Source organism: Dasypus novemcinctus, chromosome X (genome assembly GCF_030445035.2).
Source record: "Dasypus novemcinctus isolate mDasNov1 chromosome X, mDasNov1.1.hap2, whole genome shotgun sequence".
Lineage (NCBI taxonomy): Eukaryota > Metazoa > Chordata > Mammalia > Cingulata > Dasypodidae > Dasypus > Dasypus novemcinctus.
Window position 1 is genome coordinate 130,658,543 of NC_080704.1, and position 144,179 is coordinate 130,802,721.

The window sequence follows — 144,179 nt, forward strand, 5'->3', positions numbered from 1 at the left end:
TTAGTTAAACAAGCAAACAAAGCATTTTGTGTTTTACTTGTAAAGTTAGATACGATCATGGTTGTAGTGCTATCTTTATGAAAGCTTTCCAAAGTTGATTGTTTCCCCCAAACTGTGTTTCCTGTGGTCCTGTAAGTATTAAAGCAAGGGGAGCAAGGTAAGCAAAATGTGTGCAGCTCTTCTAGTTGTACAGACTAGTTGTCACTGGTTTGGTCTAAATGGACCTGGCGGTAAATTTCAAAAAGGATTTGGCATTTTCTCTCTTCCTGACCCTTCTCTTTAAAGGGTAAAAATATTAATATTTAGAATGGAAAGAAGAATTATTGCAATCAAATACATGCAACTTTAAAGAGAGAAAAAAAACTCTGATGAAAACATTGGGGAAAAATTTGTACCTGGTTTTGTTCACTTCAATCTTCCTGTCTATGTTATGTTAATGGAGATGATTATTTCGTTCTTTTGTTGTTTTGTTTTCTCCTTTCTATTCGAAGTACTTTTAATTTATTTACTATCCATTGTTTCAAGCTCTGCCATTTCTGGAGTACCTGGTAGTTATTAGTATTTCTGTGTATCAGAAGTGTGCACTCACTGTTTAGTATGGCTTATTTGCAGTAAACTCATCTCTAAAGATTTCCTTTAGAAAATGTCCCCCTTCCTGTTTTTTACATTCCTTACTGTTTTACTAAATGTTGTGTTCTTTGGCAATTTTGGTGCTCACATGTTTGGGGGGACAAAAGTAAAATGAATCTGTCATTACATCAGAAAGTTTGTTTAAAGTTCACAGATCAAACGTGCCTTAATGAATTTTTTTTCATTTAGATTTCAAACAATGACAGGCTTGCCATTTTAATACATATCACTGGAGATCTGCTTATTTGTAAATAGCCTATTGCTCATTTGGAAAAAGAAGCCAGTGAACAATAAGAAAAATTAAATTATATTCGAAAAGTTTCTTTTATCCCAGCAATAACAGAAATAAAAATGGAAAAACTATCTCACAACAATGGCTATGAAATACTCAATAATAAATTTAACAAGAAATATATGACAAACATGAAAACAGCTATAATATAACTTGAATAGATATAGGAATTCACTATTGTCTGAAAGTAGAAATTGGCAGGAAAACCATCTGGACCTGATGTCTTTCTTTGTAATAATTTTAAAAAAACATTTTAAAGTTTATTTGCGGTCTATTGGTCTGCTCTTGTTTTCTGCTGTAGAGTCCATTTTGAGAATTTATATTTTGCAAGAAAATCAACAATCCCATATATATATTCAAGTTTAATTGATATAAAGTCACACTCAATATTCTTTTTTTTTTCCTTTTTTAAAAATTTCTTTCTCTCCCCTCCCCCTGTTGTCTGCTTTCCGTGTCCATTCGCTGAGTGTTCTTCTGTGACTGCTTCCATCCTCATCAGCGGCACCAGGAATCTGTGTTTCTTTTGGTTGTGTCATCTTGTTGTGGCAGCTCTCCATGTGTGCGGCCCCATTCCTGGGCAGGCTGCACTTTCTTTCGCGCTGGGCGGCTTCCTTATGGGGTGTGCTCCTTGCACCTGGGGCTCTTCTATGCGGGGGACACCCCCGCATGGCACGGCACTCCTTGCGCTCATCAGCACTGCACATGGGCCAGCTCCACACCGGTCAAGGAGGCCCAGGGTTTGAACCGCGGACCTCTCATGTGGTAGATAGACACCCTATCCACTGGGCCAAGTCTGCTTCCCACACTCAATATTCTTGTTTGCATTATTTATCTTTTCCGTATCTGAATTCCTCTACCCTCTGGATTTTTCCCTTACTTAGCCTTGCCAAAGACTTGTTTATTTGATTTATCTTTTTGAAGAAACAGATTTTTGTTTTATTGGTCAAATATGCATTTTTTAAAATGTTTTCTTGGGGAAGCGGACTTGGCCCAATGGATAGGGCGTCCGTCTACCACATGGGAGGTCTGCAGTTCAAACCCTGGGCCTCTTTGACCCGTGTGCAGCTGGCCCATGCGCAGTGCTGATGCGCACAAGGAGTGCCGTGCCATGCAGCAGTGTCCCCCGCATACAGAAGCCCCACGCGCAAGGAGTGCGCCCAGTAAGGAGAGCCACCCAGTGTGAAAGAAAGTGCAGCCTGCCCAGGAATGGTGCCGCCTACACGGAGAGCTGACACAGCACAAGATGACGCAAGAAAAAGAAACACAGATTCCCGTATTGCTGACAACAACAGAAACGGACAAGAACACACAGCAAATGGACATAGAGAGCAGACAACTGGGGCTGGTGGGGGGAAGGGGAGAGAAATAAATAAATAAATCTTAAAAAAATAAACATAAAAATAAGAATGTTTCCTTAAACTCAGCCTTCTTTTTTTCTGTATTTTGTAGTTCTTTTTACAGTTTGTAAATCAAATGCTTAACTGCTGATGGTAGGGAGAGGGAAGAAGAGATATGATGTGGGGGCATTTTCAGGATTTGGAGTCGTCCTGGGTGATGCTGGACATTGTGTGTCCTACCATGACCCACTAGGTGGGCTGGGGGAGAGTGTAGACTACAATGTAGACAATTGTGATGTGGTGCAGCAGTCCTCCAAAATGTATTCACCAGGTGCAGTGAATGTCCCACGATGATGGAAGAGGTTGTTAATGTGGGAGGAGTTGGGGGAGGGGGGTGGGGGGGTGTATGGGGACCTCATATTTTTTTAATGTAACATTTAAAAGAAAATAAAAAAGAAGAAAAAAAGAATAGACTATTAATTGCAAAAATCTCCGTGGTGCTTATATCAATGTTCACTGTAAAATTCTTTAAATTTTTCTGTACGTTTGAAATTTTTATAAGTGTTGGGAGTTACTTTATATGTCGAAAAGAAAAATTAAAACAAGAGAGCTATGGAATTATGTATGTGTATTTATTATGCATCTAGCTTTTATTACTTAGCGTTCTTGTTTGCAAGTGACAGAAATTCAACTTGAACAAGCTTATGAAGAAAGCAAAGTTTGTTGTTTTATGTAACTGAGGACAGGGTAGGTCTGAGACACAACTGGATTAAAGGTAGCAAATAGAATCCAGGCTCTCTCTCATTTCATCTCTTCATCTCTCATCTCAGCTTTTCTCTGAATTGTCTCACTTTCTAAGACTCTTCCATATGGTAGAAATACAGCTGCCACTACTCTGGGGTCACATCCTCATACTTCAAGATCCAAAGGAAAGAGAAATCTACTTCTTTACCTCTGATTTGGAAAATTCTACGGAAGGTCTTATATCTCTGCCCTAGGTCATATGATTTACCATTTGGCACGGCAACTGTGTCCAACAAGATTTGACCCAGTGGTGCATATTGCCCAGTGTATACGCAGGAGAGGGACAGGATACTATGATTGCCTGTAGTACCATCAGGATTATATAAAGAGAACAGTGAAGGAGGAGAAGACCTCCAAAGGAAGAGGAATGCTATTTCCAGAGGAGGGAAGATGGAATTCTGGGCAATCCAAAACAACAGATGTATACTACATAGCCTTCTTAGTTTTAATAGTTTTAAAATTGCATTTCTGTATTCTCAAAGCATCTAATCTTATCATCTGCAAGTAATTATATTTTTCTTATCTTTCTTCCCCTTAGATTGGTACATTTTATTTCATTGTATTTTCTTATTATGTTTTAGAACCGTCAAAACCCCTCAAAAAAGTGGACATCGCTGCCTTATTCCTGAATCATAGGAAATGATTCAATTAAGATACTTGCTGATGGCTTTTTAAAATTTATTTATTATTAATTATTTTTTTTTGAGGTATGAGGTTTGGGATTGAATCTGGGACCTTGTATGCAGGAAGCTGGTGCTCAACCACTGAGTCACATGGGTTCCGCTGAGTTTTGTTTTTTTCCATTTGTTTGCTTGTTTGTTTTTGTTTTTAGGAGGCACAATGGACCGAACCTGGGACCTCCCATGTGGGAAGCACAACCACTTGAGCCACATCCACTCCCCGCTGATGGCTTTTTTTTTTTAAGATTTACTTTGTGACCATAGATTGCGTAAGCCATTGGGTGCCTCGCTTCCTCATAGGAGGTCCTAGGTTTAGTTTCCAGTGCTTCCTAAAAAGAAAACAAGCACACAATGAACAGACACAGAGAGCAGACAGCAAGCGCAAACAAGGGGGGAGGGGAGTAAGTAAAAAATAAATAAATCTTTTAAAAAAAGATTATTTAATTATTTATTGTTTGCACTCGCTGTCTGCTCTCTGTATCTGTTTGTTGTGTGCTTTTTTAGGAGACACTCAGGACAGAACCCTGGACCTCCCATGTGGGAGGAAGGTGCCTAATAGCTTGAACCACCTCCGCTCCCTGCTTGTTGTGTCTTTCATTGTGTTTCCTTGTTGTGTCTCTTCGTTGTGTCATCTTCTTACATCATCTTGTTGCATCAGCTAGCTGCACTAGGCCATAGCATCAGTTCACGGTCTTGCTAGTCTTCTTTTGGAGGCACCGGGAACTGAACCCAGATCTCCCATGTGGTAGGCAGGTGCTCACTGCTTGAATCACTTCCACTTCTCTGCTGATGGCTTTTTTTTTTGGCCTTTTAAAAAAATTTCTCTCCCCTTCCCGGCCCCACCTCACATCTTCCCCAGTTGTCTGCTCTCTGTGTCCATTCACTGTGTGCTCTTCTGTGTTTGCTTGTATTCTTGTCAGTAGCACCCGGAATCTGTGTCCTGTTTTGTTGCATCATCTTGCTGTGTCAGCTCTCTGTGTGTGTGGTGCCATACCTGGGCAGGCTGCACTTTTTTCGCACTGGGAGGCTCTCCTTACGGAGCGCACTCCTTGCCCTTGGGGCTCCCCTATGCGGGGGACACCCCTGTATAGCAGGGCATTCCTTGCATGCATCAGCACTGTGCATGGGCCAACTCATCACATGGGTCAGGAGGCCCTGGGTTTGAACCTTGGACCTCCCATGTAGTAGGCGGACACCCTATCCTTTGGCCAAATCCGCTTCCCTGCTGATGGCTTTTTGATATTCTACTGTGATGTTTAGAAAGTTCTATTTCACTTGTACTTAGAGTAATTATAAGGAAAGACTGCTAATTTTCATCAAATGCCTTTCATTGACAGATAAGGTTACATGGAACTTAAAATTTTGTGAAGAAGCTAGTGAAGTACAGAAATCACCTGAAAACAATAAGAAAAAAGACAAACTAAAACGTAGACTCCACATTCCATGAAACTAGGAGACAAATGTCAGATGAAAGCACAACATATGAAGCTGGAAAGCAGATAAATGGGTGAATGAATGAAGATAGCAACACTAGTAGAACACTCACAATACATATTAGCATAGAAATGTCAAGAAGACAATGCAGCAGAAAACTGATAGAGATTATGTGTTATATGTATTGCTATTATATATAAATACACACACACACACACACACACACCCCTGCAGTGTTGCAAAGAGAATGACTTCTAGCAGAACTAGAGAATTACTTCTGGTGGAGGTGCTGATGGCCCAGAAGAGTAGGTGGGATGGTGGCTCTATGGCTCTATCATGGTCAAGAGAGACTTTATCTCTAATTCTTAAACACAACTCCTGGAGAGGCTTAGTGGTATTTGGTGGTCTCTGAGGGCTATTGGTGGCATTTGCATTAAAGACCTTCACCCTTGGTGCTGAAGGTGGCTTTATTAGAAACTCCAGTAAGCAGCATCTGGTCTTTAAAACCACAGTTCTCTCTTTGTTTGAAACATGGTTTCACCCATGCTGGCTCTTCCAGGGCTCAGGGAAGTCAGTGGCTTGTCCCTTAGGGGAATGGAAGGTGGGGAGGAAAGGCTACCATCATAGGAGACCTGCTTTAGGTCTCTGAGTTTAAACTTGCCCTCTCAGCCCTGTGCATGGAATTGGAAGAAGGCTGCACAGGTCCAAGGCCTTGTCTCTGGACATTGCAATTGGCATTTACAGAGGCAATATTGTTCACTATGTATGATTCTACAGCATGTACCTGGCACAAGGGTGTGTGATTGAAGAGATAGGAGTGGGGAGATGAAATCTAACAGGCTAACCAATCTTTGTTCCCTAAAACGAGAGAAAGGCAAGCCTTTTAGAAATTGGTCTATCCAAAAGGGTGACTTTTTTCTAACTAATCTAACCAAAGAGGGCACTTTTGTTTGGTGTAACATTTATGCTCTGAGGGTCATGAAATATTTTTCTAATTTACCCTGGAGAGGCCCTATGTGTAAGTTGCAGCCCTGTCTCTTTCAGAATCACCGACATGTAGACATTAGATTTCTAAGCTTTTACTAGAAGTCCTGAGTGGTCATAAGCTGGCACTGGCAGAGGTCCTTTCCCTTTGCTTCTCAAAGAGATCCTTTGCCACTGTCCTACACTCATAAGAAAATGACTTTGGACACATTAGATCAAGATGGCAGTCTAAGCACTTGTAACTTTCTCATACATACAAACATACACACACACCCTCCTCCAGACCTCTTAAAATACCAGAATAGCATGCTAAAAAGACACAAGAGAGCAATATAATTAAAGGAAAGTGTACTACCAGCAGTTTGGAAATTGTGAGGGATCCCTCAAAGGATAAGAATCAGATAGAATTATGTTGATAAGAGAGAAGGAGTCTAATCCAAAACCTGCAAGAGAAAATTACTGAAGCAAATCCAGAGGAAATCAAGTCCCAGAAAAAATAAATGCAAAAAGCTGGGTGGGGAGCTCCCTTTAATTAAAGAATTGCATTCAGAAAAGAAAGAATTTTCTTTCTTTTTTGGTGACTGGCCCTGTCCCTTTTCCCCCGATTCATTCAGAGGTTAAAGCCTAGAATTTCCCGCTATACCAAGTGATCTATTTTCTTCCAAAAGTTTGCTAATTTTCATGTAGGATCCTAGAAAGAAGCAGAGCAAATGTTGGTGTAATCTGGACTTCCATAAGATATAGGAAAAAACAAAAGAGGGAAGGTGGGTTGACCAGGAGAGAAATACAATAAAATCCTCAACTACCAGAATAGAATTATTTTGGCAAATAGCCAGGATATGAGAAGGATGGCCTTTCTGTCTCTCCTTTGCCCACCCACCTTGAAGTGAAGCCTGACGGGCCAACTCACTCAACACTTACTTTAAGTCCTCCCAGCTCAGGAAGTAGGGGACACAGACCTACATAACTGCAGAGGAAACCCAGGCAATCATTTGTCTCTTATTCACAAACATGCACAGACAACAAAGGATCACCAGAAATATTTGGAGAAAATCTATAGCAATAGAAAGAAAGATCAAAATGAATAAATAAAATATTTGACCCTGAGTGGGGAAGGGAAAAGGGGTGATATAATACAAGTAACAGAATTCCAATCTTCAAATCCTGATTTTCAGATATAACTAGAACATTTATTAGTTACTCAAGTTGTACTACTGATGTGGGCTATGGGTGGGAGGCTCTTTGTCTCTTCAGAGATAACCTAAGCTGTCTGACTTGTGGGTGTGAGACGGTAAGAGGCTGCAGTCCTGCTCTTGGTGACCATGGCAATGACTCCAGTCCCAGGAAATAGTTTAACAATGCAAGGTCTATAAACTTTAAGTATTCAGGGGAAATGCAAACCAAATATGCTAAAAGCTTATCTAGAATGTCTGAAGTCCATGCTAAAAGCTTACTTAAGATGTGGAAGATATATATGCTAATTCAAGTCAATTGAGAACTGAAACAAAAGGACCGGTTAACCTTTCCTCTCTGTATAAAAGACACTTGAAAGGCATCTTCAGGGCTGGGTTTGCAACAGGAAGCTCCCGAGTCCAGCCGGGTCAATAAACCATTTTTCTTTCTCAAAATCATTCCTATCCTGGCACCTCTATACGCAAATAATTGAACCTTTCTCAAATTCTACAACACTACCACAAAACGAAAAATGAATCTAAGAGGAATACAAGAATACAAGAAATAGTGGTGAGCAAAGAAATCATAAAACTTATTTGTTTAAATGCTAGCAAAAAGGAGTGAGATTCAATTAAAAAAAATAAAATTCAAAGCCAAAAATTTAAGAGATAAAGGAATATTAATAATTGATATAAGATACACTCCACCAAGAACATGTGACAATCATGAACCTTTATATAACATGCATTAAAAATATATAAAGCAAAACTGTTAAAAATTCAAGGAGAAAATTGCCAAGTAACCAAACATAATAGTTATTTGGTTTTCTCTTTTCTTCTCCCTTCCCTCTTTTTTTCCATTTTCTCCTTATATTTTTCCAGCCTTCTCCCTACTTCTAACAAATATGTATGTAGCAGCTAGTATGTGTCAGGAATTGTGTTAGATGCTGTGGGCACGACAGTGAGAAAAACAACGTTGGTGCCTGTCATAGGAAGCATACAGTCTAGTCAAGGAGGCAGGCATTATTCAATATTCGCTCAAATACATGTAAAATTATGACTGTTGTAAGTACTTTGAAGGAGAAGTATACAGGGCTATAAGAAGTCAGTGAAGGTTCCCTGATGAAGTGAAAATTCCTCAGATATCTGAAGAGTACATTGGAGTTAACTGGGTAAAGAGGGAGATAAAAGCATTCCAGGCAAGCATGTGTAAAGACCCTGTGGCAGAGAAATCCTAGTGTATGTGAGAGGCAAAAGAGAGCCACCGTAGTTGGAGCTCAAAAAGCTCTTTTGTAAAATGAGGTTTAAGATGTAGATATTGGCCAGGCAGAGACTATATTAATGCCTTAGCATAAAAACAACAAAAACAATTGAAAAATTTAAACAAGCAGATCTGGGATTTGAAAAAGGCCACTCTTAAAAAGAATTGGATGAGGGACAAGTCAAAGAAGGGAGATCAATTAAAAGGCTATTACTATATTCCTAGTGAAAAGGCAGGTCTCTTGGACAGAGGTGATGGGACTGGCAGAGAACGAGAGAAGAGAGCTTGAGGAAATATTAATAGGTAAAATTGATAGAGTTTCAGTATGGGTTGGACATGGACATGAGGGAGAAAATGTAGCAAGGATGATTCCCTGGTTTCTGGCTTGTGCAAGTAGATGGTTGAAAGTGCCATTCACTGAGACAGAGAATTCTGCAAAAGGACCAAGTTTTTATTTTTGTTTTAAGATGTGGGGAGGAGGAGACAAGTTTGGTTTTGAAGATGTTGAATTTGACGTACTTTTGAAATATCCAAGAGGCATAGTAGACATTTGGATAAGAATGTTTGTGTGGAGAAGTAGGAGCCCCATCCAAGAGGAAAATTCCACAGCCCCCTAACCGCATATATCTTGCTTCTGTAACAAGCTTGCTCGACAGCAAAACCTTGCCTCAAGGCCTCCTCCTGTAGAAAGTCTTGTCAGCCCTGCCAAAAGACCAACCTGACTCAGACCCTTGTAAATAACAAAAACTCCCCAACCACTTGTTTTCCCAGCGCTTGATTAACCGCAAACCCCTGCTTCTGTACATGCTTGCTTGCTGAGCTATTGCCCCATGCCCTGAACCTAAAGTCCTATATAAGCAAACTTCCCCTGCAACTCGAGGCTGCTCTCCCCTCTGCATAGGACCAGGCAGTCACTGCGCGGCTAATAAACCTCTCAATTGGAACTTTATTCAGGGTCTGAGTCTGGTCAATATCGCTAGTATATAACATTTGGAGGCCCCAGCAAGATAGATCGACAAGATCCTCCACTCCAGCGGGGTTGATCTCCTCAGACTCAGGGAGACGGGTAGGTTCTGGGGATGGACCAGCAGTCTAGGGGAAGGCCTCGGAGAGATGTTCCTCCCACCCGGACGCCTGGAACTTGTCTCCACCTAAATTCTATCTGGAGAGCGTCAGGAGTTGCTGGGCCCAGGATCAGCAAATGGGACATTCCTAGGTGAGTCTGTTTTCTGGAAAACCTCTGCAGAGTCTGTGGATTGTGGGGAAGTGGATCTGCTGGATGCAGCGAATAGATCCCACCACCGGTCAGAGCGAGATGTCACTCTTGACTCCGGTTCAGGTTGTCTGGTTTGTCTCTTCATCTGTCTTAATTGTTTGTCTTTTTGTATTTCTGTTCTGTGTAATTTGTGAAGAATTATGAGTCAGTTGTAAACTGTATGTTTCTGCTAATGTGTTGTAATTGTTTTGTATTTATCTGTTTGTTCAATGTCAGTGTGGATTTTGATACCTCCGGAGGGTGATATAAATTAATAAAGATTTTTTAAAAGAGCTCTATTCAAATGGCCAAATATTAAATAAGTGCTTATATTAATACATAAGTTTAAATGTTAATGGGATTTCTACAATGACAAAAATTGTAAGTCTTAACAAAATTACTGTGTCTTTTCATTTAAAAAATAGTTCTTGCCTAAATTAAAATAAATAGTTTATTTTTTCCTCACAGAATAAAATGAAAGATGTGAAAAAATGAATATTAAAGAAAGTTAAAAATTTGTGGGAATGCTAACTGAAATTTAATAAGTTTTTCAAAAAAGTGTGTTTTGTCCTAAAATAGGATGGCTAATTTTCATAAACTCTTGAAACTTAAATGCATGTGGTGAATTGTAGAAGATATTGTGGTAATTTTAAGTAAGAAAATGTGTCTGTAAAAATAAAATTTGTTTTAAAGTGATGTGGGCTATGGGTAGGAGGCTCTTTGTCTCTTCAGAGATAACCTTAACCTACACTGTCTGTCCTGACTTGTGGGTGTGGAAAGGTAAGAGGCTGCAGTCCTGCCCTTGGTGACCATGGCAACGACTCCAGTCCCAGGAGGCAATTTAGCAATGCAAACTCTATACATACCAGTCAGTCCAGGGAAACTCTGATGGTAGTAATGCCAAAACTTAAGGGAACTTGGACTTGGCCTCGAATAAAAAATGTAATATTGATGTGGGCTATGGGTGGGAGGCTCTTTGTCTCTTCAGAGATAACCTAAACTATCTGTGACTTGTGGGTGTGGGGTGATAAGGCTGCAGTCCTGCCCTTGGTGACCAGGGCAAGGACTCCAGTCCCAGGAAACAGTTTAACAATGCGAGGTCTATAAACTTAAAGTATTCAGGGGAAATGAAAACAAAATATGCTAAAAGCTTACATAGAATGCCTGTGGTCCATGCTAAAAGCTTACCTAAGATGTGGAAGATAGATATGCCAATTCAAGCCTATTGAGAACTAAAACAAAGGGACCATTTGGCCTTTTCTCTCTGTATAAAAAGAACTCAAAAATCTTGTCCCGGGCTGGGGATTCAAACAAAGTTCCCAAGTCCAGCCAGCCGTCAATAAACCATTTTTCCTTCTCAAAATCATTCCTGAGTCCTGGCCTCTCTATACGCACATAATTAAACCTCTCTCAAATTCTACAACAATATAGCCTGTGCATAAATTCAAAATCATCTAATTCTATATCCAAGTGTGCCTAATCTCTAGAAATCCAGTTAAGTGATATGGGCTTTGAATGTTCAGAAAGGATGTAAGACTGAATGTGTATTCAAAGTTGCATCCAGACAGAATGTGGGCAAGATGGTAATTCACCTGAGGTGTGAGCAATATGTTAATTCAAAACCTACCTGGTACTCAGGCAAAGACTTAACTAACAAAGAAAATAGTTTTCTTTGATTAAAAGCACCATTTGACTCCCCACCCTGTATAAAAAGAACTTAAAAATCTTGTTCGATGCTTGGGTTTGAAACAGAAAGCACCTGAGTCTGGCCAGCCGTCAATAAAGCATTTTTCCTTCTCAAAATCATTCCTAAGTCCTGGCCTTTCTATACACAAATAATTGAACCTCTCTCAAATTCCAAAAGAAAAGTAGTATAATTATAGTCTATATAGTTATAAATAATTATAAGAAATTTAACGAAGAATTATTTAAATTAAAGTGTTTAAATGGCTAAATCCAGAAAGTCACTGTTAAACAAAAACTGCATTGATAATAATAATAAAAGGTAATTTTATAACAGGAGGGCTTTCGGTGGCCAGCCTCCCCTGCCAACTTGCTTGTGGGAGACTGTTTTTGGTATTGCATGCTACTAAGTTTAAAGTGAAGAAAAGTTTAATGTTAATAGTAATTATATGTTATAAGAGGTTTGCCTGGTAACTTGTGTATGTGGGACGTGTGGAATGTGTTTTTTTTGTTGGGGAAACGGGAAGAGATTTTGTCCTGAAATGAAATGATTGATTATTGGGAACAGTAGAGTGTGGGACGAAGCCTGGGTGAATGCTGAAAGTGTAGAAGGTTTATGAAGGGGAAATTTTTGTGATTAAGGTTGAGTGAGATTTAGTGGGTCTGTCCGTAAAGTTTTGAAAGGTTTGGTATCGGGTAGTATACTGATGCAAGGTTGGGAATTTTGTTCTTTCTCAAAATCTCTCAAGTCATCAGTCTGTTTTGGTAAAATTTCCTGAATAATCCAGTATACAGAGAAAGTTTGTTTTATCAAAATAGCTTCTTGTGCTTTAACCTCATCATTTCCTCAGTGTTTGAAGAAGAAAAAGTCTTATCTCTTTTAAAGGAACATAATGTTCAAGGCTGCTTTCTCAGAATCAAATCCTAAAAAGTAGCTTTTTATTTCAGGCTAATTGCAAAAGATTTGTTCTTTTACCTTAAAAGAAAAATTAAAGTAATAGTTGAGTTCATTTAATATGTTATAAGCCGAATGGAAAGTGTTTAAAAGTGTTATAAAATTAACAGGTTTTTTCTTTAACCCTCTGTTAGTTAAAGTTGTATGAAAAAAAATTCAAATGAATACTTAAGAGTGTATAAATTTACCAATATTTCAGCATAATATTAAACAGAAGTACAGTGTGGTTAATTATGGTTTTAATTATTATAAAAATGTATCACAGAAACAACCTCTTATCATAAATTAAAATAACAACACTGTAATATGCAGCAGTCCAAATATTGCTAGTTTATTGCAAAAAGTTAATGTCCGGCTGTGTCGCTATCACTTTGTTTTAAAACTTACTAAGACTTTCTTTAGTGTCTTCTTGGACAGGTCAAGCCAGCCTGCATTCCTCTATCTGTGAAAAACCCAACAATGGACTTTTGGCGTGCTTTTCGGGGCTATATGCATAGCCCAACCATCTCTCCTGGCATAGTAATGGTGGTCTGGCTGTGTGGAAGAAATCTGTGGCTAAAACCCTACTGATAATGTTACTAACCAGTAATCCTTTTTTCAAAATTAAAGGAAACATCAGAAACAGTAGTATCTTATCTTAAGAGCCTGAACTACGCAAACAATTAGAACAAGCTGCAAAGTCCCTGCTGCTCTATCAAATTCTTAAGTGTTGTTTGGATGAGTAAAATAAAACTATACTTTCTGCTGTAATTGTTAAAAAAAAAGGTTTTCTCATGTTAATAGAATTTGTAATATTATTAAAATACTAAAGATCTTTCATCCCCCATTTAGCTCAAATATTGAAGCTGTTGTGTGTATTAATTGAAAAAAAATCCTTCATAAAAGTGGGAAAACCTCCAGCAAGCTGGTTTAAATGATAGAAAGTAAATTGTGGACATTAACTTAGCCTATGAATTAAATGTAGCAAGTACCAATATTTGGTTTAAGTGGAGTTTGTGGCAAAGGCAAAATTCTAAACAAGTACCCCTTGGGTTTTAATCACAATTCTAGAAAGAAGCCAAAAGTACAATATAAAAAAAGCAATTATGTGCAGCATAAGAGGTCCTGCTAAAAGTGAAAGATTTAACCCAATAGTGTCTGGTCACTCTGAAAACTGCCATCCCTATCCAGGGGTGGATTGCAGGTACTGAAAACAAGACAGAAATAATAAACTGTTGTAAATCACCCTGAAATCCATGAAGGAACATCCGGGATGTCTGCTAGTAGTAAGAGGTGACTGTCTGTCATGTCCCTGCCCACCCCACTAACATTCCTTTTAAAACTGTTAACGCAGATGCCTTTGTAAAGATCCAGGGCCCTACCACTGAAACCTGGAGAAAGGCAGGGTGGCTCCATTGAAAAAAAAAAACAGGCATCGTGAGTACCGAACCTTGTGGTGCCTAGCCCGGCAGTTCTAGCTGCCTATTACTTGCCAACACCAATAACTAACGTGGAGTCCCTCCTGCTCTTAAGAAGAATGAACCCTCAAATAACCTGTGGCAATTGGTGCCATGCATCACATTGGCTTTGCAGATTCTGGAACTGTGAGATTGCAGCTTGTGTCTGCCTGTGGGCTTTGGGCCTGTGTGCTCTCTCCTTATGCTATTGTAGCAGGAACTATTATCATTGCAAAGAAAAGTAAATACTGGCCCCTTGACCTAATAGCACTCATAGTCATGACCTGCAGAAAAGTTTGTGGAAAATATTTCTTAAAATTGCCCCTCCGTATGAATGGCTGAAAAATATAAATAAATAAAGCAGGACAGTATTTAACCCTTAAACATATCATTTTAAAGCCTATGTTAAAAATCCACGTGTTTTCATGACTCGTAAAGTAACTATTAAAAATAACTCGTTGTTTTATGAAAATAGTGCCTTGTATACATGTCTACCAAAAAGTGTGTTGCAGGATGGAGAAACAATAGCAATAGCCAGAGGAAGAAAAGGCATCTGGATACCTGTGAGAATGATGCGGATTTGGCAGTTGTCTCCTGAAAGTCAGTTATTGCTACATATAGTACAAGAATTCTTAAAATGGACTAAACACTTTATTAGACTGCTTAATTATAAGCATTTTGAGACTGATTGGAATCATTACAGCTGCTGCTACTGCTATGCTAACTTCACGTAAAAGTACAGACTCAACAATACATGGCATGATTAGGATAAAATGCTAGTGATTTATGGCATAGCCAAGATCACATTGATAAACAGTTAAATAATTGAGTTAATGAATTAGAATCAGCTGTTTTGCATATTGAGAATCAACTGTGTAGTTTAAACTTGTTAAAAGGATTGAAGTATGATTGGAATGAAATTTTCTGTATAACTCTGCATGTAATTCATCAGATATAGTATAGAAAAGGTTGGGAATCATTTGTTAGGCCATGAAAGTAGTAGCTCTCTGAAAATAGTAGAATTACAAAGAAAAATATAAAAAAAGTCTCAAAATCAAATTCATGTAGCCAATGATAAAAATATTTTCTCAGATATGATTTCACATATTGCAGGGTTTAACCCAGTCAATTAGTGGAGGTCATGGCGTTTCCTGTCAGCTTTAAGAATAGGGCTATCATGTTTGTTCTGTTGCTCATAATTTTCACCTGTGCCAGAAAGTGTTTTCAGAGAAAATTGCAAAGGGTAACAGCCATGGAACATGTAAGTGGTCTGGTGCTGGCAAAAGCACTTCAGTAATTTCCCCAAGTCGAAGAGCTTGGCCGGTAGCCAATGATGGGTAAGACTCTCAGAAGAGGGCAACCTAAGAGAGGCACGGTCACCTTGACTAAAACAAAAAAGGAGAAATGTCGAAAACTGAGGCATAGTGGCCCGTACATTACTTCTCTAAAAAAACTGAAAAAGAATATCTTGAAACATCGAGTCTTGAGCACCCCTGGTACAAGAGGGCCCCAATCCTAGTTCCCCTTCTAATTGGGCTGAGCATTGCTGGGTCAACCGCAGTAAAATCAGCAGCTCTCATAAAAAGTCTCTCTGATGTCAGCCATTTGTCAGCCCTAGTTACCCAGGACTTCAAGAACCTTGAATATCAAATTTCACATTTAAAAGAGACACTTGACTCCTTAGCCGAGGTAGTCCTCCAGAACTGGTGAGGACTGGACTTATTATTCCTCAAACAAGGAGGCCTCTATTTAAGTTTAGGAGAAACTTGTTGCTTTTATGCTAACCACTCTGGCATCATTAAAGAAAGCTTAAACTTAGTCCAGAAACAATTAGGAAAATGAGAAAAGGCTCAGTCAGCTACCAAAAGTTTATTTAATTAGTCCCCATGGCTTACAACCATTATCACTGTCCTTTCAGGCCCCTTACTCCTCCTATTATTGCTGTTAACCTGTGGCCCACTCATAATCAATCGTTTAGTTTGATTTATCTGAGAGAGAGTGCAAACCGTTAAGCTCTTAATCCTGAACACCCCATACCAAAGCTTACCTATGCAGGACACTGGAGAGCACTCACATTCAAGGGTTTGAATCTCCCCAAAAGAAAAGTAGGGAATGTGGAGAAGTAGGAGCCTGTAACCACCCCCACCCAAGAGGAAAATTCCACAGCCCCCTAACCGCATATATCTCGCTTCTGTAACAAGTTTGCTCGACTGCAAAACCTTATCTCAAGTCCTCCTCCTGTAGAAAGTCTCATCAGCCCCTGCCAAAAGACCAACCTGACTCAGACCCTTGTAAATAACAAAAACTCCCCAACCACTTGTCTTCCCTGATAGAATTCCCAGTGCTTGGTTAACTGCAAACCCCTGCTTCTGTACATGCTTGTTTGCTGAGCTATTGCCACCTGCCCTGAACCTAAAGGCCTATATAAGCAAACTCCCCCTGCAACTCAAGGCTGCTCTCCCCTCTGTGTAGGATGAGGCAACCACCACGTGGCTAATAAAGCTCTCAATTGGAACTTTATTCAGAGTCTGAGTCTGGTCGATATCGCTAGTCTATAACATTTGGAGCTAAGAGAAAAGCTGGAGATATAAATTTGAGAGATATGTGAACAGAGGTGGTAACTGACTCTCCAGTTACCACCTTACATCTTTGCTTAAATTTATTCCTAGATACGTGATTTTTTAAGTCCTTTACATCCTTGGTTAAATTTATTCCTAGATATTTGATTTTTTAGGTTGCAATTGTAAATGAATTTTTTTCTTGATTTCCTCCTCAGATTGCTCATTACTAGTGCAGAGAAACCCTACTGATTTTTGCATGTTGATCTTGTACCCTGTCACATTGCTAAATTCATTTATTAGCTCTAGTTACTTTGGTGTAGTTTTTTAGGGACTTTCTGTAAATAGGATTATGTCACCTGCAAATAGTGAAAGTTTTACTTCTTCCTTTCCAGTTTGGATGTGTTTTATTTCTTTTTCTTGCCTAACTGCTTTGGCTAGAACTTTTAGTACACTGTTGAATTACAGTGGTGACAGTAGACATCCTTGTCTTATTCCAGATCTCAGAGGGAAAGCTTTCAGTCTTTCACCATTGAGTATGATGGTAGTTGTGGGTTTTTCATGTATACCATTTATCATGTTGAGGCTGTTTTCTTCTATTCCTATTTTTCTGAGTGTTTTTTATCAATAAAGGATGCTGGATATTGTCAAATGCCTTTTCTTCACCAATGGAGAAGATTGCATAGTTCCCCACTTCTTTTTGTTAAGTGGTGTATTATATTAATTTATTTTCTTATGTTGAAACACCCTTTCATACTTGGGGTAAAACTCACTTGATCATGGTGTATAATTCTTTTAATGTGCTGTTGGATTCAATTTGGAGTATTTGTTGAGGATTTTTGCATCTGTATTCGTAAGAGAAATTGGTCTGTAATTTTCTTGTAGTATCTTTGTTATTAAAGCAATGGTGGCCTCATAGAATGAGTAAGGTATTGTTCCCTCTTTTTCAAATTTTTGGAAGAGTTTGAGCAAGATTGGTATTAATCAGGAGATGAAGCCTGATTTTTTTTAGGACCTCATACATAGGAATCAACCACGATCTACTTCTGCTCCCTAATGAGAGTTGGTTTTTTCATTTGTTCGTTTATTTGTTTTTAGTAGTTACTGGGAATCAAATCCAGGACCTCATACATAGGAAGCAGGAGCTCAACCAGTTGAGCTACATTCACTCCCCAGAATCCTGACTTTTAGTGTTTGTCAGTTTCTGTGGTGTAGAATCTCCTACCATGACCAATTTCATGCTACCAAATTGAGGCCACTGAATGTGGATTTAGGAAGATATACACAAAATGGCTCTCAAAAGCTTGTATAAGCCAATTACAGCATACCCCTGCATGTATTTTAACAAAAGCATTGATAGAAAATATAGAAATATATTTATTACCTTCATAGTAGGGGAAGCATAAAACAAAAACCAAGAAATTGATAAATGTAACTGCTTCAAGTATCAAACTTCCCAATAAGAACTATCTAGAATATATAATGACATCTTACAACTCAATAACAAAAAGATGACCAATTTAAAAGGGGAAAAATCTTGAATAGACATTTCTCAAAAGAAGACATACAAATGGCCAATATGCACATGAAAAGATGATCAACACCACTAACCATTAAGGAAATGCAAATAAGAACCACAATGAAACACCATGTCATAGCCTTTAAAATGGGTACTATTAAAAAAAAAAAAAAGAATGTAAGTGTTGGAGAGGGTGTGGAGTTATGGGAACACTTGTTCATTGTTGGTGGTGCTATAAAATGGTGCCCCTCTGTGGAGGACATTTTGGTGCTTCCTCAGAAAGTTAAGTTTAGAATTCCCATATGGCCCAGCAATACCACTACTAGGTACATACTCAAAAAATTGAAAACTGGAACCTGAACAGATATTATGCACCAACGTTTACAACTGCCAAAAGATGGATGCAACCAAATGTCCATCAATGAATGGATTAACAAATTGTGATATACACATAAAATGGAATATTATTCAACCATAAAAAGGAATGAAGTTCTGATACGTGTGACCTCATGGATGAATCTTTAAGACATTAGGTTGAGTGACTCAAGCCAGATGCAGAAGATCACATATTGTATGATCTCACTGATATGAAATAATTTGAATAAGCAAGTTCATAGGATTAGAAGCTGGAATTCAGGCTATTGGGAATGGGAAGTTAATGCTTAGTTGGTATAGAGTTTCTGTTTGGGGTGATGGAAAAGTTTTGGCAATGGGTGGTGGTGATGATGGCACAACCTTGTTAATGTAATTAATACCATTGAGTTCTATATTTGGAAGAAGGGGAAATTTCAGGTTTTATAAATGTTATTAGAATAAAAATTTAAGAAATAAATCAGGGGAGCAGATGTAGCTCAAACAGTTGAGTGCCTGCTTCCTAGATACGAGGTCCTGGGTTTGATCCCTGGTACCTCCTAAAAACAAAACAAAACAAACAGCCAAACAAACAAAAAACCTAACTCTCATTGGGGAGTGGATGTAGCTCAGTAGTTGAGTGCCTGCTTCCCATGTATAAGGTCCTGGGTTCAATCCCTGGTATCTCATAAAAACTTTAATTAATTAATTAATTTTTAAAAATCATAGGCCTGTACAATACAAACAGTGAACCCTAATGAGAAACTGTGGACTATAGTTACTAGTATAGTTATAATAGTATTAGTTCATCAATGTTAACAAAGTTACCATGCTAATGCAAAGTGTTAATAGGGAAAACTGTGTGTGAGGGGGGAATATATGGAAACACTGTATTTTCTGCAAACTATGACTTTTCTAATAAAAATGTTAAGAACCACAAAAAGCTTTTGTTTATTATTATTTATTGCATAACAAAAACAAAAAAGATTTTATTGCATTATAATTAAAACTTAGGAATTTTAAATATTAATTAATTAAAATTAAAATAATAAAACCATTACATGCTAACATAAATAACACATTTTCATGAAAAGTAATCTTTTCCAAAACAAATCAAAAGAAAAAAAACATAGGGAGAAGTGTGGCATACTTTTATATTTTTGCAAATCTTTTCAATGCCTGGTTTAATAGAAGACAGCTGAATTTTACATCTCTTCTTCAGCATTTAATCTTTTGTTATATCTTTTTTTGGTAGATCTAGATGAGGAAAATCCAACCTCATGCAGATATATAGTTGGAAACAAGATCTAATGAACTCTGAGGGGTCCTCCAACCTCACTTTGAGTATGACTAATCTGTAGTAACGGGAGGGAAGGCAGAGTATATGGGTACAGATACAGGAATAAGTAGATGAGGTGGGGGGTGTCTGTGGAAGGTCTTGGATATTGGAGGAAAGAACTAGTCATCTACATGAATGGGAGAGTCGATGGATCTTTGCTGCACTATCCAGTATGTAGCCACTAGCTACATGCACTTATGGACCACTTTAAATGTGATTAATATGACTAAAGAACTGATTTCCAAATTTTATTTAATTTTAATTAATTAATTAAAATTAATTAAGATTAAATAAAGTAAATAAAATGTGTTAGTGGCTACCATTTTGTATGGCACAAATTATAGAATCCTTCACTGTGAAAAGTTCTATTGAACATCCCTAGTCTAGGAATACGTAATGGGATTACCAGAAAGCACTAAAGACCTATTTAAGCTGAGCTGATATAGCTTGGTGGTTGAGCATATACAAGGTCCTGGATTCAATCCCTAATACCTCTTAGGGAAACAAAAGAAGGAAAAAGGATCCATTTAAGAGTCATGATCAGGACTAAAATGAAGCCACAATGATGGATACAGGCCATTGTATATTTTGTCAAAACCTATAAAATTGTGTGGTGCAAAGTGCAAACTATAATGTAAATGATAGACCATAGTAGAAATACTTCAATGTGTGTCCATCAGTTGTGACAAATGTACCACACTATTGAAAGGTGTTGTTGATGGGGCAAAGTGGGGGAGGGGAAGGAGTGGGGTTTAATGGAATCCCTTATATTTTTGACGTAACATTTATGTAATCTAAAGCTTCTTTAAAAATAAAAAAATGAAGCCAGTTAGCATGGTTATGTGTTTTCCTCCAGTCACATTCATCTGTCTGGACCTAGGCAAAGAGTGGGCTGGGTTGGCTCTAACCTGGTTCATGTCTGCCAAGCAAGTAAATCAAAGTGAGAGGAGAAAAGGGAATTGAAGGTATATGAACCAGAATGATTATAAGGATTGGCCAGAGAATATAAGCTCAGTAAAGAGGGAACACCGGGTGAGAAGGGTGAGGGACAAGGAGAAGCTGGCAAAATCAATGGATTGGAGATTTAAGTGGTAGTCAAAGATTGTTGGAGTCAGAGTACTAGAGGGAGTGAGCTATAAAGAGAGGAAGTGGTGGTCAGAATTGGATACATGAAACTGAGATAAGACTGGGTTCCATTTACTGGTAAAGACAAGATCTAGGTTATTACCATGGGAAGGAGTGACTAAGATAAGGTGGAGGGCAAACAAGATCACTGAAGAGAGGAAGTCAAGGGATTGAGAAGAAAGGATGATGTTGGAAGGATCAATTAAGTGCACACTGAAAGATTCAGTAATTACAATAGGACTAGTGTTGGAGCGACAGTATTCCAGTAGTTAAAATCATTGTGAAATGGAGGCAGGGAATAAAAAAGATGTTGGCAGAGGACAGCAATAATGAGTGGTAATATCCTATAACAATTGGATTGCACGAAGTTCTAAACTGGAAGTTTCAGTGAAGAAGGAGTGGGAATTGTCTGAAAGTGTCAATAAGGAAAAAGGAGGACTCTTACCTCACCCACGGGAGTGAAAAGAATCATCAACTGGGAGGGATGCAGGGGAAGCAGTGATCACAGGGAATATCCAGGTTTTCTTTAGAATAAGAAGGTAAAGTGGGCACTCAGGGAAGAGGCTGCAAATATAGGGGGTTTTGCTGATGATGGATGTGAAATCTGCAAGGTACAATGAAAAGATTTCAGTAGCTGAAGAAACATGGGAGATGGGGACAGAATGGGGGATGTACAGAGCCAAATGGTGTTGAGAGTTGGAGAGAGGAGAGGGGTGACCTAGACAAAATGAGGGGTGACAGATGTGTCTAGGTCTTCTTATGGTGACTGACATAAATGGAGATAGATGTTTTAATGAGAACAGTCCCTGGTGGAATTAAAGGAAATAGTGATGGTGATGTGGGCTATGGGTGGCAGGCTCTTTGTCTCCAGAGGTAATCTAAACTATCTGTGACTTGTGGGTGTGGGATGATGAAAGGTTGCAGTCCTGCCCTAGGCGAGCAGGAGACAGTTTAACAATGCAAGGTCTATAAACTTTAAGTATTTAGGGGAAATGCAAAGCAAATATGCTAAAAGCTTATTGAATGCCTGAGGTCCATGCTAAAAGCTTACTAAGATGTGGAAATATATGCTAATTCAAGCCTATTGAGAACTGAAACAAAAGGACCATTGGCCTTTCCTCTCTGTATAAAAGGGACTAAAAAATCTTGTTGGGGGCTTGGGATTCAAACAGAAAGTTCGGGAGTCCGGCCATCCGGCCGGCCGTCCATCAATAAACCATTTTTCCTTCTCAAAATCATTCCTGAGTCCTGGCCTCTCATTACTCAAGTAATTGAACTTCTCTCAAATTCTACAACATTTTTGGCAACTCTGGCGGGACTACAAACAAAGGCCAGAGACGGTAGCATTTTGCTGCCCCTTCCAAATCCCCGAGGAAGCCGGGAGGACTCGGGTGAACCCCAAATCTGGGCGCCCCTGGATTAAATTTAATCCAGAAAAGATGTGGGCTCCACCAGAATCTTACCAACAAAAATCAAGGGCAATGGAAGGTCTGAAGAGAAAGATTCTGGGAACGAAAAATAACTCCGAACATGGAAGAAGGTAAGACTCCCCGGGTGAGCACAGTCTGGAAGGCCCTAGCTTTAATTGCTAGGAAGGGGAGGCTGATCACCTCCCAAAAGAACCCTAGTAGCCCCAGAAAATTGGGGGGAAGCCGTTCTCTCTAGGCTTGGGAAAAGGAGAAAAACCGGGAAAAAGCCCTGGTGTTTTGGGTTTGTCTAGTCTTATATCCACTAAAGGAGTGGAGTCTTGTTTTAGTAAAAAGGGCTATTTATAGGTTCAAGTCCTAATGTCCTGGAAATTGGTCTAGATTAAGAAAAACAAAACTTGGTTACAGGAAAATGTATCGGCTTTTCTGGTGGAGCTTGGTCTGTGTGTAAAGTTTAAACAGTGGAAAAAGTCTAGCTGAAATCTTTTGTTATGGTGCTAAATTGTGAATGAATTCACTTTATACCAAATGTTAAGTGTTCTGAGGTTTGTGATGGCTGTGGGGGCAGCCATGGTGAAAATATATATAAATTTGTGGGTCAGATTAGTGACCTTTGTGCTTCTGTCTGTGTCAGCTCAGTGCTAGTGTTGGAGTTGTGTCCTTATGTAAAGTAGAATTACAGCTGAGCTGGAGCCCTCCCTTGCCATTGGAAAGGGGGTGAAGTGATTATGGGGCAAAACTGAGGAGTCTGGATGTTTGCGGAGTCTAGATGTTAGTGCATGCTCTGCTGTCTTGTCTCTGGTCTGGCCCTTTGCCGGGGCTTGGAGGCCATCTGTGTCCGCACCATGCACCCAAGTTTGTTGGGGCTGCCCCAGTCAGGGTGGCTGGGTCCCTGGGAGAGTTTTTGTCTGCTCCTTTTGGCTGAAAGCTGGAAAGGGGGGAGGGGCTCGCCCCTTTACAGCGAGTCCACACCTTCTATTCATAAGCCGCATTCCTGTTTGATTGTTGTGCACCCGATTGCCTGGAAGGGGGGAAGAGAAGGGGGTGAAAAGCAGAATCAGAATAAATGCAGTAAAGTTCCCTCCCTAGGGTGTCAAAGCCAAACTATATTTGCATTCTGCCCAGGTTGTTAGAAGGTATTGTTGTAACTTTAAGTAAGAGAATGTGTTCTGTGAAGGTAAACTTTGTCTTAAAGGTATAAATAATTATAAAGGTTTTACAAAGCATTGTTTAAATTAAGGTATTTAAATGGCTAATTGCAGAAAGTCATTATTAAACAAACACTGAATTGATAATAATAATAAAAGGCAATTTTATAACAAACTTATTGGGCAGCCAGCCTCCCCTGCCAACTTGCTTGCAAAAAAAAAAACCTGTTTCTGGTATTACATGCTACTAAGTATTTAAAGTGAAGAAAAGTTCATTATTTTAACAAGCTTGTTTAGTATTAATGGCAATTATATGTTGTAAGAAGTTTGCCTGGTAACTTAGTATGTGGGATATATGGAGTGTGTTTTTATTGTTAAGGAAACAGAAGATGATTTTGTCCTAAGATAAAATGATTGATTATTGGAAAGAGTAGAGTGTGGGACAGAACCTGAATGAATACTGAAAGTGTAGAAGGTTTGTGGAAGGAAAATTTTTATGATTAAAATTGAGTAAGATCAATATACAAAGAAAATCTTTTACAAAATAGCTTCTTGTGCTTTAACCTCATCATTTCCTCAGTGTTTGAAGAAGAGTCTTACCTCTTTTAAAAGAACATTTATGTTCTAGAAATCAAATCCTGAAAAATAGCTTTTTATTTAAAACTAACTGCAAGAGATTTATTCTTTTACTTTAAAGGAAAAATTTAAGTAATGGTTAAGTTCATTTAATATGTTATAAGTCGAATGAAAGGTATTTAAAGGTGTTATAAAATTAATAGGTTTTTAAAAAATTAATAAAAACTAAGAGTTAAAATCATTTATAAATGCATTTATGTTATAAAACAGTAGAAAGGTAATAACTGAAATTATAGCTGGGTGAATTTAGCTTGAAATTATTAAGTGTAAACTCTAAACTTTACCTTTCCTTAGTTTATGGTTACTTCAAGTCTAACCTCACCCCTTGCCTTTGCCTATGGTTATTTCATAATAGCTTCTGCCCCTATAGGCCAGAGAAGAGCTGGGACATCACTGTCTCCTCTCCTGGTATTAGTAACCCTTTCTCTCATGAATTCAAGTGTAAACTAAATAAATTGCTGCCTGATGGAATAAGGTTAAATGACCACTGGAGTTTTATTATCTCCAAAATCAAAAAGGGGGGTGGAGGGGGAGAAGTCTCCTGCCTTAACGGTCAGTGTTCCTAAGAGTGGCAATTCATGAGAGAAACCAGTCTTGTCTCCCTGAGGCTTCAAATAGCCTCAGTAAATATATATAAGATTAATCTTGTTGTTTATCCAAAATTCTGCTAATTTCAAAGTAAAATATAAAGTTCTAAAACAAAACGGTGCTAAAGCATTGAGAACATTTTGGTTATTACAATCCATTAAGTAAGAAGGAAAATTCTTGTGTAAAACTGCATAGTCATAGTATAAAACTGCACAGTCATAGTGCAAATTAAGAAGAGTTTCAGGAGTCTTTGAAATGTTTTGCAGTCACACTTGTTTTGTAAGAATTAGAAGTTTAAAGTAACTAAAGTTATGTTGTTGTGTCAAACTATTCATGTCTGCCTATTTGCTCAAATTGTTGAGGTTAAATATGCAGTTATAAGTAATATATATTTTGGGACCCCAAATTAAGCTAAACAATATATAAAATAATGCAAATTATAAATAATATCAATGAGTTTTGTTTCTGTGTCTAACTCTTTGTGTCTGCCCATTTGCTCAGTGTATGTCTTCATACATCAGGATAATATCAAATTAACAAATGAAAATTCTTAAAAGAGCTCTATTCAAATTGTTAAAAAATTAAATATGCAGTTATATTTGTAAATATTCTTAAAGCCCAAATTAAACTAAGCAGGATGAAAAAGTCATATAGAAATCTAATTATAAAAACAACTGGGAAAAGGCCTCCTCTTTGCAAGAGCTTTAAAGGCAAGATTAGGTGTGGCAGATTAAACTATCTACTAGGCTAGGGAATTAAGAATCAGTTTGCCCGGTAATTTCCCAGTTTAAACCTTTTGTCAATCATAAAATGTAAAATAAAAAAAACAAAGATTAGGTTGGTTTTCACATAAAGAAAAAAAATGTTGATTGGTGTAACCTGGTGGCCTGCTGCCTCAGTCTCCCACTCCCGGGTTGGACAGCAGTGGAGGAGACCAGCTCAGGCCAGTCCTATGGGCAGTGAAAGTTTGCCCAAGGAGCTAGGTCTGTGCCATTTCAGCACTAAATTCTATTCCTTATTTAACAAAGGGGAACAGGTAAAATCTAAAATGGTTGGAATGTGAGATAGAAGAAGCAGTTAAATCACAAACTTTTGCGTGGGAAAGTTAGATCTCAGATAAGCTTTAACTTCTGAAGTATCCAATCTATGGAAAAACAGAGGAAGAGCTTGTGTGCTAGGCTTAGGGGTATAAATTGTGTCATTTTTCTTTGTTCCGGGTGCCAGCCATATCTGGCTCTGTGCCCCTTCTTGCAAGATTGAGAATAAATTATTTTCTCCTCCACAATCTGGTGAGCCTTATTTACTTCCTGAAGATTTCTTTCCAACAAAATAAAGGTAGCTCTATTAACAAATTTCAGTAAGTAAAGAAAAGTCCATAAAAACTATGGAAAGATCTTTCCTGGGTTATGATTAAACAAATTAAGTAATTGTGTAATGTGTTTTAAAACCTGGTAGTCAGTACGCTTTTAAATTGTTCATTTTCATAACTTAAACAAAGAAAAGAAGTTCTTAGCTTCCTGTAAGGGAAAAAGAGAACATTCCTTGCATAAACTATAATGGTTTCAATTTTATTTAACTTGAGTGTAATCTCCCATAGTTAATTTATAAACTAAATTAACATTATGTACGAAATCTTCAGAGTAATGAAAATTGTAAGTTCACATTGGTGAAATTAGACTAAAGGAAAAAGATTGTAGATATGCTCTCTTAAATAAATAGAGTAAATTTCTTTGGTAATTGTAATTTGGTAAGTTTATTTAAACATGAGGTGGCTAGTCAATGTGGTTATAGTCAATTATAAAGAGTTTGTAAAACATCTTCCAAACTAAAAATGTTTAAATAGTTCTAGTTCTAAAAGTCATTGTTAACTAATACTTAGATTGGTATTGGTTGCAAAAAAATAACTTCGTGATAATAAAACCTGTCTGAAGGCCACCGCAAAGTAACATATTTAAGTAAATGGTAATAAAAAGTTACCTTGATTCTATTGGAAATCTTCTGTTTTCATTTTAACAATGAAAAATAATATTTTTCTTCTATTACTAAAGTACCTACTGTTATCTTCATAGTAAAATTGTGTAAGTGAACAGTCATTTAATATATGTGTTACATTAAGTTGTTTAAAATATATATGAAAACAAGGAATAAACTTTAACATTGTCAAACTCTTGTGCATTCAAACCAGGCCTTGAATACATTACAGGTGGCCTCTCCATGTGAGTTATTGGCTAGGCTGGTCACTGACCCCTCAATTAAAAATATTTGCTATCAGCCTCTGGTTCTGCTACTGAAGTAGATGGAAACTACATTGCAGTTTCAAGCTCCTGCAGCAGCCAATAATGACTCGGTACAGCCAAGTGTACAATGGATATCGCCTCCAGACTGGCACTGTTCCATAGTGCCAGAGAGCACTATGCACCAGGCTAGTAGAATACTGGAAAATCTAAGATCAAGGATGCTGCGACTTGCTGACTGCGTTGAAGAACATGCTAAGTGGAGCCATGATACCAGGCTACAGTAAGTGAAACTTAAACACAATTGGCATTATGGCCTGCTCTCATGGAGAGATAACACGTAAAGTATTACAAACCTGAAACTCAAAACTAATAATTGCAACTCTGAATCCTTATGCATTAAGTAATACATTAGTTAATATTAAGTGCTGTACTTTTATCCTGTACTAAATATATGCCTAATAATTATAACGTCATCTTTTCTATTTTGGATCAAGTGCAGAAGTATATTAGACATGTTAAATTCCTGGTAAAATCATTTTCTAAACAGTTAAAAACATGTCTATAGAATAAGGTGGCAGTCTCAGTCAGTCTCAGTCAACTTCTATATTCTACTGTACTCTGCTGTGTAGCAAAGGTGAGGCTTGCTTGCTGATGGTGAGTCACCTATTGAACAAGTAAAAATTGCTAGAAATTGTACAATTTAAACCAAGGTGTAAAAAAAAAAACAAAAAACCTTTATTCTGTAGTTCTGATCACTCCCACAGGTGAAAACGAAGAGAATTTCCAACTTAGTGTTCTAATCCTGAGTGAAGCCAGTTGCCCAAGGAGTCCCAGTTCAGCAGGAGCATCTGACAGAGTGAATGAGTGCCAGTCATTGAACAGCTTGGAATGTCTTCAGACAAAGCTAAGTGTCTGTTGCAATTTCTCTCTAAAGATGAATAACTTAAAAAAGAATATATATGCTGTTCCCACCAGCTTTGAAGGAGTGCCATCTTTATAGGCACCTAACCTTGTCTACCTCTGTAATCCAATGTCCTCTTTTAAAAACGGGTATTACAAATTTTTAATGAAGTTTGTTTCTTTCAGAGTGAACATCTTATTAACCATATGAAAACTTCATCCAACTTCGTACAGAATGCCAGATCCATCTTCCTCCAGTTAGAATAAATTAAGAGTTTTACACCTTATTAGGCAATGACTACAGCCCATGGCCAGCAGGAAGCAGTTACAGAAAAGAGATCCATCTCCCTTCAGCACCCCTTTTAAATTAAAGGTGTAAATTCTTCAAGGGTAAAATAAAATTAATAGATGGATCTGGAATCTGACTGGAAATCCATGTGAGCACTGGTGGCCGCAGGATGACTGCAGGAGGCCCCCCGCCCCAGGATTCTGCTCTCCAGAATGAAAACTTCTAAACTCTTAAAAAAACAGTCCTGGATGCTACACTAAAGATTGATAAATAATCAATCAAAACAACAAACAGCCATCCACCTCATAGCTCCAACAATAATTATGCCAAAGCTTAGCAAGTTAAACTTTGGCAAAGGGGGGAAATGATGTGGGCTATGGGTGGCAGGCTCTTTGTCTCCAGAGGTAACCTAAACTATCTGTGACTTGTGGGTGTGGGATGATGAAAGGTTGCAGTCCTGCCCTTGGCGAGCAGGAGACAGTTTAACAATGCAAGGTCTATAAACTTTAAGTATTTAGGGGAAATGCAAAGCAAATATGCTAAAAGCTTATCGAATGCCTGAGGTCCATGCTAAAAGCTTACTAAGATGTGGAAATACATGCTAATTCAAGCCTATTGAGAATTGAAACAAAAGGACCATTGGCCTTTCCTCTCTGTATAAAAGGGACTAAAAAATCTTGTTGGGGGCTCGGGATTCAAACGGAAAGTTCGCGAGTCTGGCCGGCCATCAATAAACCATTTTTCCTTCTCAAAATCATTCCTGAGTCCTGGCCTCTCTATACTCAAGTAATTGAACTTCTCTCAAATTCTACAACAATGGGAAGGCCATAGGGAGCAGTGGGTGTCTGCATTCTCCCTTGATTCCTACTGATAGAGGCAAGGAAGTTTGAGGAAGCTGTATATTTGTCCACTATTTGTCCACCTCTTGACTGCTATTGAGAGATAGTGAAAACTTGGGGGAAGGTATGGTTTTAGTACCAGTGTGTGAGTTTGCTTTTTTTTTTTTAGGTAGTAGGGCCACTGAGCTACGCCAGCTCCCTCATGAGTTTTCTCTTAACTTCTGCCAGAAGTGGGGCTGTTTATGGTATGGTATATAGTGTTTCCATTGGCCCCAGTTTAATGTGGTTGAGGACTTCTGAAGGAAGATAGGTGTTAGAGCACAGGGCTTTGATTCCTGATGATGGGAGGCCAGTAGAAGGCCTGAAGAGCACTGGAGTTCTATGATTCCACCCCACCCTTCAATCCTTTTGTAGGACTATCAGAAGGGGACTGGTTCAATCAATTATGGTACATACATCTTATGGAATACCCTGTAGCCATCAAAAGCCATGGGGCAGTTTGCACTCTCTCTCTCTTGCTCTCTCTCGCCTCTCTCCTTAATCTAGCATCTGACATGGAAAACTCTCCCAAGAATGTATCTCATCCAAAAGCAAAATGTAAAATAGCATACACAGTATGATCCCATTATGTTTTTTTAAAAGCACATATTATATATGTAATTGTGTAGTAAAAGTTCTGAAAGGATACACATCAAATTGTTGCCAGTTATTAATTATGGTAAGGGAAGGAGCCAGTAGAGAGGGAGAGGTTGAAAATACAGGAAACAGATAATAAAGATTAAATAATGCTATTGGGAACCCATACTTGAAAGAGATCTCGAAGGTAGATGGAAGAATTAGACCTAGACCAGAAGAGGGTTATCTTTCATTTTAATAGTGAGAAAGGATGACTGTAAATATATATCTAGTTTGGTGGTAGGAAATGGAAGGTTTCCCATCTGTAGACTTGGCTTTAGGAAGTGAGTTATTTGGTGAGATTGAAGGGCTTGTTGAGTCAGTTTTGGGGAGAAGGGAGAAGCTTTGAAAGAATTATTGGAGTGAATGAGAATGAGCTGAAAACATGAGGGGTTCCCCCAGTAATACATGAATTCATAACGGTACCAATCTGCCCAACTGCATGATTTTCTCTCACAATGCTTTATAATTCTAAAATGACAAGGAAAGGCTGTGAACCCAATGTTAGGATCTTCAAAATGAGTAGACAACAGCAAAGATGTAAGGCTGAGATATAACCAAATGGCATAAAACTCAGAGAAAGAAGAATCTAGGTTTTTTTTCCTTCCTGATTGTGGAGGAAGAATGTTCTAGGAGCTGCAGTAAAGCTGGAAGAGGATGCTCACCTCAGCTTCTAACTCTGTAGTCACCACATGCAGTGTGTTGGTATAAATAACCTTCACTAGAAAGGGTTGCAAGGGAAATTCCACCCTCATCAGAAATCCAAGAACACTGGTGGGTATTCAGGGATAAGTCTGAGTATGGTAGATGAGTTTGTTAATCATGAAATGGTATTCCAGGAGGCTCATTAGAAGCACTTGGGAAGGAAAGTAGAAGTGGCAGTACAGGTGAGGGAGGAAAAGGACAGAGAAATATGGGGATGAGGTTAGAGAAGAGGAGCAAGTCAACAGTGTTAAGTGCTTTGCATGAATTGTCTCATTTAATTCTCATAACAACCTTAGGACTCAGATGTGATCTCTTTTCACAAGCCTTTCATACTACTATACTGGAATTGTAGTTGGTGCTGGTGTTTAAGATATATCTAGGGGATTTGAATCTCTGGACTGACAATATGATAGCCAGGCCCTGAGCCTCAACAGACTTCAGCTCCTACACTCTGATTTATTGGACTTACCCCACTCAGCTAACATGGAGTTGAAGAATGTCAACCACCACACCATGGAGCCTAGAGTGCCTACAACTGAAAGCAGGAGGATTGCATCCAGTATCCATGTGGAATCTAAGCCCCCTCTTGACATAGATGTGGAATGGACACAACCAAACCAAGGTTCACAGGAAGGAATACAATAAGGATTAGAGTGGACTTAATGATATTCTATTCATGAACTATTGTGGTTAATAATCGAGAAAATGTGGCATTGGTGTGGAAAAAGTGGCCATGGTGGCTGCTGGGTGCGGGGAATGGGAGGAAGAGATGAGATGTGGAGGCATTTTGGGGACTTGGAGTTGTCCTGAGTGGTGCTGCAGGGACAATTGCTGGACATTGTATGTCCTCCCATGGCCCACTGGATGGAATGTGGGAGAGTGTGGGCTATGGTGTGGACCACAGGCCATGGGGTGCAGTGATGCCCAGAGATGTACTCACCAGATGCAATGGATGTGTCACGATGATGGGGGAGAGTGTTACTGTGGGGGGAATGGTGGGGTTGGGGCAGGGGGGGTGAATGGGGACGTCATATTTTTTTAATGTAATATTTTTTAAAAATAGAATAAATTAAAAAAAAAAAAACCTTAGGAAGTAGAGCCTTCATTTTACAGATGAGAAGATGGGCACAGAGGTTTAGGTGACTTGCCCAAGGTCACACAGCAAATAAATTAGATAATCTGGGTATTTACATTTTGGGTAATGACAGAAGAAAACAGGGATGTGAGTAAAGTACAGTGGGTTTGGTTCATCACAAATTTGGCAGGATGGTTAGTCCTAACAGACTTCGTACACTTAGGTGTTCTCAGGTCTTTCCAAATTTAGCTTTGTTTAGGACTGGAGACAGGAGCTGAGGCTTTGTTGGTTTTCCTTATACAGCTTGGTATGGTAGAACCCAGGTAGAGGCAAGACCAATGTGTTCTCTTACCTTTGCTCTGCAGAGTAATTGGAGATGGATGTGTGGTTCTTTGGTATGTCTTGCCCTTGTGGGGAATATAAAGCCAGGCTACAGACTCTAAGGTCTAAGACTGAGAGACGGTTTGTGGGAAATGTGACCCTAATGGAAGGCTGCACAGGCTGTAGATTCTGAGATGAGAATCTGCTCAGCAGGGGTCTGGCAATGGCCTAATTCTTTCTTGCAGTGAAAGCAGCTCCTTCAATGTTCCAAGCTATGGCCTAGCTCCTAAAGAAACCTTTCCTTTTCTGAAGGGTTTTGATGCCATGTTTATTGCTCAAGGAAGTTTGTGAAGAAGAAATGGAGGGCGTACTGCATGGAAATCTTCCTTGGGCAGCATTTTAGAGCTTTTCATCAAAATGACCCTATAAAATCCTCTCAAATTTCTAGGACGTCAAGCCCAATTGTTAATTTAAGCATTTAATGCTTAATTACTAGGATAATTATTGTCTCAGTTTCCAGGCTGCTATGATGAATACCACACAAAGGATTGGCTTAAACAATGGGAATTTATTGGCTTATGGTTTTGAAGCTAGGAGAAGTCCAAAATTGAAGCCATCTGCAAGGCGATGCATTCTCCCCAAAGACTGATGTTCTAGGTGCTGGCTGCCAGTGATGCTTGGATTCCTGGCTTTCCCTGTCACATGGCAATGTCCTCTCCTTTTCCTTCCAGGTTCCTGCTGACTTTGGCTTCTGGCTCCTCCCAGTGGCTTACTCTCATTATGTCTGAATTTCTCCTGCTTGTAAAGGACTCCAGTAATCAGAATTAAGACTCAACCTTAATTCAGTTGGTCCACATTTTAACTTAAAATAATATCTTTAAGAGATCTATTTACAATAAGTTAACATCCACAGGAATGCAGATTAAGACCAACAACATGTCTAAATTGGGGTACATAATTATATCCACCACAATTATTTTAGTAAAATGTATAAAACACTTTGGTTTTCTGTGTTATGTGTGTCATGTAGAATAAGTTGCACAGAACATTTATGCACAAATTATAGGACAGAGCATTTGTGTCTAAAATGTAAAGATCCTTAATATTTATTTATTGCATGAATAAATGAGGTTTATTATTTTAAGTTTTGAAGAGGTTTATTTTGAGGTATTTCTGTTTTATGCTGTTTGCTGTAACAATGATTTATTTGAAAATGAGTTATTTGTCAGGAAAACACCCTAAATTATGAACTTGGAAAAACATAATTCACTTTATGATGATTCCATTTACAAAACAACATCCAGAAATGCTTTACAATGAAAAGTGGGCCCTGCTTATGTATCTTTGTAGGTGGGTTATGAATGAAGATACTCATTCATGCACACATAGATATCAGAATATCTCATTAATAATAATGACTTAATTTGGCATATATATATAGTTCAGGTTTGGTTTTTGTGATTATTAAGAGTGTGTGAAAGTGGATTAAAATATGTATTCACTTGTAGCTATGTATCTATTCTCACACGTGGAATTTATCATAATTAAATAGGTATGTAAAATTTTTATAGAATTAAAAATTAGCTAAGTCTTCAACTGGAGCTGGGAAAACTGGATATCCACATGCAAAAGAATGAAACTATACCCCTACCTTGCATCATATAAACAAATTAACTCAAAGTGGATCAAAAACCTAAATATAAGAAATAAAACTACAAAACTCCTTGAAAAAAACATGGGGAAACATCTTTAGGACCTTATATTAGGCAATGATTTCTTAGACTTTATCCCAAAAGCACAAGCAACAAAAGAAAAAATAAATGGAACATTATCAAATTAAAATCTTCTATGCATCAAAGAACATTATCAAGAAAGTGAAAAAACAGCCTACAGAATGGGAGAAAATATTTGGAAACCGTATATCTAATAAGGGCTTTATATATATATATCTCCTACAACTCAACCTCAAAAAGACAAACAATGAAAAGCTTGAATAGACATTTCTCCAAAGAAGATATTCAAATGGTCAATAAATGCATGAAAAAATGTTCAACATCATTGGCATTTGGGAAATGCAAATCAAAGTCACAATGGGAAACCATTTCACATCCACTAGAATGGCTTCTACTAAAAAAACACAAAGTAACAAGTGCTTACAAAGATGCAGAGAAATATAAACTCTTGTACTTTGTTGGTGGAAACGGAAAGTGGTGCAGTCACTCTGGAAGACAGTTTGGCAGTTCCTCAGAATGTTAAGTATAGAAATACCATATGACTCAGCAATCCACTTCTAGGTATATACGCAAGAGAAATGAAAGCATGGACTCAAACATATATTTTCATATCAAAGTTTACATTTGTCAAAAGATGGAAGCAACACGTGTCCACAAACAGATGAATGGATAAATTGTGCCATATATATATATGAAGGAATATTAATCAGCTGTGAAAAGAAATGAAGTTCTGATACATGCGACAACATATATGAACCTTAAAGACACTGTGTTGAGTGAAATAAGTCAAACAAAAGGACAAATAATATGTGATCTCTGACAAATAATTAGGATAAGCAAATTCATAGTCAGAAATTAGTGTACAGTTTACCAGGGGCAGGGGTGGGATTGGAATGCAGATCTAATGCTTAAATTGTATTGGGTTGATGGAAAAGTTTTGGTAATGGATGTTGGTAATGGCAATACAACATTATGAACGTATTTAACACCACTGCATAGGAGCAAGTGTAGCTTAGTGATTGAATGCCTGCTTCCCATGTACGAGGTCCTGGGTTTAATCCCCGATGCCTCCTAAGAAAAAAAAAGTGGCTAAAATGATTAATTTTAGGTTGTACATATATTGCCTGAATAGAACTGAAAAACACAAAGATTGAACCCTAATATAAACAATGGGCTTTGGTTATTAATATAATAATAATAGTGTTTCATCAGTTGTAACAAAGATAACACACTAGTGCCAAATGTAAATAATAGGGAAAACCATGTGGATGTTGGTGGGCTGTATGTGAGAACTCCATTTTGTGCATGATTTTTCTGTAAACCTACAATTACTCTAACAAAAAAGTTAGCTAGCTATTATTTCTAGCACTGTAAATTTTCAGTATCATATTTTTGAGGAAGTCTAAAATTAGGTCTCAAAAGGCTAAAATATTACCAAGTCCATCTAGGTGTTATTAATTTCTGGGTCCATCAAGTCAAATTTTATTTGCTAGTAGAATATATGGTTATTACATATGGTGTTATCATGTTACTATAGATAGAATACAAATTATCTCTTTTCTCACTCATCTCTAGTTGCTTAATACTAGCAGTTTGTTGCTGTTTATAATGTATTGAAGAGGCTCCCAGTGTGTTGTGGTGGTTGCCAGGAGAGAAGGCTGTTGGCATGAAGCCTGACAGTGTAGCACTAATCACAGCTTGGAGTCTGAGTTTGTTTTGTATGTCTTAAGCTCAATATTTTAAATGTTGCAGAGTTGGTTGATCCTGGGAATGCAGATTCACGCTAAGGACGTTCACAAGAGACTGATGTATAAACCAGAATGCCAAATTATTAATTTACACAAACAAATATAATTGTTCGTGCGGATTTGAAAATAGCAAAATTCTTTCCCCATGGGACGATCTTCCAAGGGAAGCCAAATTATAATCATAAAATTGTTGGTAACCATAGAATCAAAACAAGGTTAGTTAGATGGACAATTCAAATGCACAGTAGTGTTTGTTTTGATTGCGTGAAGCGTCCATATCCTCCATATCCTCCATATCTTCCAGTATTTGCTTCCTGGAGAGACTAGTGTATTTGCTTTAGGGGTCGGTACACACCTACTCCACCTCCAGGGTAGGGCGTGTTCAGGTTTTACAAACATTTTTTTCTTTACTTTTGTGTCATAACCCTCGATTGACACAATTTTTTCCCTATCAGCTATCAGTTTTCCTTTTAAAAATTACGCAAGTAAAACGTATTTCTTAAGCTGTTCTTTTTTCAATCTGATTACCTTGTAGCATTGCTTACCTGGGGACCATTATGTCCTTGAAGGATAGAATGGGCACGAGGTGAGGCCGGGGATGACAACCTAGTGACTTCTAAATAATTCCCTGTGGGTACCTTACCGTGACCAGTGAACAGGTTTGCCAGATAAAACACAGGCCCCCAGTTAAATTCAGATAAACAAGGAATATTTTTTAAAAAGTATAATTATGTCCCAAATATGGCATGGAGCAAAATGTTTTAGTTTTCCTACTAAAAACACATTCATTGTTTACCTGAAATTTAAATTTAACTGGGCGTCCGGTATTTTCATTTGTAAACCTGGAAATCTTTATAGTAAAATTAAGTACCAATACAGTAACATGAAGCCACCAGGCTTGCCAGGGTTCTTGCTGTTCGGTAAGCATCAATCCATTTAGTTACCTCAGATAAGACGAAAAAGCACTTCCACTAAAGAAATTCTTTAGATTAACAGTAGGTAGTAACGAAAGAGGGAATAATCTTGACCCTCTGAGGAGCCCGTAACTGACGCAACTGCCATAACTACTGCCTTGATTGATTCCCGCCCTCTCCATTCTTTTCTTTTCTGCCACTGGAAATTATTGCTCTAGCTCTTCTTCCCTCTCAAGTCCCGCCCTTTCAACTACAGTCTCTGGAGAGGGACTCAGTCGCCCAAAAAAAAGAGCTCGCAGACGCGCCGACGTGGAGTTAAAAGGAGCGGAAGTAGTCAGATTTCACTAAGCCGTAAAGCACGACTGGCTGCCTCATTTTCCGGCTAACGACATCATCTCCGACTGTCAGTGCCGGCCTTCCTCGTGTAAGGGGATCTGCCGGACCCTTCCTAATTCAATTTCTTTCCCATTCCGGGCCCTTCCCTATCGTCGCCCCCTTCACCTTGGATCATGTTCAAGAAGTAAGGACATGCTGTGGTCTCCATCGGCTGCTCACAAAGGCGGTGGGGGTGGGGGTGGGGAAGAGGGCGAGAGCTACGATCCTCTTTCTCTCTCCCCCGCCCCTGCCATCCTAACTCCCTAAGATTTTCTATAGTACTATGCTCTCACTCGCAACTTGCAACACTTCTTTAAGCTTTCCTTCCGTAATTCTCAATCGGGTTTCGGTCTCCCTCCACCCCCCATTTCCTTTCTCCCTTTTCCCTCTTTCTCCTTTCTTTGCCCCCTCCCCCAATCCTAACTCCATTCTTAGGGTTCTACCAATCACATCCTTGCACTCTGATTTAGGGGGCATATCCTCTTTAGCTGAGAGGGGAGCTCTGTACTCACTGCCGTGTGTTTATTAGTTATGAACTGAGTAAGGGAAGGCTTGACTTCCTGGGTCATAGGAGTGAAGGAGTCTGGGTGACAGGAAGCAAGCGGCCTGTCATGCCTCTTGCCTAGCTGCCAGATTAACCTTGACTTGCAAACATCGTGAGTGCCCCACATGCTATTCAGTGTAAGGGAGACAAAAATTCCTTGGGAACCCACCTAGGTCTACCTTACTGATTTGGTAGACGCAGAAAGCAGAGGGGAACATGGGCAAAGGAAGGTGGGTTTTGTGCATGAAGTGTTGAGCAAAAATAAGTAGGGATCTTAGAAATCATGATCATCACCTTTCCAAAAAAAAATCTCAGCAGATTACATAGTTTAGCAGGGGCCAGTTTTGTTATGTTTGGGTTGGTCTTTTGTATCTCAACGCTTCAGGTGGTTTTATTTATTTTTTTAAACACAAGTTTTAATATTGGAGACAGTCTATGGTTCTTCCTGGATAGAATTAAGATTTTCTAGCAATGGCATCTGTGTAGCTGATTACAGATTCTATTGAAAAAGATACCTCATACCCACCTCCCATCCCCCAGCTAATTGCTGTGCACTGACAGTTTTAATATTATATTAAGACACTTGTATTGTGCTGGACAGAATAAAAGGGAGATGGTATGTTTAAAACAATCTTTCATGACTATTCTTAGGCATCTAAAATAATTGCCTGGGAAAAGATGACTATAACAATACCTGTAACTATTCTGATATATCTGCTTAGAAATGCCTTTTTTCCTTCCAAAAATTTCTTGGCAGATTTGATGAAAAGGAAAATGTATCCAACTGCATCCAATTGAAAACCTCAGTTATTAAGGGTATTAAGAACCAACTGATAGAGCAATTTCCAGGTATTGAACCATGGCTTAATCAAATCATGCCTAAGAAAGATCCTGTCAAAATAGTACGATGGTAAGTCTTTTTATTTCTTTATGTAAAGTTCAGAGTAGCTGAATATTTGATAATTAGATTGCATTCATAATAATGGAACTATTTTCACATAAACTATTGCTAGATAAATGATGGTAACAAAAACAGAATAGCTCTAAAACTTATCAATATTTGTATATTAAAATATTTTTCTGTGCCCACAAAAATGTGGCTTTGTGTACTGAAATTTTTAGTGAGTTAAATGTTTTTATTTAGTGTTGGATTTATTTCCATTTTATTGAATTATCTAACAATGGAATTAGAATAATAAACTGTGAAATATAATTGATTATATAGGTAATACTTTTCTCTTTTTCCGCCCACTGAACTGGTATGATAGGAAAAACATTTTAAACAATGTTTTTTGGCCAGGATCTTTACTGAAATTAAAAAACAAAAGCAGTTTACTGTATCTATGTATATGCATATTTAATGCATATGAATTTTAAAGGATGTTTGCCATTCATTTCTGAAAGAAAATATCTAATGTGATATTTTGTGACATTTGTTTTATAGCCACGAACATATAGAAATCCTTACAGTAAATGGAGAATTACTATTTTTTAGGCAGAGAGAAGGCGCTTTTTATCCAACCCTAAGGTTACTTCACAAATGTAAGTCTTGTTCGAAAATATGCATTTGGGGATATGGAAAGACTGTGTGTGTGTGTGTGTGTGTGTGTGTAAATAGAAAGAGATAAAGCAAATATAGGAAAGTGTTAATGAATAGTTGTTGAATCTAAATGGATGGTGTCCAGGTGTTCATTGTACTGTTCTTCCAGTTTTTCTGCATATTGACTATTTTCATAAGAAGTTGGGTGGAAAAAAAGATGTTCCGTGTAATAACATTTTGCTGGGGACCAAAATTTTAGAACTTCTTAAAGTTATTCTTGTACAAGAAGCAGGGTAATATGGTGGTTAAAAGCATGAACTTGGAGTTAGGCAGATCTGGGATCATTTCCCAATGCTTGTTACTTTTGGCAAAGCACTTAACCTCTTTAAGCTTTCTTTTCTTATTTCTAAACAGAGATAATAATTACGTATTTCTCTCAGGGTTATGAGGACTAAATGAGATAGTGTATGTAATACTGTAACACAATGCCTAGGACAAAGTAAGTGTTGAAAATATAGTCATTATAATGATATAGTAATTGTTCAATAAATGTTCACTGCTAGTACCATCATCATCATCATCACCATAGATAACATTATTAAGGGGCAGATATTAATGAGGGTAAAGTCTACAAAACAAATTATGACAGTAGTAAAAACATTCATTTATTCAGGGTCCTTTTTCTAAGATATTAAATTAATTTGGGGTCATGTTTAAATTAATTTTGGGTCTGATAGGAAAAAGATCTACCTGTTCTCTGACTAGTGGGAGAGTTAGTGGTAAGGCATTAAAGTGAACAAATTTTACCTGTTATTGTCATTATTATTTTTAGAGAGCCCTAAGAGTTGTGAAAAGATTCCACCCCCCGTCATTATTTGAAATTCTACAAAAGTCCTTTTTTGGGTTATTAATTATGTGTAGACACATGCACAAATAATTTTTTAAATTTCAAAAGTAATGTGTGCTCATTATAAACTTTGGAAAATACAGAAATGTATAACAAATTTTAATAATCACCTGTGTTCCCATGACCTAGAGATAACCATTGTTAGTATATTGGTATACTTCCATCTAGTTATTTCTTATGTGCATGTGTGTATAAATGCATATTTTTTCTTTTTTAATTGGGCTCTCTGTTACAGTTTTTTATTCTTTTTCATTTATTATTATATGAACATTTCACATGGCATTAAATATTCTCCAAAAACATAGCTATTTTAGACATACCTGAAGTCACTTATGCTTACCTTATTGTTGGCAGGTTAGGTTGATTCCAGTTTATTTCTATTATGAATAGTGCTGAAATAACATCTTCCTACCTAAAAATATATGCATAGCCCTCATTTTTCCTTAGGATAAAGTCCTAGAAGTAGAATTACTGAGTCAAAGAGTTTGAACCTTTTTAAGGCGATTGATATATGTTACCAAATAATCCTACAGAAAGGTTTACCCATTTACGCCTTCTGGTAGTATATAGGAATGCCAATATTCCTACATTCTTGCTAGCAGTGGGAATTACTTTTCTTAAAAATATTAAACAAGTTGATAGGTGAGGTATGGTGGTACATTTTTTTCATCTGTCAGAGTACTGTAATGGGGGAAATACCTGGTCTTGTCTTTTGCTTTTTCAATAAAGTCATTAGTCTTATTAATTTATATAATGCATTTCTTTTCTTCTAGATCCTTTTATCTTGCCACACCAGCAGGTTGATAAAGGAGCCATCAAATTTGTACTCAGTGGAGCAAATATCATGTGTCCAGGCTTAACTTCTCCTGGAGCTAAACTTTACCCTGCTGCAGTAGATACTATTGTTGTATCCTTCCCAGTCTGTAACAGCTGATAAATGTATTCATTGTGTTTTTGCCTTTACTGAAAGAGCATCATGTGAGAACATTAGATTTACTTTTTTAGAGGTTACTGTTACTATTGCCTCATGCCTTTCTGGTTACATTTGAAGATGTGGGGAATAACTTTTTTATTTCTTGAAACTAAATTGTTTCAGCTTAGGTGGTTACTTAAAAGTTAAATGAGAATAAGAGTCCCAGCTGCATTTCAGCTCAAATTGGGCTTACCATTATCAGAATAAGGACACAGTATAAAACTCTTGATTCTTAATGGAGAGGATTTATATGATATGGTTGGATCATTTCTTTGGACATCAGCTTGCCATTTTTATGTCTGATTTACCCAGATACACTGGAGTAAAAGCACTCAAAAGGGAAAAGAGCTTAGTTACTAGGTACAGTATCTCTTTTCCCAAACAAAAATCTCACGTTAGAAGCAAGTTGATAGGGAGATATTGGCAACCCCAACATTTATTTTAAAACTTCATTTTTAAGTTGGTTGGTTGGGGGCTCAAAACATATTTTCTCAAAGAGAAATGTTAAAGTTGCAGATAATTCCTAATGATTTTTTTTTAAGATTAATTTTATTTACTTCTCTCCCCTTACTCTCCTGCCCTGCCCTGCCCTGCCCCGCCCCAGTTGTCTGTTCTTTGTGTCCATTCACTGCGTGTTCTTCTGTGTCCGATTGTATTCTTGTTAGCTGCACCGGGAATCTGTGTTTCATTTTGTTGCGTCATCTTGTGTCAGCTCTCCGTGTGTGGCACCATTCCTGGGCAGGATGCACTTTCTTTCGCGCTGGGCGGCTCTCCTTATGGGTGCACTCCTTGCGCGTGGGGCTCCCCTACGCGGGGGACACCCCTGTGTGGCATGGCACTCCTTGCGCGCATCAGCACTGCGCATGGGCCAGCTCCACACAGGTCAAGGAGGCCCAGGGTTTGAACCGCGGACCTCCCATGTGGTAGACGGACGCCCTATCCACTGGGCCAAGTTCGCTTCCCACTAATGATTTTTTCAATTCATGACATAGCTGAATAATTCTTCAGCATTATTTCCATAAGGGCTGTTTCAGCTATATTCAGCTATATTCTGGATCCCCCAACGAGTCTGGACAGGAGGACATTTTCTTTTTTGTCATAGCCAAACTGGTCATTTGCCTCAGGTTGAGAGAAGGAATCATACTTGGTAGGAATGTGGAAATCACTGTGGAGTGGGAGGGCCACTGGAGTGGGTTTGAGGGTGTGTCCTCTGCTTAAAAGGAAGGTATCCTCTATTGTGCTAGTTTTATCTAATGGATAGTGTAAGTTGTATTTCATATCTTAGGAACAGCTTGTACTGACCATAGATACTGGTCACATAATAGATACTCAAATATTTGTGGAACATTGAATGAATGAATTGAAAACCAATGGAGGAAAGTATTCTGTGAGGACAGATTACCTTTTTATATTTATGGTTTCTGTAAGTGTGCTAAGTTTATACTTCTAGAGTTTCTCTTAAGTGGGAAATTTTCCTGGTACCCCATAGCCTTTACTTAAACATTTTTTTAAAATTTGAAATAATTATAAACTTATAGGACATTGCAAAAACAGAGCAAGGTCCTGTGTACCCTTAATTCTTTTTTTTTTTTGGGGGGGGGGGCGTATACTAGGGCCAGGGATTGAACCTGGACCTCCTAGATCACTCACTGAGCCACATAGGCTCCCCTGAGTTTTTTTTCTGTCTGTTTGCTTGTTCTTTCTTTTTGTTTTTAGGATGCACTGGGAACCAAACCTGGGACCTCCCATGTGGGAAGCAGCCACTCAACTGCTTGAGTCACATTCACTCCTCAATTCTTTACTTTTTAAAATATGTACTGCAGTGCTTAATATTCCAGAACCTTTAAATTATAAGAACATTTTGGTCATTCTAGAATGGTTGAAACTGTTACAACAGGCTCTTAATAAACATAAGGTGGAAATACAGTTATTGTTTTAATGTGTTCTTTACATAAAATCACCATTCAGTGATTAAAACACTAGAACAATTGATATTTATTTCAGTGTTTACTATTTATGAGCAAGAAGTTTTATCTCCATTTTTAAATGACTTATTCTGGTTTTGTTGGTATTGGATTTTAGTAGTAACATCTGACTGGAAATTGGAAATGACTATTAGATTTATTCATCTAACATTTATTGAGCATTTACAATATGCCGAGAGACTGTCAGGTCCTGCCCCTCAAGGGGTTAATGGTCTAGTAGAGGACACAGGATGGGTTCAAAGTGGCTTAACTAGTAACATGATCACTATTTGATGTCCCCTTATAAAGGCATTTTGGTAGATAGTTTTCTTAGCTATGTGTTTTCAGGCAATAATGGCAGAAGGAAAACAGCATGCTCTGTGTGTTGGAGTCATGAAGATGTCTGCAGAAGATATGTAAGTCTTTCTTCAGGCCCCCTTAGCTTTTCAGATATGGGTAACCTACCCAGGAAGCATCAGAATTACAGGTGAAATTTGCTCTCATTCATACCACATTTTACAAATATCTAAGCATAGAAGCCTCATTTCTGATTTTTCCTAACACTTAGGAATCTGCTGAAACCTATTTTGTCTTCAAGATTGCATTCTTTCTTAAGCACTGTGAAAATTACCCATGTGCCAACACAGCTGTTGTATATGAATGTATGTTGTACCTTAGGAAATTTTTATTTAATAAGATTTATATTGGGGGGTGAGGGGGGTGGGGAGATGTTTTCCTGCTAGTTTTTTTTAAACAGTGACATAGTTTAGCACCACACAGTGTTTATCTTTTATACACTGACCTGGTGATATAGGAAAGGTAGAATATTAGGGAAATATTAAAGATATTTATAGTCATTATATTTAAAAACTTTGGGACCCATTTGATGACTAAATTACTCCTATTTAGTTTGAGGGTTAATATAACACTTTTATATATTTTCCTGGTATGGAGGCATCCATATAGACTCACTAGTTAAATCACTAGACTCACTTTAAGACATGAACTGCAGTGGAGTAATATAGTTTAATATAGATAATAATTTAAGTATAATATAGATAACTTCCCTACATGTGGCTCAATGACTGCAAAATAGCAGTACACTTTGAATTATATTTACCATGAGTAAGTGTATCCAAATGTATAAAAATATGTTTATGTGCTTTTTTTCCTTCCACAGTGAGAAAGTCAACAAAGGAATTGGCATTGAAAATATCCATTATTTAAATGATGGACTGTGGCATATGAAGACATATAAATGAGCCTCAGAAGGAATACATTTGGGCTAAATATGGATATTGTGCTATATCTCTATTTGTGTCTGTGTATGACAGCATGAAGACAATGTCTCTGTGGTTATGCTGAATAAATTCAACAGATGCTAAAATGCTGTTAGCTTCAAAAATGATTTTAATTTTTCTTTAATTCAAGTTAAAATAGGGTAACAGATGTGGACGTTAAAAGGTACCTGGTAAGTAACCAAACTCAGACAAATAAATGTCCTTTTTTCTTAGGTTAATGATGCAAGATGAAGGGCAGGGCTTGCCAGCTTATGGCCAACCCTATAGAATCTGATTAATGGGCTTGAGGCTAGATTGAGAATTTTATCCCATTTCCCCAGGACACTCAGCAGTGCTCCTTCTCTTGTGTGTGTGTGTGTGTGTGTGTGTGTGTGTGTGTATGTGTGTTTCTGTTTTTAAACTTTTCATAATGGGAAATTCTAAACATACAAAAGCTTAAGGAATAGTATAATGGACCCCTGTATTCATCATCTAGCTATAATTTATGGATAACCTTATTTTGTCTATATCTCACCTTCTCTTCCCCAACACACCCCCAATTATTTTGAAGCAAGTCTCAGACATTACATCATTTCATTTATAACTACTTTAATATGTATCTTTAAAAGATACAAATATTTGCTCAGTATTCAAATTCCCTTGATTCTCTCAAAAAATGTTTAAACTCTTGGTTTGTTTGTATTAGGCACAAGATGAGTTATTTATTTAAGTCTCCTTTTTTAATCTATAAATTCCTCCTCCCTCTTTTTTCCCCCTTGAAATTAATTTTTCAGAAATCTAATTGTCTTGAAGGGTTTTTCCATTGATTCTGGATTTTGTTGATTGCCTCACTGTGAAGTTATTTAACCTGTTTCTATGCCCCCTGTGTATATTATAAATAGGTAGACTTGATCAGATTCAAGTTCAGTTTTTTTAGTACCCTCTCTTGAAGCTGGGTAAAATCAGATCACACAGATACCCAGATTTGGGTCCTTATCATATTCCCTGAAGAATGTGTATCTCCTAACATAAGTGGAGTATGAGGGCCATATACCGACTTTCAGTAAGTACAGTAAGCTGTTTTAGGAGATAAAAGCAGATATGAAATTATTTAGTGACAAAGGCTTTCCTTAATAACTTTGCTATCACTAGTGCCTCAGCCATCTTTATTTCATTGGTTTAAAAACATATGGCATGTGATTTTATTTTTCAGATGGATACATTTACAAGGTTGTGACCTGTGTTACAGTCAGAAGTTGGTGAGAAAGGTGAGGGTGGATAGTAAAAAGAAAGACTATTTGACTGGCTGGTCCAGTTGGGCCTCAGGATATAATAAAGATGCAGTTTATATATCCAGAGTCTGACCCTCAGATTGAGAAACTACTTCCCACTAAGAAAACTTGTAAGATTTGGCAATTTCCAAGTTAGAATGTAAATGTATTAATTTATAGTGATAGCTGTACCTATGTGAAACAATTAGAAGAAAATTTTAAGGTGAACATGGATCAGAGTAAAGGAATGTTAATAATATAGGGGAGTATTTCATCTGAACTGGGGTGAGACTTGGAGAATTTCTCCTGCTTCATTATTAGAATGCTTATGTCTGCCAGAATCTTCTTTCCTGGGCAGTAGAGATGCTATGCTGTTTTACTTCCTATATTGTTTTCTAGTTTCATGTAGAATACTTTGCTTTTATTATGACAGTTATATTCTACAACTTACTATATTATATTTTATTATTTATTCCTGGTGGATAAAAGTGTACATAATGTTACTATTAACATACTTATAAATCATCTCTCAGGATAGGTTACTTCAGCAGTCTCATTGTATGTTACTTGCTTCAAATTCAGATGTCCCCCCATTTGTGGCAGGAGGTACCCTATTTGAGGCCTATAGCTCCTTATATTTTTAAAGAGAATATGCAAGTCATTTATGTCAAAACTGAACTCTGAACCTTTGCTTTTGATGCTAAGGTAATGTTAATTGACCAAGATTGCCTATGGAGTGTTAGCAATGAAAAACAATGTGCACACACATTAGAGAAGTTAAACCCTCTAACTGCCTGGTTTCTGAAATAACTTATCCTTGTATCTCACCATGGTTATGGTATAGGGAACACTTTTTAAATATTCAACTTCAAAGTCTGCTTATTTTTCTACTTTGCTGAGGTATGTTGAATGTGTTGCCTTGATAACTACTGAATCTGTATTTTCCCCACTTCCCCTGGGTCTGAGGCCACAGCTCATTGATATTAATCAAGGGTGTCACTCTATGGATCCCCTCCTTGTCAGTTTCTAAACATGAGGTTAGACCTGGCAGCCAATTTAAAGAGGTTAAACCAGCAATTATATCACTCTCTTAGGCACCCTATTTTAAGGAAACTTTTGTTTAGTCACATTCCTGAGTAGGAATATAGGGAGAGCCAGTTTCCTCAGGTAATGTGGCTCCAATTCATTTTTAGTTTCAAAATTAATTTTGTGTCAAAAGCCAACCTACAGTCTAGCCATTCCTGTGCAACTGACTCAATTTTACCCAACCAAGGTAAGTTTGGCTAAATGGATATTTATCAGATGTCTACTAAGTTCTAGGTGATATAGTACCAAGATAAATAAATACACAAGTAGCCCTTGCCCTTAAGGAGCTCCCAGTTTAGCCAGTGAAGAAAACTTACATTTTAAAAAATTTGGGTAATGATTACAGTACAATGGTAATTTATTAGGGATTTGCTAATAGATTTCTAATTTCAGTCATTGAAATTTGCAAATTATACATGAATCAAAAATATTCCTTGGACTATATCCAATTTGACAAGGTTAAAGCAAATAAATAAATAAATAACCCAGATGCCACAGAGTTGCAACAATTCAGGGTTTCAACTTAAGTGGTTGTTCTATTGTCCTGTATCATAAAGGCCTGGTCAAACCTCTTCTAGCAGGCTATCTAATATAGTGGTTTGGTGGTATTCTATTGGTAGTTGAATTTTCTTTTTTCATTTTTTCTTAATGTCTGGACCCCAGACAAAAGCAGCTAAATTTATCCCAAGGGTAGTCAAGAACGTTTCCAATTTGAAGGATTTGATATTTGCCAAGCAGGTCATAAGGCATTTGTCAAATAATGATTATATCTAGTCAAGTTCTCTTTCTGCACAAAATCAGCAACTAAGGATACATTATTTCTAAATATAGTACTTGGGAAGAACATATAATGGCAATTCACTAAATTTGCAGAAGTGTATTTCATTACAATAAATATTTTGCTTTTTCATGAGAATATTAATATGTAGTAGTTATATATTAGTGGAAATGTGAAATGAATACATGCCCAAACAAAATGCAAATATTTTAGTTTTATTTATCTTAGTTCCTTAATGTTTGGGAATATATCTTTCAATACTTTTCAGGAAACCCCAAATGCTCCAGTTTCTAAAGGAGTATTCACTAAAAATGATTCAAGGAAAGAAGAAAATGAAAATGTTTGCATCCTATGCCAATATAACCGTCACTTCTTAGGTTTCAAGCAATCAGACTTATTCAGGTTATTCAGTAAACTAAGAATTAGGTCATTAAAATATTTTTGAAAGTCCTTCAGAACACTTTAAATATTTTATTAATCATAGTAAGGCAGTAAAAATGATACCAAATATCATATGATATTGAATATCAAATAGTACTCATAATATTTTTTAGCAGTAGGTTCTTAAATAAATCAAACCTGTCAACATGGAGACTGATGCATGTCAGTGTACGCTTTATGTGTCATCTTTTATAGATGGCAGGTAAAAAGAGTAAGTAGAAATTACTGACTATAAATAACATCAATTTAATTAACTTATTAAAACCAATTAAGTACTAGTAAAAGACCATACACCATTAGATAAGGAGTGGATGAACAAAATTGGGTACTAATTTTTAAATTAATGTTGAGACTTGCAGGTTTAAGAGGCTGCAGAATATAATTTATGCGTGGAAAGGATATAAGAGATGAGTTTTCCTAATACCATATTAATTGAGAATAGGTCATGAGGAAAATATAAATAAAAACATCCAAACTCAAATAGTATAATTAAATATTTTCTTAGAGTGAAAATTAAAGAACACCAAATTTCATCCTTGACCACTTTGAGAAATAAAAGATCATTTAGTGAAACAGTTTCTATTTAAAACATATTAGTAGTTATGGAGAATGACATGCCTTGCTATTAATGTCCAGTTCTAATGAAATGAATTGCCTTGGAAATTAATATTTTCATGAATATAGCAAGTATGCACGAGCGAAAATTGATGTTCTAAATGACAAAGACATGGATTAGAGAAAGGAAGGGAAGAGTGTCTAACCAGAAATATTACAAAAATTGAGCTATAGGTATCAACAGTTTTATGTGGAATACTGTAATTCAGTGATTTATGATACTTAAAATAGAGCAGACATCTTAATATCGGCATATACTTAACAGGTTTTATCTTTTAGGCAAAAACAAAAAGCAAAAAATATCCATCAAACCATCGGTACATTTTAAAAGTCTCATAAAAAAACATAATTTCCACATCATAACTTTTATTGCTGTTGTTTCATCTCCTAATTTTAAAATACTTTTATTTCAGCCAACATATGAATATAGGAGACTTCTAAGGCATAATTGACTACTTTACTCCCTTCAAGTTAATTGTAAGTGTTCCCAGAACTCTACCATAGGAAAAAAGAATTGCTAGATTTAAGATACAAAGATTTACTTTTTTCTTCTAATTTAATTTTAATTTTTATCACGACTTGATAATGATAACTACTTTCCCTTAATTTTCCTTAATGTTTGAGAATGTATTTTTATATTATAAGATTCCCTTAATCTTCTGTGTTGAAATAAGTAATTTCTTCTGATTCTCACAAGCATTGAGCAAAACTGGGCTTTAAGCAATGAAACCAAAACCAGCATTTGCTTGAAGAAAGTGCCATTTCTCCAAACATATGCCCTGGAAACAAAATTCAGTTCCCTTTTTGCCAAATTGGGGAGACTTCTGAGGTTGGGCAATACATTTTTATTATTAACTTATATTTCTAAAGGGATACTTTCTGTCTTTGTCCCCCAATTCTGGGATTGTCCTATGCTGATGAATGATGAAGCCCTGAAGCTTGGAAACTTGCAAACCAGTATCATGATGAAACTGCATGTTAGATACTATCTATTAATAGTCCTTGAGTGAATTTAAATTTGAGAAAACTTAAAAGCAGCACACATTTTCTTCTAGTTTTGCTTCCTTAACAGTGGGGCTTGAAATAACTGTTTTCTGCATACTGATGGTTTAACAAATTTTCAGTTTCTCATGATCTGAAAGATACATGGACTTCTGAGTCTGTATACTGTATTCATCTGTTCTAATGTAGTTCCATTCAAAATTCATTTTTTAAGAGTCAAAATTCACTCCTAAACATCTGGGCTGGGTTATGTAGGATGAGGAGCAGGGGAGGATTGTCCCTTTTGTCTTGCAGGCTCTTGACAACTTTCTTACAAAGTTAACTTATCCAGGATTAGGAAAAGTATTCTTTTGCCTAACTAAATTCCTTCTAAAGCTTGGTTGTATAAACATTTTAGATTTAAGTTCAACTTGAAACATATTTGGTAAGTTCAATTTGAAAAATATATTTGAATATAGATTAGAAACAGTTTCATTTAGTGGGATAATAGCAATCTCTAATCCCTGAAGTTAATATCTAATCTCCTAAATAGTTTTCAAAAAGCATATGATTGGAAAATAATTATTACCAGCATTGCTTTATCCGAGAATTTATTGTAGCACCGTTTGGGGACTCAAAGTCCTCAATTAAGATGTAGGCAAGGCCATGCTTTCTTCTGGAGTCTAACTTTCTGGTGATGGCAATCCTCCATCACTGGTGATTCCTCTCTCTCCTTGTGTTGGCCCTTTTGGTTTCCTCTCATGTCTTTCTCTGACTTCTGAATTCTACATCTTCTGACTTGTGGTTCTACTGCCTGACTGCATGTGAATTTTGCTTTATCCTATTTTTAAAAAATGGTAGGGGCTAAAATATTTTAAAAACCTGGACACTTATACTGTACTTATTTTATGTTGTGTTTCACAAGGTAAAAGTTGTATATTTTATAAAATGTCTGAAAAAGGAGTCCATAAAGTAATTCTGCTTTCTTGTCCTGAAGGCGGAGTCAAAGAAAAGGCACAGGGCCTCATTAGCTTCTGGGTGTTGTCACACCCAATTCTCTCTCAGGTACCAAATGCCCACATGAAATTATTGGGGATGCAGGATTTTCACTTAACAAGCAGTGTTCTTTGCTGCTATAAAGAGCAACATCTTGATTAAAGTGTGGGGAGATACAAACTATTCCAATTTGAGTAGTTTTGGCTCTAATAATGTCCAATTTGCTGTGAAATAGGAACATGTTCTAGGTTAAATGTTTTTAAAACCAACTTCTGAATTTCTCCTTAAAAAATATTTACCTTATAAAAAAGCTGATCAAGGAAAGGCAGTTTTATCACATGACACAGATTAAATGTACAGATGTTATCTTAAAACCCTAGTGTTTTATTAAGGGGTCCCTCTGAATTTGAATATTCAATACCAGCTCTTACATCAAAAGTTTAATGTTTTGCCATAAAGATATTTAATAAAAAGGATTAATACATATTTAACTGTTTAGAATGCTAGTTAAATTTTAGTTTAAGTGGGTGAAAAAGAAAAAGGGAAATATTCTTGAATGCTTATTATGTGCTACAAGCTCTACCCACTTTGCTTAAATCTTTATATGATGCCATGAGATGGATTATAATTATCATTTTACAAATGAGGAAACTAATGCTTAGAAAGGTTATAGTACTTTCCTGAAGATTCCAGCTGATAAATGGCAGTGTTGGGATTTGAACCCCTGTCTAACTTTAGAGCCTGTTTTATAGAAAATTCTCTTTGTATGTTATAAAATGTTAAACTCTCAGCCTACAGTCATATTACTCAGCCATCTTTGCTTATGGATTTTTGGAGGGAGGTATAAGTTGGCCCAGCCTCTCTCACAATGGGAAAATATGGGTAGAATTTGAATAATAGGATGCTTGCATAGTGTCTTTATGCTTCTGAAGGAATGTTTTTCTGTTTCCTTCTTCAACAGCAGGGGATACTGGGAGAATCTTTTGAAGCTGACTTGGTCCTGAGGTCTGAACTTTTCCTATTAAGAGTCACTTTCAAGCCAGGTGATTTGTGACCATTTAAAGGTTATGCCATTTAGAAGCCCTGGCTGCATCTTTATAGAAAAGGATACTTAGGGAGTATTAGTTATGGGGGGCAATGAGTTTCCTGTAGAACTTAATGTGCAAAGGTAGAGCTAGCAGCTACTATGAAACTATCAATATATCCAAAAGATAGATGGGGAAAAGGATTAGTGAATGATAAAACTAATGACAAGAGCAGTTTGGGTTCAGCTATGACTTAAGGAAAAAAGCTGAAGGGTCTAATCTATACTTTGCTCCAGATCCAATGTTTTAATTTTGAGAAGGAAGATCCAGTGACTGAACTCATGCAAGGAGATGGCCTGGGATCTCCTACAAGTCAGGCTGCAGTTTCTGCTGTATTCAAGAAAACCAGAAAAATAAATACAACTGTGAGAAGAAACTTCAAGTTTACTCCCACCCACATCTGAGCCAGCAAGTCTCATGCTTCTAGAATCAGAGTTGCACTGTCCAATACGGTAGCCATGAGTGCAAGTGGCTACTAAATGTCTGAAACGTGGCTAGTTTGATTTAAGATGTGCTCTAAGTGTAAAATATAAACTGAATGTCAAAGACTTAATAAAAAAAGAATGTAAAATATCTCATAATTGTTTTATTGACATGTTGAAATATTATTTTTGGATATACTGGGTTAAATAAAAAATATATTACTAAAAGTAATTTTACCTGTGTCATTTTACTTTTTTAAAAGTGGCTACTAGAAAATTACACATATTTCTATTGGACACAGCTGGGTCAGCTGGGTCAGAGAAGAGATGGTATTTCCCAAAGCTACCTTACAGAGGCAAGTGCTTTATTACTAAATATGAAAAAGAAGATTCTCAGTGCCTGGATTCAAAGTCTTTCATCAAGCTAGGAACAGTTTTTTCCCTTTTCCCCTCAATTAGAGTCTGATGGTACTCGCTGGTGTTCTGATTAGGCTATTCCCATTTAATTAAACACTTTGAGTACCTAGTGGATGCCTCTTACCAGTCTCTGGATCAAGTTTTTTTTTTTTTTTTTCCAAATGCAAGCCTGTCACACATTTCATGCGTTACTTATGGATCTAGTTACTTATCAATCTAGTGAAAATTGGAATCATTTTTAGGTCCTGCTCTTTTTTCCAGGGCACTATGCCAAATTGCCAAAGCAATGACATAACCAATGTGGCTATTTTTACATGGAATCAGTGAAAAACTACAAAATAAATGGGAATTATGTGGATTAAAGGAAATAAAACATCAAATGCAGGACTTAAGACAAAGGACCACCATATATAATAAATAATAAAGTATGGTTTGTCTTATTTATGTAAAACTTACATGAAATGATTATTTGCTTTCATCTATAAATCACGAGATTGGGCTCCTTTTCACAAAGCACAAGGCCTAGCACAGGCATACAATATATACAAGGGAAAGTAAAATGTCTAGACCCCACCCTAATAAAGGTAGATTATTTTTTTTAAACAAAGTTATGGTAGAGACCCCAATACACACCTTGATTTCATTCCATCATTTCATTCTTTTCAAACAGGTCATTTTTCCCCCCGTTACTCTATAAATATCTTATCTTTGATGGTCTTGGAATTATTGAGTGTGATTTGTTTTTTAATTAAAGGATGGGGGCATCCTTGGTGGGGGAAGAGTTGGCAAACATTTCTGAAATTCTTTGTGTGCTAAAAGAAAGACTTCTACAAACATGCTCCTCATATAACTACTCAGGCATGCATTGAATTTATCAACTGAATTCAGCCTGTACTAAAAAGAACCTGATGCTCTTAGCAAATGAAGGGGAAATTAGGGCGCATAATCACTAGACTCTGCTTTCAGCAATGTCCCTAACACAGGTGCTTTAAGAAAATTCAATAGATGGGTCTGTTTAAATGCAGTAAAAAAAAATCTGGGCATTTTAAATCAGACTTAATTCATGAAAACATTTTAGCTACAACCCCTGGATACTGCATGTAAAGTATATTCACAATATGATAAATTTCCATTAGACATCCATTCTTCCCAACTCTCTCCCCATTAAGAGAGTTGGGTTAGGGTTAGTTTTTGGCTACTGAGTGCACCATTTTTCTATGCAAAGCTAACTGACATGTATGTGATCAAATTTGTAATCATGACCTCAGAAGTAGCATTTTTTAAATTACTGATTCAGATTTTATCTACAAGACTGGGTACAAATAAGTTTAAAGAAACAGCACATTATTTAAGACAACATTTTAGGGAATACTCATACAATCAAGAGCATCAATTTGGTTCAAAAATCAATGTTACCTCAGCAGCCACTGGCAAATAAAGCAACAGTGCATTCCCTGAAATATTTACTACAATTTATTATATCTGGATACACTAACATAACTGAAGGTGACAAAAGGAGAATTTCTTAATATATTGGTGAAGGTGACACATATAAGCTGTGCGTCACACTCAGATTGTGTTTCACTGTTCTCATGCTGTACACGATCTGATCTGTAGTATTTATATCTGAGACCACATATTAGCATGCTTAAGAGGCTTTATTTTTCTTCAAAATTAATAACCTTCATATTAACCAAAGGCCCCAATAAGGAAAATCAGAGAAATTAAACAAAGAGTTTCACACACTACCGAGGATCAATAATTTGAAGCCTGAGGCTCTCTTGAGGAAATTATCTTTCTGGTTTGCTAAAGCTGTGGGAGACCATGAATATCATGAGGCTAATTACAGTTAATATTGATCTCTAAAATGTCAGTCTCATACCTTATGGATGCTTATAGACCTAATTTATACAGCACATGCAGGCCAGATTATAGGACAAGTAAGCCCCAAGTATTAAACACATTTATATCCACCACTGGGTAAAGCTTCTGCGTAGCCACTGAATTTAGGCAATTGGTATGGTAATCCAAGGTGAACTGTGGGGTTAGGGCCTAAACAGCAAAATCTGCTGGATATGGTGCAACCATGAACTTTGGGGGGAAATCTCAGAATTTGAACAGGTAAATGAAAACCAGGACAGAATCAACTCAGGCAAGCGAAACTGCCAGACTGCCAAAACAAGTTCTTCAAAGGAGACTTCCATCAACTCATTTGCCCTACAGGAGTAAATAAGTCTCAAATGATAAATTTTTATGCTGGGAGTTTGATTAACTGGGAAACCACCAGTTAAATGACATTCTTTTTTTTTTCCTTCTTTTAAAAATTTTTCTTCCTTGACATTACTTTCTTCATAGTCACCACTCCAATTTCAGTATCTGCATAGAAAAGTAGAGAGTCACACTGAAATTGTGTATGCTAAGGAATACCACTAAATTAGCTCCCAGGAAAATCACTTCACCTTTATAAGTAATTTTCACTTTACTCTAGGGATAGATTTCAACTTCTACTTCAACATTGGTTAGGAACATTTCTTTAGTTGCTTGGTTGTACATTTTGAGAAGGCAAATTCACTGGCACTTGGAGAGGCTTAGAACATGAACCCTTATTAGAATTAAAGGAAACATACTGCTAAAAGTTTTAATTGCAAATTCAAAAAATTCAAAACTAGAGATCCATTTGCATATTGTAAAAAGCTAGAAAGACATGTTACATTTTAAATCAATCAATAAGTGCCACACTAGATTTAAGTGTTCATAATTTAGAATTTATCATGTAAATACAATCCTTACAAATATATCCTTTACTTGCAAAATTATTCTTAAAACATATCTTTTCATCACATTTGAAATTTTCATGTTTTAAGGGGAGAAAACCCTCCACATTAAAAGATGTACCACTAAACCTTAATGTGTGATTATATCAGTGCCACCAAATTAGAGAAAGAAAATGAATATCCACTGTACTGGATGTAGTTGTTACCACAAAAAATGATAACACATGTCATATACAGTGATTATACACATGTTCTTCTTCCAGTTCTCAGTCATTGTCAGAACCATTTGGAGGTAAGAAAACCAATGCATCATTGAAAATATGCCCAAATGCTCTAAGACGGTATACTCCATACATCATCACATGCATCTGATTAGGAGTCAGTCCATTAAAAGTAACAGCCATATCTGAACAACATCCTTCTACTACCTGGTGGGGGTGATTAGTCATTGACTCTTTAATAAAAAGCCCAACAGATTTGGTATTAAATACATCTTTTCCTTCAGAATCTTCTGCATTTTCTGCAAATACTCCAGCATATTTCAGGCAGACTGCTAGTTGCTTATCTTCAGATATCTTCCAAATCATCCCTGCCTGTTCAGGACACTTTTCAGGGATACTGAGAAGGCTGTCAAGTCTTTTCATTGATTCTATACTTAAGACAATTCCTCCTTCCACATTCACATATTCGAGGTCTCCAGATTTTATAGTGTGGCCGAGATAGAAAGGTTGTGAAGGATCCTTTTTTAACAAAAAGTACTTCAAGTTTTCCATAATTGCAAATGTAGTGGGATGTGCAAGGAAGAACCAGTTGTACTGGTCTCTATATTTATCGAAGGCATATTTGTAAGCTTTTCTCATCATTAACCACATGTCATTTGTTTCCATATTAATTGACTCAAACACTTTAACATTTTCAGAACTGAAGAACTCTGCTTTGTCACAGTGTTTGGTCCAAGTCTCCTTCACTGCAGCCCACAGACTCACATCTTTGGGTTTTACAAGGATGATACAGTATACCTGAAAGCTCTTACTGAGCTCCATGCGTTCATCCTCTGAAATTTTCAAGATATCTTCTTTGTTAGGAGCTTGTAGATGATGATGCTCATGGTGGTGCATTCTATTTCCATGACCAATCCTAATGTGTCCTAGCATAGTGATCAAGGCACAGAAAATGCTTCCAAGCATCATACCCTTCAAAAATGAACTGCTTTCAGAAAGCATTTTTCCTATAAAGAAGAAAAAGATCCTTAAAATGGAAAAGGATTAGTCTAGTAATTTGATTTAGTATCCCTTAAATACTTTTTAGTTCTTAACATTAGAAAAGGTCCCCGAGTTTGAAATCAAATTAGTAATACATAGTACCAAGGACCATTAAGGCTCTTTAGCTTCCAAGGGTATCTGATTACTGATCTCGACTAAAAACTAGAACTTTGTAGCAACTACTCTATTAAGTAGAATTTGCTTTTGGAGACTTCTTTTTCTCTCTAAGCAGGTACCAGAGAGTGAACCAGAGACTTTATACACGGGAAGCAGGTGCTCAACCACTGAGCTACATCTGCTCCCCTGGAGGCTATTTTTTGCACTTCATCTATAGGGATTTAATTAATCAAGTACTTAATCAAAGGATTAACCCTAGATACGAATGTTACAAAGGTTGTTCGTCCACTGTTTTCTTTAAAGGAATTTTGCTTCACATGCCTGCATTATAGTATTCGAATATCTTTGCAGATATAAATGGGACTTTACACTAAAACCTTAAATTCATCAGATATAACCACCTATAACTGGTAAATCACCAATGGTGTCTATGTTGGCATTTCTATTTTCAATCTAATGCTTTATTTAACTGACGGCTGCTGTCCTTAGGTGTTCTGACTACTTCTACAACCAATTTCTTCAGATTGATAGCATAAAGGTTAATATTTACACTTTATTCCTAAATGGTTTCCAATACAGTATCTCAACTAACTGGTGTATTTAAAACCCGTAAAAAAATAATTAAATTATTTGGATGAGAACTGAGTCAAAATAGGCTTATCTGGGGACCATTAATGCACCTTTTTTTCCCCTCAAAAGGCATTTTATTCTTCTTTGGGAAAGGAAAAAGGAAAAAAAAATTCCCCTTTAACAGAAAAGCCAACACCAAATACAACTATTGAAAAAATACTGTATGTTACCCATTTGCCAGGTAAAGACTGGAATTTTTCCAATCTCCCCTCTATCTTCACAAATAATGTTCTACTGAGCTACTTAAGAGTTTTCTTTTGACTCTTAATGTTGAAAAGGGCCCAAAAAGCTATTTTTCTTTTCTCTCATTTTAACTGATAGGGAAACTGAGGATTAGAGCAGTTAATTAACTGACACAAAGTCACACAGTCAGTGGTAGAAGTGGAACTGGATCTCCTAACATCAGTTGAATGGTTTTTCCATTACAGAATGTTGATATCCAGTGTTTTGACACATATTACTGAGAATTTAATAAAGGAGTCACTGAATAACCTTTTTTTCATATAAATGAAAAAAAGTGGGCACCTGTTAACCGTAGCTTACATTTTGCATCCAATATCAGCATATTGCTATAAGAAAACGACCCTCTTAAGTTTTCCTTGAGAGAATGGATTCTGACTTCTACTAGACGGACAAGATCTGGAGTAGTTTGGCAAATGAAATTCCTGATAGTTGGTGGAAGGGAAAAAGAGGCAGGGCAGTTTTATTGTGTCATTCTCTAACTTGATCAAAAAAACACAGCTCCAAGAGGAAAAGTGACAGGAAGCAAGCTCTGAATTAAAATTAATTCATACAGGAATGTGGCATTTCATATTATACAATTTTCATTATTCCTAGCCAACATATGATAGTTCCTACGTGTCTTAGCTCCATAATGGCAAATGTGTCAGAATTCTTCCTCATGGGGATACTACTCAAGGCTGCAAAAGTACTGAACAAAACTCAAGAAGTCTACACTTTTTAAATAAAGTCATTTGTACAGAACTGGAGGTGCACATGATAGGATGTTTAGTACAGAGGAGAGGGTAACTGAAAACTGGACCTCAGACGAAGCAGAAACTACAAGAGTGGCAGGGATGAATCATTTCAGAAAGTGGAGGTGGTTGGAGTGGAGGATGAAAAACGGAAGACGAGGAAATGGAGAACAGAAGTGAGAGTGAGGATAGTGTCACCTCAGACCCGGCTGAAGGCTGCTCTCCGTCTCCCCCACTCACTATTCCACTGCACCTGCCCCGGCGTCCCAAGTTGGAGCATGCTGGGAGTGGGCTGGGGCCTAGGCTTTTCAGAAGGGTAGAGTGGGATGAGACCCCTCGTGGCCCCTCCGTGGCCCCTCCGTAGCCCAGTCGGGGGTGAGGGGTAAAGCCCTCGCACTCACCGGCGTCTGAAAAGGCTGCGGCAGCGGGGGGAAGATAGGTGGGAGAAGGCAGCCGCGCACAGCTTTCGACTCACGTCACTCGTTACGCTCCCCGTCGGGCTGCTCTAGCTGCAGGCGGTGTCCTCTCATTGGTGTCGCTAAAGATTGGGAGGTCCAGGAAACGGACACCGCCTCGCATAGGGGCAGCAGGGCGGGGCAAACGTGCACTCTGCCCGTGAAACCTCCCGCCCGCGCGCGCAGACGTCGTCTGGGTCCGCTCGCTCGCAACACCCTTCTTTCTCCCCGCCCCTCGCCGGGTTCAGAGAAGCGCGCCCAGCTGGCGTCACTCGCCTGTACCCAGTCGGCGGGTCAGAGAGGCGGGCGTGCGTACGCACGACCCGCCCACACCTTCCACCTTTTCACCTTCCTTGCGGGGGAACTGCGAGAGTGAGCAAGAACCTTGCAAAATACAAGAATTTTGTGTCAGGGATCTCAGTGGTTTCTCTAATTTCTCCTTACGTCATCGCATCGTCATATTGGCAAGAGGGGTTCCACTCAGTACCCCTGGGCTGGGACCAAAATGCAAGCCACGAAATCGTCGAAGTATGAGGACAAAGGTTCCCTTTGGTTAGTGGAACGGGATCCAGTCACGCTGCCTGGGATCTAATCGTATCTTCACTTACTTTGTTGTCCTGGAAAAGTTTCTACTTGTTATGCTTCAGGACCCTCCTTTATAAAATATAGGAATTATCACATAATGCCTATTTCATAGAAGATTAGATAAGATAGTGTATAGACTCCCTTAAGCAAAAGACAAAGCATAGAGTAAGGATTCAATGAATGTTGGATGTTATTATTCACCCTTGTATCACTACTGTTTAGCTAGGTGCCAGCACGCGGTAGACAATAAATATTCGTACAACGAATGAATGTTGGAGCTACAGATGAGGAACCAGGCCTAGAAAAGGTAAGGAACTTTCTAAAGGTCACACAGCTATTTATAGACAAGAGGTGGAGATAGAATCCAGGTTTCCTAATTATGAGTGCTGAATGCTCTTTCTGCTAAATATATTCTTTTTAAATTTTTAAAAAATTTTTTATTGTCTATCTTTTAAAATTCATTTTTCGTGGGTGTGGCAGAGAAGGAGTTTTTGCTAAAAAGTACCCTTTCCCACAAGTAATATTAAGTGTTTTGTCCCTAGGTTCCCTTCAAATAATGCTGAATAATTATTCTATTTTAGATTCTTCAGGGGTGGCTTACACCTGGGAACTTTAGAGTTCCCAAAGAGAAATATATGCAGTATTGGCAGTGACCCAGTTTGAACCATTCCTTCACCAACTATTCATTCAATAAGCAAATAGGTGTTAGGTAGTTATTATCTTGGCAGCACTACTCTAAATTCTGGGTATATAGTGGTGGACAAAATAAGTCCTCTGCCTTCATGGAGATCTCAGTTTAGCAGGGAAGAAAGACATTAAACAATTCATTGTAAATAATTATAATGGATGTATATTCTCTGATGGACTACAAAAAACGAATTTTAGAATTGCAAAGGAACTTAATACTGCAGAGTATCTCCATTGTATTTTGTTGTCATTTATTTTCATATCTTTATATGGTCACATATATATATGTGTATATAGGGTTAAGTGAAACAAGTTGCAGAATACTGTGTATTGTGTGATTATTCTTTGGTGGAAAACGAAATTTTATGGATGTGGACATATGCTTGATCTTTTTGTGTAAGCAAGAAGAGGATGTGTATAGAAAGTCAGCAGGCGGTTAATGTTGATTACTTCAGATGGTCCAGGTCAGGGTGATTAGCTTTGTCTTTATAAATCTTTGTATTACATTGTTTCACTGGTTATAGCAATCATTTATTTCTTCTGAATTTGAAAAATAGCAAATAAAATATTTTTTAAAATTAGAGGAACAAAGGAAAAAGAGGAATGAATAACAATGAAAAAATACTAAAAAGTATTTTATTATGTACTGAGAACCGGTTTCTCCTTACATAAAGGGACCAAAGAAAGGGCAGATAGAAATGGAACTCAGAATTCAGAGACAGTGATATGTTAACGAGGTAATTTAAAATGTTTCTTCTTTCAAGTACAGGAAGGTATGACAAACTGGAAGTACTGATACAAGATGTTCAGAAACAGAATAAGCCATGGGATTTTCAATACCAAAAGCACTGTTAATAAGAGATTATCTAAGAACCCAGTTCTGTACTTAAAGCAGACCTTAAATATACTTAATATTTGAAATGAATTTAGTGAGAGAATTGATTTACAGTTAGGTGAGCGCATTTGTAACACCATTCCATATTGTAACCTTACTAAAAATACATACAATTAGTATTTATTAAAATTAAGAACGTTTATACTGTTTGACCCAGTGAACACACTTCTAGAACTCCCTCCCACAGAAATTAAAATATCAGAATGTAAAGTTAAGTGTATAGGGATAAATGCAGTATTGTTTGTAGTAGTAAAAGTGTGAGCAGCCATCCCTAAGGGGATGGTTAAATTAACTATGATATATCCATATAATGGAATATTAAGCTTAAAAATAAACCAGAGGGCTTGCTTATTTCATGAAACTGCACTAAACACATCAATATAAACACCCTAAACTGCACTTTGTGTGGGGGTATTGCTTTTGATTTTGGTTGCATTCATGTACATACAGCAAGGCAGAACTACATTCAAAACTGAAAACACTGCATTTTTGGTAAGGAACTTCTGCTATGTGCATGCATTATTCAGCATGAGAAATCATTAAGGTCTGTTAATTGGTGATTCATTTGCATGTGAGCCCTCAAATTTTCAAAATCTGTCCAAAGGCTGTTGGAAAATTAACATGGGCTTTCCACAACAGCTTACTGGAATAATATATGTTAATGAAAATCTAATGTGATTTTTTTTGCATAGCATCTTTTTGGAGGATTAAAATGTTTTCTATGTTTACTTAAAAATAATACCTATAGTATATAATATATGTACCTGTTCTGACCAGAGCCTCTCAATTGTTCATGTTCACGGACAAATTTCCTTGTCTAAGTATTTATTATTATTTCAAATGGTTTGAGTATATCTTGGTCTCTAAATGGATCTCATTTATGTTTTCAGGCTTATTTCATGTTTGGGAACTCATTTCAAAAATGTTTTTCTGTTTGATGGCCGTCTTGAGAGCTTAAAAAAAATAAACTCATTTGCCTTCCAACAAATATGCACTAAGCGTTTACAGTATGCCAGTACTGTGCTAGGCATTGTTTCTTTTAAAAACTTTATTATTATGGAGAATTTCAAACATATACTGGAGTTAAGAGAAAAGTATAATTAAATTATATGTACTTTTCACGAAGCTTCAACATTTATCAACTCAGAACCAATCTTGTTACATCTATAACCATTGTACTTTCCTCCCTCCCAGATTATTGTGAAGCACCTCTCAGAATGTCATATAATTTCATCCATAAACATTTCAGTAACTATCTTTAGGAAATAGGGACTCCTTTAAAAAAAAGAAAATCATCACAATTCCACTATCACACCTAAAAATGAATAATTCTTAAATATAATCAAATTTCCAGCCAGTGTTTAAATTACCACTGATATCACAAATGCTGCAAATTTTTGTAATATAAATCATAATCCAAATAAAGTCTACAATTACGATTGGTTTTTGTGTTGTCAAGTAAAAAAACAAATCCAGAACTGGTAAGAAGAGACTTTATTTGAGTGGATTATTGTAAGGGAGGAAAAGGACTTTGCAATAGGGAGAAAGCTCTGACCGTAAAGTCTGCAAGCATCTCAAGGGTTAGGCTAAAGGAGTTTGTTGTTTATGCAGTGGAGTAAAGAACCAGTGTGGGGAAGTGGGACAGTGGAATCAAAGTGTGGTGTGAATAGATAGTAGATCAGAGAATGTTTTATGCTGAGACCTATCTGTTCTCCAGGAGGAGCCCCTAAGGAGGGGCTATATGCTGGCTCAGACTGAGGGTTGTCTTTTTTTTTTTTTTTTTGCTTTTCAGAAAAAGATTTATTTATTTCTCCCCCCACTCCTGGTTGTCTGCTCTGAGTCCATTCGCTGTGCATTCTTCTGTTCTGCTTATCTTCTCTTTAGCTGCCACCAGGAACTGATCCTGGGACCTTCCAGAGTGGGAGAGAGGTGCTCAATCTCTTGCACCATCCCAGCTCCCTGGTCTGCTATGCCTCTTATTGTCTCTCCTCTGTGTCTCTTTTTGTTCTGTCATCTTGCTGCACCAGCACTCCATGTGGGCTGACATTCCATGTGGGCTGGCACTCCTGTGCAGGCCAGCTTGCCTTCAGCTAACATGGAGTTGAAGAAGGTCAACCACCACACCATGGAGCCAAGAGTGCCTACAACTGAAAGCAAGAGGATTGCATCCAGCATCCATGTGGAATCTAAGCCCCTTCTTGATATAGATGTGGAGTGGACACAACCATTCCAAGGTCCACAGGATGGAGGAATAGCATATGGATTAGAGTGGACTTACTGATATTCTATTCATAAACTATTGTGATTAGTATTGAAGAAAATGTGGCATTGGTGTGGAGAAAGTAGCCATGGTGGCTGCTGGGTGTGGGGAATGGGAGGAAGAGATGAGATGTGGAGGCATTTTCGGGACTTGGAGTTGTCCTGGATGGTGCTCCAGGGACAATTGCTGGACATTGTATGTCCTCCCATGGCCCACTGGATGGAATGTGGGAGAGTGTTGGCTATAATGTGGACCATTGACCATGAGGTGCAGTGGTGCTCAGAGATGTATTCACCAAATGCAATGAATGTCTCATGATGATGGAGGAGATTGTTGCTATGGGGGGAGGAGGGGGGTGAGGGGCCTCATATTTTTTGAATGTAATATTAAAAAAATAAAGACAAAAAAAAAACTAAAAAAAAAAAAAAAAGAAGGCCTCAGAAATTGAACCCTGGACTTCCCATATGGTAGATGGGAGGAGGGTTGTCTTAAATTCAGAGACTTGAGGGAAGGAGAGAAGCCTAAACAAAATTTAATTAACTAGCATTTTGTTCAGTTAATCCGTGGAGACAAGCAGTTCAAATGATCATTTATGAGGTCAAGAATGGGAATTTGGAGGGTCTGTGTCTGGGTCAAGGAGGGTATGACAGTTTGAAATTCTTTTATGATTTCCAAAAAGAGGAAGATTATGTTTTTGAACTAATCCATTCTTGTGAGTGTGAGACCCTTTTGATTGGACTGCATCAGTGAGGTGTAACTCAGGCTGAGTCTCTGTCCTCTTGCTCGGATATAAAAGGAGACACAGAGAAAGAGACGCAAGAAAAGGGAACTCCGTCATTTTTGATCCTGCCATGTGAGAGAGAGCTTGAGGATAGCTTAAGAATGAAGTCCCCATGAGTCTGGACCTACGGAGCAGTTCAAGACTGAGGAGATGAGCCCTGCCATATGCCTGATCACCATATGGTGGGACACCAGGATTACCAGTAGCTAACTTTGGTTAGAAAGCCTCCCTGACAGTCTTTATTTGGACATTTCATGGGCTTGGTACTGTAAGCTTTTAGCCCAAATGAAATTCCCATTATAAAAGTCAACCCATTTCTGTTACTTGGCATTAGCAGCTTTTGAAAAACTAAGGCAGAAGACATCGGTGACTGTATCTAACTCATATGGAGAAGGGTCATTCTTTGCTGAAAGCCATTTTCTGGAACACAGAAAATGAGGGGATTTCTTCATCTTCGCTGTTTTCCAGGGTCATGAAGGGTGGGTAAAGTTCATTATTTTCAGTGCCTCTTAAATCTCTTTTTACACAACAACTCCCCCTCAGCCCCAACTATCCTTGACATTTCTTTGTTGAAGAAATCTGGTTGTTTGTCTTACTGATTTACCCACTGTGTGGTGCTGATTGCCTCATTCTGGTTCTTTTAATATGTTTCTCTACTTTGTATTTCCATAAACTGGTAGTTGGATCTAAAGTAGAGTTTGCCAGATTTAGCAAATTATAATTCAGTACTCCCAGCTAAAATTGAATTTCAGAAAAACAATGAATAATATTTTAGTATAGATGCATGGGTGTTTTAGTTTTCTGGCTGCTAAAACAAATTCCATGAAATAGGTTGGCTTGAACAATGGGAATTTAGTGGCTTATGGTTTGGAGTATAGGAGAAATCCAAAATCAAGACATCGTCAAGGTGATGCTTTCTCCTAGAAGGCTGTGGCATTCTGGGGCTGACTGCTGGTGATCCTTGGTTCTTTACTTTTCTGTCATAAGGCAGCCTCTTTTTCTCTTCTGGATCTCTTGAATTCCAGCTTCTGGCTACTCCCTGTAGTTTCTCTCTCTGTGGTCTTCCATATAATGCCTTCAGCAATCAGATTAAGACCCATCCTGATTCAGTTATGTCACACATTAACTGAAGTACCCTCATCAAAAGAACCTATTTACAATGGGTTCATACCCATAAGAATGGATTAAGATTAAGAACATGTTTTTCTGGGGTACGTACTCCAAGTCACCACAATGGGACATACTAAATATTGCATAGCACATGCTTATACTAAAAAATCATTCGTTATTTATGTGAAATAGCATTTTAAATGGATGCTTTGTATTTTATCTAGCAACATTAATGCAGATCTAAAAGATTGATTAGACTCAGGTGCTTTTAAAATTTTTTTAACCTTTAAAAATTATTTTATAGATTAAAATTTTTTTAAAGATACATAGATTATACAAAATATTACATTAAAAAATATAAGAGGATCCCATATACCCTCATTCCTCAAAACCCTACTCCTCCCGCATCACCAAATTCTTTCACCAGTGCGGCACATTCATTGCATGTGATGAATACATTTTGGAGCACTGCTCCACAGCATCACAACATGGATTATAGTTTATGATGTAGTTTACACTCCCCCCCCCCCCGCCCCCGTCTGTTCAGTGGGTTATGGCAGAGTATATGATGTCCTGCATCTGTCACTGTGATATCATTCAGGACAACTCCAAGTCCTGAAAATGCCCCCATATCACACCTCTTTTTCCCTCTGCCTGCCTTCAGCAACTCCTGTGGCTACTGTCTCCACATCAATGATACAGTTTACCCATTGCTAGAGTCACAATAATTCTATAGTAGAATACCAGTGAGTCCACTGTAATCCATATTTTATTCCTTCATCCTGAGGACCTTGGGATGGTGATGCTGACCCTGCCTCTAACTCAAGAGGAGCCTAGACCCCACATAAATGGATGGAATTCTCCCGCTTGCAGTTGTAGACCCTCTTGCTTCCCTGGTGTGTTTGTTGACTATCCCCACCTCCCTGTTAGCTGACATGGGCATGTCCAACAAACTGGAGAGTAGATGCTGCGACTTCACTGAGGCCTGGGGCTCAGCTGGTACAATTAGTCCAGAGACTCAAGTCTCCTGAGCATACATCAACCCTAGTACCAATTACAGGTTCAGTAAAGTGACAGAAGAGGCATATGTAGAGAGGTCACATCTGAGTCCAACTCCGTCACGCTCAGGAGCACAAATTCCAAAGTAGGGCCCACTGGCAAGGCACTGAACTCCAGAGCCATCTGTCATGACTGTAGGACCTGGATGTCTTCATAGCCCTCAGGAGCACCACTACTTGGGTTCATATCTACTTTGGCTGTCTCTGAGATCCTTAGATGTGCGTAAGTGCGACCCCTCTGATGACCTCCTGACTCATTTTGATGTCTCTTAGCCATAAAAACTCATTTGTCTTTACTGTTTCCTCCTTTTATTCACGGTCTTTTTCTAGTTGCATCACCAGCTAATGCTTGGTAGAAATCCCTCAGCGCCAGGAAGACTCATCCCCAGGAGTCATGTCCCATGATGCTGGGGGTAAGGTAATGCATTTACATGCTGAGGCTTAGAGAGTGGCCACATTTGAGCAATATGGAGGCTCTTAGGACGTAACTCTTAGGCACCCTGTAACACTAGGCCATGTTGAAATTTCAAGCCCAACAGGCTTATAAGCTTAGTCATCAGTATCTAGGTCCCATCATTGGATCATCCTTCTTCACTGGTCATTGTCCTTGCACCTGGGGGATCGTTGCTGTTCCATTGGGGAATGTGACAGAGCTCCCCAGGATGGGAACCCAGCAGTCCCTCAGTTGTCATGTGAATCCCCACCCACTATGTCAATACCCAACGTACATCTGAACATATCTATATACCCTATATGCTTCCTTTTTGCCCATTTTTGAATTGAATATATAGATATTTTTAAATCGGGTCATTTGCCATTTTTTTCACTTTTAAAAATTATTGAATCGTATCACTCATTATAAACATACATAAACAATAAATGTGCAGTAATAGTTGTGAACTTATAAAATAAACATATATAACATCATACAGGACTCTTGCACCTCACCCTATCACTAATACCTTGCATTGTTGTTAAACCTTTTTAACTAATGATTAAAGAGCACTGTCAATATATTACTACTACCAAAGTACTTTCCCTCAATCCCCCTTATTATTATTATCATTATATCATTTATATATGAACATACATAAACAATAAGTATAGGCGGCAGACTTGGCCCAGTGATTAGGGCGTCCGTCTACCACATGGGAGGCCCGTGGTTCAAACCCCGGGCCTCCTTGACCCGTGTGCAGCTGGCCCACGTGCAGTGCTGATGAGCGCAAGGTGTGCTGTGCCACACAAGGGTGTCCCCCACGTAGGGGAACCCACGTGCAAGGAGTGCACCCCGTAAGGAGAGCTGCCCAGCACGAAAGAAAGTGCAGCCTGCCCAGGAATGGTGCTGCACGGAGAACTGACACAACAAGATGACGCAACCAAAAGAAACACAGATTCCCATGCCGCTGACAACAACAGAAGTGGGCAAAGAAGACACAGCAAATGGACACAGAGAACAGACAACCGGGTTGGGGGGGTAGGGGGAGAAATAAATAAATAAATCTTTAAAAAAAACAAAAAAAAAACCCCAAAACAATAAGTATAGAGTAAAAGTTGTGAACTTACAAAGCAAACATGCATAACATTATACAGGGGTCCCCTACATCAACACTCCACCAACAACTTGTACTGTTGTGAGATGTTTGTTACAAATTATGGAAGAATATTGTCAAAATCTTACTACTTATTATAGTCCTTATCTTATATTTCCCCCCGAATCCACCCTATTATTATTTTTAAAATATATTTTTTATGACAGAAGTTGTAAACTTACAAAGCAATCATACATGTGCAGAATTCCAAACACCCCTGTGTCAACACACCACACTGTGGTGGAACATTTGTTACAAACAGTATAATATCTGAGTGTTACCATGTCTATAGTGTGCATTTGGTGCACATTTTTCCATACTGCCCCATTATCAACATAGTACATCTTTATGACATAGATGCAAGAATATTATATTATTACTGCTAACCACAGTCCATAGGTCACTCCAGTTGTATTTTCCCCATGCTTCTCCACATTTCCAACACCCTGCAGTAGTGATGGACATTTGCTCTAGCTCACAAAGGACACTTTTTCATCTGTACCATCAACCACAATTCTCATCCACTTCATGGTTTACTGTGCTATTTGGTTCCTAGAATATTCTCATAATTGGCATTTACATACCAAGGCTACTATTTTTCAGCCACATCCCCATTTATAAACTAGCTGTTACTATGTGTTTCCATTCACTCTATACATTTCCACACTTTTACAGTAAAGCTAATTAAGACTGCTGCATAAATTAAACTTCAGTAGTCCATCTCAGCGTTTGTCTTTTTAATGTTGAGTTGTACCATCTCTTTACATAACATGGATATTAAACCCTTATTGGACATGCCATTTCCAAATATTTTCTCCCATTGAGTCAGCTGCCTTTTCACCTTCACAAAGTCCTGTGGATGCAAAAGTTTAATTTTGAGGAGTTCCCATTTATGTATTTTTTTTCTTTTGTTGTGTGTGTTTTTGTGTAACCACCACCTACTACTTGGTCTTGAAGATGTTTCCCTACAATTTCTTCTAGTAGTTTTATGGTCCTGGCTTTTATGTTCAGGTCTTTGATCCATTTTGAGTTAATTCTTGTGTAGGGAGTGAGATAGGGGTCCTCTTGCATTCTTTTGGTTGTAAATATCCAGTTGTCCCAGCACCATTTGTTGAGGAGACCATTTTGTCCTGTTAACATGTACTTAGTGGGTTTGTCAAAAACCAGCTGACTGTGTACGTGATCGTTTATTTCTGGATTCTCAGTTCTATCCCACTGATCAATGTGTCTGTCTTTATGCCAGTACCATGCTGTTTTGACCACTGTAGCTTTGTAATATGTTTCAAGGTCAGGCTGCCTTCCAATCCATGAACATGGAATGTCCTTCCATTTATTTAGGTCTTGTTTATATTTCTTTTAGCAGTGTTTTGTAGTTTTCTGTGTACAAGTCCTTTACATCATTGGTTTAGAGTATTGTTAAAGTCTTCTGTTTGTTTATTGGTCTTCTTTCTATGTGTTCAATCCATTTTTGAAAATGATGTATTGAAGTTTCCTACTATTAATGTAGAACTGTATTTCTCTCTTCAAGTCTGTAAATATTTTCTTGATGTAATTTGGGGCTTTGGCATTAAGTGTGTATAAATTTATAATTGTTATATTTTCTTGTTGAATTGATACATTTATGAGTGTATGGTATCCTTTGTTGTCCCTTGTAACAGTTTTTGACTTAAAGCCTATTTTATCTGATATTAGTATACCTACCCCAGCTTTCCTGTGATTCCTATTTGCATGGTATATTGTTTCCATCCTTTCACTTTCAACTTATTTGAGTGTTTGAATCTAAGGTGATTCTCTTTAAGCAATATGTAGTTGGGTCATGCTTTTATATCTATTCTACCATTCTCTGCCTTTTAACTGGAGAGTTCAATGAATTAACATTTAATGTAACTACTGATAATGTAGGACTTTCCTCTGCAATTTTGTTATCTAGTGTTTCTAAGTCTGATATCATTTTTGTCCATCAATTCTTCTGTTTATGCCTACATTCATGTTTATTTAATTTTTAATATTGTAACACTTTGAATCTCTTCTCATTTCCCTCTGATTGTATTTCTGAGATTTTTTTGTGGTTACCAAGCATTTAAGTTTTAAATCCTCAATATATAGCAATCATATTTGATTAGATTCCAACTTGAATTCACCTATACTCTTCCTATACCTCTCCATCCCCCACCTTTTTTGGTACTTTTTTTTTTTTTTTTTTACGAATTTTATCTGTGTACATTGTATGTGCAAAATCATACATCATTACTTTTTATATATTTATATTTTAGGACCTTTAAGAAGTAAGATGTAGAGTTATATACCAATAAATACAACACAATAGTACTGGAATTTCTAAGTACCTATATGGTTCCTTTATCAGAGGTCTTTATTTCTTTATGCTGCTTTGAACCATGTCTAGTATCCTTTCCTTTCAGTCTGAAGAACTCCCTTCAGCATTGCTTATAGGGGCAGGTATAGTGGTAATGAACTCCCTTAGCTTTTATTTATTTGAGAATGTTTTAATCTCACCCTTATTTTTGAAACAAAGTCTTGCCAGATAGAAAATTCTTGATTGGCAATTGTTTTCTCTCAGCACTTCAAGTATTTTCACCCATTGCCTTCTTACCTCTTTGGTTTCTGATGATAAGTTTGCACTCAATCTAATTGGGACTCCCCAATTACTTTTTTTTTTTTTTTGCAGCTTTCAAAACTCTCTCCTTGTCTTTTTCTTTTTTTTTTTTTTTTTAAAGATTTATTTATTTATTTTAATTTCCCCCCCTCCCCTGGTTGTCTGTTCTTGGTGTCTGTTTGCTGCGTCTTGTTTCTTTGTCCACTTCTGTTGTCGTCAGCGGAACGGGAAGTGTGGGCGGTGCCATTCCTGGGCAGGCTGCACTTTCTTTTCACGCTGGGCAGCTTTCCTCACGGGCGCACTCCTTGCGCGTGGGGCTCCCCCACGCGGGGGACACCCTTGCGTGGCACGGCACTCCTTGCGCGCATCAGCACTGCGCATGGGCCAGCTCCACACGGGTCAAGGAGGCCCGGGGTTTGAACCGCGGACCTCCCATATGGTAGACGGACGCCCTAACCGCTGGGCCAAAGTACGTTTCCCTCCTTGTCTTTTTCATTCACCAATTTGACCAGTATATGGCAGGGCATATTTCTCTTGAGTTCATCCTTTTTGGTTTCTCTGGGATTCTTAATAGTGCATATCCACATCTTTTGCTAAGTTTGAGAAGGTTTCTGTAATTGCTTCTTTCAATATTCCTTCTTCTTCTCCTTCTGTAACTCACATAATGCATATTTTGGTATGCTTGAGAGAGTCCCACACGTCTCTTAGGCTATTCCACTTTTTATATTTCTTTTTTCTCTCTGCTCTTCAGCCTGACTCGTTTCAGTTGTCTTGTCTTTGAGTTCACTGATTCGTTTTTCTGCCAGCTTCAATCAGCTTTTGAAAGTTCCTGGGAAATTATCATTTCTGTTATTGTGGTTGTCAACACTATTCTATTTGGTTCCTTTCTTTTTAAAATTTTTACCTCTTTATTGAGATTCTCATATTGTTCATTGATTGTTTTCCTGATATCCTTTAGGTTTTTCTCTGCATTTTCCTTCATCTCTGTGAGATACTGAAGATCAGTTTTCTAAAAGTCTTTGGTATGTTTACAGTCTAGTCTTTTTCCTTGATATTTCCTGGATTTTTATTCTCTTCCTTTGGATAGGCCATCATTGTCTTGTAATCTTTTGTTGCATCCTGTACATTTTACATTTTAATATTTTAAAATGTTTACTCTGGGATTTATATCCTTAGGTCTTGTTTCCTGAGATGTACTAGTGATATGACAGAGATTTTCTTGAGTTTAAGTTGCTAACAAAACCAAATAAATCTAAGCAGTCTTTGCAAACTGCAGTCTTTGCAAACTGGCTTTGCATTGGCTGGTGCTCTCCTTTAGAGTTCAGCTGTTCTATCAAGAAGGTCTGCTAAAGACAAATGCAAAGTTCAGGGTCCTCTCCATCTTTTAGGGACCTGTGTTTTGTCCTGTTTTGTGCTTGCTCATGGCCTTAGGAGTTACCCTGGTTATGGAAATTTGAATGCCCCTTCTATCCCCCAGGAAACAGACTTTATCCCTCTCCCAGGTCTTCTGCAAGACTTAAAGTATGTAAGCTTTTGCCCCAGACTGCCCAACTCAATTGTTTCTTACTATGTGTGGCAGTTTGATATTATTTATGAATTCCAAAAAGAGATATTGATTATGTTTGTAAACTGGTCTGTTCCTCTGGGCATGATACCCCTTTGATTGCATTAAATTCAGAGGTTTCATTTTTACTTTATTAAATCAAGATTAGGGCTTTTATTTGACCACATCTTTAGGGCAACTAAGAGTTGAGTCCCTGCTCCCTTGGTAGGCTTTATAAATGGTTGGTCAATCAGGGAGACAGAAACAGAAGTAGATACACAGAGAAGAACACAGAAGAAGAGAGAAAGCTCCATAGATAAGGCAGAGGCCCCAGGAAGACAGATGAGCCGGATAGTTTGCAGCTGAAGAGAAGAGGGCAGCTGAGAAGCCCTAAGAGATGAGCCATATGCCAGCCTATAGCTGAGATTGGAAGAAGCTGGGACTATGGAGCCTTAAGAGGAAGAAGGAAGTATGAACACTTGCAGATATTGCCCACCATCTTTCTTCAACATGTGGCAAATGACTTTGGGTGAGAAAGTACCTTTTATGGTACCTTAAGTTGGACTCTTTAGGACTTTGTGACTGTAAGCTTCTACCCGAAATAAATACCCTTTATTTAAAAAAAGCCAACAGATTGCTGGTACTTTATATCAACATCCCTCTTGGCTGACTAAAACACCCTGCTTTCACAGACTCTAGCTGCTTTTGCCTGGAGGGCACATTCTGGGAGGGGGGGGCATTCCAGAAAGGAGTTTCCCGATTCAGCCTTTCCCAGCTGAAACAACGCTGGGAATCCACAAATGGAGCTCAGGCTGTCTTTAAATTGCCCTGGGAACAGGATGAAAGATGACCTAGGAAAGGCACCAGGAGCTTCCCTCATAGTTCCCCAAAGTTGCACTTTCTTATTTCACCATTTGCCCAGCAAAGTGCAGCTCTCCACCTGTCCTCCACAACTCTAAGGAAGCATAGAACCTTTAAGTTTCCTCCTTTGCCTTTGTTTTGGTTGGAACAGAGCTGAGCCCCCAGTGATCTGAAGTAGTTAATCAAAAGCAGCCATCAGCTCTCAGACCATACACCCCCAGATTTTGGGGAACTGGGTCTTTATGTCCCATTCTGGCACCAGGAAGTGGTGCTAGTACCTTATTACTGCCTGCTGTGAGGTTGGAGGTTGGGTGATGGTTGCTCTCATGTGGAGAGTGCAAATCACTTGCATTTACACCAAATTTCTAGTCTCTTCCTCCCACTCTTCCCTGTATGCTGCATGATGTTCCCCTGGATTCTTGAGTTTTGAAATAGCTGATTCAGACAGTTCATGTCTGTGTAATAGTTGTTCTGGTGGAGGGACTGATTACTGGCACTTTTTACTCCTTTATCTTTTGACAATCTCCCAAGTGATTTTTTTAAAACCATTAAGATAACATTTATTGGAAAGTTGACCATACTTGGAGTTTGGATGCTTTTATTTTATTGCTAGAAGATGACAAGATGACTACTAAGGGCATTTCTTCTTAGTAAATAATTTTTTGTAGTTTGTACTTGGAAAGCTTAGATTAGATAGAATGAAAATGGAAGTCTGGGCCTTGTTCATAACTTCATAGTTAGGAGCAAAAACAAAAATGGCACATATAAAATTCTTCCTTCATATATCTATGTGCTTAAGCCCATAGATGAAAAGTGTGTGTGTGTGTTGTCTATATGTGTGTATGTCTAATAGCTTTTTAAAAAGGAGGTACCAAGGATTGAACTCAGGACCTCATACGTGGGATGTAGGTGCTCGACCATTGAGCTACATTGACTCCCCAATGAAATGAAAGTTGGTTTTTCCATTTGTTTGTTTTTAGGAGGTACTGGGCATCAATCCCAAGACCTGGTACATGGGAAGCAGGCACTTAACCACTTGAGCTACATCCACTCCCCTCTAATAGCTTTTTTTTTTTTAAGGATTTATTATTTATTTCTCTCCCCCCATCCCCATTGTCTGCTCTCTGTGTCCATTTGCTGTGTGTTCTTCTGTGTCTGCTTGTATTCTTGTCAGCAGCACCAGGAATCTATGTCTCTTTTTGTTGTGTCATCTTGCATCAACTCTCTGTGTGTGCGGCACCATACCTGGGCAGGCTGCGCTTTCTTCACGCAGGGCAGCTCTCCTTATGGGGCACATTCCTTGTGCATGGGGCTCCCCTATATGGGGGATACCCCTGTGTGTCAGGGCACTCCTTGCGCGCATCAACACTGCAAGTGGGCCAGCTTACCACACGGGTCAGGAGACTCTGGGTTTGAACCCTGGACCTTCAATGTAGTAGGTGGATGCTCTGTCCGTTGAGCCAAATCCGCTTTCCTCTAATAGCTTTTAAAATTGAAAAAAATTCAATTTTTTAAATTATAGAAGTTGTGAACTTATAAAACAATCATGCAAAATGTGAGGGATTCATATATATCACTACTCTACCAATACCTTACATTGTTGTGGAATATTTGTTATAGATTATGAAAGAATATCATCAGACTATTACCACTAACTATGGTCCACGGTATACACTTGGTATATTTTTTCTGTATATCCCCTATTACTAACACCATGTATTAGTATTGTACATTTGTTAAGCTTATATGATAACACTCTCATATTTGTACATTTAACCACAGTCCATCTTCCATCACATGGTTCACTGTGTTATACAGTCCCATGCCTTGTACATTCTATCCAAAATGTACACTCAGTGGCTCTCACTTTCATCACAGAGTTGTTCAGTCATTGCCCCAGGAAACCTTTGAACATTTTCCTTAGTGCAAAAGAAAAAAAACCCATATCCCCCTATTACTGCCTCTTAGCATTGATATAGTACCTTTTTTGACATTGATGTAAGAATATTACAATTTTGCTGTTAACTATAGTCATAAGTTACATTAATTGTGTTTTTCCTGTGCATCAATATATTCTTACTAACTTGTAATAGTGATGTACATTTGTTCTAGTTCATATAAGAACATTCCTATTTGTATTATTAACCACATTCCTCATCCACCTCTGGGTTCATTATGTTGTTCAGTCCCTAGATTTTTCTCTGCCTTTCTTTCAATTGACATTTAAATCCCTAGACTACCCCTTTTAGCCACAGTTCCATTTATAAGCCAGCCGTGTTAGTTTTACTCTCTAAATTGCAATACCAGCAACTCTGTCCATTTCTATACTTTTACAGTCAAGCTAATTGAAAATTCTATACATTAAGCATCAGTATGCCTTCTCAGTTCTCATCCTATCTCCTAGAAACATGTAGTCTAGGTTTTAATTCCATGTACTTATTCTTTGCATTTAGTTCATATTAGTGAGACCATACAATATTTTTCCTTTTGTGTCTTGCTTATTTCACTGAGCATAATGTCCTCAAGGTTCACCCATATTTCCCAATTTCATTTCTTCTTAAAGCAGCATAGCATTGCATTGTTTATATATACCACATTTTGTTTATACCCCCAATTGATTTTTTAAAGCAGTTTTATTGAGATATATTTACATAACACACATTCTATCCAATGTGTGCAATCACTTGCTTTTAGTATAGTCACAGTAATGTACATTCATCACCACAAAAAACTCCACACCCCTTACCCCCAAATGGTTTTTGACAAGGGTGCCCATCGACTCAATGATGAAAGAATAGTCCCTTCAACAAATGCTGCTGGGAAAACTGGATATCCATATGCAAAAGAATGATAGTGGACTCCTGCTTCACCCCATATACAAAAATTAACTTGAAAGGGATCAAAGACCTAAACATAAGAACATAAGTGTTCTCCAGGGATACAGAACTGACAGGAGATATATACACATACAAACATACCTATACATATTATGTAAATATTATGATATTTATTATAGGAATTTGCTCATGTGACTGTGGAAATGGGCAAGTCTGAATTCCATAGGGCAGACCACATGCTGGGAACTAAATACTATGGTATAAAATTAATATTAATACAACCTATGTTATATGAGAAGCAGATAAAGCAGAGAAGATAACAAAGATATTTGATTCATGTAAATATACAAACATATTTTGTAACAAAACAAGAAAAATATTCATATCATTATGTCCTCATTTCTGTAACTGGTCTTGTGGCTATAGCACATATTTATAACTACCTTTTCCCACTACCCATTTCATATTCCCTTTATCCTAAGTGAGCACTCTAGCAGGCTGTTGTTCTTTGCCTGATGGGGTTACCCAAACCTTCATTCCTGAAGTTTCCAAGCCATTAGTAATCCTGCCTGGATTGAGTTGTTGCAGTTTTCAATGGACTTTATTCACAGGGCAGGGTAGTACAAAGAGATGCCCTAGAGGATCTCCTGTATTCCAGGCAAAATCTTCTTTACCTCCATTGTGTGGGTGCAGTACGATTTCCCCTTGATAATCAGGATCAATCACCTCAGCCTGTACAGTAATTCTTCTCTTTGCCTGTTGATTCAGGGACATGAGGAGCACAAAGTGGCCAGGTGGCTTTCCTAACTTCTAGTTCAGCAGAATTGTTGTTGTGTCTCCTTGTGGCAGTACTCCTCCTTTTGGAAATAAGACCTGTAGACCAGCAGTGCTTAAGGTTGTGGGAACAGGAAGCACATTTTTTTCTAATGGATCATTAGGGGTAATAGTGAGATGGTGCCACTCCCATTTCCATCCCTTGATTCCTGGACCCATTAATCCTGGCTGTGGGAGGAACAACACCATAGAGTGGACACTGATTTAGAGCATACACAGCCTCCAGGAGAACATTGCCCCAGTTCTGCAAGGTATTGCCACCTAGTTGGCACCATAACTGAGTTTTCAAAAGGCCATTCCACCATTCTGTCAATCCAGCTGCTTCAGGATAATGGGGAACATGGTCAGACCAGTGCATTCCATGAGCATGTGCCCATTCCCACACTTAATGTGTTGGGAATTGTGTTCCTTGACCAGAAACAATGCTGTGTGGAGTGCCATGATGTTGGATAAGACATTTGGTAGGTCCATGGAGGGTAGTTTTGGAAGAAGCATTGCGTGCAGGGAAAAAAAAAACACCATATCTGGAGTGTGTGTCTATTCCAGTTAAAACAAATCACTTCCCCTCCCATGATGGAAGTGGTTCAGTGTAATCAACCTGCCATCAGGTAGCAGGCTGGTCACTTCAGAGAATGGTGCCATGTAAGGAGCTGAGTGTGGGTTTCTGATTCTGGCATATTGGGCACTCAGCTGTAGCTATAGCCAAGTCAGCCTTGGTGAGGAGAAGTCCATGTTGCTGAGTGCATGCATAACCAACATCCCTACCTCCATGGCCACTTTGTTCATAAGCCCATTGGGCAATGACAGGAGTAGCTGGGGAAAGAACATTAGCCATGGAGTGGGTCATCTTATCCACTTGATTATTAAAACCTTCCCCTGCCGAAGTCACCTATGGTGAGCATTCACATGGGACACAAATATTTTCATGCTCTTTCTCCACTCAGAAAAGTCTATTCACATACCTCTATGTCACCAATTTTCCAATCATGTTCCTTTCAAGTCTCTGAGCATCCAGCCAAACCATTGGTAACAGCCCATGAATCAGTGTATAAATGCACCTCTGGCCATTTCGCCTTCCACGCAAAATGAAGAACCACGTGCACTGCTCAAAGTATTTCCCACTGGGAAGATTTCCTCTCACCACTGTCCTTCAGGGGTGTCCCAGAAAGGGGCTGCATTACTTCCGCTATCTACTTAAAGAGAAGATAATGTGTTAGGTTTGGTGGTGGCCATGGGCATTTGGGCCACTTCCTCATATAATTTATTGTCCCTTCTGGAACTGCCCTATCTCATACACACCACTTTTGTTTTATTATGGAGTACTGCTGTGCACACACATCTTTATGGCTTAATAAGTCCGATAACACCCAGTTCCTGTTAGGCAACTCATATCTCATAGTAACTTGGTAACTCATAGTTAAGCGTTCAGTCTCTACTAAGGCCCAGTAGCAGGCCAAAAGCTGTTTCTCAAAAGTTGGGTAGTTATCTGCAAAGGATGGCAGGATTTTGCTCCAAAATCCTAAGGATATGCTTTGTGATTTTTGCATAGGGGTCTGCCAAAGGCTCCAGATGACGTCTCCATTTGTGACTGTCACTTCCAGCACCATTGAATCTTCTGGATCATATGGCACAAGTGGCAGTGCAGCTTGCATAGCAGCCTGGATCTATTACAGAGCCTCCTCTAGTTCTGTTCCCCACCCAAAACCAACAGCTTTTAGAGTCACTCTGTAAATGTGTCAGAGTAGCACACCTAAATATATTATACATTGCATCCAAAGTCCAGAGGCCAACTAGATATTGTACCTCTTTTTTTGGTTGTAGAAGGAGCCAAATGCAAGAGCTTATTCTTCACCTTAGAAGGGATATATTGATGTGTCCCACACTATTGGGCACTTAGAAATTTCACTGAGATGGAAGTCTCCTGAATTTTTATTGGATTTATCTCCCGCCCTCTAATATGAAAATGCCTTACCTATAAGTCTAGAGTAGTTGCTACTTCTTGCTCAGTAGAGCCAATCAAAATAGGAATACTTGGGGGTTGGATGTAGTTCACAGGTTGAGCAATTGCTTCCCATGTACTAGGTCCCATGTGGTAGGTAAGCACCTGATTGCTTGAGCCACATCTGTTTCCCTGCAAATCTTCTTGCCCTAAGTTTACAAAGGTTGATACCCCCAAATAGTGGGGCTCCTGAGGGTTCTGGAGATATCTAGACACTATAGTCAGGGGAGATAGCTCACGAGTTTAGTGCCTTGCCATTGGCCACTACTTTGGGGTTTGTGCTCCCTAGTGTGACAGAATTGGACTCAGTCATGGTTTTCCCTACACATGGCTCTTCTGTCCCTTTTATTGAACCTATAGTTGGTGCTGGAGTTGGTAGGTGTACATCCAAGACACTTGAATCTTTGGACTGTCCATGTGCCAGCTGGGCCATGAGCCTCAACTGAGTTGCAACACCTACTCTCCAGTTCATTGGACTCACCCAGGATAACCAACAAGGAGGTGATGATGGACAACTACCATACTAAGGAACTGAGAGAGCCTACAACTACAAGCAAGAGAGTCCCTTCCATCAGCTGTATGGGACTGAAGCCCCTTCTTAATTAGAGGTGGAGTGGGCATCATCATCCCAGAATACTCAGGATTGGGCAATGAACTATGGACTAGAGTGGACTTACTGGTATTCTACTATAGACTTATTGTGATTCTAGCAATGGGAGAATTGTTATCATTGGTGTGGAGGCAGTGGCCACTGGAGGTTCTGAAGTCAGGGAGAGGGAAAACAGGTGTAATGTGGGGGCATTTTTTGGACTTGGGAACTGTTCTGAATGATATTGCAATGAAAGATACTATATATCTTGATCAGATACTATATATCAGATATTATATATCTTGCCATAACCTACAGAATTGTGTAGGAGAGAGTGTAAACCACAATGTAAACTATAATCCATGCTTAGTGGCAATGCTCCAAAATGTGTTCATCAATTGCAATGGATGAATTACACTAATGGAGGATGCTGTTAATGTGGGTAAATGTGGGTAGTGTGGGGAATGGGGCATGTGAGAATCCCCTATATATTAATGTAATCTAAATATCTTTTAAAAAATTTACAAAGGTGAAATGATCAAATCAGTTAGCTGGGACAAATGCCGTTTGTGGCTCCGGCAGGGAGGTGAAGGAGTGGAGAGCAGGTTTGTTGGAGATGGAAAACCTGGGAATGGAAGTGCTTTTGTTTATTTTTTCTCCTTCATTTTTTAAAAATGTTACATTAAAAAAATATGAGGTCCCCATATACCCCCCACCCCCCTCACCTGACTCCTCCCACATCAACAACCTCTTTCATCATCGTGGCACATTCATTGCATTTGGTGAATGTATTTTGGAGCGCTGCTGCACCACATGGGTAGTGGTTTACATTGTAGTTTACACTCTCCCCCAGTCCACTCAGTGGACCATGGCAGGACATACGATGTCCAGCATCTGTCCCTGCAGTGCCACCCAGGACAACTCCAAGTCCTCAAAATGCCCCCACATCATATCTCTTCTTCCCTCTCCCTACCATCAGCAGCTACTGTGGCCACTGTCTCCACATCAATGATACAATTTCTTCCATTGCTAGAGTCACAATAGTTCTATAATAGAATACCAGTAAGTCCACTCTAATCCATATTTTATTCCTCCATCCTGTGTTCCCTAGGATCATGATGTCCACTCCACCTCTAAGGTAAGAGGGGGCTTAGATCACACAAGGCTGATGGATGTGATTCTCCCGCTTGCAGTTGTAGACTTGGTTCCCTGGTGTGGTGTTTGACCATCCCCACCTCGCTGTTAGACGACATGGGTAAGTCCAATGAGCCGGAAAGACAAAATATCTTAAAATCAAGTACTGTGCACCTTCTTCTCTTAACCTAGAAAATACTTTTGCCTTTTCATATTTTATGTTTTTCTTTCATTTTTTAAATTTCAAACTTTATTTTGAACATTTAATAATTGAACATATAAGCAATGAAAAAAAGAAAATACAGTTGAATAAAAACATCCATTTCTCAATTAAATGTACTGGATACATAGAAATTTTTGTTTGTCTTATACAATATGTTACACAATATATTTGGTTCATAGTAACACAGTCATACAGTATTTATCTTTTTGTGTCTGGCTTGTTTCACTCAACATAATGTCCTCCAGGTTCATCCATGTTGTCATATGCTTTCCAATTTCATTTCTTCTTACAGCTGCATAATATTCCATTGTGTGGCTACGCCATAGTTTGTTTATCCATTCTTACCCACCGACGGACACCTGGATTGTTTCCAGCTTTTGGCATTTGTGAATAATGCCACTATGAACATCTGTGTGCAGATATCTGTTCATGTCACTGCTCTCAGTTCTTCTGAGATACCAGTAGTGGTATTGCAGGGTCACATGGCAAGTCTATATTCACCTTCTTTAGGAACTGCCAAACAGTCCTCCACAGTGACTATACCATTCTGCTTTCCCACCAACAGTGAATAAGTGTTCCTATATCTCCACATCCTCTTCAACACTTGTAGTTTTGTCTTTTTAATAGTGGTCATACTGATAGATGTGAAATGATATCGCATTGTTGTTTTGATTTGCATTTCCCTAATCATTAGTGATGTCGAGAATTTTTTCATGTGTTTTTTGCCATTTGTATTTCTTCTTTGGACAAATGTCTATTCAATCTTTTGCCCATTTTTTAATTGGGTCGTTTGTCTTTTTACTGTTGAGTTGTAACATTTCTTTATATATTCTGGGTATTAAACCCTTATCAGATATGTGGTTTCCAAATATTTTCTCCCATCGAGTTGGCTGCCTTTTTACACTTTTGACAAAGTCCTGTGAGGTGCAAAAGTGTTTTGAGGAGGTCCCATTTATCTATTTTTCATTTTGTTGCATCTGCTTTTGGTGTAGGGTCTAAGAAACCATCACCTACTACAAGGTCTTGATGATATTTCCCTACAGTTTCTTCTAGTAGTTTTATGTTCCTGACTTTTATATTTAGGTCTTTGATCCATTTTGAGTTGATTGTTATATAGGGAGTGAGATAGGCATCCTCTTTCATTCTTTTGGTTATAGATATCTAGTTATCCCAGCACCCTTTGTTGAAGGGACTGTTTTGTTCCATTAACATTAACTCGGTAGGTGTGTCAAAAACCAGTCAACTGTATAGATGATAGTTTATTTCTGGGTTCTCAATTCTATTTCACTGATTAATGTGTTTATCTCTATGCTAATACCATGCTGTTTTGACCACTGTAGTTTTGTAATATGTTTCAAGGACAGGCAGTGAAATTCCTCCCACATTGCTCTTCTTTTTTAGAATGCTTTTGGCTATTTGGGTGCACTTTCCCTTCCACATGAATTTGGTAATTGCCTTTTCTAATTCTGTATGGTAAGCTGTTGGGATTTTGATTGGTATTACATTGAATCTATAAATCAGTTTGGGTAAGATTGACATCTTTATGATATTTATCCTTCCAATCCACGAACACAGAATGTATTTCCAATTGTTTAGGTCTTTTTAACTTCTTTTAGCATTGTTTCACAATTTTCTGCTTATAGGTACTGTACTTCTTTGGTTAAATTAATTCCTAGGTATTTGAGTCTTTTTGTTGCTATAGTAAATGGAATTCCCCCCTGATTTCCTCCTCAGATTGTTCAGTATTAGTGTACAAAAAACATTACTGATTTTTGCATTTATCTTGCATCCTGCCACTTTGCTGAACTCATTTATTACTCAGGTAGGTTTGTCATGGATAGTTCAGAATTTTCTAAGTACAGGATCATGTCATCCACAAACAGTGAGAGTTTTACTTCCTCTTTTCCTATTTGGAAGCCTTTAATTTTTTTTCTTGTCTAATTGCCCTAGTTAGAACTTCTAGTACAATATTGAATAACAATGGTGACAGTGGGCATCCTTGTCTTTTTCCAGTCTTAGAGAGAAAGCTTTCAACCTTTCCTCATTGAGTACAATGTTGGCTGGGGGTTTTTCAATCATTTTGAGGAATTTTCCTTATATTGCTATCTTTTAAAGTGTTTTGATCAAAAAAGGATGCCGCATTTTGTTGAATGCCTTTTCTGCATTGATTGAGATGAACATGTGCTTTCTTTCCCTTCAATTTGTTAATGAGGTGTATTACATTGATTGATTTTCTTATGTTGAACCAGCCTTGCATATCAGGGATAAATCCCACTTGGTCATGATGTATAAGTCTTTTTCTTTCTTTTTTGTAAAGATTTATTTTATTTATTTATTTCTCTCCACCCCCTCATTGTTTACATTTCCTGTGTCCATTTGTTGTGTGCTGGTCTTCTCTTTGTAGGAGGCACCAGGAACCAAACCCAAGACCTCTGATGTGTAAGGGAGGCACCTAATTGCCTGAGCCACCTCTGCTCTCTGCTTTTGTTGCATCTTTCATTTTTTTCCTCACTGTCTTTGTTGTGTCTTCTTGTTGCACCAACTTGTCTTTCTTGCCCATCGTGCCAGTTCGCCTTCTCCAGGAGGCACCAGGAACTGAACTTGGGACCGCCCATGTGGTAGGTGGAAGCCCAATTGCTTGAACCACATACGCTTCCCTTCCTTCAAATTTTGCCAGAGTTTGTCTCATGTGTTTTGGGGCACCCTGGTTAGGTGCACAGATATTTATGACTGTTGTATCTTCCTGGTGGATCATCCCTTTTATTAATATATAATGGCCTTCTGTATCTCTTATAATTTTTTTGCACTTAAAGTCTGTTTTTTTCCTGATATTAGTATAGCTGCCCCTGCTCTTTTTTGGTTACTATTTGTATGGAGTATCTTTTTCCAGCCTTTCGTTTTCAGCTGGTTTGTATCCCTGGGTCTAAGTGAGTTTCTTGTATGCAGCATATGGATGGCTCATGTATTTTTATCCATTCTATCAGCCTGCATCTTTTGATTGGAGAGTTTAATCCATTCACATTCAATGATATTACTATAAATGCACTATTTATTTCCACTATTTTATTCTTTGGTTTTCATATGTCATATCATATTTTTGTCTGTCTTTTTACTCTTTTGGTTATCTTTTCTGCTATTCTTTCTTCTATGCTTCCTCCTAACCTTTCTCTCCTGTCTTTTTATTTCAGCTTCTAAGTCTTCCTTAATATTTCCTGCAAAGCTGGATTCTTTTTTGCAAACTCTTAGTTTCTATTTGTTTGAATATTTTATACTCACTTTCATATTTGAAGGACAATTTACTGGATAAAGAATTTTTGGCTTCCAGCTTTTGTCTTTCAGTATCCTGATTGTATCATACCATGTCTTCTAGCCTCCATGGTTTCTGAAGAGAAATCCATGTTAAGTCTTACTGGCCTCGTATGTGATGGTTTGCTTCTCCCTTGCTGCTCTGAGAATTTTCTTTATCTTTAATATTTGGTATTCTGAGTAGTATGTGTCTTGGAGTTGGTCTATTTGGATTTATTCTGATTGGGATATGGTGTCTTTCTTGGACATGTAAGTTCATTTCTTTCATGAGAATTGGGAAATTTCAGCTATTATTTCCTCAAATACTTTTTCTGCCCCCTTTCCCTTCTCTTCTCCTTCTGAAACTCCCATGATATGTATGTTGTTGCATTTCATGTTGTCATTCAACTCTCTGAGCCCCTGCTCAATTTTTTTCCATTCTTGTATTTCTCTGTTCTTTTCTCTCTTCATTTTCAACTGTTCTGTCTTCTGTATCACTTGTTTTTTCTTTTATCATTTTACATCTGCTGTTGTATGCCTCTAATGTGTTTTTGATCTTGCCTGTTGTCTTTTCATTCCCATGATCTCTGTTACTTTTCTGTTCAAGATTTCAAATTCTTTGTTGTGCTCACTCAATGTCTTCTTGATGTCATTTTTCTCTTTTACTGCATTGTCTTTCAGCTCATTAATTTGATTTTGGAAATTTGTGGGCATATCACTTATTAGTTCTCTCAAATCCTGCATCTCTTCTGGGGCTTTGATATATTCCTTTTCTTGGGCCATGTTTTCCATTTTCTTAGTATGGCTTGTAACTTTTTGCTGATGTCTAGGCATATGATTAGAATGTAGTTTATGCAGATACTCAGTTTCTTTTTTGTAGGCATTTAGTGGCAGGAGGTTGTGTGTTAGCACTGCTCTTTGATTCTTGGCTCAACCTGGATTGTTAGGATTATTCCTGTTAGTTGCTCACAACTGGGTACTGGTCCAGTAACTGGTTTAGACTCTTTTCCTAGGGTCTTGGGGAGGGAGGCTACAGAAGCTGGAAAAAGTTTCTCCTCCTTATTTTTAATTTTCTCACATGCACTTCCTTGGTCTGCCAGCAGATGGCACTTTTTGGCAGCTCTCTGTTCAATGCCTGGTCAGAGTGTATTTGTTGAAACACAGACAGGATCAATGTGATAGAGCTTCCTGCCTGGAGGCTAAGAGCCTTGTAATTCAAACTTTCTCTGCAACAGTTCACCAGTCTTCTCCAGTAGCCCCCTCCCTTTTCCCGGGTAGGAAATATTTCCACTCCCCTCTGAGTCTTCAACAATCAGTCCCTGTTAGTAGAGGAGGAGATTGGGAGGTTTGTATATCTTTAGCCCCTTGCTTGCTCCTAAGGCAAACCATGGCATAGCCCCATCTGGGCTGGAAGGGCTCCTGGGACACAGCAGACCAAATCTGTGAGTCAAAAGCTGAGTCACCTTTAGGCTGTATCTCTTTCTCCCCTTTCTTGGGAAGATGCGTTCTCAAAAATCAGTCCCAATAAGAAGAGAGGGAGATTGCAAGGTTTGGATTTATCGGCTGTATCTCTTTCTCCCCTTTCTTGGGAAGATGCGTTCTCAAAAATCAGTCCCAATAAGAAGAGAGGGAGATTGCAAGGTTTGGATTTATCTGTAATTGTGCTGGCTCCTAGGGCAAACCACAGTGTGGTCCCACCCAGCCTGGAAGGGCTAGTGGGACACAGCAGACCAACTTTGTGGATCAGAAGCTGAGTCAGCCTTATGCTGTGACCCTCTCTCTCCCCTTTCCTTGGGTGGTAGATCCCTGAAGCTGCCTTTGTAGCCACAGGCCCAGAGCCTTGAGAATTCTGAAGTGTCTTTAGTGTGGGGAGGGAGCCTGCAGCAGTAGCCGCTGGTTTCAACTCACATTTCTGTAGTTGCGATTCCCCTCGTTTGTCCCTCTCTCCTCTGGGCAGTGTCCAGCCTTCGCCCAGTGTCCTAAACCCTAGAAAATCTTTTTCTAGACTGTTTCAGCCCATTCTCTAGCTATGTTTCTGGAGGAGAAGAGAGTTCCATGTCTTTCTAGTTTGCCATCTTCCTGGAAGTTCCCCTTTCTTTCATTTCTATGGAGAGTTCTGTCTTTACCAGACTTACTCTTTTGTGAAGCCAAATTGGAGATTAAGGAGAGTTGAATTTAGCCAGAACTTTAAGATTACTCTTTGTTGTTGGACTGATTTTTAAAAATATGCAATTCCATGCAGATACCTGGCCTTATGGAGACTGTTTTTTGGTTCACATAGACGTAATACAGACATTATTTTCACCAGGGGATGAGAAGAAAGAGATAATGTTTATTAAGAGATAGAACCTGTCCTAGGCACTTTCACTTAAGTTATCTCCTTTAATCCTATTAATAAACCTGTGAGCAAGGGTGGATTTCTATTGACTTTAATGAAGTCTAAGCCTCAGGGATTCTCCTTTGAATGGACTCTTCCAAACTCCTGGGAGAGGCCCTATGGGTTCACAGGACAATTGGTTTTTGTAAAGTGTGAAAAATAAGTCATAAGTGTAATTGTTAAAAATAAGTCCTCTTTCTCAGCTGCCACGGAGCTACGCAGAGGCAGAGGCTCGGGATTTCAAGATTCGGCTCCACCTGTAACCCACCGCGATGGCCGAGGAAGGCATTGTTGCTGGAGGTGTAATGGACGTCAACACTGCATTACAGGGAAGTGGACTTGGCCCAGTGGTTAGGGCATCCGTCTACCACATGGGAGGTCCGGGGTTCAAACCCCAGCCCACGTGCAGTGCTGATGCACGCAAGGAGTGCCCTGCCATGCAGGGGTGTCCCCCGTGTAGGGGAGCCCCACGCGCGCCCTGTAAGGAGAGCTGCCCAGCATGAAAAGAATGTGCAGCCTGTCCAGGAATGGTGCCGCACACACAGAGAGCTGACACAACAAGATGATGCAACAAAAAGAAACACAGATTCCCATGCCACTGACAACTACAAGAAGCGGACAAAAGAAGAACACACAGCAAAATAGACACAGAGAACAGACAACTGGCGGGGGGGAGGCGGGGGGAATAAAAAAACAAAACAAAATAAAAAAACCCACTGCATTACAAGAGGTGCTGAAGACTGCCCTCATCCACGATGGTCTAGCATGTGGGATCCCCGAAGCTGCCAAAGCCTTAGACAAGCACCAAGCCCATCTTTGTGTGCTTGCCTCCAGCTCTGATGAACCCATGTATGTCAAGCTGGTGGAGGCCCTTTGTGCTAAGCACCCAATCAACCTAATTAAGGTTGACAACACTAGGCAAATGGATAGGCCTCGGTAAAATCGACAGAGAGGGCAAACCCCATAAAGTAGTTGGCTGCAGTTGTGTGGTTGTTAAGGACTATGGCAAAGAATCTCAGGCCAAGGATGTCATCGAAGAATATTTCAAATGCAAGAAATGAACAAATAAAAAACTTTGCTCTCAAAAAAAAAAAAAAAAACCAAAAAACCCTAACTGCAATTAGTTAAGCCTTCTGTCTTTTTTTTTTTTAAAGATTTATTTATTTATTTAATCCCCCCCCCTCCCCCGGTTGTCTGTTCTCTGTGTCTATTTGCTGCGTCTTGTTTCTTTGTCCGCTTCTGTTGTCCTCAGCGGCACGGGAAGTGTGGGTGGCACCATTCTTGGGCAGGCTGCACTTTCTTTCGCGCTGGGTGGCTCTCCTTACTGGATGCACTCCCTGCGCATGGGGCTCCCCTACGCTGGGGACACCCCTGCGTGGGGCAGCACTCCTTGCGCGCATCAGCACTGCGCATGGGCCAGCTCCACACGGGTCAAGGAGGCCCGGGGTTTGAACCGCGGACTTCCCATGTGGTAGACAGACGCCCTAACCACTGGGCCAAGTCCGTTTCCCCTTCTGTCTTTTTTTCATTCTCTCTTCCCCTACATCACACTTCTCCTCAGGTTGAGTAGTATCGGAGTGGGTACAGGTATTTTTGGACTCCAAATCAAGGGTAAATTGACTTGAGATACATTTATTTCAGGTTAGTGGGATAAGTTTATGTGATTATCTGTTGCTTCTGTGTATAGTTAAGTTATAGTTTGCTGTACCAGGATAGGAATGGCTTGGAGGAACACTTCTAAAGTCAATTCAGTGGACTTATACAACGAGAACTATACAAGATTGTTCAAGGAAATCAAAGAAGACCTAAATAAATGGAAGACTATTCCTTGTTCATGGATAGGAAGACTGAACATTATTAAGATGTCTATCCTACCAAAACTGATATACACATTCAATGCAATCCCAATAAAAATCAACGCAGCCTTCTTTAAGGAACTAGAAAAACTAACTATGAAATTTATTTGGAAAGGAAAGAGACCCCGAATAGCCAAAGACATACTGAAAAAGAAAAACGAAATTGGAGGAATCACACTACCTGACTTCAAAACATACTATAAAGTTACGGTGGTGAAAACAGCATGGTATTGGCATAAGGAGAGACACATAGACCAATGGAATCGAATTGAAAGCTCTGATATAGAACCTCACATATACAGCCACATAATATTCGATAAAGCCACCAAACCCTCTCAATTGGGAGAGAGTGGCCTATTCAACAAATGGTGTCTGGAGAACTAGATAGCCATATGTAGAAGAATGAAAGAGGATTACCATCTCACACCTTATACAAAGATCAACTCAAGATGGATCAAAGACCTAAATATAAGAGCCAAGACCATAAAAACCTTAGAAAGCAGTGTAGGGAAACATCTACAGGACCTTGTAATAGGAAATGGATTTATGAATATCGCACCAAAAGCACGAGCAGCAAAAGAACTAATAGATAAATGGGACTTCCTCAAAATTAAAGCCTTCTGCACCTCAAAGGAGTTTGTCAAGAAAGTAAAAAGGGAGCCCACACAGTGGGAGAAAATATTTGGCAATCATATATCTGATAAGAAACTTATAACTTGCATATATAAAGAACTCCTATATCTTGAAAATAAAAAGATAAACAACCCATTTAAAAAATGGGAAAAAGACTTAAACAGACACTTCTCTGAAGAAGAAATACAAATGGCAAGAAAGCACATGAAAAAATGTTCCAAATCTCTAGCTATCAGGGAAATGCAAATCAAAACTACAATGAGATACCATCTTACACCCATAAGATTGGCAGCTATGAAAAAAACAGAAGAATACAAGTGCTGGAGAGGATGTGAAGGAAGGGGAACACTCATCCACTGCTGGTGGGAATGCAGAAGGATCCAACCATTCTGGAGGACAGTATGGCGGTTTCTCAAAAAACTAGCCATAGATTTGCCATATGACCCAGCAATACCACTGCTGGGTATATACCCAGCAGAACTGAAAACAAGGACACAAACCGATATATGTACACCAATGTTCATAGCAGCATTGTTCACTATTGCCAAAAGTTGGAATCAACCCAAATGCCCATCAACAGATGAGTGGATCAATAAAATGTGGTATATACACACAATGGAATATTACTCGGCTGTAAGAACAAACACACTACAAACACATGTGATAACATGGATGAATCTTGAGAACCTTATGTTGAGTGAAGCAACCCAGACATTGAAGGACAAATACTACATGACCTCAATGATATGAAATAAACAAGCTGCCCTAGATAGCAAGAGACTGAACGATAGGCTTACAGGAAATCGGAGGGTGGAGGAAGGATATGAGCCGATGTCTGCAGGGGTGGAATTTAAGACGAGATGGTGGTAAGTATGAACACAAAGAAGAGATAAAAGGGGGGCAAGGGGTTGCCTTTGGTTGGGGCTTTACGGGTTTGAGGGTGGCTGGGGAGGGACGGATGGGTAACGTTGCCCAAAAGTGGGGGGAGGGAGGGGTAGCATACGAACACAGGAGAGGGTCAGGAGGTGGTGGAGAGTAAAATGCCGAGAAAATCATATCAAAATATAATAAAGAGGGTTACCTGTTTAGAATGCTCAGAGGGGAGGGTCTGATGCAGGACGGGCTCCTGGGGAATGTCTAAATGCTCATTCTGCCAGAGTGGGTGACACCATGGGGTGGAATCCCAAGTAGTGAGAGTGGGGGTGGACCCACATCCTGGGGAGGACCAATGCCATCAAATAGAGGGAACTGTATCCCTCGAGAGAAAGGGTGGCTCCCAGGACATTGGGGCAGTTGAGCAAGTTAGGCCCTGAACACTATTCCATCTATCTCTGGAAGTGGCTCCTCAGGAAACGGAGGTTGGCTGTCACTGTGGGCACCAAGGTGGAAGGGAAAATGGACGTTAAATGTGTGGAACCAAAGTAAATGGGGGGCAAGAGAGGAGTTTCTTGAGAGTACACAAGGATGGATATAAAACATGTAATATTACACCATAACATAAAGGAGATGACAGACTGATAATGTAAACCATAATGTAAAACATAGGATAACTAAAAATGTAAAGAACTGTGTATCCTAAAGTATGCACCATAATGTAAGCACAGATGTTACCTTGTTAGAAAGCTAATATCTCAGACTCTGTACATCACCTTAAGTAAATATGATATGAATAGGGCGTAAGAGTATCACTGTGGAAGGGAAAAGGTTTTCTGGTGGATGTGTGGGAGTGCTGTATATTATATATATGCATTGCTGTGGTCTAGGACTCCTGTGAAGAAATGCTGAATAATTAGGGGGGAAAAAAAAAAAAAAGGATAGGATGTGGAATTTTTTCAAATCAACATTCTTTATCTAAGTTCTTTATCTAACTTTATCCAAGTTCTTTATCTATCCTTTAAACCCATCGCTATATGCCATTCCCTAGTAAGGGACCATGACATTATATTGGGCTTCAAATTTCGGGGAGTTCTGGATCACAGAGTGTTTCAACAATGGCAATGGAGGGATACTGGTATGGGATACCAATGACAGGTGATATATGGCTGACAGGGAGCTGTACAGAACATATGTCCAGGGTGCATGGTAATGATTGGATATACTCATAGTGGCAACAATTAAAAACCACAGCAGGGGGGGTACTGGGTTCCTGGCCAGTGGTGCTCTGTCGTGGTCCCTAGGGGAGCAGCGACAGTCTCCCAGGTACAGCGGCGGGGACCGGGAGGGAGTGAGGGTTCAACAGTGAGCCCCTGATGCTAATGACTATGCTTGTGAGCTGATAAACCTAAAATAAGAACAAGGCCTAGAGCAACATTGTGCCTGGGAATTTCCTCCTGTCTGCCTTCATGTTACTCAAATGTGGCCAGTCTCGAAGCCAAACTCAGCATGTAAATGCAATGCCTTCCCTCCAGCGTGGGACATGACACCCGGGGATGAGCCTCCCTGGCAACGAGGGACCACACTCAACTACCAACTGATGATGCAACTGGAAAAGGACCTTATACGGAAGGTTCAATGCGGATCAGCAGAATATCCATGTCTACATAAAATAACATGACTTTAAAATGCTGTTTGACCTAAAGTAAGGGGGAAATGGAAAGGAGAAATGAGTTTATATGGCTACGAGTTTCTAAAAAAGAGTCTGGAGGCTGGCAGAAGGATTGCCCTCATGCACAACTGAGCAGAGTCAGAGAGACAGATAAAGCAGATACAACCCCCAGATATTGGTTCCTTTGAAGACTAAAGAGACCCATGAGAGTTATGGTCATGGCCGATGGGGTTAACTACCAGGTCAGATGGCCCCTCTTTGGAAATGGTGTTTATGTGTGATGAATCTGGACTCAGATGGGATCTCCCTTCATAAGACTTTCATGCTAATGTGCTGGAGGTGCAGTTAATGTTGGGGTTTAAGATATATTTAGGGGATTTGAATCTCTGGACTGACAATGTGATAACCAGGTCCTGAGCCTCAACAGACTTCAGCACCTACAATCTGATTTATTGGACTTACCACACTCAGCTAAGATGGAGTTGAAGAAGGACAATCACCACACCATGGAGCCTAGAGTGATTACAACTGAAAATGGGAGGATTGCATCCAGCATCCATGTGGAATCTGAGCCTCCTCTTGACATAGAGGTGCAATGGACACAACCAATCCAATGTCCACATAGAAGAGGTGGCATTGGATTGGGAAAAGTGGACATGGTGGACGATGGGTATGGGGAAAGGCAGGAAGAGATGAGAGGTGGAGGCGTCTTTGGGACATGGAGCTGCCCTGGATGGTGCCTCAGAGGTAATCACCGGACATTGTAAATCCTCACAGGGCCCACTGGATGGAATGGAGGAGAGTATGGGCCATGATGTGGATCATTGTCTATGAGGTGCAGAGGTGCCCAAAGATGTACTTACCAAATCCAATGGATGTGTCATGATGATGGGAACGAGTGTTGTTGGGGGGGGAGAGGGGGGGTGGGGGGGTGGGGTTGAATGGGACCTCACATATATATATATTTTTAATGTAATATTATTACAAAGTCAATAAAAAAAAAGTCAATTCAAAGACTGTTTAAGATTAGTCACCACATAAAAACTTGACATGTCCTGAAATTTTATAGCTCATATATAAAATAAACTTGATATCTCTTCCTAAATTTGGCAATAATCCAGAAGACTTTTACGTGACATTACCAGTGATGTATTGTGGAGCTGAAAGAGACTTTTTAAAATTCTCAGGAAAAAATCAAATGTTTTTCTATTCTTGCTATAGAAATTATACCACAAAAATAGTATCAGATTAAAAAGTGATCTACGATTATTCAACCAAGAATATAGGGGAAAAGGTAGTTACAGATGTGTTTCAGTTAATTTGATGAAAATATTATGTTATTTTTCTTGATTTTGTGGTATTTGTAATATTAGTTTTTAAAATTTGTAATTTCTTGCAATTTATTTTCTCATGACACATAAATATTTAGGATTGCATCTAATTTTGTACCTTTTAAAATTATTTTACCCAAATGATTTAAACTTCAGGCACCAGAAAAACCTGGATTTGCCACTGCCTATGAAGTCATTTGGTGCGCCCCATGCTGCAGATAAGACACTGACTTGCCCAGGCTAGCATAAATAGTGGTGGAGCCAGGATGCAACTCTGAGTCTGTCTAGCAAAAAAGCTTATGTTTTCTTCAATGTCTAAAAGTTTCCTCTTTCAGATGAAAATTTATAATAAGCCCAAATTGCAGTAATAATAATAATAATCTATTAAATGATATCTATTATTTCATTTAATGTTCACAATGGCCCTGTTATGTAAGTAGTATCATGCCCATTTTACAGATGGGAATAATAAGATTTAGAGAAGGGAAATAAATTTCCCAGTCTCGCACAGCTAATGATTAGAAAACCCAATATTTGAATACATGTCTAAATGAGTCTGAAGCCTCAACTATACCACAAACAGCCTGGGGAGAAAAATCTGGAGTCATTACAAAGGAAGACCCCACTTACTCTTTCCTTCTACTAACCTGCAGATGAGTGCGGATGAGGACAGTTCCTTTTCCATGACCATCCTCAATGCTCCAGTCCAGATGGAAGCAAGGGATCAAGTCCTTCCCCCACAAATTGTTATATACCACCAAGAAGATCTAAATGCCCAGGCACCTCTTTCTTCAAATCCCAGATTATATATACTGTCTTCACCTTTGTCTACTCTCATCCACTCTGAGGATCCTCTTACCTGCTCACTTGTGGTGTTCTAGATAAAGGGGAGATCTGAATGTGACAATTCCAGGAGGTTTCCAGAATCTCCTTCAGGCTCATACCCACAGTTGGCTCTGAGGGACCACAGGCCCTACACTACCAGCAAGGCAACCCTGCCCTTCCTTCCTTGCTTGCTTTCACCAATCCTGCTTTTGGCAACACTACTTACCTTTGTCGGCACTATAATTGATGTCAAATATGGTTGTTAGCACCTGGACTGCCATGATTCTTCCTCCTTACCAAAGGTAGATGCTCTCTCCAAGGCACACTCCTGGATCCTGTTAGTCTCATCTCACGTCTCAGTTTGGAAGCGAACAAAGGAACTCAGGGTCACAGCCTTTCCACACTCCAGTATGAGATTTAAACCTGCCTCACCCAGCAAGGAAGATGGGAAGGATGGGTGGAGGGCACACGGAGTAAGCATTCTGAAGGCCTGTGCAAAAGTCTGAGGCAGGGCTCATTTTCTCAAATGAAAGCTTACTACATCTCAGGCAAGCTTAGGGAAAATATTTTGTAGGTGTCTTCTCAATTCCAGAGCCTAACCCTGTACTTCCTTTATTCCTTCCTCCCCACTCTACCCACCCAATTTATAATCCAACTCTCCAGCATAAAGGAGATACCCTTTCCTCAAATAATTAGCACTGGCTGATGATCGCTGCCTTCCAGGGCACTGAATACCTGAGGATAAATGTAATTGTCCACTTTAGAGCTAGAAACTCAGTATTTTGAACTGGATCCCAAGTCTCACTATCTGACAGACTCCAGTTGGCTAGAAGCAACAATTATCTTCTCCTCTTTGTCTTTATGATACAGTACAGCTCCCAAACCTTCAAAACTAGCATCAATTTGGAAGAGACCTTGGCAGAGGCAGACAGCATGTGCTACAATGGAGCCATGAACCAACCAGCCTGCCAATTTCCAAAAAGTTTCAAGTACCAGGAAGGACACAGGAGAGAAGATTGCCCAGGTGAAACGCATTTGTTTGTTTCTTTGCTTCTTAGTGGGTCCCTCCAGCAAAGCACACACTTCTGTCTACCAGGCCCTGGTAACTTCTACCTGCCTTCCTCTCCTTCTGCAAACCTTCAGCCCTTTGCAAAGCCCTTTCTAATGTGTTCCAATTCTGACCTGACTACCCTGAGTCAACTCGTTGAGGAGCTTTGCAATCCTTGAAGCAGCTACTCTAGTATCTGCTGAATATACTCATTATTCAGTGGTCTTTCCAGTGTCTGTGCCTAGTACCTGCTGAGATTTTAAATGGCTAACCAATTTTATTGAGGTCTGGCAGAATTGATATTTGTCAAGTGATGGTTTCAGTCTTTTTCTCCCAGGTGATCCAGTAATATGAGGAGCCATTGTTTCTCTCCTCCAAAGCTCAACCAAACATAATAATGCCATGTAAACAAATAAGTACCTCCAGGTAATTTATATCATGAATTCCTTTTTCCATAAAACTCTGGAATGTGTCTGGGGTACCAAAGAAGTATGGGGCAGCTGTTCAAATTGGTAAAAACCCCACAGAACAGATGAAAGCTGCCTTTTCTTTGTTTCATTCTGCCATAGGGATTGTTTTTTAAAGTTTTATTTTTTATTTATTTCTCTCTGCTTTTACCCCCTCCCCAGTTGTCTGCTCTCTGTGTCCATTCACTGTGTGTTCTTCTGTGTCTGCTTGTATTCTTGTTAGAGGCACCCAGAATCTGTTTCTTTTGTTACATCATCTTGCAGCATCAACTCTCCGTGTGTGTGGCCCCACTCCTGGCAAGGCTGCACTTTTGTCACGCGGGGCAGCTCTCCTTATGGGGCACATTCCTTGCGCGTGGGGCTCCGCTATGCGGGGGACACCTCTGTATGGCAGGGCACTCCTTGTGCGCATCAGCACTATGCGTGGGCCAGCTTCACCAAATGGGTCAGGAGGCCCTGGGTTTGAACCTTGGACCTCCTATGTGGTAGGCAGATGCTCTATCCATTGAGCCAAATCTGCTTCCCTGCCATAGGGATTTAAAAAAAATATATTATTTCTCTCCCCTCTCCCCCCCCGCCCTAGTTATCTCCTGTGTCCATTCACTGCGTGTTCTTCTGTGACCACTTCTATCCTTATCAGTGGCACCGGGAATCTGTGTTTCTTTTGTGTGTGGTGCCATTCTTGGGCAGGCTGTACTTTCTTTTGTGCTGGGCAGCTCTCCTTATGGGGCGCACTTCTTGTGTGTTGGGCTCCCCTACACAGGGGAAACCTCTACATGGGAGACACCCCTGCGTGGCAGGGTACTCCTTGTGCGCATCAGCACTGCACATGGGCCAGCTCCACATGGGTCAAGGAGGCCCAGGGTTTGAACTGTGGACCTCCCATGTGGTAGGCGGATACCCTATCTATTGGGCCAAGTCCACTTCCCTGCCATAGGGATTTAATAATGGCACTCTTTAAACACAGCCCTGGAAATCACTGAATTCCTTCTAGGCAGCCTAGAGGGTAATCTGAACACAGAACTTTCTCTGTGAGGTGAAGAAAGAGATAGATAAAACATTGGTAGTTCCCCTAGCCTGAGTCAGCTGTTCCCTATCAAGAGCTTTCCTTCTTTCTTCATTAATTCAGCTAAACAGTAGTTCTTAACCCTGTCTACCCACTAGAATAATCTATGGAGTTAAAAAAAAATCCATCCCTTGGCCTCACCCACCCTTAGATATCCTAACATTTTCTAAATGCCTACTCCGGGCTAAGCCCTGTTCCTGCCCTAGGGTCAGAGGCAGGCCAGTCATGGGCCCTGCCTTCATATTGCTTATAGTTAAGGAACAGAGACAGATAAGTTAAAAACTATATAATTCCATGAGAAAATATGATGTAACTCCCACTCCAGTGGTCTTTTCTTAATCTAGTTTGTTTCTTATAAAATGGTGCCTATATGGGAGAAGTAAACATGGATTTAGTCAACAAGTCCTGGTATACTTGGAAGGGGAAGAACTCTTGGCTTCTTATATAACATTAATTGAGGATTTAAAAAAATTTTAACATGTGAATGAATGTTCATAGAAGTTTGTTTGTAATAGCCAAAAACTGGAAGCAGCTGAGACATCCTTCTGTAGATAAATGTACATCTGCAAACCATGGTACATCTGCACTTTGGAATACTACTCAGCAAGAAAAAGGAACTAACTTCAATATCCACAACAAGGTGTACAACTCTCCAGAGAATAATGCTGGATGGAAAAAGTCAATCCCAAAGGTTTACATACCATATAATTCTATTTATTTAACATTCTTGAAATGATAAAATTATAGTCGATGCTAGGGGTTAGGGAAGTGGGGAGGGAGGGAGATGGGTTTGGCTATAAAATGGCAACATGAAGGATCCTTGTGGCCATGGAAATGTTCTATATCTTGATTGTGGTGGTGGTTATGCAAAGCCGTTCATGCGATAAAATTACAGAGCTATATACATACACACACATGCACTTGCACACATACATACAAGAGTCCATGTATACAACTGGTGAAATCTGAATAAGCTCTGTGGTTGTACCAAATTCAATTTCTTGGTTTGGATATTGTAGTATAGCTGTATAAAATGTTAACATGGGGGGAGGCTAGGGGAAGGGTACATAGACTTCCCTGTACATTTCTTTGTAACCTTCTGTGAATCTATAATTATTTCTAAAAAGATATTACTAGCTAGAAAACAAGGAATTAAAAATGTTAGGCACATTCATAAACACAAAAACCATAAATGGCTGCATTAAGAGATGCTGGCAATATACCTAATCTTTGATGTTCTAGGGAAGACAGTCAGTCCCTCTCAGGGAATGTCAGACTTAAAAAATAGATAAGATTTCTTTCTCTTTCTCAATTAAGAAAGAATTTTCCTGGTGAAAAAGTTAGATCATGTAGCCAAGAGATGTGACTAATAAATTCAATGAACTTGAGATAACCACCTTTTTCAACATTTGGGGTCTATCCAGTCTATTTTTTTATTTTTATTTTTATTTTTTTTATTGACTTTGTAATAATATTACATTAAAAATATATATGTGAGGTCCCATTTTTTATGCATAAAATTCAAGCAAAAATTTTGCACTCAGCAATAAATACATTTGTTTCTATCTTTAAAATGTCTTCTAGAGAAGCAGACTTGGCCCAGTGGTTAAGGCATCCGTCTACCACATGGGAGGTTCACGGTTCAAACCCCGGGCCTCCTTGACCCGTGTGGAGCTGGCCCACATGCAGTGCTGATGCACGCAAGGAGTGCCGTGCCATGCAGGGGTGTCCCCGTGTAGGGGAGCCCCACGCGCAAGGAGTGTGCCCCGTAAGGAGAGCCGCCCAGCACGAAAGTAAGTGCAGCCTGTCCAGGAATGGTGTTGCACACACAGAGAGCTGAAACAACAAGATGACGCAACAAAAAGAAACACAGATTCCCATGCCGCTGACAACAGAAGCGGACAAAGAAGAACATGCAGCAAACAGACGCAGAGAACAGACAACTGGGGTTGGGGGGTGGAAGGGGAGAGAAATAAAATAAATAAATAAATCTTTAAAAAAATGTCTTCTAGTAATAGGACTTTTGATGTATTCTAGCATATGGATGCAGAATTAGTTATTTACTCTATTGCCTATTTTGGATATTTAGGTTCTTTGCAAGTTTTTGGTATTTTAAATAATTCTGAAATATACATCATTGTACATACATCTTTGTATATATCTATGATTATTTCCTTAGTATAAATTCTTAGTAGCAAAATTACTGGATCAAAGATTACATAGTTTTAAATTTTTGCCACATTTGGCTAAATTGCCCACCAGAAAGGTTATATCAATTTGTAGTTCCCCTGTGTTTTTCCCAGACTACATTCTTTCTTGCTGATCTTAGCGACCAGAAACTATGCTGCATGGACCCTGTGTGGCAAGTCATCTGTTCCTGAGTATGGTGTTATAGGATCTAACAGAATGCTTGGTACATACCAGTCCCTAAAAATATTTGTTGATTTAATGTCTTTCATGATGCAGTTTTGAAACTCCCATCTATGGCTGTTGGGAAACAAAGTAACCAAAACATTACTGTCTTCTCTAGCTGCCATGTTTCCTTTGTTTAAAAAAAATCTTTAATTCCCTCTCTGGCTCTAACTATTTATCATCTATTTATCTGTTTTCTGAAGGTTTCAGAGTAGATTGTATACATCATCCTCCTTAAACATTAAAAACTTCCATGTACATTTCCTAAAAACAAGGATATTCACTTATATAATCACCTTAAATACAGTTATCAAGTTCTAGAAATCTAGCATTAATGTAACGCTTATAAATATATATTTCAATGTTTCCATATGTCCCAGCAATGTCATTTTGAGCTTTTTCTCCTGAAATATTAGATCCCATCTATATTAGTCAGCCAAAGGGGTGCTGATGCAAAATACCAGAAATTGGTTGGTTTTTATAAGGGTATTTATTTGGGGTAGGAGCTTACAGATACCAGGACATAAAGCATAAGTAACTTCCCTTGCCAAAGTATTTTCATGTGTTGGAGCAAGATGGCTACTGATGTCTGTGAGTGTTCAGGCTTCCTGGATTCCTCCCTTCCAGGGTCTTGCTTCTCTCTGGATTCAGGGTTCCTCTCTTCCCAGGGCTTGCTTCTTCCTGGGCTCAGGGTTTCTTTCTTCCTGGGGTGTGGGAAAATAGCTTGAATTTGAATGTGGGTACTTGGCTTGAAGTTGAAATGTTTCCATAATGCAGATAAGAAGTGTGACCTTACATCCATTATGAATTAAAACTTCCCATTCTACCTGCTCCTAGTCCCTGGTAACCTATACACCATTTTCTATCTCTATGAGATTGCATGTTCTTTGTATCTTCTTTGTGGTTACCATGGGGGTTAAATTTAATCCTAAAAATCTGTAACAATCTCATTTGGCTTGATATGAACTTAACTTCAACAGCATATACAAACTATTTTCCTATACTTCTCCTTCTCCCCACCTTTGTTTAGTTCTTGTCACATTATGAGTCCAAAACCATTGATTTGTCATTACTTTTTATGCATTTGCCTTTTAGATTGTGTAAGAAATAATTTGGTGTGGAGAATTTGGTGTGGAGTTACACACCAAAAATGCAATAGTACTGACATTTATATTTACCTGTATTTTACCTTAATGAGAGATCTTTATTTCTTCATGTGGCCTCAATCTATTATCTATTGTCATTTCTTTTCAACCTGCAGAACTCCTTTTAGCTTTTGTACAGACTGTTTAGTGGTGATGAACTCTCTCAGGTTCTGTTTTCTAGGATTGTTTTAATCTCTCCCTCATTTTTAAGATTGTCCTGCTGGCTGCTCAAAACTGGGCACTGGATCCAGCAATTGGTTGTGGAGTCAATTCCTAGGGCCTTGGGGAGGGAGGATACAGAGGCCAGCAAAAGTGTTCCCTATTCATTTTTAATTTTTTCATATGCACTTCCTTGGTCTGCCAGCAGATGGTGGTCTTTGGCAGCTCTTAGTTCAATGCCTGGCCAGAGTGAATCTTGCCACACAGATCAGATCAGTGTGATAGAGCTTCCTGTCTGGAGTCTAAGAGCCTTGTAATTCAAACTTTCTCTGAGATAGTTTTCCGCAGTCCTCTCCCTTTTTCCAGGTCAGAAGTATTTTCATTCCCCTCTGAGTTCTCAACAATTAGTCAATTTGTTAGTAGAGGAGGAGATTGGGAGGATCTATATCTTAGCCCCTTGCCAGCTCCGAAGGTAAACAATGGCACAGCCTCACCTGGCCTGGAAGGGCTCCTGGGACACAACAGATCAAATTTGTGAGTCAAAAGCTGAGTCAGCCTTAGGCTGTGTCCCTCTATCTCCCCTTTCCTTGGGCATTCTCAACAATTAGTCCCAACTAGAAAAGAGGGAGGTTGCAAGTGTCGGATTTCTGTAGTCCTTCCCTGGCTCCTAGGGTCAAACCCATGTGTGGTCCCACCTGGCCTGGAAGGGCTGGTGGGACACAGCAGACCAAATTTGTGGGTCAGAAGCTGAGTCAGCCTTAGGCCATGTCCGTCTCTCTCCTCTTTCCTGGGGTAGTAGATCCCTGGAGCCCCCTTGTCTGTAGTCTTAGGCCCAGAGGTCTGAGAATTCTAAAGTGTCTTTAGTGAGGGGAATGATGCCGGCAGCAGCTGTGGCTGGTTTCAACTCACAGTTCTGTATTTGCAATTTCCCTTCTCTCTCTCTCCCTTCTCTGGGTGGTGGTCAGCCTTCGCTTGGTGTCCTAAACCCTAGAAGATCTTTATGTAGGCTGTTTCAGCCTGTCCTCTAGCTATTTTTCTCTCCCCTCATTTTATTTATTTATCTGGGTGAGGGATTTAAAATTTTTTTAAAAAGTTTAATTAATTAATTAAATTGTATTTTTTATTCATTTTTTAAAAAAATATTACATTCAAAAAATATGAAGTCCCATTCAACCCCACCGCCCCCACCCTCCACTCCCCCCACAGCAACACTCTCTCCCATCATCATGACACATCCATTGCATTTGGTAAGTACATCTCTGGGCATTGCTGTACCTCATGGTCAATGGTCCACATCATAGCCCATACTCTCCCACGTTCCATACAGTGGGCCCTGGGAGGATCTTGAAGATACATAGATCACAAAAAAATGTTATATTAAAAAATATAAGAGGTTTCCATATACCCCTCCACTCCTCCCACATAAACAACCTCTTTCATCATTTTGGCACATTCATTGCATTTGATGAATACATTCTGGAGCACTGTTACACAGCATGGATTATAGTTTACATTGTAATTCACACTCTCTCCCAGTCCATTCAGTGGGTTATGGCAGCTAACAGGGAGGTGAGGATGGTCAACCACCACACTAGGGAACTGAGAGTGCCTACAACTGGAAGCAGGAGAATTCCATCCATCAACCAGGTGGGATCTAAGCCCCCTCTTGATTTAGAGGTGGAGTGGACATTGCCATCCTCAGATGGAGGAATAAAATATGGATTAAAATGGAGTTACTGGTATTCTACTATAGAATTATTGTGACTCTAGGAATGGAAGAAATTGTATCATTGATGTGGAGACAGTGGCCATGGGAGTTGCTGGGGGCAGGGAGAGGGAAGAAGAGGTGTGATGTGGGGGCATTTTTGGGACTTGGAGTTGTCCTGAATGATATTGCAGGAACAGATGCAGGATATTATATATCCTTCTCATTTTTGAAAGACAGTTTTGCCAGATATAGAATTCTTGATTGACAATTTGTTACTTTCAGCACTTTAAATATGTCATTTCACTACCGTCTTGCCTCCATGGCTTCTTATGAGAAATCAGCAATTAATTTTACTGAGGTTCCCTTGTACATGACATATTGCCTCTCTCTTTCAGCTTTCAGAATTCTCTTTATCTTTGGCATTCGACAGTCTGATTATAATATACCATAGAATGGGTCAATTTGGGTCTATCCTGCTTGGAGTTTGTTGAGTGTCTTGGATATATATATTCATGTCTTTCAATAAATTTGGGAAGTTTTCAACCATTATTTCTCCAAATATTCTATTTGGCCTTTTTTCTCTTTCATGTCCTGCTGGGACTTCCACAATGAACATATTGATTATGCTTGAAGGTGTCCCACTGGTTCCTAAGGCTCTGTTCACTTTCTGCATTCTTTTTTCTTTCTACTCTTTAGATGGCATGGTTTCAATTGTGTTATCTTCAAGTTCACTGATTCTTTCTTTGTCTAGCTCCAATCTGCTTTTGAACCTCTCTAGGGAATTTTTTAAAATTACTTCTATTATAGATTTCAGCTCTGTTACATTTGTTTACATAATTTCTGCCTCTTTATTGATATTTTCTTTGTGTTTATCTGCCACATTCCTAATGTTCTTTAGTTCTTTGTCCATGTTTTCCTTTAGCTCTTTGAGCATAAGTTAAAATTACTTTTAAAAAAGTCTTTGGTATATCTCAGGTTTGGTCCTCCTCACTGATGGTTTCTAATGCTTTAATAATAATCTCCTTTGCCTGGGCCATCATTTTCTGTTTCTTTGTATGTTTTGTAATCTTTTGTTGAAAACTGGACATTTTGATATTTTTATGTGTTATGGCTGGGATTTAGATTCTGAGACATATGTTCTTTCTTTATTTTTTATCTATTTTTTACACTTTTTAAATTAAAGTTAATAGATCACAAGGAACATTACGTTAAAAACATTAAAAAAAACAAAACTAAAAAAAGAGATTCCCATATACCCCGCTCCCCACCCCAACCCCATCATTTTTGTAAATTGTATTTTTGAAGATATATACATCACACACAAAAATGTTACATTAAAAAATATAAGAGGTTCCCCCCAAATGGAACCATGTTTGATAGCTATGTTTCAAAATCTGTACATCAGCTGCAGCAAATATAACATGAGCATGTAAAAAGATCGTTGCTGGGGAAAGGGGAAAAGGGAAAAGGGTTTGATGTTGGATATAGGGGAGCCCCCTGTATTGAGACATATATTCTTTATGTTTGTATCCAACTATTGTTGTGACAGAGATTTCTTGGTGATGCCCTCTCTGCTTCCTATTGAAAGGGAGCTTAGATCCCATGGGGAAGAAGGATAGAAATGTCTTGCTTGCACTTTAGATACTCTCTGCTTTTTGGGACAGGTGTTGTCATCATCCTTTTGTTAGTTGTCCTGGGCAAGTCTGATGAACTGGAGAGTAGGTATTGGCTGCAACTGGGCAGAGATTCAGGGCTCAACTGGCATATGAACAGTTCAAATATTTAAGTCTCTGGGACATACATTTGATGAGTATAGTGCTAATTGTAGTTTCAAGTAAAAGGGGCAGAAAAACCATGTGTAGGAAAATTATAAATGGGTCTAATTCTGATAATACACTGGGGAGATAAATTATCATATATTCCAAGGTAAGGCCCAACGATGGGGTACTGATTTCCTGGGCTTGTTTTCCATGCCTACAGTGTCTATTATCTTTACATTACTCAGGAGCACCCCTGCTTCATGCATTGTTTACTGTGGCAATCAGTGTGATCCTCCTGAGACATGCATAAATGTAACCTCTGGAATGACCTCCCAACTCACTTTGAAATCTCTTAGCCATAAACACTCATTTGTATTTACTATTTCCCCCTTTTGGTTAAAGTCTTTTTCCAAATGCATCACTATTGTCTCTATCTTATGAACAATGAGACATCACTGAAAGATTTTAAGCAAAATTGTACTATGATCAGATTTACATTTTAAAAAGATCACTCAGGTTGCTGCAGGGATAATGGATGAGAAGGGAGCAAAAGTGGAATAAGGAGACCAGTTAGCAATAGTCCTGGCTAGAAATGGTGAGTTGGACTAGGATGATGGCAGCAGATATAGAGACAAATTTTGGAGGTAGCAATTACAGAACTTGGTGATGGATACAATATGGTGAGTTGGGGTGGGAGAGGCAGCAATGTCCTTTAATTTTCATTATCACCCTATGAGGGAGGTGTTATTATTTTCCTTCTTTTGCAAATAAGGGAACTGAGACTTCTCATTGCCTTAGGATAAAGTCTATGGGATTCTTAGGGTCCTTAAGGTACTGTTGAAACTGGGCCCTGTTGACCTACGTTGCCTGGTCTCCCCATTGCCATTAGCCCTCCAGTTACCTGTGTTCTAGTTACAGTGGCCTTTTAGTTCCTTGATATGTCATGCTTCTGGTCTTAGGACCCTTTCAAATGCCGTTCCTTTGCTTTGGAATGCTTTTCTCTTCTTTGCCTGGCTCATACTTCCTTGAGGAAATCTCTTATCTACCACACTAGGTTAGGCCTTCTTGTCTGCTCTCATAGCACTTTGCACTTTATGCACTTATTACAATTGTATCTAGATTCTAGTGTGATTTTTTGGGAGGGGGGACTGTTTTCTCTACAAAACTTTAAGCTCCATAAGGGAATGGACCTTGTCTGTCTTGTTTATCTACCTTTTCCCAATGGCTAATATAGGTCTTGATACATAGTAAGGTGTTACATACATATTTATTGAATAAATGAATGAAACTTATAGAAGTTAAGTTAACTTGCCTAAAGTTACACAGCCAGTAAATGTTTGATCTAAGATTTGAACTAAATCTAGCCAACACTAGAGTCCAAGCTTTAAGTACCAAACTGGAATGCCAATGTTTGTGTTTGCAACTGAACCATGTCAATGGCCATAAAGCAATTACTAGAAATCTAGAATCAAAGTTTCCTTTTTCTTTTTTCCTCCCATCCCTCTTTCCTTCCTGCCTTCCTGCCTGGCTGCCTGTCTTCCCTCCCTCCCTCTCTCCTTCCTTCCTTCCTCTTTCTTTCTATTAGAGGACATCTTGTCCAACCTATACATTTTACAAATGAGGAAACTAAAGCTAGACTTATTCAAATGGATTGCCAAAGTCTTTAGTTACTGGAAGATATAATAGATAACTTTAGCTTTTATAGTGCACATCATTCTAGCAAAATCCATGGAGATCTAATTTGTTTCAATCTGGTTTACTAAATATCCTTTTGTTATAACCAGGTTAGTCCCATCACTGAGGAATGCCTACACTGATCCTTCTGCCTGGGATTACTTCTTTCCTTCAAACCTATATATTATGTTCATCTCTTAAACACCAGCTCAGCTTTCACTTCCTCCATGCAGTCTTCCTTGATGATTCTAGCAAAATGTGAACTCATACAGCAGTTTGCATCTCCCATTTGGCCTGTAATCCTGCATTACCAGGTATTTGCATTTATATGTTTTCAGGTGTATCTTGTTTTCTTCACAAGTCACTGTATTAGTCAGCCAAAGGGGTGGTGTTGCAAAATACCAGAAACTGGTTGGTTTTTAAAAAGGGTATTTATTTGGGGTAGGAGCTTACAGATACCAGGCCATAAAGCAAAGTTATTTCATTCACCAAAGTCTATTTTCACGTGTTGGAGCAAGATGGCTGCCAACATCTGTGAGGGTTCAGGCTTCCTGGGTTTCTACATTCCTGGGGCTTGCTTTTCTCTGGGGTGAAGGTTCCTTTCTTCCTGGTGCTGGCTTCTCTTTCCTCTGCGTGCTGACTTCCCGGGGTTCCAGCTTAAGTCTTCAGCATCAAACTCCAACATCAGAAACCCTCAACTCTGTCCTTTGCCATGCCTTTTGTCTGTGAATTCCCACCCACCAAGGGGTGGGGTCTCAATGCCCTGAGGATGTGGCCCAATTAAAGCCGTAATCATAACTCAATCAGGCCCAAGTACAGATCAGATTACAAACAATCCAATATCTAATTGTGGAATTCATAACCATATCAAACTGCTACAGTCCCACTAAGCTCATTGAGGGTGGGTGCCATATCACATGAAGTATCTCTTTGTAATCCCACAAACCATCCTATTTTTAGCACTGTGTGTTAGTATTGTATATTGTTATAGTTCCTGAGAGAATTGTCTCATATCTGTATTGTTAACCACAATTATCATCTACCACAGGGTTCACTGTTTATACAGTCCCCTGCCTTGTACAATCCATCCAAAGTGTACATTCAGTGGCTCTCAGTTTCATTACAAAGAGGTGCTGTCATCAGCTCAGTCCATTTCAGAACATTTTCATTACTCCAAAATGAAAAATTCCACACCCCCTTAAAAAAAGCCCATTATTGACCCTTAGCATTGATACAGTACCTTCTTTTTTTCTTCCTCTATTTTTCAAAATGTTACATTAAAAATATGAGGTTCCCATATACCCCCACCTCCTCACCCCATTTCCTACCTTCTTTACCATTGTAGTAAAAATATTGCAATACTACTATGAACTATAGTCCATGCATTACATTAATTATAGTTTTCCGTGTATCTCTATATTCTAAATGCCTTGTAATAGAGGAACAATCAAAGAATAATTCTTGAAGGAATGAATGAATAAATGATGCAAGCAAGAAAAACATGAAATGGTAAACCCTGCCATCTTGTGGTAATTAGACTTTAGTGTTGCTATTTTCTCTGTGATTTTTAGTGCTGAATTTAGAAAAGTGGCATATGGTAAAAACTGAAGTGATGACGGTGAAGTGGGGAAGGTTTCTTTTCCGTTTGCTCAAGGACTAATGTACAGTTACTCAAATATTTTATAGGAGAAGACAGAAACAGAGAGAAACAAAACCCTGAACAAACCATGTACCCAAGGACTGAATTTAGACTTGAGGAATATTGATTGGATTTCCCTAGTTACAGTCCCTGCTTTGAATGATAAAGTAAAAGAAACTGTTCCAATATGTTCCACAGTCCAGAACTCTGATCAGATGACCAACCTACTTATTTAGGGGATCTGTTAATAGAACCTTTATAACAGTCATCTGGTGAAGAGAATAATCTGCCTTTGAGTTAAGGGTCCTAAGTCTTTGTTCTGCTGAGCAACTTTGTACAGATCACACAAACTTTCTTGTCTAGTCTCTTTTCAGTCAATATACTGCTCAGGTTTTTTGTGAGGTTCTATGAGGCTATGGATGTGAAAGTTTTAATAGAAGTTTCAAAAGAGTGATATATATATGTTAAAAATTTCCATAAAAATAAAATAATGTTTATATCTTCCATTTGTACAGCACTTAAATGTTTATAATGTGCCTTCATGTCCATTATCTATTTTCAGTCTCACAGCAACCATAAGAAGTAGGCAGGCAGATAGCATTATTACCTCCAATTTACAGATGAAGCTCAGAGATTCATATTCACAGTTAATAAACATATCCTTAGAACCTATTATGTGTCGGGAATACTGATAGATACTTTTACATCTGAGAGAATTTAAGCTAGTTGCCAAAGATCTTATAAATCTTTATTTCAACAGAGGTCATCTGACTTTGGAGCCCAATGTTTAACCACTACTTTGTTTAGATCAGTCTAATTCCTCTCCTGGGCCTATTTGCATTTAATAATTCTTTCTTTTTTGTGGAATGAAATACTTAGTTCCCTGTTAAAGATATTTAAGGTCTTAAGAGCAGGTGTACATAAAAGAACTTTGTGTAGGTTATAAGCCTGTGCTCTATTGAATGCAATCGTTTTCAGCCATGATTGTACATCAACATCACTGGGGGAATTTAAAAAATCCATGCCCTTGTGCCCCTCCCCAATGGAGTAATTAGATCAGAGCCTGGGAAAAAGTCATTGTTTCTTTTTGATGATTTTTTTGAAGAAGATAAACAATGTATTGAAGTATATCTTTCATACATGACCATACATAAAAAATAAATGTATAGGGAAGTGGATTTGAATCAACTGATAGAGTGTCTGCCTACCACATTGGAGGTCCAGGGTTCAAACCCAAGACCTCCTGACCCATGTTGTGAGCTGGCCCACACTCAGTGCTGATGCAGGCAAGGAGTGATGTGCCATGCAGGGTGTCCGCCATGTAGGGGAGCCCCACGCGCAAGGAGTGAGCCCCATTAGGAGAGCTGTCCTGTGCGAAAAAAGTGCAGCCTGCCCAGAAGTAGTGCCGCACATATGGAGAGCTGACGCAGCAAGATGACTCAACAACAACAAAAAAGAGACGCAGATTCCCGGTGCCACTGACAAGAATGCAAGTGGAAACAAGAACACACAGTGAATGGACACAGAGAGCAGGCAATGGGACAGGGGGGAAGGGGAGAGAAACAAATAAAAACAAATCTTTTCTAAAACGTAAATGTATAAGTTGTGAACCATTGTTTTATTTATTTTTAATTTATTTTTAATTTTTTAATTTTAATTTTTTAGGCACTGGGGCCAGGGATTGAACCTGGGGACCTCATAAATGCAAAGCTGGTGCTCAACCACTGAGCCACATCAGCTCCCCTGAGTTGGTTTTTTTGTTTCTTTGCTTGTTGTTTGTTGTTGTTTCTTAGAAGGCACTGGGAACCAAACTCAGGACCTCCCATGTGGGAAGCAGGCACCCAACCGCTTGAGCCACATCTGCTCTCCCATTGTTTTTTTTTTATGCTAATTTTAATGTGCGGCAAGGGTTGAGGACCCCATTACTCTAGCAGAAAGGTTAGTGACCCAGCATTCTAACACAGTCAACCCAACTTTTTCAGAGAAGGATCCTGATAAACATCAGGAGCATTCAATGAGGAAGAGGAAAGAACAGTAAAGAAACACCTTAGAAATGTCATTTGTTGAATTTGATTTTAGTAGCGCAAGCAAGATGAACAGCACTGACAAGAGGCAAATCATTAGAGCTAAAAAAGAACCAAGAAAGAGGAAGACATGGATCCCATTTTGAGGTAAAAAGAGGGTTGGCAGACACCTTCTCACCCTGTAAGAGTAGACATTATAAACACCTATTCATTCATAAGTCAAATATTTACTGAGCATCTGCTATGTGTCAGTCACTATTCTAGATACTTGGGATACAGTAGTAAACAAGCCAGAAACAGACTTTTCACTCATGGAATTTGCATTCTAGTTCTGGCTATAGTAGACTAGTTCTAGCACTCTGGTGCTCTGGTGCTCTGCTGCTCTGGTGCCCTTGCATGTCTCCTTCCCAAAGACCATATAGTCTCGTCCCTACCATAGTCTGACTCAAGTCTTGGAGAAATGCCCTGTGATCCTCCCTGGAGCATGGCAAGATAAGCAATATTGTGAGGAGCTATCAGAAGGCCATTTCTCATATGCCTCCCTATCTTGAGGGAGGTTCCTGTGATGGGTCTGGTGAGGCATAGAGCTTTCTACTATCACACCCACCTATCTCCTTCAGTATAGCTGCAGATTATAAACTGCTTGGCTGTAGTTTAGAGTAGGTCCCCCACAATGGAGTGACTTACCACTTGTGTCAACTGTCATCCAGCCCCCCCAATTCAACATCATCCTGTGGGACTAGGGACATGGGAAGCTGACATCATGCTGATCTTGCTTTTGCTGCCTGTGTAAGTACTAAATGGCCTGTATCCTTTTGGGCTTGTTACCTCCTTATTAACCAAATTTATGGAAGTCTGGTAAACCAACCTAGCAATGGCCAATGTACTGCTGCTTAGGGAATGTTTTGTCACATGATAGTGGGGACAGACCCATACCAAGTAGATAGAAAAACAAAATCATTATGAATTGTGATAAGTACAGTGAAACCTAAAATATTAACTCTAGTTGAACTTGGAATCACATAATCATTGGAGAGAAGGGACAGGTCTTACTCGAAGAAGAATTCCAATTAATAAACATAGAAGGAATGAGGAAAATACAAAATCACTATTAGACTAACATTACAATAATAATTTTTGTGAGTGAGATAGGTGCTAAAATCAGTGGGTAGAATGGTTGGGAAGAAATATGACATTTAAGTAGTCTAAAGTATCTCTCCCAAGATATTTATTGATTATAAAGGGAGAAATAGTAACTTTATCCTGGAGAGACTTAGCCCCTTCTGTTCACGTAGGAACATATGGGGGTCAGGAAATGAGTGGAGTCCTGGCCCAGGAATAGCTCACCTAGGGTCTACTGGATATATAGGCCTACTGTTGGTCATTTCCCTAGTTCTGGAATATATAGTTAGATTGGAAACCCTTAGCACTTGGTTCCTTGACCAGTAGAGTTAGAGATATTATAGTATCAAAGGCCAAATAGTGGCCTCAGAAACTCCTTACCTCTACTTGCCAAAAATAGGAAATAAGTGAATAGAAAAATAAAAGATTAAGTTTAAAAACCATATCACATCCCGGGGAGAATTGCGGAACTTAGTGTCCCCCAAAATTTAAAGAATTCAGACCCTGCCAGATACCTATTTAATTAATCAGTCTGGCCCCTAAAAACATCAGATGAATCATGGCAGGTGACAATGAAGATCACAAATTTATCTAAGTAGTAGTAGCAACTGCAACTGCTCTTTCAGATGTGGTATCTTTACTGAAGTAAATTAACACAGCCATGTGTCAGTAGCTATTAATCTAGTGAATGTATTATTGTTCATATTCATGAGGAGGACTAGAAACAGTTCACATACACATGGTGTGGAAATCAGTACATGTAGTGTATATGTTGAATGTTACAATAAGCTACTGAGATCTCACTTCAGCAATGAAGACTGTTATTCCCCCAGCTGCTGGTAGTATGTATAGAAGATAGCCCTTAGGTTTCAGTCTTATTTAGGGATTGCCTTGGCTAAAGAAAACTGCTTCAGCAAGATCATGATTTCTTTCATGGGGTGCCATATCCAGTAATGGATTAATCCAGGGGACAGTCTTGGGACAACCAGTCATTCTAGTTCTAGGGCCTCCCATGAGTTTGATTAAGGCCTTCATTAGAGCTTCATTTCTCTCTGCCCAATCCTGTTTCTTTCACTTCCTTTCCACAAATGTTGATCCCAGGGCTTTATCCCTGATAAACACCCTGTAAACTACTCTCCATTTCAGAGATTGCTTCCTGGGGAACCCAGACTGTGACAGTTGGTGCCAGGAGGGGTCCAAAGAAGCAGGTGTCATGATGGGATTTTGGACATGGATCACCCTCTGCCTAGCTAGCATTGAAGACCCTGTTACTGGTGGTAGGTAGAGCATGAATATCCTTTGGCACAAGGTAGCAGCACTGTAAAAACTTTCAATAGTAGAAGGAACTGCATCAGCAATTGGAATGTATCAGGATTGGAGAAATATGAAGAGAATAGTAATCTTAAAAAAGTGAAATTTGGTGCTATTCCTAAGTTTGGTTGACATATGGGAAAAAAGTATAAAAAAGTTCAAAGTGATTAATTGGAAATTTAAAGTTATGTGTGAAAACGACAGGACCTCCTTAATAGTATTTAAAGGGGTTCTTACCTTCTGCAACAGGATGATAGAGAAAGCTGAGGACCAGGACCAGGATTTAAACTTAAGAGTAGTCAAGGTCCAAAGATGGTTTAAATCCCAACCATGGCAGGTCTGTTATGCCAAGATCAGGGCTCTAGTTGGGAAAGAATAGGGCCCTGTCAGAAGGGAGAGGGACCTCTGGGCCTTGTTAACCTCAAATTCCCAGATTTCCCTGAACCCTCTGAATCTGTGGAAGGGGCCCACTCCTCCCTACTAAGAGCCAGTATGTCCCATTTGCTCAAAGATGATACAGAGGCCTCTCCCCTATAAGATAAACTGTGCCATCATCAGGGTCTGCCCCCACCTGTCCTTCTGGTCACTAGGCCGATGACTAGGGTTAAAGCACAATGTGACCCAACTGGGGATGAGTTATACCTAAGAGTAGAAAGGGGATATACCCTAATGGAACTGTAGCATCTAGCCAATATGTTCTAACAGGAGCTGAGAGAGTTCACATGGGCCTATATTTTGAGAGTGCTTAACCAAAGGAAGGAGAATGCAAATTTGGATAAGGGAGTTTATCAGTCTGAGAGTACTCTCTTGGGATGTAGGATTTAATACCCTGGCAAGGACCCTGGAAGATGTTGCAAATACACTGCTAGATGGATCCTGGAAGCATGAAAAACAAGCTGGTCAGTACTAAGTTAGATAGAGATGCCTGAATCTCCATGGAAGAAGGTAGATTAAAAGGCTCATGGAAGTGGAAATTCTGGAGTGGACATGTTATGTGAGACCAGAAGACCTACAAGAAGGTTATTTTGCACAGGAAGACTTAGGGAACACATCAATAAGCAACGCAAAGAGGAATGTGCTGGTGAGAGGAGCAATAGCATAACCAAGAAGTTCAGTGGTGGCTTTCCTCTGCAGACCAGGGTGGATGGTAGGAGACACAATCACAGAGTGGGGCTCAAAGCTAACAATGGGAATGATGGGGAATCTAAAGTAATAAAAGCTAGGTGGCTATGATCAATTGCCAGATGCTAGAAGGATGCAACAATTGTAATAATTGGCTAGGTAGGAATAGTAGCCAAGGGGCCCTGACTCATAAGGAGTTATGGAGGTGGTTAATAGAACATGGCATACCTAGGGGCAAAATAGATGGACAACCAACAATGATACTGCTTAATCTGTAAAATCAAAAGCAGTTAAGTTTGAATAATCAGCATGCTCAAGGCAGTTACTTAAATACAAAGTCATGATCTCTTGCTAGTTTCTGGACATGAGCCAGTTTTCAGACCTGGAATTCATGGACTAAATGAGGGTCCAAGTTTCCACGAAGAAGGATCCTGTAGCACCACTGCAAGTACACATGGTAATGATTCCCCCAGTCCTTTCCCAAGGGACCTGTGGTTACCCAGTTAATCAGGTAACTTTATACATAGAAAAGGGAAATAGCCACACTTTTTTTTTTTGGATTTATTTTTTATTTATTTCTCTCCCCTCCCCCCCCATTGTCTGCTCTCTGTGTCCATTCACTGTGTGTTTTTCTTTGTCTGCTTGCATTCTTGTCAGCGGCACTGGGAATCTGCGTCTCTTTTTGTTGCATCATCTTGCTGCGTCAGCTCTCCGTGTGTATGGTACCACTCCTGGGCAGGCTGCACTTTTTTGTGTGTGGGACGGCTCTCCTTGTGGGGCACACTCTTTGCATGTGGGGCTTCCCTACGTGGTGGACACCCCTGCGTGGCACGTGCATCAGCACTGCCCGTGGGCCAGCTCACCATACAGGTCAGGAGGCCCTGGGTTTGAACTCTGGACCTCCCATGTGGTAAGCAGGTGCTCTATCAGTTGAGCCAAATCTGCTTCCTTAGTCACACATTTTAAGAACAGTTGGGCTGAGTAGCATAGTGGTTCAAAAGGCCAGTCCCCTTTCCTCAATGTAGGGGGAAATACTCTATGGTGCAATTTATAGTCCAGAGCTTCTCTGTGGAATCAGACTGAAGCTAGTCTCCAGCTGAGCCTGCATTCTCACCTAGATTTTCCCCTGGTTCAATTCTACTTGCCTTGCTACCTTTTCCTAAGAGTGCCACCCCAATAAATCATTTGCACAAAATCTCTGTCTTGGGCTCTTCTTCTAGTGAACCCAAGCTAAGACAAACCTTTTCTGTTACTGAGCCAATGACAGAGCATGGCATGGGAGTGGTGGTATTAGTGCTGGCCTATTCTATCCTAATGTGGGACTCCTCTAATGGGCAACTTTGGCTTAAGGACTCACCATTTTCCTGATTGAAATTTAGATTGCACAGCAGTCTGACTCTTTCTACACATCTTTCTTTCTTACCTCTTTCCTTCATAGGTCTCAGGCCTGCATTAATGGTCTGAAGACCTTTGCTTTCTCTGGATGCCCCCCCCCCCATTTTTTCAGCTAATTATATCTCTTTATTAAACTTTATTTTTTAAAAGACACCTTAGATTACATAAAAATATAGGGGATTCCTATATGGTCCACTCCCTCCTCCTCCCACATATTCCCACATTAACAACATTCATTAGTGTGGTACATTTGTTACCACTGATGAACACATATTGAAGCATTGACACTGATTGTGGATTATAGTTTGCATTATAGTTTACATTGCCCTGCGCAATTTAAAAAATTATGACAAAATATATAATAGTCTGTATCTGTCATTGCAACATCATGCAGGATAATTCCAATGTCCTGAAAATGCCCCTATAGTACACCTATTTTTCCCTCTCCCTCCCCTCAGAACTCCAGTGGTTTGGCTCTTCCCCTTTTATCCTTTAGAGAAGTTTCCTCAAATAAATCTCTTGCTCATCTAATCTCATCTTAGAGTCTGCATCTCCAGGATCTGAGCTATGACACTATGCAAAAATGATGGTGACTTGTACTAGGATGATAGTAATGAAAGTAGTGAGAAGTGGTTGGAGTTTACATATGTTATGAAGGTAGAGTCAAGAACATCAGTCTTTGGCTTGTAAATAGGGTATGAGAGAATGATAGGGTTCAAGGAAACCTCAGGTTTTGGGCCTGAGCAACTAGAAGAATGTGAAGAGAAAACCATCAGTAGAGAACATCTGAGATTGATGAGAGGCTGTGGGAGTGGGGGTGGGTGTAGGGGGACTGGAGGGGAATCAGAAGTTCAATTTTGGATTTGTGAAGCCTGAGATGCTCTTAAATATTGAATGCTCCAAATATTGGAGCTTAAGTGTGGAGTCATCATTAAAAAGGACTTTTAAAGTAGTTTTTCAATTTAAGGTGACAATAATAATGATGATAAATTTCATATTTGACATTTTACAGTAACCTATAAGGTCTCTTCCACCAACCCTTTACCTATCTGGTCTCATCTCGTACTATCACTTTTCCTCCCTTAGCTTCAGCAACACTGAGCAGACAATTTCCTATCTCAAGGCCTTTGTGCTTACCGTTTTCCTTGATATTTCCCTCCCCCCAAATCCATATGACTTTTCCCCTCACTTCCTTCAAATCTCCGCTGAATTGTCATATTGGAGTGGCCTTTTCTGACCATCCTGTCAAAAATAGTAATCTATGCCTCAGCAGTCCCAATCTTTGTACCCTTGTTTAATTTTTCTCTGTAGTATTCATTACCACTTGACTTATTTTATGTTTGTTTGTTTAATTAATTAAATAATTAATTATTTTATTCCCTAAGTAGAATGTCAGCTGTACCTCCAGGACCTAGAACAGTGACTGACTCAATAAATATTCTTGAATTATGTGCAGAATACACATACTATTTGTTATAAATATTGTGTGGAAATTTTGTTTGTAGAATTGCTTTTTAGCTTCTTTTCCATTACATATTTAAAAATGCTATGAAAAGAAATTAAGTAATATAGAAAATGCAGAATGAAATATTAAACCTCCTTATCCCCCATCTTCCCTTAAAATTCTCTCTCCTCCACAAAGGTAGCAAATGTTATCTGTTTTGAATTATCCCTCCACACTTTTTAAAGTGTGTGTGTGTGATATGCCTGCATAAATATATGCTATTATATTTTAAAACAATTACACAACTAGTATTATACTATATGTGTTGTTCTCTAACTTACTTTCCCCCCCTCAACAACATATATTGGAGATATTTTCATATTTATTCATACAGGAAATATTTATAGTTATTCACAGTATGGATATGTCCTGGTACCTTTAACCATTCTCCAAATGATGGCCATTTGGGATTTATCTAGTCTTTCCCCATCACAAACAATGCTTCAGTGAATATCTTTGTACTTGCCTCTTTGTGTCTCCCATATGTCCTCAAACCTCTTCATATAACTTGTCATCAGAAAAGCTCATCTAGGATTTCAGGTAGTCCCAGGAGTGCTATGAATATTAGTTTTGTGCACTACAGCTATATTTCAGGAAACTAATTACCTAAGGTGAAAAAAAAGAGCCCATGAATTAGGATATATACAGAAATAGTCACAAAGAATAAGATTAGGGAAATGGAGAGAAGGAGAAATATATAGAGCAAGTGGGAATAGTACAGATGAACTTAGGAAGTGATAGATTTCAAGTGGTATTTCTTTTTAATGTGAACTTTTTATTGTATTTTTTTGAAGATACATAGATAACAAAAAATATTACGTTAAAAAATATAAGAGGTTCCCATATACTCACCCCCCCCCCCCCACTCCTCACACATCAACAACCTCTTTCATCATTGTGGCACATTCACTGCATTTGGTGAATAAATTTTGGAGCATATTTAGGAGCATTTTTACTAGAGGAAAATATTGAAGTTGGATATGATGAAGGGGAAAACACAGATCTGAGTGTTCTGGTAAATTAAGAGACTGATAAGTTAAGGCAAGGGATTTCATAGTCTTAAAGTGCAATATGGGAAATTACAATAAAAGTAGCTAATTGAGGAAAGAACTATTAATGAATAAAAAGCCCAAATAATCAGTTTTCTTGAATTAATTTCCTATAATTCTTTTATGAAAGAACATGGTCTCCTATCTAGACTTTTTGGATTATCATTGCTCCCTCATTTTCTGTCTTCTTTGCCAAGACCCAGGAGAGAAAAGATAGACAAGAGGGAATGTCATGGACCATGTCTGGCCAAACTGTGTGACTCAGGAAGCCAAAATGCGTGGGGGGCACAGGAATCTACTTTGGCTGTGCTTTTACCCAAATGGATCACTTGGCCTATTTTTTAATGGAGCCATTGGTATGACAATGTGCATTTTGTGATTTTTCCTTTCTATATGTTCCTATGGCATACTGCTTTTTACTCCTGTTATACCACTTATTGTGTTCTAGCATAAATTATAGTTTAATTATTTACAGTTCTCAGATTGAAAACTGGTGCCTTATAGGACACAATTAGCTCATAGATGTACTTCATTTGGTCATCATATGTTCACATTAAAAAATAGTTGCCAATATTTAAAAAATTGGAGAGTTCGTACAAAAAGATGAATTGCTAACTTCTCCTGAAAAATGGGAATATCTGGCACACAGGGTCTCTATTTCCTCATGGAAATAAGTGACTGGAACTGAGCAGTGACTGCCCCTATTATCAACTTGACACTGAATTGAAAGTCAGTTGCCATTTATCATGGAACTGCCATTATTTTTTTTTTAAATTTTTTTATTTTTTATTGACTTTGTAATAATATTACATTAAAAATATATATGTGAGGTCCCATTCAACCCCATCCCCCCACCCCCCCCTCTCCCCCCCCCCCAACAACACTCGTTCCCATCATCATGACACATCCATTGGATTTGGTAAGTACATCTTTGGGCACCTCTGCACCTCATATACATTGGTTCACATCATGGCCCATACTCTCCTCTATTCCATCAAGTGGGCCCTGTGAGGATTTACAATGTCCGGTGATTACCTCTGAAGCACCATCCAGGGCAGCTCCATGTCCCGAAGACGCCTCCACCTCTCATCTCTTCCTGCCTTTCCCCATACCCTTTGTCCATTATGTCCACTTTTCCCAATCCAATGCCACCTCTTCTATGTGGACATTGGATTGGTTGTGTCCATTGCACCTCTATGTCAAGAGGAGGCTCAGATTCCACCTGGATGCTGGATGCAATCCTCCCATTTTCAGTTGTAATCACTCTAGGCTCCATGGTGTGGTGGTTGTCCTTCTTCAACTCCATCTTAGCTGAGTGTGGTAAGTCCAATAAATCAGATTGTAGGTGCTGGAGTCTGTTGAGGCTCAGGATCTGGCTATCACATTGTCAGTCCAGAGATTCAAATCCCCTAAATATATCTTAAACCCCAACATTAACTGCACCTCCAGCACATTAGCATGAAAGTCTTATGAAGGGAGATCCCATCTGAGTCCAGATTCATCACACATAAACACCATTTCCAAAGAGGGGCCATCTGCCCTGGTAGTTAACCCCATCGGCCATGACCATAACTCCCATGGGTCTCTTTAGCCCTCAAAGGAACCAATATCTGGGGGTTGTATCTGCTTTATCTGTCTCTCTGACTCTGCTCAGTTGTGCATGAGGGCAAACCTTCTGCCAGCCTCCAGACTCTTTTTTAGAAACTCGTAGCCATATAAACTCATTTCTCCTTTCCATTTCCCCCTTACTTTAGGTCAAACAGCATTTTAAAGTCATGGTATTTTATGTAGACATGGATATTCTGCTGATCCGCATTGAACCTTCCGTATAAGGTCCTTTTCCAGTTGCATCATCAGTTGGTAGTTGATAGTGGTCCCTCGTTGCCAGGGAGGCTCATCCCCGGGTGTCATGTCCCGCGCTGGGGGGAAGGCATTGCATTTACATGCTGAGTTTGGCTTCGAGACTGGCCACATTTGAGTAACATGAAGGCTGACAGAAGGAAATTCCCAGGCACAAAGTTGCTCTAGGCCTTGTTCTTATTTTGGGTTTATCAGCTCACAAGCATAGTCATTAGCATCTGGGGCTCACTGTTGAACCCTCACTCCCTCCCGGTCCCCACCACTGTACCTGGGAGAGGAACTGCCATTATTGTCCTCCTTGTAGTGACATTGAGGAAAGTGAAATATTTATCTATATCCAATTCCTACAAAAAATTTGGGAAAATAATTCTTAGACTGAGAAGGGAGATGACTGTTGTGTTTTAAGAATTGATGAATGGGGTGAGTCAAAGAATAGGAAGGACTGGGAATGGAAAGTCTAGCAGACTCTGAGCTGTAACTTGGTGTTTAGAACAGAAGAAATATATGATTTTCCTATCCAAGGGAGAGTTTAGACAAAACTGATGAAATGGTAGAGTGAGAAAGAAGAGGAGATAGTTAAACCATTTCTCTTGCCAGGTTCCTCATGGAGGAAACACTCATAAGGCATATTATACTGTCTCTCTGTCTTCTACTGAAATTTTCATTGAACACCTACTCTATGCCAGACACTATACTATGGCAAATAAAGGAGACACAGACCCTGCTCTCGCTGAGCTCACAGTTGAACGGGGAAACCAGATGTTAATAAATACTATGAAGGAAAATAAGAGGGTACTAAGAAAAAAACCACCGAAGACATTTTTCCTAATCTAGGTTATCAAGGAAGGCTTCCCTGAGGAAATGACACTTAAATTGGGGCCTGGAGACTAAATAGGAGTATGACAAAGAGAAGGGGGTAGAGCTTTATAGGCAGAGAGACTAGCATGTGCAAACACCACAACACAGGCAGAAGTTTGGCCCCACTGATGATCTGACAAAAGGTCAAGTGACTGTTAGAGGGTAGGGAGGAGAGTAACTGGAAATGAGCCTGGAAGGGTCGACAAGATCCTAGTATGCATGACCTTGAAGGCTGAGGAAAGAGTTTGAATCTTATCTTCAGAGCCTCAAGAGTCATCAAAAGGTTCTAAGCAAAATGCACCCTAATTCAAATTTTGTTTTCACTTATCCTTCAGCTACCCACAGTAGTTTTTGTCCACAAAAGTTTGTAATTCTCATTGTTTTGTATGGTTAAAGCAGCTAAAGGTTCTTCCCATAGAGGCTTTTTTGATTGTTTCGTTCAGCATTAATAATAGCAGCACAGGGAAATGGACTTGGCCCAGTGGTTAGGGCTTCCGTCTACCACATGGGAGGTTCGCAGTTCAAACTCCGGGCCTCCTTGACCCGTGTGGAGCTGGCCCATGCGCAGTGCTGATGCGCGCAAGGAGTGCCCTGCCACGCAGGGGTGTCCCCCGCGTAGGGGAGCGCAAGGAGTGCGTCCAGTAAGGAGAGCCGCCCAGCGCGAAAGAAAGTGCAGCCTGCCCAGGAATGGCGCCACCCACACTTCCCATGCCGCTGACGATAAAAGAAGCGGACAAAGAAACAAGATGGCATTAAATAAATAAATAAATCTAAAAAAAAATAATAGCAGCACAAACCTCTGCCATGAACATGTGCTTTTTAAGAGAAAATAAGTGTCAGGGGGGAAAAAACATGCTTTCCTGGCTTGCTGGCCATATTGCAACCAATGGGAGGTGAGAGGTATATTTATGAACCATGTCAATTAATGAAAACATTTAGATTAGAACAAAAATATCATAGTCCTGCTCATTTGACCTTAGATATATTTTCCTATATGTCCCTGCAATTCTAGCCTCACAACTATGGCCCAAGTCTAGGCCCTCATCACCTACACTTGAATTGTGGTCTCCCTACTGTGATCCCTGCCAATATTCAACTATTACATGCTTGAGTTGGAAACCATCAAGCCTGTCTGCCCTATCACCATGCCACTCTTCAGCTCACAAATCCCTAACCTCTTATTGCTTACAGTGAGGTTTTTTAAAGTGTGGCCCATGACTCTGCTCAAATACATGTATTTGCTTTAATATGCGAAACACATCTCTGGAGGGATACAAAAGAAACTGATAACATCAGTTGCCTTCAGGGAGAGAAAGAGGTGGCTGGGGGCAGTGGAAAAGGAGATTTTTCACTATATAATTTTTTTATATCTTTTGAATTTTGAAATCTGAGGTTTTACTATATATTTATTTATTTTATATATTTTTTCTTTTCTTTTTTAAATAGAGAAGTTGTGAGTTAACAAAACAGTCATGAATACCATACAGGATTCCCATACATTGCCCTACCACCAACACCTTACATTGTTGTGGCACACTTGTTATGAGTGATGCAAGAACATCCTCATAATATTACTGCTGTCTATAGTCCATAGGTTATATTTGGTGTATTTTCCCCACAAACCATGTTTTACTAACTCCATGTATTATTATATATATTTGTTATAGTTCAAGAGAATGTTCTCATATTTGTACTGTTAACCACACTCCATCATTCACTATGGGGTTCACTGTGTTATACAGTTCCCTGCCTTGTACAATTCATCCAAAGTGCACAGCCAGTGGCTCTCAGTTTCATCACAGTTGTGCCATCATCGGCTCACTCCATTTCAGAACATTTTCATTACTCCATGTAGTGGATTGGTATTATTTATGAATTCCAAAAATAGATATTGGATTGTTCATCAACTGGTCTGTTTGCACATTAGATTGTATTGGATTCAGAGGTTTCACTTTTATTGATTAAATAATGATTAAGGCTTTGATTGGGCCACATCAGAGAAAACTACAGTACAGAGCAGAGGAGTTAGTTGGAGTTTTGATGCTGGAGTTTTGAGCTGGAGCCCAGGAAGTAAGCACACAGAGGAGCAGAACAGCTGAGCTGGAGAGAGAAACAAGTCCCTGGAAGAGAGAACCCAGGAAGCATGAACTCTTGGCAGACGTCAGCAGTCATTTTACTCTAACACGTGGCAACAGACTTTGGTGAGGAAAGTAACTTATGCTTTATGGCCTGGTAACTGTAAGCTTCTAACTCAAATAAATACCCTTTATAAAAGCCAACAGATTTCTGGTATTTTGCATCAGCAACGCTTTGGCTGACTAATATACTCCAAAAGGAAGAATCCCATACCCCCTTATACACTTCCATTATTGACTATTAGCATTGATATAGTGCCTTCTTGGCCATTGCTATAAAAATATGGCCATATTTTTCTTTACTATAGTCTATCCATTACATTAGTTGCATTTTCCACATGCATTTCCATACTCTTAACACTTTGTAATAGAGGAACATTTTTATATTTGTACTATTAACCACAATCATCATCCACCACTGAAATCACTATGTTATACAGTCCCTAGATTATTCTCTAACTTTCTTTCTATTGACATTAATCTCCCTGATAACCCCTTTCTCACAATCACATTTATAAATAAGCAGTGCTGGTTATGCTCACAATTCTAACCATTTTCCCAAATTTCCAATTGCCCTTACTAAACATTCTACATACATTCAGCATCAGCAACCCCATCTCAACCCACTTTATATCTCCAGGTAACCTATACTCTATAGTTTAACTCTACGAGTTTACTCATTGTATTTAGTTCATATTAGTGAAACCATACAATATTTGTCCTTTCGTGTCTGGCATATTTCACTCAACATAATGTCCATAAGGTTCATCCATGTTGTCATATGCCTCCAAAGTTCATTTCTTCTTGCAGTTGAATAGTATTCCCTTGTATGTATATGCCACATTTTGTTTATTCATTCATCAGTTGATGGAACTTGGGCTGTTTCTATCTTTTAGTAATTGTGAATAATGTTGCTATGAACATTGGTATGCAAATGCCTGTTCACATCCTTGTTTTCAATTCTTCTGAATATATTCTGAGTAGTGGAACTGCCAGATCTTATGGCAGTTTTGTATTTAGCTTCCTGAGGAACCACCAAACTGTCCTCCACTGAGGCTGCACCATTTTACATTCACACCAACAGAGAAGGGGTGTTCTCATTTCTCCACATCCTCCCCAGCACTTGTAGTTTTTTGCCTTTTTAATAATGACCATTTTTAAGGTGTGAAATGATATCTGATTGTAGTTTTCATCTACATTACCTTAATAGCCAGTGATGTTGACCATCTTTTCCTGTGCTTTTTGGAAATTTGTATTTCTTCTTTGGAAAAATTTCTGTTCACACTTTTCACCATTTTTAATTGGGTTGCTTGTCTTTTTATTGTTGAGTTGTATAATCTCTTTATATTATGTAGAGATCAAGCCCTTATTATATATGTGGTTTCTGAAAATTTTCCCATGAGTAGGATACCTTTTAACCTTCTTAACAAAGTAATTTGAAGCCCAAACATGTTTAATTTTCAGGAAGTGTCAATTCTTATTACTATTTTCTTTAGTGCTCATGCTTTGGGTGTAAGGTTTAAGAAATCACCATGTACCACAAGATCTTGAAGATACTTTCCTACATTTTCTTCTAGAGTTTTATGGTTGTTGCTTTATACTTAGGTTCTTTTATTTTAAGATTTATTTTTTATTTATTTCTCTCCCCTTCCCCCCCACCCCATTGTCTTCTCTCTGTGTCCATTCACTGTGCATTCTTCTGTGTCTGCTTGTATTTTTGTGAGCAGCACCGGGAATCTGTCTCTTTTTGTTGCATCATCTTGCTGCGTCAATTCTCTGTGTGTGTGGCGCTACTCCTGGGCAGGCTGCACTTTTCTTTGCATTGGGCGGCTCTCCTTATGGGGCGCACTCTTTGTGTGTGGGGCTTCCCTATGCAAGGGACACTCCTGTGTGGCATGGCACTCCTTGCGTGCATCAGCACTGCACATGGGCTAGCTCATCACATGGGTCAGGAGGCCCTGGTTTTGAACCCTGGACCTCCCATGTGGTAAGTGGTCGCTGTATCCATTGAGCCAAATCTGCTTCCCTATATTTAGGTTCTAAATTCATTTTGAGTCAATTTTTGTATGTGGTGTGAGACAGGGGTCCTCTTTCTTTTAGCTACGGATATCCAGTTCTCCCAGTGCCATTTGTTGAATAGTCTATTCCAACCCATCTGGGTGGGTTTGATAGCCTTGTCAAAAATCACTTGACTGTAGATGTGAGGGTCTATTTCTGAATTCTTGATTTGTTTCCATTGGTCAATATGCCAAACTTTATGTCAGTACCATGCTTTTAAAAATTTTTAACCACTGTAGCTGTGTAATATGATTTAAAGTCAGGAAGTGAGAGTCCCCCAACTTTGTTCTTCTTTTTTAAAGACATTTTTGGCTATTCAGAGCCCCTTGCTCTTCCAAATATATTTGATAATTGGCTTTTCTATTTCAGCAAAAAAGGCTGTTGGGAAGCTTTCTGGGATTGCATTGAATCTGTAAATCAGTTAGGGTAGAATTTACATCTTTACAATATTTAGTCTTCAAATCCATGGCCATGGAAAGTTCTCCCAATTATTTAGATCTTCTTTGATTTTTTTTAGCAATGCACTGTAGTTTTCTGAACACAGGTCTTTTATGGCTTTGATTAAGTTTTTTTTCCCCTAAATATTTGATTCTTTTAGTCAGTATTGTAAATGGAATTTTTTTCTGACTTCCTCCTCATATTGTTCATTAATAGTATATAAAAACTCTACTGGTGTTTGCATATTAATCTGTATCCTGCTTAGTGCTAGTAGCTTTGTTGTAGATTTTTCTGGAATTTCTAGGTATAGGATTGTGGCAGTTTGATATTATTTATGAATTCCAAAATATATATTTGATTATATTTGTAAACTTGTCTGTTCCTCTGGATGTGATTCACTTTGATTAAATTGTGTTAAGCTTAGAGCTTTGATTTGTCCATGTCAGTACAGTGTAACTCAGGTTAAGTCCCTGTCCCCTTGGTGGGCTGATATAAACAGGCACTCACTCAAGAAGACACTGAAGAAGATACACAAGAAGATAGAGAGAGAGAGCTCCAGAGACATAGCAGAGGAGAAAACTTTGATCCTGGAGCCCTGGTGAGAGATGACAGAAAGAAATGAGCCCTATGTCAGCCTACAACTGAGACTGAAGAAGTGGGCCCATCGAGCCTTAAGAAGAAGAAGGAAGGAGAGACCGGGCAGAGATTTCCTGCCATCTTGCTTCAACATGTGGCAACAGCCTTGAATTGGACTCTTTAGGGTCTTTTAATTGTAAACTTCTACTCCAAATAAATACCCTTTATAAAAGCCAACACTTTTTTTGGTACTTTGCATCAGCAACCCTTTGACTAACTAATATTGAATCTGGTACCAAGAAATGGGATGGTGTTTTGCAACTACCAGAAATGCTGGAACAGTTTTATAAATGGGTAAGGTGTATTTTTTGGAGGAATTGTTAGATGCTTTATGGGAAAGGCCTAGATTGCTCTGAAGAAACTATTGGTAGGAATATGGATGCTAAAGAGACTTTTTATGAGACCTTAGAAGGGAATGATGAAACTATTATTGGAAACTGGAGGAAAGGTGATCTGTGTTTTAAAGTTGCAGAGAACGTAGCAAGATTGACTCCTTATGTTGTATGGAAGGCAGAATTTGAAAAGCATGAGCTTGGACATTTAGCCAAGAAGATTTCCAAACTAAATGTGGGAAATGTTAACCTGCCTTCTTGCAGCTTATAGTAAAATGTTAGAGGAAAGAGATAAGCTGATAACTGAATTGTTGGGTACAATGAAACCAGAAACTGGCTCTGCAAATCCCAAGGCTTTGGAGATCAAGCCCCAGATAGTGCCCCATTTGAGGACTTAACTAAACATGGAACTTGTGAGTCAGAATTGAAAATGCAGTTATCTAGGAAAGACTTGTGGAAAGTCTTACTGTCTGATGGCTTGGACTTCTGCTCCCTGCATGCTAAATCAACAAGCTTTTTGAAAGAGCTGTATGAACAAAACCACTGTCAGCCTGGAATAAAAGGGACATGGAGGGGAGAGATGGAAGAGAAAATGACTTTAAGAGGAAAATCACGGAAGTTGAGGTCTAGAATTAACACATCTCCTTGGGCCAAGAAAAGGATCCCACCAATGAGAACAGAGAGTGTAAGTCTCCCCTAGCATTTGAAGAGGGTGGATGTTCCAGCCTACTGTTCTGGGAGAGTTTTGCTGCCCCAGGCTGCAGAGAAGGAGAGGCACATTTTGCAAGGGTTGGGGACAGAAGATCAACACCCCAGTTCTCTGAAAGGGGTGGGCTTATTCTCCATAGGTCGGAAAAGTGTGGCTATCACCCCAATGTTCTTGGAGGGTGAGATCTGGAGATCAGCCACCATGCAGATATGTGATGAAGGTGGAACCAAGAAAATGGCCATTGGGCAACCCTGTGGAAAATGTGGGCCCCCATGAGGCCCTAAGGATGAGAAGAAATCATCATCTTAAGAATGACTCTCAGTGGACCCACATCCTGGGGAGGACTAATGCCATCAAATAGAGGGAACTGTATCCCTCGAGAGAAAGGGTGGCTCCCAGGGCATTGGGGCAGTTGAGCAAGTTAGGTCCTGAACACTATTCCATCTATCTCTGGAAGTGGCTCCTCAGGAAACGGAGGTTGGCTGTCACTGTGGGCACCAAGGTGGAAGGGAAAATGGACGTTAAATGTGTGGAACCAAAGTAAATGGGGGGTAAGAGAGGAGTTTCTTGAGAGTACACAAGGATGGATATAAAACATGTAATATTACACCATAACATATAGGAGATGACAGACTGATAATGTAAACCATAATGTAAAACATAGGATAACTAAAAATGTAAAGAACTGTGTATCCTAAAGTATGCACCATAATGTAAGCACAGATGTCACCTTGTTAGAAAGCTAATGTCTCAGACTCTGTACATCACTTTAAGTAAATATGATATGAATAGGGCATAAGAAGTGAGCCCCTGATGCTAATGACTATGCTTGTGAGCTGATAAACCTAAAATAAGAACAAGGCCTAGAGCAACATTGTGCCTGGGAATTTCCTCCTGTCAGCCTTCATGTTACTCAAATGTGGCCAGTCTCGAAGCCAAACTCAGCATGTAAATGCAATGCCTTCCCCCCAGCGTGGGACATGACACCTGGGGATGAGCCTCCCTGGCAACAAGGGACCACTATCAACTACCAACTGATGATGCAACTGGAAAATGACCTTATACGGAAGGTTCAATGCGGATCAGCAGAATATCCATTTCTACATAAAATACCATGACTTTAAAATGCTGTTTGACCTAAAGTAAGGGGGAAATGGAAAGGAGAAATGAGTTTATATGGCTACGAGTTTCTAAAAAAGAGTCTGGAGGCTGGCAGAAGGATTGCCCTCATGCACAACTGAGCAGAGTCAGAGAGACAGATAAAGCAGATACAACCCCCAGATATTGGTTCCTTTGAGGGCTAAAGAGACCCATGGGAGTTATGGTCATGGCCGATGGGGTTAACTACCAGGGCAGATGGCCCCTCTTTGGAAATGGTGTTTATGTGTGATGAATCTGGACTCAGATGGGATCTCCCTTCATAAGACTTTCATGCTAATGTGCTGGAGGTGCAGTTAATGTTGGGGTTTAAGATATATTTAGGGGATTTGAATCTCTGGACTGACAATGTGATAGCCAGGTCCTAAGCCTCAACAGACTCCAGCACCTACAATCTGATCTATTGGACTTACCACACTCAGCTAAGATGGAGTTGAAGAAGGACAACCACCACACCATGGAGCCTATAGTGATTACGGCTGGAAATGGGAGGATTGCATCCAGCATCCATGTGGAATCTGAGCCTCCTCTTGACATAGAGGTGCAATGGACACAACCAATCCAATGTCCACAAAGAAGAGATGGCATTGGATTGGGAAAAGTGGACATGGTGGACGATGGGTGTGGGGAAAGGCAGGAAGAGATGAGAGGTGGAGGCGTCTTTGGGACATGGAGCTGCCCTGGATGGTGCTTCAGAGGTAATCACCGGACATTGTAAATCCTCACAGGGCCCACTGGATGGAATGGAGGAGAGTATGGGCCATGATGTGAACCATTGTCTATGAGGTGCAGAGGTGCCCAAAGATGTACTTACCAAATCCAATGGATGTGTCATGATGAAGGGAACGAGTGTTGTTGGGGGGGAGGGGGGGGGTGGGGGGGTGGGGTTGAATGGGACCTCACATATATATTTTTAATGTAATATTATTACAAAGTCAATTAAAAAAAAAAAAAAAGAATGACTCTCAGACTTTGCAATCTAATGAAGCATACCAGGCAGGTTCTCAAAACTGTAGGGGACCAGTGACTCATATTTTCCTCCAAAATTCTCCTTATGGTAATGCAAATGTTTATACTTTGTCTGTCCCTTTGTATATAGGAAGCAGATACATTGTTTTGTAAATTTCAGAGGTCTACAACCAGAATCAACTTTGCACCAAGAGAAACTATTTCTATAAACCAATCACGATGTGATTTTGTACTTAGCAACTGAAAGGATTTAAGATTTTTTCAATATTTTAATATCTTTTTGGAATTCAGAGGGTGGAGTGTGGAAGTTTGATATTATTTATGAATGCCATAAAAGATATTTGATTATGTTTGTAAACTGCTCTGTTCCTCTGGGCATAATAACCTTTGATTGTATTAGATTCAGATGAGATGTCTTTAATTAAATCATGTTAAGATTAGGGCTTTAATTTGACTACATCAGTAGAGTGTAACAGTCCCCACCCTGTTGGTGGGCTGTGTAAATGGAGATACACAGAAGTATATATATGGAAGCAGATACATGAGAAAAGAGAGAGATATCCATAGACATGGCAGAGGCCTAGGGAAGGGAGATGAGCCATTCATCTGAAAGTTTACAACTGACCTTGAGAAGAGAAGAGAGCAGCTGAGCCCAGAAAGAAACAGGCTTCTGGAAGAGAAGTGAGCCCTATGCCAGCCTACAGCTGAGATTGGAAGAAGTTAGATCCACAGAGTCTAAAGAGGAAAGAGAAAGGCTGAACCCTTGCAGATATTGCCTGCCATCTTGCTTCAACACATGGCAACACTTTGTTGAGGAACTAACCTTGAGTTGAACTCTTTAGGGCCTTGCAATTGTAACCTTCTACCCCAAATAAGTAACCTTTATAAAAACCTACAGATTTCTGGTACTTTGCATCAGCACCCCTTTGACTGACTAATACAAGGATCATAGCAGTTTGATATAGTTATGAATTCCAAAAATATATACTGGATTATGTTTGTAAACTGGTCTGTACCTGGGTATGATTAAATTATGATTAGGGCTTTGATTGGGCCACATGAGTAGGACATTGTGTCCCCACCCCTTGGTAGGAGGGGACTCACAGATAAAACACATGGCAAAAAATAGAGTTGAAGATTTTGATGTTGGAGTTTTGATGTTGGAACTTTGATGCTGGAGTTTTGAGCTGGAGCCCTGGGAAGTAAGCACACAGAGGAGCTTGGTTGTGAGGAAAAGAAGCAAGCCTTGGGAAGAGAGGAACCCATGATGCCTGAACCCTGGCAGACATTCGCATCCATCTTGCTCCAACACTTGGTATTTGGCTTTGGTGAGGGAAGTAACTTATGATTTATGGCCTGGTAACTGTAAGCTTCTACCCCAAATAAATACCCTTTATAAAAACCAACCTCTTTCTGGTATTTTGCATCAGCTCCCCTTTGGCTGGCTAATACAAAGATCATATCATCTTTAAATAGAAAGAGCTTTACTACTTCCTTTCCAATTTGTTTGGCTTTGTGTTAGGAGTCCTCTTTATCACTTGGTTCCAGGAAAAGATGGAGAGCAATGAAGAAAAGAAGAGGGAAAAAATGAAAGAAACAAAAAAACAAACAAAAAAAAAAAGAAAAAAAAAAAGAAAAAATAAAATGGGGAAGGAAAGAGAAAAAGAAAAAAAGGGTAACATAATAATAAATAAAAGATAAAGAAAAAGAAAAAAGGGAAAATTAAAAGACAAGAGAAATAGGAAGAGAACAAAGAAAAGAACAAAAACAGGAGAAGGAAAGAAGACAAGGAAGAGGAGAAGAAAATACAAACAAGTAAAACAAAACAAAACAAAAAATTTTGGCCTCCCTCTCAGGCCACTAGGACTGGTAAGGTTCCTCTCAGGCTCCTGTTTTGGCTAGTTGATCTCCCACAACCCCTCTTTCTGGAGGTATCTCAGTGGAGAGAGAGAGAGTGTGAACAGGTCTCCCTCTCAAGCCACCAACTACTCACTAGTCTACTCCTCTCCGTTGCTTGTATCTGCCAATTAATCACCTCACAGGCATCCTCTCCACCAGTAAAAAAAAAAAAAAAAAAAAAAAGGAAATAGGAAATAGGAAAAAAAAGAGAGAGAGGAAAAACTCTCTGGCTTTGTTCCTTCAGCTTTCCCCATGGCTCGCCCAGCTCTACCCAACCCTAAGCAGGTTAGGAACAGTCCCACCTGTGGGATCACTGCTGAGCAGTAACCCTCTTCACCAGAGTTGGCTGCATGGATTGCCCCTCCCCCAGGGCTGACTGGGCAATTTTCCTCCCTTCCTGGTCAGGCTGGTGTGCTCCCTTCTTCTCTGGGGTTGAATGGGTGGCTCTCCTTTTCCCCAGTGCCATGCTGGGAGCCCCTCCTCTGCATGTCACTCTCTCCTATTGCCCCCATGATGCCCAGCTTCCCTTATGCCTGGCAAGCCAGCTTACCTTCCCACAATTTCTAGAGGAAGAGTGCAGCTTGCCATTCCCTACTCTGCCACCTTCTGTCTACTTCTTCCTTTCCAATTTGGATGCCTTTTATTTCTTTTTTGCCTGATTGCTCTAGCTAGAACCTCTAGCACTATATTGAACAACAGTGGTTGCAGTTGGCATCTCTGTCTTGTTCCTGATCTCAACAGGAAAGCTTTCAGTCATTCACCATTGGGTATGTTAGCTGTGGGTTTTTTCATATATACCCTTTATCATGTTGAGAAAGGTTCCTTCAATTCCTATCTTTGGAGGTTTTTTTTTTTTTTAATCAAGAAAGAATGCTGGGTTCTGTCAAATGCCTTTTCTGAGTCAATCAAGATGATCATATGATTTTTCTTCTTTGATTTAATTATTTTTTTAGATTTTTAATTTTATTTATTTATTTCTCTCCCCTTCCCTGCCCCCCCAGTTGTCTGCTCTCTGTGTCCATTCACTGTGTGTTCTTCTGTGTCCACTGGTATTCTTGTCAGTGGCACCGGGAATCTGTGTCTCTTTTTATTGCATCATCTTGCTGCATCAGCTCTCCGTGTGTGTGGTGCCGCCCTGGGCAGTCTGTACTATTTTTGCATTGGGCGGCTCTCCTTACGGGGCACACTCATTGTGTGTGGGGCTCCCCTATGTGGGGGACACCCCTGCATGGTGCACACTCCTTGCACACATCAGCACTGTGCATGGGCCAGCTCATCACACAGGTCAGGAGACCCTGGGTTTGAACCTTGAACCTACCATATGGTAGATGTTCGCTCTATCCATTGAGTCAAATCTGCTTCCCTTCTTTGATTTATTAATGTAATGTATTACAGTAATTGATTTTCTTGTGTTGACCCACCCTTGTATACCTGAGATAAAACCCACTTGATCATGATGAATAATTCATTTATGTTGCTGTTGGATTTTATTAGCAAGTATTTTGTTGAGAATTTTTGCATCTATATTGGTTAGGGAAATGGGTCTCTAATTTTCTTTTTTCATAATATTTTATCTGGCTTTGGTAAAAGGATGATGTTGGCTATATAGAATGAGTTTGGTAGCATTCCTTCCTGTTCAATTTTTTGGAAGAGCTTGAATAAGATCGATATTAAATCTTCTTTGAATGCTGGGTAGAATTAATCTGTGAAGCCATCTGGTTCAGGGCTTTCCATTTTGGGGAGGTTTTTTTTTAAATAAAATTTTATTGAAGTATGTCATCTATACACTAACACACATAAAAAATGAATGTATAGTAAAATTTGTGAATTTAGAAAACAAACATGCATATCATTATACAAGGCTCCCATACATCTGCCACCAACAGTACCTTACATTGTGAGAAATTATTTACAAACTATGAAAGAGCTTCTTTAAAATATTACTACTATTATAGCCCATCTCTTTTTTTTGGTGTATTTCCTCCCAAACCACTCAGTCATTAACTTCCTATATTAGTATTGTATATTTATTATTTTTCAGCAGAAAACATTCTCAATTTTCTCCTGTTAACCACAGTCCATCATCCACCATTGGATTCTCTGTGTTACAAAATCACATGCTTTGTACAATCCATTCAAAGAGTACATTTGGTGGCTCTCATTTTCATCACAGTGTTGTGCTGTCATCACCTCAATTTTTGAATGTTTTCACTACTCCAAAAGGAAAAAATCCCAAAATGCCTTATACGCCTATTGCTGTCCCTTAGTATTAAAAATAATTCTTGCCATTGTTGCAAAATATTACAATATTATTGTTAACTATAGTCCATAAGTTACATTATCGACACATGTATCACCATATTCTTAGCATATACACATATACAGAACATACCCTGTAGCAGTTTGTATCATTCATGAATTCCAGAAATAGATATTGGATTGCCATGTCAGTAGGGAGATAAAAGACATGGCAATTGTTGCTCAAATGTGGTCACTCTCTAAGCCAAACTCAGCATGTAAATGCATTACCTACCCCCCAGCATGGGACATGACTCTTGGTGATGAAGGATTACCACCAGTCACCACCTGGTAATGCAACTAGAAAAAGACCTTGAATAAAAGAAGGAAATTGGAAAGACAAATGAGTCTATATGGCTAAGAGACTTCAAAATGAGTCCGGAGGTCATCAGAGGGTTTGCGCTTTTGCACATCTCAGCAGGATCCCAGAGACAGCCAAAGTAGACATGACAAAATAATAATAGTAATAATAATAATAGGGTGGTTGGGGGAAAATATACCAAACGTAAGATACTTTGATTAGTAATAATAGTTTGAAGATGCTCTTTCATTTATTAAAAATGTTTTTCAACAATGCAAGGTATTGGAGGTAGGGTGAGGTAGGATTCAATTTCTTCCATTGCTGGAGTCATAGTAATGTGGTTATGGCAGATGGCTCTGGAGTTCAGTGCCTTGCCAGTGGGCCCTACTTTGGAATTTGTGCTCCTGGCTGTGATGGAGTTGGACACATCACAGATGTGTAGCTGTGACCTCTCTACACATGCCTTTTCTGTCACTTTTACTGAAACGGTGGTTGGTGCTGGGGTTGATGTATGCTCAGGAGACTTGAATCTCTGGACTGTACATGTGCCAGATGGGCCCTGAGACTCAAATGAGTTGTAACATCTACTCTCTGGTTCACTGAACTTACGCAGGTCAGCTAACAGGGAGGTGTGGAGGGTCAATCACCATACCAGGGAACTGAGAGAGTCTACAACTGCAAGCAGGGTAATCCCCATCCATCAGCCATGTGGGATCTAAGCCCCCTCTCAATTTAGAGGTGAAGTGGACATTGCCATCCCAGGGTCCTCAGGATGGAGGATTAAAATATGGATTAGAATGGGCTGATTAGTATGCTACTATAGAATTACTGTGACTCTAGCATTGTTGTGAGACATTTCCTACAAATTATGAAAGAATATCATCAGAATCTTACTACTAACTATACTCCATATCTTATATTTGGTGTATTTTCCCCCCAACACACCCTATTACTATTTTTAAAACTTTATATTTAATACAGAAGTTGTGAACATACAAAGCAATCATGCTCATGTGCAGAATTCCCATACATCACCCCTCCAACAACACATGACTCTGTGCTGGAATATTTGTTACCAATTGTGAGATAATATCATCAAAGTATTATCACTAACCCTGGTCCATATTGTACATTTGGCACACATTTTCCATACTCCCTCATTTTCAACACAGTACATCTTTGGCATAGATGCAAAAATATTTCAATATTGCTATTAACCACAGTCCATAAGTCACTCCAGTTGTATTTTCCCAATGCTTCTGCACATTCCCACCACCCTGCAATAGTGACATATATCTGTTTTAGCTCACAGAAGAACACTCTTGCGTCCATACCATCAACCACAATTCCCATCCACCTCTGGGTTCACTGTGTTATTCAGTCTCTAGATTTTTCTCTAACTTTCTTTCAATTGACATTACATCCCTAGATTGACATTTCCAGGCACATTCCCATTTATAAACCAGCTGTCATTCAGTATAATGTTACCATCAACTCTATACACTTACACACTTTTACAGTAAAGTTAATTAAAACTTCTTATACATTAAGCATCAGTAGTCCATCTCAGCCCTCCTCTTATCTCCTTAAAGAATCCACCACCTGAATACTTCTGGGAAAATGGCACCAAGTTGGACAGGCAGTGTCTGACTCACAACAAAGGAGTGGAGAGCGGAGAGAGACCTATCTGAGGTAGATGCTCTGGATATATATAGACCTGGAAGGTGCTCCGAGTCATCTAGGAGGGTACTGGAAAGATAAAGAAGCCAAACAAAAACCGTGAGTAGCTTGTCCCTGTGGCTGGAAGTGGCACATATACCCCACTCTCAGGGCAAATAGCCTATGTGGAGTTGCTGGGTCCCTGCCCCTAAGGGAGGGTGAGGGGGCATTCCCTGGGAGGAAGAGGGGTCTAGGAAGGTGGAGAGTGGTTACTTTGTGGTGAGCTTGACCAGCTGAGTTCATTTTAAATCTTCCCTGACATGATGGGGAGAGGATACGGGGGATCTCCTCAGGCAGGCGGTCATGCCCAGACTCCCAGGTAAAGAGAGGAATTAGATTAGAGTGGGGGTGGGGACAGACAGGCGCCTAATCAGCAGGACTCTGGCAAACTGCTAGGAATCTAACCTGCTCAAGAGGAAGGGGGAAGATAGCTTTCTCAAAGTCTGGCTAACCTAAGGAGAAAGTTTACCTCAGTGGAGGAATTCCCACCTTGCATATATGAGGTCCCTGGCTCAATTCCTGGCTCTTAGAGAAGTGATCCACCGGGTTACAGGCATCCAGCTGATACTTTATGACAGGGAACATATAGACATTCTTTTTTTTTAAATTTTATATGATTTTAATTAATTTAAATGTAAATTTAAACAGCCACATGCAGCCAGTGGCTCTTATACTGGATCGTGCAATATATTATTTAAATTTTTTAACAATATTTTTTTTTGTTTTTTTCTGTTTATTATATTATTCATTTTTTAAAAATATTACATTCAAAATATACGAGGTCCCATTCAACCCCACCGCCCCCACCCCACCACTCCCCCCACAGTAACACTCTCCCGCATCATCATGACACATCCATTGCATCTGGTGAGTACATCTCTGGGCATTGCTGCACCCCATGGCCAATGGTCCACACCACAGCCCACACTCTCCCACGTTCCATCCAGTGGGCCAGGGGAAGACATACTATGTCTGGCAATTGTCCCTGCAGCACCACCCAGGACAACTCCAAGTCCCGAAAATGCCTCCACATCTCATCTCTTCCTCCCATTCCCTGTACCCAGCAGCCACCATGGCCAATTTTTCCATACCAATGCCACAATTTCTTGATTATTAACCACAATAGTTCATGAATAGAATATCATTAAGTCCACTCTGATCCTTATTGTATTCCTCCTTTCTGTGGACCTTGGCTTGGTTGTGTCCATTCCACATCTATGTCAAGAGGGGGTTTAGATTCCACATGGATATTGGATGCAATCCTCCTGCTTTCAGTAGTAGGCACTCTAGGCTCCATGGTGTGGTGGTTGACATTCTTCAACTCCATGTTAGCTGAGTGGAGTAAGTCCAATAAATCAGAGTGTAGGAGCTGAAGGCTGTTGAGGTCAGGGCCTGGCTATCATATTGTCAGTCCAGAGGTTCAAATCCCCTCGATACATCTTAAGCCCCAGCACCAACTACAATTCCAGTAAAGCAGCATGAAAGGCTTGTGAAAAGAGATCCCATCTGAGTCCAGCTCCATCACGCACAAACACCAGCTCCAAAGGGCCAACTGACATGGCAGTGAACCCCATCTGCCATGACCATAGAGACCGTGGGTCTCTTTAGCCCTCAAAAGAACCAATACCTGGGGTTGTATCTACTTTATCTGTCTCTGAGACTCTGCTCAGGTGTGCATAAGGGCAATCTTTCTGACAACCTCCAGACTCATTTTTAGAGACTCATAGCCATATAAACTCATTTGTCCTTTCCATTTCCCCCTTAATTTAGGTCAAACAGCATTTTTAACTCCTGTTATTATATGTTGACAGGGATATTCTGCTGGTGGGAACCTCATTTTTTTTTAATGTAACATTAAAAAAATAAAGACAAAAAAAAAAGAAAAGAAATGGCGATGAATTAAAATTTTATAAAAAGGTTTTCCAAGGAGGCAGAACGTTCTTTTGGAAAATAAAACTTTCTAATTAGCATACATTTTTCCTGTAACTGACTTTTTTTAAAAGGAGGTACCAGGATTGAATCCAGGACCTTGTACATAGGAAGCAGGCACTCAACCACTGAGCTACATCTGCTCCCCAATGAGAGTTGGTCTTTTTATTTGTTTGCTTTGTTTGTAGGAGATACTGGGGATTGAACCCAGGATCTTGTACATGGGAAGAAGGCATTCACCATTTGAGCTACATTTGCTCCGCAACATTTCTTGAATAGTTTATCATCTCTACATGCTGTTGCTTCTTGCTCTCTTCTATTCTTCCTCCTCATCAGTGCCCTTTCCGTACTGTCTTCTTCCTTGCCTCAGCATGCCAGAAACTGAGATTTGTGTCCCAAATGTCTACCAGGCTGAAATCCTAATCAAACCCTAATCTGTCTAGCGTTATTTTCCACTCACTTTTGCGATGGTGTATCTTTTTTAAAATATAGTTTATTGATACATATTAATAAATCATGAATCCATTCGAAGTGTACAATCAATGGTATTTAGCATAATCACATAGTTGTGCATTCATTTCAATCATTGTCAGAGAATTTTCTTTATTCCAATAATAATAATAATAATAAACAAAAAATAGACAAAACTTATCACCACCCAATCTCTCTATGCTTCCCCTGCCATACATAGCTGCTATTCTGTGTCCATCTCTCTAGTTTATTAGTATTTACATTTTGTAAAAAATAGTCTTATATATGCAATATTATCCACATCCATATTTCACGTGAGGTTTTACTATGCTATACATTCCCATGTTACATGTTTAGCTTTTCTTTTAGTAATATACATGACCTTAGACTTTCCCTTTCAACCACTGTCATACCCATATAACAACTCTGCTAGTTACAAACACTGTGTTGTGCTTTCATATTTTCTATTCATTTCCAAAGATTTAAAAACAACATTTTTACCAGTTCTACATAGATTAAAATTCAACTTTCAATTTTCTGACCTCCTTCTATTTTCTGGTGACCCACATTCTAGTAATTAACATGAGTTTACAAATATATTTAGTTCATAATAGTGCAGTCATACAGTATTTGTCCTTTTGTGTCTGGCTTGCTTAACTGAACATAATGATTCCCGGGTTCATCCACATTGTCATATGCTTTATGACTTCATTTCTTCTTACCACTGCATAAAATTCCATCATGTGCAGACACCAGTTTGTTTATCCATTCATTGGTTGATGGACACCTGTGTTGATTCCATCTTTTACCAATTGTGAATAACGCTGCTATGAACATAGGCGTGCAGATGTCTGTTTGTGTCACTGCTCTCAGTTTTACTAGGTATATCCCTAGTAGTGGTATTGCTGGGTCATGTGGCAAATCTACATTCAACTTCTTTAGGAATTGCCAAACAGTCCTCCACAGTGGCTCGCCTCCCTTTAGTGCTTCCTGCAAAATAGAATTCTTTTTTAATGAACTCTCTTAGTTTCTCTTTTTTGGAGAATATTTTAAACTCACCTTCATATTTGAAGGAAAACTTTGTCAGACAAAGAATTATTGGTTGGCATTTTTTCTCTTTCAGTATCCTAATTGTATCATATCACTGCTTCCTCATCTCCATGGTTTGCGATGAGCAATCTAAGTCTTACCAGACATCACTTGTATGTGATGGTTGGCTTCCCCCTTGCTGCTTTCAGAATTTTCTCTTTATCTTTGGCAATTGACATTCTGAGTAGTATGTCTTGGAGTAGGTCTATTCAGATTTATTCTGATTGGGTGTGCTGCACTTCTTGAACATGTAAATTCATGTCTTTCATGAGAGGAGGGAATTTTTCAGCCTTTATTTCCTCAAATTCTCTTTTTGCCCCTTTTCCCTTTTCTTCTCCTTCTGGAACTCTCATGATGTGTATGTTGTTGCACTTCATGTTATCATTCAACTTCCTGAGCCCTGCTCAATTTTTCTCATCCTTTTTTCTCTCTGTTCTTCTCTCTCTTCAATTTCAGCTTTTCTGTCTCCTACACCACTTATTCTTTCTTCTCTGATTTCAAGTCTGCTCTCGTATGCCTCTAATGTATTTTTTAAAAAGATTTATTTATTTTATTCCTCTCTTCTTCCCCCCCCCCCCCGCCCAGTTGTCTGTTCTCTGTGTCTATTTGCTGGGTGTTCTTCTTTGTCCACTTTCTGTTGTTGTCAGTGGCACGGGAATCTGTGTTTCTTTTTCTTGCATCATCTTGTTGTGTCAGCTCTCCGTGTGTGCAGCACTATTCCTGGGCAGGCTGAACTTTCTTTTGCACTGGGTGGCTCTCCTTATGGGGCACATTCCTTGCACATAGGGCTCCCCTACATGAGGGACACCCCTGCATGGCAGAGTGCTCCTTGAGTGCATCAGCACTGCACTTGGGCCGGCTCCACACAGGTCAAGGAGGCCCCGGGTTTGAACCGCGGACCTCCCATGTGGTAGACGGATGCCCTAACCACTGGGCCAAGTCCACTTCCCTTCATGTGGTTTTTATGTCTGGCTTCTTTCACTTAGCATAATGCTTTCAAGGTTCATCCATGTTGTACCATGTGTTAGAACTTCATTATTTTTTATGGCTGAATAATATTCCATTGCATGCATTTACCACATTTTGTTTGTCTATTCGTCAGTTGATGGACATTTGAGTTGTTTCCACTTTTTGGCTACTATGAATAATTCTATGAACATTCATGTACAAGTTTTTGTGTGGAACTGACAACTGTTTTTCCAAATGCAATGTGTGAGGATTCTAATTTCTCCCCTTCCTAGCCAACATTAGGTATTATCTGTCTTTTTATAGCCATCCTTGTAGGTGTGAAGTGATATCTCATGGTGTTTTAATTTGTTTTGCCTAATAACTAATAATATTGAGCATCTTTTCATGTGCTTGCTAGCCTTTTGTACATCTTTTTTGGTGAAATAGCTATTCAAATATTTTGCCCAATTTTTTCCTTTTCTTTTCTTTTTTCTTTTTAGTTGTACTTTTTTGGTCCAGTTTTAATTTCTTTTTGAGTTGTAAGAATTATTTTTATATTCTAGATGAAAGTTCCTTAGATACATGATTTGCAAATATTTTCTCCCTGTCTGTAGCTGGTTTTTCATTTTGTTAATGTTGTATCCTTTTGTATTTATTTTGTATTTGCAACTTTATTTTCTTTTTCTTAAAAATGACTCCTCAAATTGTCCAAGCTTCATGCTCTAGAAAACCTGGCTCTACCCCTAATATATGTTAAGAGAGCTGTCTCTGGGTTCTCCTAATCTTAAAAGTTATGACCACAACTAACATTTAATGAGTATTCACTATATGTCATATATAGTTCTAGGCATTTAACACATATTAACTCACTTAATCCCTCACAATAACCCTATGGGATAGGTGTTATATTACCACCCAATATTTATAGGACTGAGGCAAACTGAAGAAACTGAGGCAAGCTGAGGAAACTTGAGGCAGAGGGAGATATGAAATCTTGCTCAAGATCACACAACTAGTGAGTGATATGGCCAGCGTTTTAACCCCAGCCTATCTGCTTATCACTATGCCATGTAACTTCTCCACTCTAGGGCTGAGAGTGGTCCTGGGTTCTGCACCCAGATAGTGAGCATGGACTGTGACTCAGAGCTGCAAGATGTCTCTGGGCTTTAAGGCAGCGCTTCTTGGAGTTTCATAAAGTTTCTTAGGGAAAAGACTCCTATTGTTTCTGCCTTTAATACTCTCTCCACAGGGGTTCCAAGCTAGTTCAAGGAGCCAAGTGGTTGATATATACTCTGTCTTACTTGCTGGACTCTATTCCTTTTCTTTGTTTCCCTAAGCATTCGTGCACCAAAACTCCCACCCACTCTAAATTTTCCTTCTGTTTTCAGCCCAATAAGCAAGACAAGACAAAACAAAACAAAACACCCACAACAGATGCACAAGCATAGCAATGAGTAAAATGCAAATGACCAAATAGGAGGACCTAGCTCTTCACAAGTTTGATGCCTTAAATCACCTCTCATATATGGAATTTAAATTTTTCAACATCAGATAACAAACATTCAAAGGCTGTCACCCAAAATTGTTTTTTTTAAAACCAGCATTTCCATATATATCAATTCAGTAAGTATAGTACTTGTGTAATTATTTGATCATTTAATTAAATTTTGTTTTTATTTTATAAAATGTAAATGAAAACTAAAAATACAAAAATTGCTGATGCTAGTAATAAGAATTGCAGTGCTATAAACTAAACATGATTGAGAATAAGATTGGAATTGGAATATTTAATCATGCCAAAAGGATAAAATCTTTAGCCTTAATCAGATTTTCGGTGGACTTAAATTTTCAACTTAAGGTGTCTCAATTGCAATGCAAATAACAAAACTGAAGAATTTGTAGAAATGCTGAAAATGTATCATTGAAGATTATATCCAAAGAGTGAAATATACTAAAGGAAATTATGATATTAAATCTCTGGGAAAAGAATATCTCTTTTTTTCTTCTTCTTTATTTTCTTTTAATTGTTGCATAAAAAAAATATGAGGTCCCCTTATATCCCCCAACCCATCCACCCCAACCTTCCCACATCAACAACTTCTTCCGTCACTGTGGCACATCCAATACACCTGGCAAATACATTCTGGAGCACCGCTGTGTCACATGGACAGTGGTCCACATTGTAGTCCACACTCTCCCCCAGTCCACCCAGTGGGCCATGGCAGGACACACAACATCCAGTATCTGTCCCTGCAGCACCACCCAGGACAACTCCAAATCCTGAAAATGCCTCCACACCATATCTCTTCTTCCCTCTCCCTACCATCAGCAGCCACCATGGCCACCCTCTCCACATTAGTATTACAATTTCTTCCCTTACTAATCACAATAGTTTCTCTGTAGAACACCAGTAAGTCCACTCTAATCCACACTCTATTCCTCTCTCCTGTGGACCCTGGGATAGTTATGTCCAGTCCCCCTCTACATCAAGATGGGCCTTAGATTCCACATGGATGATGGATGCAGTTCTCCTGCTTGCAGTTGTAGGCAATCTTGGCTCCCTGGTATGGTGGTTGACCCTCTTCACCTCCCTGTCAGCTGGTCAGGGTAAGTCCAAGAAACCAGAGGGTAGGAACTGCAAGTCTGCTAAGGTCCAGGGCCTGGCTGTCACATGAACAGTTCAGAGATCCAGGTCTCCTGAGTATACACCAACCCAAACACTAACCACAGGTCTGGTAAAAGTAACAGTAGTGGCATGTGTAGAAAGGTCATATCTGAGTCCAACTCCATCACACTCAGGGACACGAACTCCAAAGTAGGGTCAACTGACATGGCCCTGAACTCCAGAGCCATCTGCCATGGCCATAGAAGCTGTGGGTCTCTGCAGCCCTCAGAAGAACCAGCACCTGGGTTTCCATCTACCTTGGCTGTATCTAGTACCCTGCTGGTATGTGAGTCTATGTTCTGGATTCTGTTTATATTTTGAGGAATGATATAAATGAAATTAGGAATCTGGGGAAACTGCACAAAGGCTGCAAGCAATAGCAGGGGATTAGCTCACATTTTAGACAAGTTATAGCATATGAAACTTGCAAGATCACAGGCAAGAGGTCATTCTAGAAGAGGCCAAAAGAGGTGGGGAGCAGAATCCAAGCAGATGACTGGAAACCAGAAATCAATGAGAACAGGACAGCCATTAACAGAAGACAGATGGAGGATATCAAAGAAGAGGCATTTGCTTGCCTTGGACACAGAGGTATATATATATATAGTGTTTTTCCCCCAAACCACCCTATTTTTTTAAACAAATCAATTTTATTGATACATATTAATAAAGTATACAATTTATCCAAAGTATACAATCAATGGTATTTGGTACAATCACATAGTTGTGCATTCATCACGTCAATCATTATTAAAGCATTTTCATTATTTCAATAATAATAGTAATAAACAAAAAAACAGACAAACAAACAAGGAAATTCCTCCCCTCTCAATCTTTTTCCCCTGCAGTACATAGCTGCTATTTCTGGCTATTATTCCACAATTTATTTATTTGCTTAAGCAGTTTTACTGAGATATATTCACATATAATATGATCTATCCAAAGTGTATAATCAATGACATTTTTTTAGCAGTTAAAAAGAACTTCATTGTAAAACTGTAAAATAAATAGAAAAATAGATTGAAAGAAATTACAAATTTTAAGAGAGTGCAAGTCCAGGTTAGATTTAATAAATCAATTATAAGAAATAGATAGTATAGCAACAAACATTAAACATGTAAATAATAATTCTAATATAATAGAAATTAGTTATAACATAATTCTAATTTTTATATTACAGCTTTAACTATTGGACATAATCTCTAAGAATGAAATATATTTATTGTTTTAGTTATTTAATTTCCATTTCAGTCATGACTTTTTCTGGATAATCAAATTCCTGTTTGGGAGTTCTTCACATCTTATTAGAATGAATTACAGCAGTCAACCATGTGCCAGTCCTAATTTTATGAGGCAGAAAAACTCAAAATCTTTTTCAACAGTAGTCATGTTAATCATTATTGATCCAGATGTATTATTTTAATTAAAGAGTATGAATAAGAAAGGGTTAAAGGAAAATGAAGCATCCAAAAAAAAAAATCTCTTCTGCAGTCCTTCTCAATGAAAAGCAAGTGTTTATTTTGTATGAAGAAACATAAAGAATAATGATCACAGGAAAAATTTGCTATTTGCACTGAGTAATTATTGTTCATAAACTGTAGTACTGTCATATTACATTTATCTTGTCTACTCAGCTCTTTTTGGGTTACTGTTTGCATGGAATACCTTTTTCAAACCCTTCATTTTTAACCTGATTGTGTCCTTATGACTGAGGTGGGTCTCTGGTAGACAACATATAAATGGCTTATATTTTTTTAATCCATTTTATCAGTCTTTGTCTCTTGATGGGGGAGTTCAATTCATTAATATTCAGTGTATTACTGTAGAGGCATTACTTACTTCACCCATTTTGTCCTTCAGTTCTCTGTTGTCATATGATTCTATTGTCTGTCTTTTTATCCTCTAGTTTACCTTTTCTAATAATATTCATTTCTAAACTCTTCTCCAAATCTCTCACCCTTGTTTTTTTCTTTCAGGCTGCAGCACTCCCTTTAGTATCTCTTTCAAATCTTGCCATTTGTTAACATATTCTATCAGTTTTTGTTTGTCTGTGAAGACTTTGAACTCATCCTCAATTTTAAAGGACAGCATTGTTGGATACAGAATTCTTGGCTGGCAGTTTTTCTCTTTCAGTACCTTAAATACATCATACCACTTTCTTCTCTCCTCCATGGTTTCCAATGAGAGGTCTGCACTTGATCGTATCAAGTTTCCCTTGTATGTGATGCTTTGCTTTTCTCTTGCTGCTTTCAGAATCCTCTCTTTATCTCTGCTATTTGTCATTCTGAATAGTAGGTGTCTTGGGGTAGATCTATTCGGATTCATTCTGTTTGGGGGGTGTTGTCCTTTTTGGATATTGATATTTATGCCCTTCATAAGGTTTGGGAAGTTTTCAGTCATTATTTCCTCAAATATTCTTTCTGCTCCCTTTCCATTCTCTTCTTCTTCTCTGAAACCAATAATGTGAATATTTGTACATTATGCATTGTCATTCAATTCCCTGAGATGCTGTTTCATTTGTTCCATTCTCTTCTCTCTCTGTTCTCCTATCTTTTCCAGTCATATGTTCTGCCTTTGAGGTTACTTATTCTGTCTTTAAGCAATTCAAATCTGCTTCTATATGCCTCTCATATATTTTTAAATCTCGTCCATCATTACTTTTATTCCCTTAAGTTCTGTTACTTTTCTTTGCAGCCTTTCAAGTTGTTCTTTATGCTCTCCCAGTATCTTCTTTTTTTAATTTTTAAATTTATTTTATTTATTTATTTATTTATTTTTATTGACTTTGTAATAATATTACATTAAAAATATATATATATGAGGTCCCATTCAACCCCACCACCCCCACCCCACCTCTCCCCCCCCAGCAACACTCATTCCCATCATCATGACACATCCATTGCATTTGATAAGTACATCTTTGGGCACCTCTGCACCTCATGGTCAATGGCCCACATCATGGCCCATACTCTCCCCCATTCCATCCAGTGGGCCCTGTGAGGATTTACAATGTCCGGTGATTGCCCCTGAAGCACCATCCAGGGCAGCTCCATGTCCCAAAGACGCCTCCACCTCTCATCTCTTCCTGCCTTTCCCCATACCCATCAGCCACCATGTCCACTTTTCCCAATCCAATGCCACCTTTTCTATGTGGACATTGGATTGGTTGTGTCCATTGCACCTCTATGTCAAGAGGAGGCTCAGATTCCACATGGATGCTGGATGCAATCCTCCCACTTTCAGTTGTAATCACTCTAGGCTCCATGGTGTGGTGGTTGTCCTTCTTCAACTCCATCTTAGCTGAGTGTGGTAAGTCCAATAAATCAGATTGTAGGTGCTGGAGTCTGTTGAGGCTCAGGGCCTGGCTATCACATTGTCAGTCCAGAGATTCAAATCCCCTAGATATATCTTTTTTTTTTTTTTTTTTTTTTTAATTTTTTAATTTTTTTTATTGACTTTGTAATAATATTACATTAAAAATATATATGTGAGGTCCCATTCAACCCCACCCCCCCCACCCCCCCTCTCCCCCCCCCCCAACAACACTCGTTCCCATCATCATGACACATCCATTGGATTTGGTAAGTACATCTTTGGGCACCTCTGCACCTCATATACATTGGTTCACATCATGGCCCATACTCTCCTCTATTCCAACATGTAGGCCCTGTGAGGATTTACAATGTCCGGTGATTACCTCTGAAGCACAATCCAGGGCAGCTCCATGTCCCGAAGACGCCTCCACCTCTCATCTCTTCCTGCCTTTCCCCATACCCTTTGTCCATTATGTCCACTTTTCCCAATCCAATGCCACCTCTTCTATGTGGACACTGGATTGGTTGTGTCCATTGCACCTTTATGTCAAGAGGAGGCTCGGATTCCACCTGGATGCTGGATGCAATCCTCCCATTTTCAGTTGTAATCACTCTAGGCTCCATGGTGTGGTGGTTGTCCTTCTTCACCTCCATCTTAGCTGAGTGTGGTAAGTCCAATAAATCAGATTGTAGGTGCTGGAGTCTGTTGAGGCTCAGGATCTGGCTATCACATTGTCAGTCCAGAGATTCAAATCCCCTAAATATATCTTAAACCCCAACATTAACTGCACCTCCAGCACATTAGCATGAAAGTCTTATGAAGGGAGATCCCATCTGAGTCCAGATTCATCACACTTAAACACCATTTCCAAAGAGGGGCCATCTGCCCTGGTAGTTAACCCCATCGGCCATGACCATAACTCCCATGGGTCTCTTTAGCCCTCAAAGGAACCAATATCTGGGGGTTGTATCTGCTTTATCTGTCTCTCTGACTCTGCTCAGTTGTGCATGAGGGCAAACCTTCTGCCAGCCTCCAGACTCTTTTTTAGAAACTCGTAGCCATATAAACTCATTTCTCCTTTCCATTTCCCCCTTACTTTAGGTCAAACAGCATTTTAAAGTCATGGTATTTTATGTAGACATGGATATTCTGCTGATCCGCATTGAACCTTCCGTATAAGGTCATTTTCCAGTTGCATCATCAGTTGGTAGTTGATAGTGGTCCCTCGTTGCCAGGGAGGCTCATCCCCGGGTGTCATGTCCCACGCTGGGGGGAAGGCATTGCATTTACATGCTGAGTTTGGCTTCGAGACTGGCCACATTTGAGTAACATGAAGGCTGACAGAAGGAAATTCCCAGGCACAAAGTTGCTCTAGGCCTTGTTATTATTTTGGGTTTAT

General features: G+C 39.1%; 2 protein-coding genes and 1 long non-coding RNA gene across 7 annotated transcripts; 2 read left to right on the top strand and 1 right to left on the bottom strand.

The window, feature by feature from the left end:
* The first annotated feature begins 36,230 nt into the window (after window positions 1-36,230).
* Window positions 36,231-51,540, top strand: MCTS1 (MCTS1 re-initiation and release factor). Of its 4 annotated transcripts, XR_011647868.1 has the most exons (10): window positions 36,231-36,570; window positions 37,727-37,879; window positions 38,414-38,511; window positions 40,190-40,323; window positions 42,702-42,769; window positions 43,534-44,901; window positions 48,238-48,301; window positions 49,803-49,870; window positions 50,763-50,806; window positions 51,123-51,540. XR_011647868.1 is itself a non-coding variant. In XM_071212930.1 (6 exons), the coding sequence occupies exons 1-6, from the start codon at window positions 36,560-36,562 to the stop codon at window positions 43,613-43,615; spliced, it is 495 nt and encodes a 164-aa protein (XP_071069031.1). In that variant the 5' UTR covers window positions 36,437-36,559; the 3' UTR covers window positions 43,616-43,740. The 4 variants fall into 4 exon arrangements, 3 of the variants coding, with proteins under 3 accessions (XP_071069031.1, XP_004478390.2, XP_023440375.2); XM_071212930.1 differs by lacking the exons at window positions 48,238-48,301; window positions 49,803-49,870; window positions 50,763-50,806; window positions 51,123-51,540 and having other exon boundaries at window positions 36,437-36,570; window positions 38,465-38,511; window positions 43,534-43,740; XM_004478333.5 differs by lacking the exons at window positions 36,231-36,570; window positions 48,238-48,301; window positions 49,803-49,870; window positions 50,763-50,806; window positions 51,123-51,540 and adding an exon at window positions 37,054-37,199 and having other exon boundaries at window positions 43,534-43,740.
* Window positions 51,541-53,364: 1,824 nt separating this feature from the next.
* On the bottom strand, window positions 53,365-58,174 carry C1GALT1C1 (C1GALT1 specific chaperone 1). 2 transcript variants are annotated; one of them, XM_058291584.2, is made up of 3 exons: window positions 57,884-58,017; window positions 54,928-55,727; window positions 53,946-54,101 (listed from the first exon to the last, which is right to left on the bottom strand). In XM_058291584.2, the coding sequence occupies exons 2-3, from the start codon at window positions 55,720-55,722 to the stop codon at window positions 54,081-54,083; spliced, it is 816 nt and encodes a 271-aa protein (XP_058147567.1). In that variant the 5' UTR covers window positions 55,723-55,727; window positions 57,884-58,017; the 3' UTR covers window positions 53,946-54,080. The 2 variants fall into 2 exon arrangements, with proteins under 2 accessions (XP_004478389.1, XP_058147567.1); XM_004478332.5 differs by having other exon boundaries at window positions 53,365-55,727; window positions 57,884-58,174.
* A 75-nt stretch (window positions 58,175-58,249) lies between these two features.
* Window positions 58,250-101,634, top strand: LOC139437977 (uncharacterized). Its single transcript, XR_011647869.1, has 4 exons — window positions 58,250-58,829; window positions 93,259-93,412; window positions 95,485-95,660; window positions 96,554-101,634. It is a non-coding gene; the product is annotated as an uncharacterized lncRNA (long non-coding RNA).
* The last annotated feature ends 42,545 nt before the right edge of the window (window positions 101,635-144,179 follow it).

What these genes read in the sequence shown, in the direction of transcription:
- MCTS1 (XM_004478333.5), top strand. An exon ending in CCTGTCAAAATAGTACGATG is followed by an intron (nt 37,880 to 38,413) that starts GTAAGTCTTTTT and finishes TTTGTTTTATAG; the next exon opens with CCACGAACATATAGAAATCC. An exon ending in CTGCAGTAGATACTATTGTT is followed by an intron (nt 40,324 to 42,701) that starts GTATCCTTCCCA and finishes ATGTGTTTTCAG; the next exon opens with GCAATAATGGCAGAAGGAAA.
- C1GALT1C1 (XM_004478332.5), bottom strand. Translation starts at nt 55,722, where the DNA reads ATGCTTTCTGAAAGCAGTTCATTTTTGAAGGGTATGATGCTTGGAAGC.